The sequence below is a fragment of the Narcine bancroftii genome, chromosome 9, assembly GCF_036971445.1.
Source record: "Narcine bancroftii isolate sNarBan1 chromosome 9, sNarBan1.hap1, whole genome shotgun sequence".
Taxonomy (NCBI): domain Eukaryota; kingdom Metazoa; phylum Chordata; class Chondrichthyes; order Torpediniformes; family Narcinidae; genus Narcine; species Narcine bancroftii.
Window position 1 is genome coordinate 84,014,523 of NC_091477.1, and position 110,667 is coordinate 84,125,189.

The 110,667-nt window shown below is 40.2% G+C and overlaps 2 protein-coding genes and 1 long non-coding RNA gene across 3 annotated transcripts; 2 read left to right on the forward strand and 1 right to left on the reverse strand.

Annotated features, from left to right (window-relative positions):
- The first annotated feature begins 21,821 nt into the window (after window positions 1–21,821).
- On the forward strand, window positions 21,822–50,205 carry copb2 (COPI coat complex subunit beta 2). Its single transcript, XM_069896662.1, has 22 exons — window positions 21,822–21,930; window positions 24,792–24,929; window positions 28,955–29,041; window positions 30,715–30,841; window positions 30,935–31,083; window positions 31,343–31,489; window positions 31,909–32,008; window positions 33,322–33,464; window positions 34,311–34,510; window positions 36,404–36,514; window positions 36,599–36,687; window positions 37,444–37,550; window positions 38,062–38,205; window positions 38,438–38,568; window positions 40,765–40,972; window positions 41,993–42,103; window positions 44,648–44,862; window positions 46,438–46,530; window positions 46,612–46,795; window positions 46,884–46,958; window positions 47,310–47,423; window positions 49,833–50,205. Exons 1-22 carry the CDS (start codon window positions 21,928–21,930, stop codon window positions 49,926–49,928), a joined length of 2,772 nt encoding a protein of 923 aa, XP_069752763.1. The 5' UTR covers window positions 21,822–21,927; the 3' UTR covers window positions 49,929–50,205.
- mrps22 (mitochondrial ribosomal protein S22) lies at window positions 47,624–86,473 on the reverse strand. The gene is made up of 8 exons (XM_069896663.1): window positions 86,334–86,473; window positions 79,037–79,200; window positions 73,576–73,740; window positions 64,926–65,069; window positions 58,905–58,988; window positions 55,153–55,298; window positions 51,522–51,630; window positions 47,624–50,908 (listed from the first exon to the last, which is right to left on the reverse strand). The coding sequence occupies exons 1-8, from the start codon at window positions 86,440–86,442 to the stop codon at window positions 50,789–50,791; spliced, it is 1,041 nt and encodes a 346-aa protein (XP_069752764.1). The 5' UTR covers window positions 86,443–86,473; the 3' UTR covers window positions 47,624–50,788.
- Window positions 86,293–88,046, forward strand: LOC138742371 (uncharacterized). The gene is made up of 2 exons (XR_011344115.1): window positions 86,293–86,608; window positions 87,799–88,046. It is a non-coding gene; the product is annotated as an uncharacterized lncRNA (long non-coding RNA).
- Window positions 88,047–110,667: the final 22,621 nt, after the last annotated feature.

Consider the following 110,667-nt stretch of genomic DNA (forward strand, 5'->3'; position numbering starts at 1 on the left):
ATTAAAGAGAGATTGGGTAGGACATGTAACAGCAGCATCGTATAATTCAAAAGCAAGAGGAGTGGCTATATTAATTAGCAAAAATGTGCCATTTAAAATAGAAGAGGAAATAATAGATCCAGCAGGGAGATATGTTATGATAAAATGTCAGATATATTCAGAGCTTTGGAATCTACTTAATATATATTCACCTAACGAAGAAGATCAAAAGTTTATGCAAGATATCTTTTTGAAGGTAGCTAATACGCAAGGGAACATACTAATAGGAGGGGATTTCAATCTGAATTTGGATCCAAATATGGATAAAACGGGGAAAAAAATTAACAGGAAGAACAAAGTAACCAAATTTATAATTAAATCAATGCAAGAAATGAAACTTGTGGACATATGGAGGAAACAAAACCCAAAAGAAAAGGAATACTCATACTACTCGACTAGACATAAAACATACTCAAGGATAGACCTATTCCTGTTATCAGCCCAAATTCAAGGGAGAGTTAGGAAAACGGAATATAAAGCTAGACTATTATCGGACCACTCACCCCTGTTATTGGCAATAGAGCTAGAGGACATCCCTCCAAGAATGTATAGATGGAGATTAAACCCCATGCTACTTAAAAGACAGGATTTTAGAGAATTTATTGAAAAACAATAAAAATGTATTTTGAAGTAAATACGGAATCAGTGGAAGATAAGTTTATACTATGGGACGCAATGAAAGCATTCATTAGAGGGCAAATAATAAGTTATGCAACCAAGATGAAGAAGGACTATAATCAGGAAACAGAGCAGTTGGAAAGGGAAATAATAAACATAGAAAAAAAATTAGCAATAAAGGAAGATACAACCAAAAGAAGAGAATTGGCGGATAAAAAAATAAAATATGAAACATTACAAACATATAAGGTGGAGAAGAATATAATGAAGACAAAACAGAAATATTATGAACTAGGGGAAAAAACACACAAAATCCTAGCATGGCAGCTTAAGACAGAGCAAACTAAGAAAATGGTATTGGCAACAAGGAAAAAAGACAAACAAATTACATATAATCCAAAAGAAATTAAGGAAAACTTCAGAGAATTCTATGAACAATTATACCGAACCGAAAACGAAGGGAAAGAAGGGAAAATAGATGAATTTTTGACTAAAATTGAACTACCAAAACTACAAATAGAGGAACAAAATAAATTAACAGAACCATTTGGAACAGTAGAAATACAAGAGATAATAAAAAATTTACCAAATAATAAGACACCAGGAGAGGATGGACTCCCAATAGAATTCTACAAAACATTTAAAGACCTAATAATACCGCCCCTCCTGGATGTAATCAACCAGATTGATGAGACACAAAACTTACCAGATTCATGTAAAACAGCAATAATTACAGTGATACTAAAACAAGGGAAAGATCCACTCTCACCAGCGTCATACAGACCAATATCTCTGCTATACACAGATTATAAGATAATAGCTAAACTATTAGCGAACAGATTAGCAGAACAGGTACCGAAAATGGTAAATTTAGACCAAACTGGATTTATCAAAAAAAGATGCACAACAGACAATATTTGTAAATTTATTAACTTAATTCATGCAGTAGAAGGAAATAAAGCACCGGCAGTAGCAGTTGCTTTAGACGCAGAGAAGGCCTTCGACAGAGTAGAATGGAATTACTTGTTCAAAGTATTGCAAAAATTCAGTTTACCGGAGAAGTATATTAATTGGATTAAAGCATTATATAAGGGACCGTTAGCGAAAGTGACAGTAAATGGACATGTATCAAAGCAATTTAACTTAAGCAGGTCAACGCGGCAGGGATGCCCACTATCACCATTATTGTTTGCGCTAGCTATAGAACCACTAGCAGAATCGATAAGAAGAGATAATAATATAAAAGGAATAAAAATAAAAGACAGGGAATATAAAATCAGTCTGTTTGCGGATGATGTGATAGTGTACTTAACAGAACCAGAACTATCAATAAAAGAACTATATAAGAAATTGAAGGAATATGGAGAAGTGTCGGGATACAAGATAAACGTAAATAAAAGTGAAGCAATGCCTATGAATAACGCGGATTTCTCAAAATTTAAGGAGGAATCCCCATTCAGATGGCAAACGCAGGCAATAAGATACCTAGGTGTGCAAATAAACAAAAATCTAGGCCAATTATATAAACTCAATTACAATCCACTAATGAAAAAATTACAGGACGATTTAGAGCATTGGAAAGAGCTACCACTAACACTGATAGGAAGGATAAACTGTATTAAAATGAACATTTTTCCAAGGATACTATACTTATTTCAGGCATTGCCAATACAACTGACAGAAAAATTCTTCAAAGAGTTAAAGAAAATAATAAGGAGATTTTTATGGAGAGGGGGGAAACCGAGGATAGCACTAGATAAATTAACAGAATGGTATAAACAAGGAGGCTTACAATTGCCAAACTTCAAAAATTATTATAGAGCCGCACAATTAAGGTACCTATCAGATTTTTATCAAACAAGGGAAAAACCAGACTGGACGAGACTAGAATTAGATAAAATAGGGGAAAAGATACCTGAACACATATTATATAAATGGGACGAAAAATTGGTACAACATAGAACTTCTCCAGTATTACACCATCTCCTCAATATATGGAAGAAGATTCATGTAGAAAGAAATAAAATAAATTACCAAATACCAAAACTAATATTGACGCAAAATAAGCTACTCCCTTTTACAATAGACAACCTTGCCTTTAGAAAATGGGAAAAAAAAGGGATTAAAAGAATAGAAAATTGTTTTTCAGGAAGTAGATTCTTATCCTTTGAACAAATGAGAGATAAGTACAATATAACTGGAGATACAGCGCTGGCATATTACCAACTGAGATCCTACTTGAAAGATAAATTAGGAAGCAACTTGAGTTTACCAGAGGGAAGTAACCTTGAATATGTGATTACAGATACAATGTTAATCAAAAGATTTATAAAAAATATGTATATTAAACTGCAAGAAAAGGAAAATGAGGAAACAAATGGTAAAACTAAACAAAAATGGGAACAAGATTTAAATATAAAGATAAAAAAGGAAACATGGGAGAAGTTATGCTCTGGAACGATGAGAAATACAATAAATACGAGGCTGCGTATGATACAATATAATTGGTTACACAGACTATACATTACACCGCAAAAGTTAAATAAATGGGACCCAACAGTATCTGATAGATGTTTTCGATGTAAAAAAGAAAGGGGAACAACAATTCATGCAATCTGGACATGTGAGAGAGTAGAAAAATTTTGGGATGATCTCAATCAGATATTAAATAAAATAACAGAAAACAATATACCAAAGAATCCAGAGATCTTTCTCCTAAGTAACATAAAAAATAAAGAATTTGGAATTGACTTGGAAGATGCACAAAAAAGATTTGTCAAGATAGCCCTAGCCGTAGCAAAAAAATGTATTATGTCAACCTGGAAATTGGAAGATAATTTGAAAATACAACAATGGTATATAGAAATGAATAAATGTATTCCATTAGAAAAAATAACATATAGTTTAAGAAATAATATTGAAATATTCGAACAAGTATGGGAGCCTTACATTAAATACAATAGCGAAAACCTACCGGGAACAAACATTACCTAAGTTGATGGAAGGAGAAGAAAAGAAAAGAATGGACTCAGTAGAATTTCTGGTGTATTTTTGTTGAATGACAACATTGTCTAACTGAATTAATGCAACCTAGATTGTATACCTAAAATGGATGAGAGGGGGGGGGGTGGGGGGGTGGCTTGGGAGGAGGGAGGGGGGAGGGAGAAAAAGTCACTGTAAATGTGTGGAAAAGAAAAAGTGTATATCATGGCTATTGTGATTTATGGTGTGAAAAATAAAAAATTAAAAAAAAACGATTAGGAATGATAACAGATGCTGTTTACTGTTCAGAGAATTGATTCTGCAAGTGGGGAGATTATGCATCAGTTATATAAAGTATTGGTGAGGCCACATGTACACTATTGTGTACAGTGATCATCTCATTTAAGGAAGGGTGTTAATGTTTTAGATACAGATAAGGGCCGGTTTACAAGACTTGTAAGGACAGGTTGACATATGATGAAAGGTTAGACAAGTTGGATTGTTGAGTTTAGAAGAGTGACAGGGAGCCCGTTAAGATCCAGTGGTGGTGTGGGGGGGGGGGGGTGATTTTGGCAGGGTGAATGTGGAGAAAGTTTTGCCTTGTGGATTAATTTAGAAACTGAGACAATTGTTTCACAATGAGGTTACCCTCTGAGAGGGTTTTGAATCTTTGCGACTCTCTGCCTCAAAGAAGGGACGAGCCAATTTTAAAGCAGAAGTAAGTAGATTTTTGATAAGCAAATGGGAATGGTGGAAAGTACTGCAGGGTGATATGAGGTTATGAACGGATCAGATGTGATGTTACTAAATGGCAGGGCAGGATTGGGGAACCGAGTGGCCAACAACTTCTTCCATTTTGTATCACTCTATTGTGGAGATCTTTCTGGTTGTTTCTCCAGTACAATTTTCATGCTTTTACTGTGATGCAGAACAGCTGAAGCAGGGTGGTTGAGGAGAAAGTGTGGAAAGGATTTCCTGTTCAAAATCTTGGCACCTTTCACATTTTCTTCCAAGTTCCTTTACTGAGGCACAGAACATGAAAGTCTGCTTTGTATGAGCTTGACTTAGCAAGTATACTGACATAAAGTTTCCTGCTTCTGTTTCCATCTGCTAGTTTGGTGAAAGAGACAATGCCACATCAATGACCTCTGATCATTTGGCTTTAGTTTAGCAGAGGCAGCATGGCCTTTGAAAACAGGATTGAAAACAATCTCCAGAAACCTGAGGATCATGTGAATGCAGAATATTGTATGAAGGTAAATAATCTCCATGATCTAGTGGTAGACAACTGAATGCCCATTTTGCCTTCTCATCTTGCATTGTACCTCTGATCAATGAATGCAGTGTTCATTTGTCATTGTCAGTGGGCAATATACCTGTCCATGGCCTGGATTATTCTAGATTACCCTGAAGGAGTCCTAAAAATAAATAAGATTTACAGTGCTGAAGTATTTGTAATCTATAAACTTGGTCAAAAAGTTTGATCTCACACACACACACACACACACACACACACACACACACACACACACACACACACACACACACACACACACACACACACACACACACACACACACACACACACACACACAACAAAGTCATGTTTGAATAAACATCTGGTCAATTCTGCTCGCCACTGGGAAAACTCTCCTCTCCCAAAGTGTCTCCCTATCCCTGCTGGGTAAGATTCTTTATTTTTATTCATAAGGCTTTATCTGTAATCTTGGGGGGAGGGGATGAATGTTGACAACAGCAGGACTAGCACAACACTGATACACCAGCAACCAGATTTGAACTTAAATTTTGTAAATTACAGGGATTATTTGATTAAAGGCTGCAATACTGTTTTTTTTTTCAATTTACTTCACTTTTGCAGTTATTTGTCTTTTAAATAGAGCACAGAAAACAGGCCATTCGGTCCTTCTAGTCTGTGGTAAACCATCATTCTACTTACTAGTCCTACTGATCTGCACCCATTCCATAACCCTCCAGACCATTCCCATCCATGTATCTATCCAATTTATTCTTAAAATGTAAGATCGAGCCATGTCAGATGGCAGCTCATTCCAAACTCTCATCACTCTGAGTGAAGAAGTTCCCCCTAATGTTCCTCTTAAACCTTTCACCTTTCACCCTAAAGTCATGTCTTCTTGTATTTATCCCTCCTAATCTAAGTGGAAAGAGCCTCGCATTTACTCTATCTATACCTCTCATAATCTGGTAAACTTCTATCAAACTCTCCCTCTCCCACTGCCTCCATTCTTCTATGCTCCAAGGAATAAAATCCTAGCCTGATTAATCTTGCCCTGTAACTCAACTCCTGAAGACCTGAAAACATCCAAGTAAATCTTCTCTGTACTCTCTCAATCTTACTCATATCCTTCCTGTAGCTTGGTGACCAGAATTGCATACAATAATCCAAATTTGGCCTCACCAATGTCTTCCACAACCTCACCATATCATCCCAACTCCTGTACTCAATACTTTAATTTATGAAGACCAAGATGCCATTTCTTTACAACCCTATCTACCTGTGACACCACTGTGTATTCTTGGTGTATCTTAATGCAGGTTTATTAGCTAAGCATTGTAAGAGTGAGCCTTAGACAACCAGCACCCGCTATCCCTGTAGGTGCCGAATAACAGGGATTTGACTGTATATTGTACATATGACATACCCAGTTTAAAAGGCAAGGCCACTAAAACTCTCTCTCTCTCTCTCTCTCTCTCTCTCTCTCTCTGTGAAAGTTTAAAATTAGCGTCCCCTAGTGGTCACTTTACCAATCATGTACCACTCAATCTCAAGCAACAGGCAAATCCACTTAATCCAGCAATCCTCTTAGTTGCTGGATCTATAAATATAATTTATTATATGCAGGTATACATATACATAAATATATACATATTAATGACACACCTTGAAGTTCCCTCTTTTTCAACAACAGGGAAAGTAAGAGAGCATTGTGAGATTAAACAGAGCATGCTTTTGCTTCTTACACGAGATCTTGAGATTAGAAGTTTTATCTTCTGGTGTACAAATTACACTGTTAATAAAATATTCAGAAAGAAAGACATGTCTTTTGATGTATGTAAGGTAAAAACATCATGAGATGGTACCGGAGAAGGAGTCACCCAGTACTAAGGAGTAACAGAATGCAGATGTGACCTTGTACACTCAAGATAAGCTTTGCACGAACAAGAATGATGTGCAGCAGACTAACAGAGAAGGATAGCAACAGTTTATTCATTGGACAATGTCATGATATGATAATTTACTAAGTACGTATCCTAAGGTATATAAAAAACACCACTTGCTGATAACGGCAGAATGCGCCTTCTCCAACTAACACTGTTAGTTGCAAGTGTTACAATCCGGCAATAAAGAACAAAGAACCTTGATTTCGACTCAGTCTGGTGTTTGACTCACTCATTCATGAACAAAGCAGACCTAACATGTATCACAAAGATACTTGAAATATCTTTATGAAGTGTTGCTACTTTTGTTTAATCTGGAGGAGAAGGTGGTCACACAGCAAGTTCCTACAAAGACAAATGGGACAATATTTGCCTGGAAAGATTTGTGGCCCATCCCATTGCTCATCTTGCTGTTGAATTGCTTTTACTTTCCTCAAATTGCCTGTCAATAACTTTGTCAATTAAACTAGTTTCAGACAGATCAATGAGTTTCTGAACAGTGCAGGGCATTCTGAGTGCAAACCTCTAGGGGTTTGCTTGACTAGCAGTGAAATAACATCCATTGGGTGAACTAATCACAGTTTTAAACATATTGAATGCTTATAAATGTCTGACATTCCAAACTATGAAAATTTAAACATATGGCACTATTTAAAAAGGAAAGAAGAATTAAGACAATAAAATGAAAAGTACTTAAAACTATTTAAATGGACTCTAAAGAAAGATATATGACCTGAAATGTATTTCCCTCCCTCACAACCATTCCTCACTGTTGAATTAAGTGGAGTAGTTAAACCTGCACTGTCAAATATAGCACTGGCGCATGTTCAACCACTCAAATCTTCCTCTTGGAGACAGGTTTTCTTGCATTGGTGCATCGAAAATGGCAGCAGTTCTCACTGCACTATTGAACATGACAAAGAATCCATCACCAGAGTGCAGCAGACTTGAAAGTGGCAAAGAGCTCTGTGAATATTCAGGACTTTCAGGTTGAAGCAAACTTGTGCAAGAATACTGAACCTCTGCACATCTTCAGAGGTAAATGGTACCAGCTTTAAATTGAACTGACAGCTTTTCCGTCAACCTTTCAGGCCGGAGAGGAGTCACGTGATGGAGTAGTGGCCGGACAGTGAACTCCAGCCCTCTCCAGAAAAGTCGGGAAAAACAAAGGAAAACACAAAGGCACAGAAATAAAAGTTACTGAAAAGTGAGTATAAAGGTGGAAAGAAGATGGCGACAAAAAAAGAAAAATCGAAAGCAACGGTAAGAAGAGAGGAAGAGAAGACAACAGAGGAAAAAGGTGAAGGCCTTACCTGTTCGAAGATGCCCGCTGCGGAGAGAGAAACCCGCTCCCTCAGGTCGGTAAATAATGGACTACAAAAATGGCTCGCTGAGCCGAGTAAAAGTGCGCAATCGCGCATGCGCGACTCCTCGCGCATGCGCGGATGCGCATGAAAAAAAACACACCGACGGGAGGGGGGACCAGCTGGGGAGTCGATCTCCACAGCCGGCAACGACAGCTGCAGAACACCTGCAGCAAGAAGAGACCACAGAAGACAATAGAAACAAGAAAGAAGAGAAGGAAAGGGCAACAAAGAAACAACAGATGGTCAACCCAAAGGAAGAAGAAGAGGAAGAGGAAGAGTACAGTGAAATAGAAGAAGAAAAGAAAGGCAAGATAAAGGATATACTTGCTCTTATTAAAGGATACATGGAGTCATTTAAAGAATGGCAAACACAGGAATTTAAGGATTTAAGAAAAAGAATAAACAACACAGAAGAGAAAGTGAATAAAATAGATATGACCTTAACAGAAATGGGAAAGAAAATGGACAAGATGGAAGAGCGGGCAGTAGCAGCAGAAATGGAGGTAGAAGACTTAAAAAAGAAATTGGAGGAATCTAATAAAAAAACTAAAGAGACACAAGAACTACTAGCTCAAAAAATAGATACAATTGAAAATTATAACAGAAGAAATAACATAAAGATAGTGGGCCTTAAGGAAGATGAAGAAGGCAAGAATATGAGGGAGTTTATAAAAGAGTGGATCCCTAAGACCCTAGGATGTCCAGAACTACAGCAAGAAATGGAAATAGAAAGGGCACATAGAGTATTGGCCCCTAAACCACAACCACAACAAAAACCAAGATCTATTGTAGTAAAATTCCTAAGATATACTACAAGAGAAAAGGTACTGGAGAAGACAATGGAAAAAGTAAGAGAGGGCAACAAACCACTGGAGTATAAAGGGCAAAAAATCTTCATTTATCCAGATATAAGTTTTGAACTCCTAAAGAAGAGAAAAGAGTTCAATACAGCAAAGGCGATTTTATGAAAGAAAGGGTATAAATTTATACTAAAGCATCCAGCGGTATTGAAAATATTTATTCCAGGACAACAAAACAGACTATTCTCGGATCCAGAAGAAGCACGAAAATTTGCAGAACAATTACAAAAATAGACTGAGGGATGAAGACGGGTAATGAGAGTAAAAATGATCACGATTGATATGTATGTGGGTAAAGACAAAAATAGACTGAGGGATGAAGACGGGTAATGAGAGTAAAAATGATCACGATTGATATGTATGCGGGTAAAGAGGTATAAGAGTGAATAGAGACAATGTGCATACGTGAATGTATCTGTACTTAGAGGAAAATATAGATAGTATAGACAAGAATTAATAAGGGAAGGTAATGGAATAGAGAGAATAAGGAGGGAATTAAAAGAGTGACCTTTGTGACATATGAAAAGTGAAATCTTTTCGGGGGGGGCTGGGTGGGGGGAAATAGCGGTCACTGCAAAATCAGTTGACGCTTGCGAGTGGATTCGCAAATCCAAATGGAGAGGGGAGATGTGGTTGTCCGACAAGGGATAAAGGACAACTCAGGAGGGGAAGGGGAGATTGGGGATAAAGAAGATAGAAATAGCAGAATAAGGAAAATGTTGGATGTTGTAGGAATGTTGTCTTATAAAGAGTTGAAAATAAGAAAACAGAAATGGAAAAGGAGGAAAGGTAATCATGGAAAAACGGAAAGAGAAGATAAACAAAATATAAAATGGCTACGCTGAACTATATGACTTTAAATATTAATGGAATACATAACCAAATTAAAAGGAAGAAACTACTAAATTTAAATGAATAAATGTATTCCATTAGAAAAAATAACATATAGGTTAAGAAATAATATTGAAATATTCGAAAAAGTATGGGAGCCTTACATTAAATACAATAGCAAAAACCTACCGGGGACAAACATTACCTAAGTTGATGGAAGGAGAAGGAAAGAAAAGAATGGACTCAGTAGAATTTCTGGTGTATTTTTGTTGAATGACAACATTATCTGACTGGCTTAATGCAACCTAGATTGTATACCTAAAATGGATGAGGGGGTGGGGGTGGGGGGGTGGCTTGGGAGGAGGGAGGGGGGGGGAGAAAAAGTCACTGTATATGTGTGAAAAAGAAATAGTGTATATCATGGCTAATGTGATTTATGGTGTGAAAAATAAAAAATTTAAAAAAAACAAAAAAAAAACCTTTCAGGCCATCAGGGTTTTATTATTAAAGTTGTTGGTAGGTCAATGGTTTGAATCATGGTTTATGACGCCGTCCAGAAGGCAACCACCCAGCAATGCAAAATACCTGCAGTATCACAATGCATTGTCAGCCTGAAACAATCTCAGATATGGAACTATTTGACTTAAAGATTAGGCTTGCACCATCTGAACCATGATCATTAAAAGATTTTATCTGAAGAATTTTGATGACAAAGGTCATTGGAACAATTGATCTTTCATAAGTCATCAATATAATTTCAGTTAATATGATTACTAATTTATTTTGTGTACAAGAAAATTGCTCTTGTCTCTTTGAGATTAATTTGTTGTCATTGTATGAGCATTAGACCTTGATTCCAACAATACACATGAATCATGAACGGTATCTCAACGAGGACCAAAAAAAACCAGAAAATTCATGACCACCGAATAATCGACATTAATATTAAGATCTATCAAGATCTTAATGGGAAAAATATTCAAGGGCTGTAAGATCTACTAAAAAGTGATATTAATCTTTGCTGTGTTTAATTGAAATTAGTCATACATTTTTCTTTCTTCTTTGGCTTGGCTTCGTGGGCGAAGATTTATGGAGGGGTATGTCCATGTCTGCTGCAGGCTCATTGATGACTGACAAGTCCGATGCTGGACAGGCAGGCACGGTTGCAGTGGTTGCAAGGGAAAATTGGTTGGTTGGGATTGGGTGTTGGATTTTTCCTCCTTTGTCTTTTGTCAGTGAGGTGGGCTCTGCGGTCTTCTTCAAAGGAGGTTGCAGCCTGCCAAACTGTGAGGTGCCAAGATGCACGGTTGGAGGCGATATCAGCCCACTGGCGGTGGTCAATGTGGCAGGCACCAAGAGATTTCTTTAGGCAGTCCTTGTACCTCTTCTTTGGTGCACCTCTGTCTCGGTGGCCAGTGGAGAGCTCGCCATATAACACGATCTTGGGAAGGCGATAGTCCTCCATTCTGGAGAAGTGACCCACCCAGCACAGTTGGGTCTTCAGCAACATGGATTCGATGCTTGCGGATTCTGCCAGCTCGAGTACTTTGATGTTGGTGATGAAGTCATTCCAATGAATGTTGAGGATGGAGCGGAGACAGCGCTGATGGAAGCGTTCTAGGAGCCGTAGGTGATGCCGGTAAAGGACCCATGATTCAGAGCCGAACAGGAGCGTGGGTATGAGAACGGCTCTGTACACGCTGATCTTTGTGTGTTTCTTCAGGTGATTGTTTTTCCAGACTCTTTTGTGTAGTCTTCCAAAGGCACTATTTGCCTTGGCGAGTCTGTTGTCTATCTCTTTGTCGATCCTTGCATCAGATGAAATGGTGCAGCTGTGGTAGGTAAACTGGTTGACTGTTTTGAGTTCTGTGTGCCCGATGGAGATATGGGGGGGATGGTAGTCATGGTGGGGAGCTGGGTGATGGAGGACCTGAGTTTTCTTCTGGCTGACTTCCAGGCCAAACATTTTGGCAGTTTCTGCAAAACAGGACATCATGCGCTGGAGAGCTGGATGTAGGATGTAGATTATTATCTATATTTGTGGTTAAACAGAAAATTAAAATGTTGAAGTATTGGAGAAAGAGAAAAAATGATATACAAGATTTGTGCCAGAACTGAGAGGTGGTAGCCACTAAGGAAAGTTGAATGGTTTGAGATTTTTACCTTTAGTAAAAGGTGGTGACCTGATGGACTTCAAAAATATGCACAGTTTGACTGGGAAGATGTGGGGGAAGAACACTTCCATATGGAAGAACCCATGTGCAAGGGTTACAGATATTAAGCATTTATATTACAATAAGATTTTAATTTGTCAATGTGGTTAGAATGGTAGATTTAAAAGGAAGCTACTCCATTGCATGGGAGAAGAGAGAATGGAAACGTATGTTGAAAGTTAGAATAGAGGGAGGTCTGTACCAAATCAGCAAAGACTGAATGAGTCATATTGCTTTCTTGAAATCAATACTGTGTTAACTCTGAGTTAAAGTCATAGATAAATGAACAGATATATCATTTATTTACAATTTTTTTATACATAATAAAGCTGAAAAATGTCACTGTGGAACAGTGACAAACAACTTTTCATCAAATCTGGTAGAGTATCGATGTTTTCATTGAAAATGGAAGAAACTGCAGAGGCAGGAAATCTGAAATATAGTACTCAGCAGGTTAGGGCTATGGTGGGAAGAGAAACTGATTTTTTGTTTTGTTTTGAGTCATGACATTGCATCGTTTTTTTTCCGTACAAATTACCCATGAACACAGCCTTCATCAAGGGGTCAGCAGTGGAAAGAGTTAAGAACTTCATATTCCTGGCTGTCAACATCTCTGAAGTTCTATCCTGGTGCTTCCATGTTGATGCATTCTTGAAGAAGATGTACTTCATGAGGAATTGAAGGAGATTTGACTTCATGAGGAATTGAAGGAGATTTGACTTCATGAGGAATTGAAGGAGATTTGGTATGTCGTGAACATCTCTTGCAAATTTCTACAGGAGTACCAAGCACTCTGAATGGTTGACTCACTGTCCGGTATGGAGGTGCCAATGCACAGGATGCGAAAAGCCTACAGAGAATGGTGAACCTGGTCAGCTCCATCATGGCTATCAGTCTAGGGCATTGCAGGGGGTTGCAGAACTGGGGCACCACTTGCAGGAGGGGCGCCACTGTCCCCGCCTTGCCCAACCAATATCGAAATCCTGAGCCCAGCAAAGAATCTCCATCTGACAAATGAATCTCAAGGTATGGGTCTGATGTTCTTTAATGGCACTGTCACATTTTCCTTCCTGATGGAAATCAAACCAGTGTCTGTGTCAACAAGTTGAACTGATTTGTAAACAAGTGATTAAGAGACCCACGAAGCTTATTGAGAAGTCTTAGTGTAAAGCTAATCCTAGCAAATGTTAATGTTAGATTACAAATCGTTATCACAGTGCTAATCCAAACTCCCAATCAAAATTTCATACCAGGAAGTCACATTTTACGTTCACATGAATTTATACCCTGCGGCGCTCGGGACGGTGGAGCTCTTCATGCAGTAGTGGCCATCCATCCGATAGCTTGTCTCTGGCACCCCTGCCCTCTCCCAAGCACTGATAAGGTGGTTCGCCGAGGAACACAGCAGTGTCAGAGTGGCAACATCACTGCGGCCGGGCTAACTTCAGCACCGACGTCGAGAGTGACAGCATTACTGTCCACTGCTGCCTAATGCTCTATCTGCCCCCACCGATTCTGACAGAGCAGTTCCAGCTATGTGGGGGATTATGAGTGACAAAGATGGCCATTTTGCCTGCAGAAGCTGCAGCTTCCAGCCGGGAACGGAAGGTAATAAACACAAGGCTTGAGTTGCTTCATCGCGGGCTGGAATGTCCCATGTCTTGGCGACAGAATAATAAACCTCAATGTAGTGTGGTATGGATCGCAAATCAAAGATTCTGTTAGTGATCGGGGGAAGCTGGAGGGGGTGGGGGGGGGGGAATCGTGAGGAGGGGGAGTGAGAAGAAAGGGGGGAACAAAAGGAGGGAGCAAAAAGGGAGGTGCCTTTCCCTTACTAAAGCTCAGCCTAGGGGCTCATGTGGCAGTTAATCCAGTGGTTCACTTCTAATAAATTATAATACAACGTGTGAAATTTACAAGGATATGTCAGGCGGTCTGGTTGGTGTAGCAGTTAGCGCCAGCCCTATTGTGTGTGAAAATCGCCCACTCTGTCAACTTTGTGTTTTTTTTTAAACAGGTGTGGTGCAATTTCAGTGCTTGCCATAGGGTGCTATTCTGCTATCAGTCCACTCCAATGAGGGCATCTACAAGAGGCAGTGTCTTAAGGGAGCAGCCTCAGTCTTCAAGTACTCCCATCACCCAGCCCATACCCTCTTCACACTGATACCATTGGGAAGGAGGTACAGGACCCTGAAGCTGAACAGCCAATGGTACAAAGACAGCTCTCCCATCAGATTTCTGAATGGACAATAAACCACAGACTTGACCTTTTTGCACTAATGTATTTTTTAATGCAATTTATAGCAATATTTGCACTTGTGATGGTGCCCACAAAACAACAACTTTCAGGACATGTTCATGGCAATAAATTCTGATTTGATTATTTTTCTTCTTAGTTCTTCTGTCCTGTAGAAATTCTTTGGCATTCAAAGCTGCTTTTTCTCATCCTAATCCAAATATTCATTCTTCATGTGACTACTCCAGACGGTTAAAACATAAAAATGTTCTTCCTAGCAAATAGAAACCTACACACATTTTCCATTTAAAAAAAAAGTTCAAAGACATTACCTGAAGTTGTTGACTCGCTTGGATCCTTTCCAAGCGAAATAGGAAGAAACAGTGGGATAAGATGCATATGAGAGGGTGCTGAAAAAAGTAAATAATTGCTGGGATAATTAGCATGTAAACAAAGGAATTGAAGAGCCCACAATCCAATTTTGAAAGCAGAATTTAATTACAAGAGCTCCAAAGGCATTGATTAATTAGAAGTTAAAAAAAATGAGCAAACAAAAAAGACTATGTAAATTCCTCAATTTGAATTGCTGCCTGATTCAAATATAACAAGAGAATTTATTTACCAGTGTTATGTACTCAGAGAGCAGCAATAGAAATTAGCCAAGACTGAGTAATATTTAATGTAATATTTTAAATTATTAATTAACAATAATATAACACCTTATCTAATTTATCTAAACTTACCGACTTAACCCCTCCCCCAACTATGTGCGACTATACATGTGTTTTTGTGTGTGTGAAATACTTGCAAACCTCTACAGCTCAGGCATAATTCTGGAAAGGCTGTTCAAAGTTCAGTCTCAGAAAATCCAGTTTTGATACATAGGCTTTAAATGGATACAAAGGAGTTCACGAAGTGGGTAGGTGATGACTGACTGTTTATAAATTCTTAAAATCTTTTGTCGAGATGCTTCCAGATAAATGTTCTTTTCAGACAAGTGACACTCAAAACTCCCCTTCTCTTTTTCTAGGGAACACGAAGCAAGCGATTCTCACAAAAGCTTCCAGTACCCTTTCGAGGGTCAGCTGAAATGCAATATTTCTTCTGCTTCAAAAACCATTTTGTGGGTCAGCGTTCCAAGTGACCTTTACAATGGTATGAATCCAACTGCAGAATTCAGCTGTGTGTCAGCTGTTCAAAGTGACCTTCCTTTTTGGTCATGGTGTGGCAGATTCATTCCCTTATAACATTGAAAAATCAGACAAATTGTCTATTACCACACGAGGCCACTTCAGCACAGTATCACTTCCAAGAGCTTTGCTCCAAAGTCCTGTCTCCTTAAAATAGCCACTGAGCAAACAGTGTACAGTTGCTTTAACATTTTGGCCACATGTGCCTCCATGTGGTTCCTCTCTCCTCAGAAGTATTGAATTTGGGTACACACTGTCCTCATCCTGTTGTCAGCTCACAGTCAATCTCAAAGCCTGCAGGGTTTGTTAAATTTGTTCTCTTAAAGTGGCAGTCCCACACAAATGAAAATGAACTGAAAATGGGACCATGTAATACCAGATATATAATATTTTAAACTAAAAAAATAGATTGTACGATAAATCAGTAAATATAAAACTAGATAAGAATAAGATGCAAAGTATCGTGAATTTTCACTTCCATTTGTTGAGCTGCAGTAACTTTCTGTATTTTTTGTATCTGCAGTGCTTTGATGAACTACAGTTACATAATTCAGAAATTGATGGAAGACAGATCCACCTCCTGGTCAGCTGCATTAATACATCACCCAGCAGCTATTGAACAATTAAAACTGCTCAATCAGCAGTCTTCTCTGGATGTAAAACATGAAAGACTGCATACTCTATGTTGGAAGTAAAAACACAATGCTGGAGAAGTTCAGCAGGTCAAACAGTCTCCTTTATAAAGCAAAGATTTTTTAAAAAGCATTACCGACATTTCAGTCTAGAGCCCTTCATCAAGGTGTGACAAAATGTGGGCAGGCACCAAAACAAAATTGGGGAGAGGGGGGGGGTTGGGGGGGGGGGGGGGAAGAGAGTGATGGTGAAATCCAATTGGATGGGATTAACATTGATTTCTTCAGTTTCTTCCAGCCCACATCCCCTTCTCCTTCTTTTCCCTATTCCCTTGTCTTATTTCCTCTAGCTTTCCACCCCCTTCCCTCTCCATTGAAAGAGCCATCCCTCCTCCCCCTGCTTACTGGTGTACCCTCCCTCCATTATCCACCTATTACCTTCTGCATTTGGGACTATGATTCGCCTCAAACCGTGCATCTTGGCGCCTCACAGTTCGGCGGGCAGCAACCTCCTTTGAAGAAGACCGCAGAGCCCACCTCACTGACAAAAGACAAAGGAGGAAAAACCCAACACCCAACCCCAACCAACAAATTTTCCCCTGCAAACACTGCAACCGTGTCTGCCTGTCCCGCATCGGACTTGTCAGCCACAAACGAGCCTGCAGCTGACTTGGACATTTACCCCTCCATAAATCTTTGTCCGCGAAGCCAAGCCAAAGAAGATAAAGGACACTGTTTGACCTGGTGAGTCTTCTCAAGCATTGTGTTTTTACTTTAACCACAGATTCTGGAGACTTTAATGTTTTACGTCCAGAGAAGACAGTTGACAGGAATAATCACATATCTTTCCATGATAAACGAGGTCACAAACTGTTTTCCAGAAACTAATTTTCTTACATGAGAATATACATTAAGAGCAATTGTTTGAGCAAAAGCATTGTTAAATTCAGAGTGTTTTAAATCCTACTTTTCAAAGTAATATTATTCCAGATTTTGGACAGCTTTATGATTCTTCCTTCTAATTATTCTTGGCAGGAATTTCAGCCACTAACATCACTATATTAATCTCACCAGGTTATATAGGATCAAGAGTAAGTTTCCTGATATAACCACACTGTACAACTAATTTTTTTCAAAAGGTTTGCTTCCTAACTGCAAGCTGAACACAAAGATCATTTCAGATTTGCTGTATCACATAGGAAGTTGGAGTAAACTTTTATTGAATTTAGTACATTTAACTGCATAATGATGCTGACACATTGCATTAGTTCAACTTACCTAAAAATGTTTTGCCGCTTATTTTTTTTTGTACTCTGATGCCTCTCGATTTAGTCCAACAATAGTCGGCCAGCATTGATGGATTCCAGTTGCACTGATGCTGCTTTTCCGTGGTCACAATGTCCTGGTGAAACCTTTCATCATGTTCGTCACTGACTGCACCAAGATCAGCGGGGAAGAAGCCCAAGTGCGAATGCAGAAAATCGTTTCAATAATGTTGCATTTGGTTTTGTATGATTGAGGCATATTGTTCAGCTGGATTCAGTTTGGAGCTCTGTAGTTACCAAGAAAATTTTTAACAACATCTTTAAATGCTTTCCAAACATGCTCAGGCTTAAGACAACATTTGCATAGCACCTTACTTGAGTGCCTGCTCTGGCATGCTTGGACTGAACAAAAAAAAAACTTGCTTTGTTGGCAATATACTAATCGACTTGAAATATGACAAAAAATGGTTATATCTTAGAAACAGTATGTGAGAGGAAAGTTTTCAGGTGATATTTGTGATTTTCATCCCAAAATCTATAAAATACACCCAAAAGCATTCAGGGAGAAAATCTTTGCTGTCTAGTCCTGTTTCTCATTGGTATTTTTTGCCACAGTGGGTACATCACAATTGAACCTCTTTGACCTGAAAGTGACTATTTTGACACTAGGAAACCTTCCAGAAGAGGTATTGATATCACTAACCAGGGACAAAGAAACAAAATAGTGAAGTTTCCATTGTGTTTGTGAGAAAACCCAGGCCTTCATTCATGTGGACAAGTCCTTTGAATCTTGAAAAGGGTTCAAATGCTACTGGGTGACTGGAAGGGAACCCAGAATTTCAGGCTCACTGATGAACTGTGGGCCACAGAGAATGAAGTTTCTACACCAGCCTCCATGCAATAGGTGTCCTTCTTGAAGGGTGCAACAAAGGTGCAATGATAATTGCCAGGTAGATTAAATCCAATGTTTCCAGGAATTTAAAATAAAGGTTTACATTGTGAAGGATTGACATCAAATATTTTGCTTGAGAAAAATTGTCATTGGCCCACTTCCTTTGGAGTTATGAAACCGTGCACATAATGAGTCAATTATGTATGATTAGGGATTACTTAAGGTAGAATGTGAGTTTAGGAGGGCACTTTGAAAACAACTGATTTATACCCAAACACATTTTTACTTTACAGGTTACATGGTAAAATCATGAATTTTTTACTGAGCTGATGAGTTTTTGCTCCAGACCTTAATGCCAGCCCCTGCATGCTCCTGTCCATCTGTTCATATTTGAGATGCCAGACCATCAGGATTTCTGGCTGGCAGGTTTGCTGGCAAAGATGGTACTATTTCCAGGAATTATCTGCACCCTACAGTTTCAAGAACTGATGTAATTTGTTGGGTATAAGCTTTGTTGGGTTTAAGTGCAACATCCAAATACTGGAAGTAGAATATTGCCATGCCAAAAGTACGATTATGTTTGCAATCTGATGGTGTGATTGACACAATTGAATTTTATTAACAATCATCAGGCCACATGATAGAATTTCTTGGCCACCTTCTCTGATGCTCAAAACTTGCACAGTGAATTTTTCCAAATAATGAAGTTAGACAAACTTCTAATATTACTGACGAGGTTAGTGTACCCTTCACTTGGGTGTGACAAATCAAGGTCAGTGATCATTTCATGAAACTTTCTGGAATTACTCCACATAGAATTTGAAATGTTGCATGAGGAATTGTATGCAGTGCCTTATTTTTTTCAATGAGATGCAGCCCAGAATCAATTTCCAGATGGAATCAATCAATCACAAAAGCTCCCTCATTGCTAACTGACACTTTCCTGATTCACTCATGCACCTCATGGGTGTAACCATCACTGAATGTATTTGGCTCACAAGAGAACACTCCAAAACTTAATGGAGATTTGCAGACTCTGTTCTAACAAAGATATATTTTTGAAAAATGACGAGGATTACTGCAGTGGGTACTTCAGTAGTGTCTCTTCCCATGATCTTTATCTCCATTTTGGTGCGACACTTCACCTGATTTCTGGTAGTAGGTTCATATCTCTCATCTACTTCAGCACTCAAACCTCTGAATTGGGAAGTTGCGATTTTATTTTCCACTCTGGAAGCTTGAAAGTGTAAACCCAGGTTAACACTTCAGTGGAATACTAAAGGAGTGTTGAACATCAAAAGAAGTGACAAGTTATATTCCCCACCATCATTTTCCTTGGGATTACTCAACCCAAATATACACAGCAATGCTCACACATGCTTACATTATATCTTGTACACACTTATATTTCAAGACGTCCTCAAAAATCATTTGAACTCAGTTCAGCTTAAAAGCACTAGCTAATGCTAATTTTCTTTGGACTTACAGTCCAGGATCAACAGAGCCTAAAAAAGAAAGGTTACTATCTCAACGATAAATGCATGTACTGGAGAAGGTCCCTATTTACACAAGCAGCAAAAATAGAAAAGCAATTCCAAAGGGAGTACATTTGGGAACTCACATTGCATCCGTTCTCCTTCATGGAACTTTGGAATAACTAATAGATTCTTGAAGTGAAATCATTTAATGAATGTAAAATGTTCTTTGCAGCACAAAGTCAAATAGCATTGTAATTTGGAGAAATGTGGTTACCATCTGCAAGATCATTCATGTTACAAACAAACAAATGCAGGACACAGTAGTAGGCCATCAACCCTGTGCCCCTGTTCTGCCATTCAGTGATGGCTGATCATTTTCCTCAATGACACCACCTTTCACTAATCCCTTGATTCCATTAAGACCCAGACACCTATGATTCCCATATTGAAGACACGGTTCATCCTCCTCCTCTCCCTCCTTCTTCCTGCTTTCCTGCTCTATGTCTTTCTCCAGGCACTGGCAACAGGTAAAACAAAACACAATACAAAGATTAGAAACAGTGCTAAAATCACTTTACGGCAATGAGTATACCTTCTGTTGATGAGGAGGCATGTCGTTTTCATGAAGTTTTATTGATGAACATGCCTGATAGAATGGGATGTTGAAAGTTAAGAGATGTCGGGTGAAGAGCCAGGATAAGTGAAGGGTTGACAAAGGATATGAATGGCAGTGTAAGTAGACCAGAAAGGTATGTAAAACATGAAAGTCTGCAAGCACCGTGGTTGAAGTAAAAACATGAAGTTGGACAAACTCGGCAGGTCAAACAGAGTAACCCAACCCCAACCAACCAATTTTCCCCTGCAGCCGCTGCAACCGTGTCTGCCTGTCCCGCATCGGACTCGTCAGCCACAAACGAGCCTGCAGCTGACGTGGACTTTTACCCCCTCCATAAATCTTCGTCCGCGAAGCCAAGCCAAAAAGAAACAGTATAAAGTCTCTTTGGCTTGGCTTCGCAGACGAAGATTTATGGAGGGGGTAAAAAGTCCACGTCAGCTGCAGGCTCGTTTGTGGCTGACGAGTCCGATGCGGGACAGGCAGACACGGTTGCAGCGGCTGCAGGGGAAAATTGGTTGGTTGGGGTTGGGTGTTGGGTTTTTCCTCCTTTGCCTTTTGTCAGTGAGGTTGGCTCTGCGGTCTTCTTCAAAGGAGGTTGCTGCCCGCCAAACTGTGAGGCGCCAAGATGCACGGTTTGAGGCGATATCAGCCCACTGGCGGTGGTCAATGTGGCAGGCACCAAGAGATTTCTTTAGGCAGTCCTTGTACCTTTTCTTTGGTGCACCTCTGTCACGGTGGCCAGTGGAGAGCTCGCCATATAACACGATCTTGGGAAGGCGATGGTCCTCCATTCTGGAGATGTGACCCATCCAGCGCAGCTGGATAGCAAAGATAAATCACCAATGTTTTAGGCTTGAGCCCATCAATGAGTTATGAGCAAATTGTAGGCAACCGCAGGCCTGGAGTGTGGTGAGTAAACACAGGTGCATGACATCACATAACAGCATTGTATTGTGGGGCCGTGAGGAACCAAGAATGAACAAGGAACAACCCTTCTCCTTGTGCAAGTGTATTTTTAAGGAAAAAATACACAACACTGAGTAAGAGCTCCCTCCGCAATGTGGACGCTGAGCCTGCAGTGTGAGAGCTGTGTGTGCAGTGTGGGTGATGTGTCTGCAGTGTGGGTGCTGAGCTTGCACTGTGGGAACTGTGGCTGCAGTGTGGGTGATGTGTCTGCAGTGTGGGGGCTATACCTGCAGTGGGCGCTCACTTAGTAGTGTGGGTGCTGAACCTGCAGTGTGGGAGCTGTACCTGCAGTGGGCGCTCACTCTGCAGTGTACGCTCTCTCTGCAGCGTGGGCACCGAGCCTGCAGTGGGCGCTCCCTCTGCGATGTGGACGCTGAGCTTGAGCTGTGGGCGACAATGTGGGCGCCAGGCCTGCAGGGGGCAGTATTCCTGGAGTCGGAATCACGACAACTCTCGCGAGTTCGCCGAAGCCTCGCCTTTCGTGGCAGAGGAGGAAGCTCCACGTCAGAGATCGACTGGCCGGAGCGGTTCAGAAGCGGAGGAGATGGTGCGTATGGGGTTGGTGACAGGGGCGAGGGGAGGACGGTTGGGATTCTCCGTGGAAAGGCCGGAGCCTGGAGAGAGGCGATGGTGTGACTGCTGCTCTCCGGGCTCCCGCCCGTTGCTCAGGTCAGCTGGCTCCTGGGCTGTCTGCTGAGGCCTGTGTTCAAAGGGAGGTTGAGAGTGGCCGGGATAAGGAGCATCCAGTAGAGCCTCCAGTGAATGTTGGGGCATGTTCTAGGTTGCATACTGAAGAGTTGCATCAACCAGCTGCATTGTTCATTAAAGAATCTTCTGTGAGGTGTCATGCTGTTAAAAACCTGTTCAGGACAATTTCAGGGGGGGGGGGGGGATGTTTGTTTACATGTCCCTTTCAGCCCCTTATAGAGTTACTTTCACTGTGAAATTTAAATCTCCAGCTCTAAGTATTCTACCTGGAATGTCTTTCCACAGATGTTGGTGGAGGCTAAAATGTTAGGGGCATTTAAGAGACGCCTAGACAGGTACATGGATGAAAGATAAATGGCAGGAAGGGTTTAGTTTTCTTTTTGATAGGAATATATGGATGGGCACAACATCAGGGTCTGAGGAGCCTGAATTGTGCTAAAATGTTCTATGTTCAAGCTATCAGCTGGCATGAATCAATCTGTCTGTTCAAATGTGTTTGATTAAATACTCTATCTGGGAATTATGTGCTTTAACCAGGACATCACATCATGGATGCTGTTTGTTCAGTTTTTTTTATGAACGTGGTATTTAGAGGGAAAGAGAATAAACTTGTGTTTGACAGAAGTGTTTTCAGTATTCTCTACTGTTACTACATTTATGTAGGGCTCTTCACAAATTTGGCACAATTCAAACAGCCAATCTTCCAAAATAGTTACTTTTAAAATGTTCTAAATTTTGTAAGAATTTTTTTATGTTTAAGAGCAGTGAAGTAACCCATTATTTTTAGTGATGTTCATTGGAAGGACTCATGCCGAGGACACTAGGTATAATTCCCATAGACATGAAAATAGATTTCTTTCACGTACATAAAAAAGGGCAGACCAAGTCCAGGATTACTCTGGATTCTGTAAATTATGTTTATAGTAGTGATGCAACAGTTACATTAACGAACTTGGAATCCTGACAATGCTGAGAACTGACTTCAGGTACCACAATAGCAGTTGTGGAATATACACCCAATTAATAATCTGGGCAAATGTGATTCTAGACCCACTCCAGTGGATAATTCTTAAATATCCTCTGAAATGACCTTCCACATCTACAATGATTGCTGAATTGAAATAGAGAAAGATTAATACCCAATGGACCATTTAATAGCCTGAGACACTGAATTCATTTGGGGCAAAGTCACTCACTGCCTTGTCATCCTTGTAAATTCCTCCTCACAAACATCTCAGGAAAGTTCTCTCAAGTTGGAAGAGCTTTCTGACAGGTTGGGCGTGTAGTCATACAGAATCATACCTTGCAACATGCCAGATTCCTGCATCTGTCTTGCCCACCTGCAGGACAGATGTATTTGAACGGTTTGCTAACTGTTGGAGTCTTTATTGTTGACTCCAGATATCTCATGGGAAACACCTCCTGATAATCACCTTCTGTCAATTATCAACTGATGCCTGTCCTCAATAAAGAATATTTATGAGAAACAGGGGCACAGAATATTGATGTGGTCTCTTCCCTTATTCCTGAAGTCATCTTATTGACATCTAGAAGTTGTAATCATAGCATGCCTTGAGACTTACAAATAATTTCAATTCAGGTTTAAATTTAGATGTGTTTATTAGTAATTTTGGACTGAACCACACTTTTTGAATTTATCTGATTCCATTTAATTTTTTTTTAAGTTTGTTATGTTAAAATATCATCATATCTTTCAAATTTCTCATGGAAAATCTCTGCTGACCATGAAAAGCGCTCCCAGTTTCAATGATCCCTTGCACACATCATTAGGATTTCTGGTGAAAGGGCACCAGCAGGTGGAGAGACTCAGAATGCTGGTGCATGGAGCCCCAGAAAACCATGGTTATCTTGGTTAGACTTGTTGGAGTTTGAAGTTTTTTTGTTGTTGAACCCTCCATTGTTTTATTCCTTCAATGCATGGAGGCTGGGGAATTTTTTTAAGACATGGATGTTGATGTGGGGATGGACCAAGTGTGCTGGGCATGATAGAGGACAGAGTTGTGCTGAAGAAAATGGATGTCTGATGTGTATGTGGTCAATGACAGTACAGCAGAGGCAGGGATTGTTCCATCACAGGTTGCAACCTCTGCTCTATAGTCTTGTGGCAGCAAAGATGTGACCATGGGATTTATTGTACAAAGTTTTATAACAAAAGAGTCTGCTTTTTGTGGAAGGATAAACAGTGAAAATATTAATATTTTAGTCCATTAAATCTTTCTTTCCAGTGACCACAGATGCTGGACTATAATATTGGAAGGCCATGATAGTGAACTTTTTTTTATCCTCCATGAGATGTAAACCTGCAGAGTAAATGGGCCTTAAATGCCTGAAAGCTGAAATTTTTGAAGATAAAATACAGTTTTAAAGAAAAGTTTAAAAGGTTTCCATAAACATTATTACTTGAGCAGAGCAAATAATTCCATCTGCAAATTCAAATAATTTTGGAAAGAACATTTAATAAAATCAAAAATTATCTTTGTTATTAGATGCAAAAAAATTATTTGCATTATGTAGGTGTTGCGATTAATTCAAAATATTGGAGGTTGACTTGGTCAAAAGTGAAATTACTTTTTCAGTATGGCAGATTTTTTGCTTAATTACATTGTTGTATGATTAATTTGTATACCCTTTAAAAATTGTGCAATGTCTTTTATCTTTATTTTATCTTTATTTTTGTAGCCTTTGAGATTAGACATTAAGCGTAAACTAACCGCTCGGTCAGACCGAGTGAAAAGTGTGGATTTGCACCCGACTGAGCCATGGATGTTGGCCAGTCTTTACAATGGCAGTGTCTGCGTGTGGAACCATCAGTCTCAGGTATAAACTTTTAACCTCTTTGATGTTTTAATTATTATTGAATGCCAATAATCCCACTTTTTTTTTTCCATGTCATCCCACCTCACTGGAAGAATTTCCTGAAATTACTTTAACATACATTTGACCTGGATTTTGCAGTTACAGTGATAGCAAAATTTTTAGTGTTCACAGTTAGAAGTTTGACAGCAACAAGATTTCTGCAAGTCCAGTGCAACTCTAATTATCCAAAATGGTTGGAACCAGGCCCATTTCAGATCATTTATTTTTCGGAGAACCAGTCATTTTTTAAAAATACAACCCAGTAACAACAGAAAATCATCTGTAACAGTGTTTAAACAACAACAAACAAAAAGGTAAGGATTTTTAAGCATTAAAATAATGTTTATTTCTCACCAAAAACAAATGTTGGCCACCACTGATCATCGACATCTCCCGAGTCTCCGCTCATGCTGGGAGCCCAAGGATCCTGCTCCTGTCTGGAAGATTGAGGTCCCCGCTGCCGCTGGGGGCCCGAGGTCTGCTACTGCTGCTGCCAGGAGCCCAACATTCCCAGTTTGGCTCCAAAAAAATTTTTGGATAAATGAGGAATTCAGATATCCTCATTTATCTGAAATTTAAAAGAAGAATTCGTCTAACTGAGGATTTCGGAGAATCGGATTTCAGATAATTGGAGTTGTTCTGTATGTGGTTCACTGGAGAAGTTACAAAGATGCATTGTCTCTACAACAGCTCCTCTGCTTTACAGCCTTTCATCAATCAGTAAAATTGGTCAGATATTTACTGTTATCACTAAATGCTCTAAAATATTACATTTTGTTGCATGTTGTGAACATTTCTAAAACATGTTCAGAATCAGAATTTATTGTCATGAACATGTTACGAAATTCATTGTTTTGAAGCAGCGTCACTGTGTCACCTTACAAATAAAAATAGTGCAAGAAAAAGTCAAAGTCAGGCATTGTTTAGTTCATTGTTCATTCAGGAATCTGACGGCAAAGGGAAAAAAACTGTCCTTATGCCCTGACTGCTCGTCTTCAGGCTCCTGTATCTTTTTCCTGATGGTATCAGAGTGAAAAGGGCATGGTCTGGGGTGTGGGGGTCCTTGGGAATAGAGGCTGCTTTCTTAAAACACCACCTCTTGTAGATGTCCTCGATGGAGTGAAGACTGGTGCCTGTGATGTCACAGGCCGAGTTAACAGCTCTCAAGTTTTTTCTTGTCCTGAACATTTGCACCTCCGTAGCAGACAGTGAAGCAACCAGCCAAAATGCTCTCCATGGAACACCTGAGGAAGCTTTTGAGACTCTTTCGTGACATACCATCTCTCCTCAAACTCCTCACGCCTTTTTTGTGATAACCTCAACATGAAAGCTCCAGGACAGATCCGTGGAGATGTTGACACCAAGTAATTTGAAGATCTTGATCCTCTCCACTGCTGAGCCCTTGACAAGGACTGGTTCATGTTCTCCTGACATCTCCTAAAGCTCACCATTATCTCCTTCGTTTTGCTAAAGCTGAATACAAGGTTGTTGGTGTGACACCATTTAACTAGTTGATCCATCTCCCTCCTGTACGTATCCTCATTGCCATTTGTGATTCTGCCAACAGTCGTGGTGTTATCGGCAAATTTGTAGATTTGAGTGTAGAGTGAGTATAGCAGTTGGATCAGCAAGCATCCTTGAGATGTGCCTGTGCTGATAGTCAGTGAGGAACAGACATTTCCAATTCAAACTGACTGTGGTCTTCCGATGAGGAAGTCCAGTTGCAGAGGGGCTGCAGAGGACCAGGGTTGGGAGCTTGTTGACCAGACTGAGAGAATAATGGTATTGAAAGTTGAGCTGTAGTCCAAACCATGGTTGACACTTTGCTGCCTCTCAGATGAAGAAAGTTATTTCATCTAGATGGGTTATCGTTCCCTCTGTTAAGCATTTCAAGGATATAATTTTTTTCTGTTTCTGACATTCCAGGTAAACTTTGCGCACACATTCCAATCTCTGTTATACATTGTGAGATTTTTCAAGTTAAATTATTCTTTCTTTGCTCTTTTCTTTCCTTGAGTTCTGCCTACGAAAACTGTTTCATTAGATTGACTGTTCAGTCATCATAAAGCATTCTTGGATGCAAGGCATCTCTTCGAATTGATTTCCTGTGTCAGAAATGTATGATCATGCTACAAAGATCGAATAACTTCTCGTTGCTGTTATCATTTTCTTTCATTTTATTCTTCCCCTAAATAATCTCTTTTTGCTGAAAACTGCTAAACTTTATTCTTGTGAGAGATATGTATAAATACCTTTGAGAAATATTTTATGTGCAGCTTGTGGTTGTTTCAGTGTTAGCTCAAATCCTTCATAAATAATTAATGTTCTTAACCGCACTGTTCAAAGTCTCAAACGAAACTTCTTTATATGTGATGTTGCTGATTAATAACATGTGCTCTTTATGATGATAAATCTTCAATGAAAATTTACCTCCACTCAAGAAAAAGTACAAATTCAATTAGATGTTGAGCAAGAAACAGGCCCACCAAATAGCTCAAATAATATCTACTTTAACAGTGGCATTTGATAGGGCAACACTGAGCAATCTATTGCACTATAGCAAATATTGCTTTTAATATGATGCCTGCATGTCAGACATCCATCTCTGATTTGCAAGTCAGACTATCATAGATTGCAGAATGATTCAAGTTCAGATTTATTATTATTTAATTGTGCAAGTACAGGGATTCTTTATCCAGAACCCTTGGGGGACAGTGTGTTCTGAATTTCAGATTTTTCCGGATTTCGGAAGGCCAGATTTAAGCCCACCCGAATTGTGCTGCCGTGTCCACCCCCACCCCCTTCCAGTCGCCCTGCCATCTCCCCCCCCTCACTCGCCCGACTCGCGCTGCCGGTCTCCCCCGCCCGACTCGCGCTGCCGGTCTCCCCCGCCCGCCCGACTCGCGATGCCGGTCTCCCCCGCCCGCCCGACTCGCGATGCCGGTCTCCCCCGCCCGCCCGACTCGCGCTGCCGGTCTCCCCCGCCCGCCCGACTCGCGCTGCCGGTCTCCCCCGCCCGCCCGACTCGCGCTGCCGGTCTCCCCCGCCCGCCCGACTCGCGCTGCCGGTCTCCCCCGCCCGCCCGACTCGCGCTGCCGGTCTCCCCCGCCCGCCCGACTCGCGCTGCCGGTCTCCCCCGCCCGCCCGACTCGCGCTGCCGGTCTCCCCCGCCCGCCCGACTCGCGCTGCCGGTCTCCCCCGCCCGCCCGACTCGCGCTGCCGGACTCCCCCGCCCGCCCGACTCGCGCTGCCGGTCTCCCCCGCCCGCCCGACTCGCGCTGCCGGTCTCCCCCGCCCGCCCGACTCGCGCTGCCGGTCTCCCCCGCCCGCCCGACTCGCGCTGCCGCCTCTCTCCCCACTTGCCGGATTTTGGAGCTTTCCGGATTTTAAATGTCTGGATAAAGGATCGTGTACCTGTACAACGTGACAAAACAGTATTCTCTGGTCCTTGGTGCAAAAACATTCAAGCACACATCCAAATATAACACACATACAGACAATACATATGCAATGTATATTATACAAATATAAAATTAATAAATATTGTTTAATAGATAGGTGTGTTCAGGTGGGTTTGTATGAGTTATTTATTTCAGTCATTCAGCAGTCTTACTACCCCTGGGAAGAAGCTGTTTCTCAGCCTGGTGGTTCTGGCTCTGAAAGATGGTATGTGTGGGGGGGGTTCTCCATGATTTTGTGAGCTCTCTTCAAACAATAATCCCAGTAGATTGTGTCATTGGGGCAAGAGAGACTCAGAGATCCTTTCTGATGCAAGATTTTTTTTACCAAATTTAAAAAAAGTCAAATGAATTTATCACTTGAATATTCATATATCAATAATGGCATCATTATCTGATGAGCTCTGACATAGTTATAGAGAATCTGTATAATGCAAACATCGTGTATGGGTTTCAAGGTGAATGAATCACATGACATTTTCTAATGAGAGTGGGTTACACTTTTATTTATACTCTATGCTTTTTCAGACTCTAGTGAAGACATTTGAGGTGTGTGATCTGCCTGTAAGAGCTTCCAAGTTTGTAGCCCGTAAGAACTGGGTCATCACCGGAGCTGTAAGTAGCTTTGATATCTTGCTCCATGTTTTTGCTTATAACAAATATCAGAGTAGAGCGCAAGGTAATGGTGTAACTTGGGCCTTTGTTGAGTTAAATAAGCATAATTGATCAGGCAGTGATGGGAAATGTATGTTTGCCTCAAGATATTCAGATAAGGGGCAAAATAAATATGGAGAACATTTCCTGTTGCTGTCCAGAAACTATTGTGGAAGTGGATGTGCTTGAGCAACGGTTGAGGAGACAATGCCAGTATGATAGGCCATCTATTTCTTTTTCAATTTTTTTAATTAACATTTCATAATATACACAGCATAAGGAGAATATAAATAACACAATTAAAATGGTATGTCCCAAGTCTGTGGTATAAGTATCATATAAATTCCAAAGAGTGAAAATATGACTTAATAGAAATAATTCTCCAAACAAGAAAACAAAGATAAAGAAATAATTATATTAAGTCATAACTAATTATAACCCACTACTAAAAACAAAATAATAAAAAGAAACAACAAAAAAAAACAACTGAGCGGCATATCCCGAGGATTTGTCAGATAGCTTAAAACATAGCTCTGGTATCATCTCCAGTTCACATTTGAGTGGTTACGGTTTGAAGGTTCTTGAAGGTACTGACAACTGTGGAACCAATAAAATGTCAGTATCTCCATATGAAAGGGCATTTTTTTTAATCAAAACTGGATTCATGAAGAAAACAAATTCTAAAAAAAATAATTTGAAGATGAAACTTTGCTCAAAACAACTTAACGTGTTATTCAAGCTAACAGTAGACAATTGAATCTTTTCTGAAAGTTTATCTTGCAGTGATTTTAGAATGTAGCTAAATTTACAGATTTATTTCAAAATTTGATGAATGTATTCCAGCTCACCCCTCCTTTTCAGGGGCAATTAGAAATTTTGGCTCAGTCCACATCCTTTGAATGAATAAAAAAAGAAATTGCTTGGAAACCTTAGAGGTGGTTGCCATGTCAGGAAGGAAATAGTGATGAAGACTCATGATACTTTGGTGATTATATTTATTGCATATTCTGTTTGTGTAGCAACATAGCATCCTGCAGATGACATAATTGTTAAATCAAGGTAATGACTGCTGTTGGTGTGGGTATTAAATAGATCATATTAACCTTTTATTATAGAAGATTCGGAACAAAGAGACTTTTAGTTGAAGCAATCTTCTAATATATTTGGCAAAGAATGGATGTGCATATGAGTTCAAATTGGAACTGGAAAAGGAGTATAGAAATATGGAAATTAATTATTAATTAAAAATATTATAACTAGCAGTCTTGAAGTTTCTACAAAGACAGATTATATTATATATAGATCAATTTGATGAGAATTTTATTGTCAAAGCTAATATCCAATTCCACACTACAATTTGTGCAATTTACAGTTATGTAATGCAGAATGAAAATCTAAACACTGGTGTCCCTCCACATGCTTATGAAATGAGAGGAGGAAGACTACCTTGAAAATAAAGCACCTGATTTATTGCATCTTTTTAACTGATTAAACATAATTTTGAGACAGGAATTCAGAAATTTGTAACTCTTAAATTATCAGCAATATTTAAAATCAAATGAAGCCCAACTTCATTTGAAGCTAATGACTTTTTTTTCAAAAAATTGCATTGTATTTGTTCTCCTGTGATTTAGGATGACATGCAAATCCGTGTTTTCAACTACAACACACTAGAGCGAGTTCACATGTTTGAAGCTCATTCAGATTACATCCGTTGCATTGCTGTTCACCCAACTCAGCCTTATATTTTGACCAGCAGTGGTGAGTGTTCATTATTTCAAATGAACATGAGACAACATTTTTTTTCTGTTAAAATGAGAATGTAGCTGGATTTATTAATGTACTCCTCTTTAGATGACATGCTCATCAAGCTGTGGGACTGGGAGAAGAAATGGACATGCAGCCAAGTTTTTGAAGGGCACACCCATTATGTTATGCAGATTGTTATCAATCCAAAGGATAACAACCAATTTGCAAGTGCATCGTTAGATAGGACAATTAAGGTACGTGGACAAAGTTGAAAAGTAGTGCAAAGCTATTTGAAAGGATTAGCTGAAACCTTCATATTATAGTTAAAATTGTGATGAAAGTGTGAACTAATATCTTGAAAGTATTAAAAATGTATCTTTTTCTTAAAAATAACAATTATAGATGGCCATATGACATTGAAGTATGATTGCACATTTTATTCTGAAACAGAGTTTCTATTTTATTTTTATAACAATCTTCCAGGTTAAGTAACTTCTTAACATATTAATCCAGGTGTGGCAGCTTGGTTCTTCCTCCCCGAACTTCACCTTGGAGGGCCATGAGAAAGGTGTGAACTGTATTGACTACTACAGTGGTGGTGATAAGCCATACTTAATTTCTGGAGCTGATGACCGCCTTGTTAAAATCTGGGACTACCAGGTAAATATAAATCAATTGGTGAGTTGTTAACTGTGATCATGAAGCTTATTGTGCTAAGATACTGAATTATACTCGAAGCAACTGTTTGATTCTACAACTTTTGAAAATTTTATAATAACATAGCCAAACTTGTATTAAATTTTCATTTGGTCAGAGGATGAAACATCTTACTAATTGAGCCAAAAAATGATAAAAGCACTGAGTCTGCAGTAAGTAATCTCCTGAAACAAGGTAAAGCGATAAACCAACTTTGAATTAGCACGGTTTGTGTTTGTGCACGTGGTTGCACAGTCCATTGAACCTTGTCACCTTCAAGGAATGCATTGCCTAATGTATTGATTCAGTTAACCTGAATTGTTTTAGAACTGAAATGCTCAATGACAAATGTATGACAACTGAAATAAGACTGTTGTCTTTAGAATAAGACCTGTGTTCAGACACTGGAAGGCCATGCACAGAATGTATCTTGTGTCAGTTTCCATCCTGAGCTTCCAATTATCATCACTGGATCAGAGGATGGTGAGTATGATGTTTGTAATTGATATGAAATTAAACAAAATGTCCCAGATTTGCATCATTTTGCCTTCAAACCATATTTGTAAAACCAATTATCTTAAGATACTGAGAACTCCTCACAAAGGGGAAGAAAAGTTTTTTCTATCTATACATAAAACGTGGGCTATTTCAGTAGCAATTTTGTTTTGAGCCGATGATATAGAAACCCTGATGTTTCTGTATCTCGTTCATTGGGTTTGGTTTCCTTCACTCCCTTTTGTTTCATATACTCCTTTCAGGCTCACAAGGGCTCTATTTTGTGCATCTGTTTCAAGCTCACAAGAGCCCTGTTTCAGACTCTCCCTTCAAGGCCACTTGGATACTATTTTGCATGGTCCTTATTAATCCACTAGTTAGTACAGGTACAGAAACTTTTATCCAAAACCCTTGGGACCAGACGCTTTTCAGAATTTGGAATTTTTCGGATAATAGTAACGGTGATACATTAAGTAATTGCGCTGATTTCAGATTCACGCAAAACAAAGACGCACTCCAACTAGAAGGGTCTCTGGACGGGTGGGGGGGTTGCGGCGGTGGCACGGGGGAGGTTTTGACAGCCCCACCTGCCGCCCTGTAATTGCCCCACCGGCCGCCCCATGACGGGAGTGTGGGGGGTAGTAAATGAAGTAAGATAAACAACGAATCGGGCAACCGTATACAGTGAATCAGAGGCGCTGGACTTTTTTTTCCACTGGCACCTATAAAGTAAGGATTCCCTAGGGTTTCACTAATTACTGACATGGGATATTCAAGCGTGAGTTGAGTGTGAGTCACGTCTGGTCATGTATGATGCCAAATGTGAGATTTGGTGTGCAGACAACATCCATGGAAAAAATGTTTGGTTTTTGATTTTCAGGATTTTGGATAAAAGATTTCATACCTGTATGACTCTAACCATAAAATACTCTGCCACCACCTATCTACGCTACTGAAATGTACCTTTCTTGCACTAACTGCAACTGTGGATATTTATTTATCTATCCTTTGATACTTGTATCTTTTACTGTCGTTAATCATTTAATTTTTGTTATTGTAGTTGGTGTACTTTACATTTGTATTTGGCTAGCAATTAAGAATTTTGGAGCATCTGTGCAATGTATTTGTGAATTAAACAGTAAACTCATATTAACACTTGATTCCCAGGTATGACATGCAGAAGGCAAATTTATATTAAGGTCAATGTGAATTCTATTAAAAAGAGAAAGTGGGTTTATAGTTCAAGATTTGAATAAATAATTTGAAAAATATAATAGAACAATTGCACTTGGTTTTTAAAGGTACTGTACGTATCTGGCATTCAAGTACTTATCGACTGGAGAGTACACTGAATTATGGGATGGAACGAGTCTGGTGTGTGGCAAGTCTGAGGGGTTCCAATAATGTGGCACTTGGCTATGATGAAGGCAGCATCATTATTAAGGTATATGAGCTAAAATAGATTTGTTTTATGACAATAATCTACAAAGTAGAAGTGCTAATATTTGTTTTGCTAATAGTTGAACTTGGTTTCTTCACCAGCTTTGAAATATCAAACTGCTGCTTCTGGATGAAATTTTGTCATTGCCTTGACCATTCTATGTTCTGGATGGTAAACTAGACTATGCACCAGATACATTTTCAGGAGGTAGAGAGGGGATTTTATTGAAGCCTAGAGAATCTTGGGCAGCCTAGATAAAGTGAATAGTGATGGACTGTTCCACAGAATGTGAAAATCTAAAATAAGAGGACATAAATATTAGGTGAGGGGAGTGGGATTTAGAATAGATGTGAGGTGGTAGTTCTTCTTTAAGGATGGTGGGCATATGGAACAAACTTCCAAAGTGGTAGGGTGCCTACATTAGCTTCCTTTGAGCAACAATTAGATAAGTACATGGATTGGAGGGGTATGGGCCTTATGTGGGTGTTTGAGTAAAGCAGAGGGACGTGTAGTTTACGTGGACAAGCAAGTATTATGGGCTTGATTCCATGTTGTAAGATTCAATGACATGTCATGAGGCTATTGAATTTTATTTTATGAACTCCATCCAACCACAAAAAAAAGTTTTTTTTTCCTACTTGGTCTAGATTTGAACCCCAGACATTAGTGGAAACTGTCCCATCCTAATTTATTGTTCAGATTTTTGTTCTTCAGCCACAAAAATACTGATATTGGAATATTAGCATTTTAATTAAAGAACATTTTAACCATTTATGTACAAATTGCTTCTTTGCGTTTAAATGTAAAGGGAAAGTTTACATATAACAGCATTTTCACAATTCCTTTTAGCTTGGTCGAGAAGAACCAGCAATGTCCATGGATGCCAGTGGTAAAATTATTTGGGCTAAGCATTCTGAAGTCCAACAGGCTAATCTGAAAGCAATGGGTGATACTGAGATAAAAGATGGTGAAAGACTACCTTTGGCTGTGAAAGACATGGGAAGCTGTGAGATCTATCCACAATCAATTCAACACAATCCAAATGGAAGGTATAATGATATATAAAAAAAATTATATATATGGGTGATCTCAGTCTGGCAGTTTGAGACCATGGACAGATATGTTGGCAAGGAAATGGGATCGAGAATTGAAATGGGTGGTCTCTGGCAGACAGAGCCGAGGTGCTCAACAAAGCTATCTCCCAGTCTGCATCTATTTTCTTTGATGTAGAGGAGACCACAACGAGAGCACCAGATGCAGTAGATGACTCCTACAGATTCACAAGTGAAATGTTGTTTCACTTCGAAGGAGTTTTGGGCCACGAATGATGCTGAGGGAGGAGGTGTAGGCACAAGTGGAACATCTCCTGCGATCGCAGGGGTAGGTCCCAAGGGGGAAATTGGAGGAACAACACCTCATCTTCTGACTGGGCACCCTCCAACTGGTTGTCATTAATATCGACTTCTCCCCTTGTTTCTCCATTCCCTATCTCCTTTTGCACAGACATGATAAATTCTACCTAGTCTCTTATCACATCCAATTAACACCTTTTGTTGGTCTTGATACCTCCCCCATTGATTGAATCCTGCTTCTTCTTTTCCTGAAGAAGGGCTCTGGCCTGAAACATCTTTGTCTCCTATAGATGTTGAAAAGTCCATCTGACTTCCTCCTGCATTTTGGTGTTTTTATGACTAATATATTTCAGTTTTTTTAAAAATAACTCCACAATGTAAAATTGACCAAGACAATCAAATATTTATTTTGTCATAAATCAACAATTGGGACTCATGACTGAAATGTTTAACTTGGTTTAATGACATTTTAAATAGTGTAATTTCTTGTTAAGAATTGGGCCTTAATCTCACTTGACTGTGTCACTCGGATATAAAAGGGGTTACTTTTACCTTAAGACACACATGTCAAATTTGGCCCGTGATATAATTATATTTGGCCCGCAAGATCATATCAAATATGTATTAGAGCTGGCCCGCTGGCCTCCGCGCCAGTATAGCGCTTGCACAGCTAATACTACAAATCCCAGAATGCTTTGCAAATGCGTTGGCGCCGGCCCGTCAGCCCGCTAATCGCCCCCACCTCCTCCGTTTCCTTTCATTAGCATCTGCGACCTGTCGCCCAACTCACGCGTAATAAACCCCGTACGAAAAATGGCCAAATGAAAGACAGAAAACAGGACCTTTCAAGACAGGTGGGAGGCAGACTATAAAAGATAAACCTGTTTGTCATTGAAGCAAGTTGTTATTTTTTTGACTTGTTGGCTTGTGAAAAAAAATACATTTAAAAGGAGCTTAAAGGCTATAGAGAAATATTATTTATTGAATATTTTATTTCTCATTTGTTAATGCTTCTTCTGGAAAGAGTTTAACCAAAACTATTATTAAACATTTATTTTAATAAGAAAAAGTTTAATATTACATACGTTGAAAGAAGAGAAAACATGCAGATGTTGTTGAAAATTTTCAATAATTATTTAGTTTGGCCCATGACTTAGTCCAAGTTTTTAATTTTGGCCCTCTGTGAATTTGAGTTTGACACCCCTGCCTTAAGACATTATTAAAATAATCTTATCTATCAAATGGGTTTTCCTTGTGTCAGTATCAGAAAGTTATATTTTTAATACTCTTAGAAATGACATTTGGTGATTTTTTTTCCCATCTCTTTTACTAGCAAACATAAGTTACAAAATCTAAGGGAAAATAAGGCATTGTTGCTCTTTTAAATGAAGGCATTTAATATTCCTCCTGTTGTTATTGCATTTCTTCTGTGCCAAGTGATTTGAGCAATTTTTAAAATGAGGTGTATAGTTGTTGCCTGTTATTTCAAGTACTTCTTTGAGTTGTTATTTTATCTGTTGGGTATTTAAAAAATCAGTTTTCTTAGTCTGAAATTTGTGTTCATAAATTAATTTCAATTTTGGAATTTAGATTTGTTGTGGTCTGTGGTGATGGTGAATACATTATCTACACTGCAATGGCTTTGCGAAATAAGAGCTTTGGATCTGCACAGGAGTTTGTATGGGCACATGATTCTTCTGAGTAAGTAATATTTGGGGTACAAGATGACTTTAATCTTTCATCAGAAAATAAATGAGTGACTAGTCAATTTGCTTTCATTTTCAGATATGCAATCAGGGAAAGTAACAGTATAGTAAAGATCTTCAAGAATTTCAAAGAAAAGAAATCATTTAAGCCTGATTTTGGAGCAGAAGGTAATAAGCTATAGTATATATGGTTCTTGCTCATGTTCAAGGAAACAGATGGACATACTTCATCAAGATTGCATTTCCTGCAGAAAATTATCTGCTCTACATTTAGTTCTGAGCACCTAATGGATTTTATTTTACCTGGTCACCCTGCCACCAAAAACAAGCATCTATGTAACATTTTTTAAACTCTTACTGAGGACAACCAGTGTAAGAATGAGTAAATGTCAACACTTTCTCAGAACAACTGGAAGATTTCTTAGGAAGGTAAATAATGGAAAGGTTTTGCTTGGTCTGTGTGTGTATTTTAAATTTTATCCTGATTGGATATTGGTAGAAGCTCTGACAGCACATCATCCATAATTTGCCTGGTGACTATAGTTGAATGTTTTTAAAAAAAAATATATAGAAAAGATCTTTACACACTGACAACCTGCTTATTAATATATCGTAGATCAGATTTAGAAAATCTTTAACTGCATTTATTCAAATAAATTGTATGAAGGATGCACTGAATGATTGAAAACATCTATTTTATTACTCAGAATTAAATCACCAAATATTTTTTCCCTTGGGTTGTATGAGAGGGCAAGGTAAGTACAGGTCATGTAGGTTGGTTGTCTGAGAATTTAACAATTGGAGTATATTAAGGCAAGATGTGGGATCTGAAATGGATAATAGAGGAAAACTGAAGACAAAAAAATGTCAACAAATTACATTTTTCCTTGAATTTGATGAATACAAAGCTTTTCTTGTTCACAGGCATCTCTGGCGGTTTCCTCCTGGGAGTTCGGTCAATGAGTGGCCTAGCATTTTATGACTGGGACACCACTGAGCTCATACGTAGAATTGAAATACAGCCCAAATGTGTAAGTGATGTATCATAACCCACAATTAGTGACCAACAAGAGAGATTGTTCCAAACTAGGAGCAGTGTTTAGCTCTATTAACTTAAGATTTGTTTTGGGCTTTAAACTGAGTACAGTAAAACCCCTCTTTTCTGGAATTTAAGCAACCAGCAGAAAAAATTGCAACCAATAAATAAGTAAAAAATATGCAAGTTTAAAATTGGTGTGCCTCGCCATTAGTTTGCCATTCTCAACCAGCCAGAAAATTCACTTATTCTGCATCTACCAATCCCCATAGGTGCCAGATTACAGGGGTTTTACTGTATATATCCTTTCAGATGACTAGACATTCATTTAGTCCCAACTGCCTCTCTCCATCCAGACAGTGAGTGTTTTGAGTTTGAGGCATCTTTGTCAAGACTGGTTATTTTCACTTGTTCATTTTTCAAAATAAAACTTTGGATTTGACAGTACATGTTTCAGTGATATTGTCTTGACACTAATTAACAATGTTATTTTGTTTTCCTTTCAGATATTCTGGTCAGACTCTGGTGAACTGGTTTGCATTGCCACTGAAGATTCCTTCTTTATTTTGAAATACCTTACTGAAAAAGTGACAGCAGCACAGGAAACACATGAAGGAGTTACAGAGGATGGAATTGAAGATGCCTTTGAGGTAAATTGGCCCCATTCACTGTAATGAGTAGGAAGTTAATAAAAACTAATGAAATTGCGAGCTGTAAAATATATTTGAATAACACTATGCTCCAGTTACAGGAGTCTGGAAGTCTCAATTAATGCATAAATTTTTGTTCTGGAAATGTGTTTTTTTTTGCTTCTGTTTAATACCGAAAAAGGCTTTCAATGACTTATTGACTTGTTTATTTCTTTGGGTGTACCTTGTCTAGGTTCTTGGTGAAATTCAGGAAATTGTGAAGACGGGATTATGGGTAGGAGACTGTTTTATCTACACCAGCTCTGTGAACAGACTTAATTACTATGTTGGTGGAGAAATTGTCACCATTGCCCATCTTGACAGGTGAGTGGCACAGATTTGCTAAAATTGGATGGAATTCATATATTTGACAAAATATTCAAGGTTCCTTTTATTGTTGTAATAATACATTAAAAATATAATAAACGTTGTATATTTCAACGTTTGTCTGCCGTAAAGCAAACTAAGAGTCGTCTTGACCATTGCCGGCCTCCCCCTAACAATAATAGAGTAACAAAAGAGAGTCCATTCAGAGACACTGAGTATCCATGGATTTGCCTTCAGCACTCCTGCAGCCTCTGCCCAGACTGATATTCAAACCATTGGCAGCCCGAACTCCAGGTCCAAACACATGATAATAGGAAGCCTTCAGTGCTGGAGGTCCTTTGGGAGCCCTTCTTGCCTTCAGCACCCTTTCAAATCCTGATTCCAATACCTGGTTCCAACAGGCCACAGCCTGTGTGAGTCCTTTGACTGTAAATTGCTAACAGCCTGCAGTGTGTGTGGATCCTTCAGTGTGACTGAGTCTCGCACTAGTCCACTGCCATTGACATCTTCCAATAGGTTGTCTTCCATGCTTATCTTTCTCAATGGGGGGGGGGGGGGGTGGGGGGTGGGGGTTGTTCTCCCCATATCTGGTGCCCTGCACTGGTTCATTGGTCCCCCAGAGTCTGCAACTCCTCATGGTATGCTGCTCAGCACAGAACTTTGTGGTTACAGGATTTTAAAAAAACCCACCAGGACTGGGCAGAAGGAGCTGGCAGAGCAGTGCTGTGCCTCCATTTCCTGCTTACCCAAATGTGGCAGTGCCATCATTTTCGCACGATGTATAAGAATTTAGTTAAAAGTTTGGATAAAGCTCCAGAATATAGAGGCATTGGAGGCAAGCCCAATCCTGTACACAGAAGCAGATATTTTGCTTGATTTTGTTCCCTGTTCTCCAGACAAGGGACTTTACAAAACTATTAAGATTATTTGCCATTGATTAAATACTGGTCTGGGAGCATCAATTCTGAATGGATTTCATATATTGTCAATATCGTGTTAAAGTTGAGCACCCTCCATGACGCAGGTACAATGCATGTAATAGTTGACCGCCTAAATTTTACCCTAAAAATTGATCTACAAAAGTTGCCTATTACACAAGTATATACTGTACTCGATGAGTCTGATGGAGAGCCATGAAGAAAGGATGTGCAATTACAAAATGTCAAAGTTCTAGGGGATCTAGTTGTGAATACAGTAACGTAGAATGCAAGCACAGCAAATAATGCAAAAAGCTTGTATCGCAAGTGGTAAAGAGAGTAAATAAGAACATTTTGATGCAACTTTACAAGGTGCTGGTGAGACAGCACTTGGAGTAATTTGTACAGGTTTGAGGTCCATATTGGAGGCAGTGAAGGTTACAACATCCTCCAAATTCAATCCTCTAACCCAAATGAAATTACATTGTACATTGCTTGAACTCGTTGCTCAAGAAACAATTAGCCACACATTACTTTAAGGCTTTGTATGATTACAATATTTTTTTAACCTTTGTATTGCAGTCCCTTTGTAACTAAAGTTAATGTATTGTTTGCTATGACACTGTGCAATTTGTTAGAAGCCATGTGAAGGTTATTGCTTTCCTGTTGACTCTTTCTTGACTCATCCCACCAGTTTACCCCTCATGGTTTATTTAAATCCTCTCATTATTTGATTTATATGGTCAGTGGTCCTTGTCTGATTTGAGTGGAAGTAGTCTGAGCAGATGACTCCTTCCTGAAAATGAATCAAAACCTTAATTTTCCATACCATCCTTTCCATCACATATTTAACCCTACCTTTGAGCTAAAACTTGTCAATTTTGGTAACAATCTAGATATCACCTTTGAATTTCTGTGTTTTAATTTAATTCCTGTCTCCAAAATAATCTTGCAATCGTTTCATGTCACTGATCTCCCCAGCTTGTGCTCAAGCTTATTTTGATAAGTGCCTGTCCAGACTGCATGGGCAGTACAGTTTTTGGCATTTTAGATAACAGTATCTTCCTGACTCTTCTATTCCCTTCCGTCACCTTGCACCTTTTCACCTCCAATCTGAGTATCCTGCAGACATCTGGATTCTGGGACCCTAACCAATACCAGGATCAGGAAAATGGCAAATACCTATAGAAAATTATATATAAAATACAGAACACCCATATTTTTCTTTAAAAGTTGTGTTAAAACCATAATCCTATTTTCAATATTAACTTTGCAGGACAATGTATCTTCTGGGATATATTCCAAAGGACAATCGATTGTATTTAGGAGACAAAGAGTTAAACATCGTCAGCTATTCACTACTCGTCTCTGTCCTTGAATACCAGACAGCCGTCATGAGAAGGGATTTTTCCATGGCTGACAAGGTTCTTCCCACAATTCCAAAAGAACAGAGGACAAGAGTAGCACACTTCTTAGAGAAACAGGTAAGTTGGTCCAGACTATAGAAGTTGACTATGAACTGTGGATAACTTTTGTTGATCAGAGGTATTTCTGAGCTGAATAGTACTTTGATTCAGTTTGATTTCTGATACTAGAATATCAGTCTGATATTAGAATTAAAAAAGCAATGAATTTAGTGCTTGTTTCTTGGCTGCTGCTACTTCTATGTAAAAGAAAAAAATCTAAAGTTTTTATTTTTGAATTATTAGCTATTTTGAATTGAATAATGTGAGTTTCTTTGGAACTATACAATAAGGTACATCATTTCCAAATTCTAATTGGGGCAGCATGGTTAATGTAGTGGTTAGTGCCATGCTATTACAGAGCCCGGTAATCTGACGCTGTTTTTCAGGAGTTTGTACATTCTCTCCATGTCTGCGGGGGCTCCGGTTTCCTCCCACTGTTCAAAACGTGGGATATAGGCTTGTTAGCCAAAGGGGCCAGTTACCATGCTGTATGTTTAAATTTATAATTTAAGTACATTTCACTGGTGGTTCTAATGGTTGAGGAAAACTTGATAAGCCCATCTGTTATCCTGCCAAGAGATCTACCAGTCAAAAATAATGAAAAGCTCTTTATGTACAGTAGTTGGGATGAGGAAAACTAGACATCCAAGACCGAATCACAAATATTTGTATTTTGTTCTGAATTAGTGTATTTGGATGAGTGGTATTGAATACTCATTTTTGAGTATTATGTTAAAGATGCAATGCAGTTCCAAGATGTATTTGCCTTAGACTAAGGTAACTATTCATAAGAGTTGCAAGACTATTGGGTCCAAATGAATATAAAATAGTATATCAGTAGATTCTTCTATTGAATAAGTCCAGTGTATTACTTTTATACTGAACTGGATCAAGCTGGTTAGAGAATGGAGTTCACTGCATTATTTTTAAAAACAAAAAGCACCTGCAAGATTTTTTCCATAGAATCTTGGACAACTTTGGAAGTGAAAATGCATTTCTCACAAGAATCTTCAACGTACTTTCTTTTCCAATACACAGGGCTTCAAATCACAGGCTCTTGCTGTATCCACTGATCCAGAACACCGCTTTGAACTTGCACTGCAACTGGGTGAACTTAAGATCGCATATCAATTGGCTGTGGAAGCAGAGGTAAATGATATATTTTGTATTATTTATCAACACTAGAAATAACAGCCACTTTGATTCAATTCAAATATTTTTATATACTCATGTTTAATTGAGTTAACTTATAACGCATTGACCAAAATGTTTTGAAAGTGATTTAATACAACGTTCAAATAGCATTATTTGACTAATCTTAAGTACAGCGGTCCTTGGATATTAAGATTGGGGATGACACAATGACTCAGTGTGGAGTTGCTGCTTCACTTCTCAAGCAACCCATGTTCAAATCTTGACCTCCTGTTGTCTGTGTGGATATTTTCCCTCTGAATGCACAGGTTTCCTCCCAGATGTCATGGGTTGGTAGGTTAATTGCCTGCTGTAAATTGCCCCTAATATTTGGGTGAATGGTAGAATCTTGAAATTGATGAGAATGTGAGAAAGTGAAATAAATGGTTACTGTGAACTCAGTGGGCTGAAGTCCCTTCTTCTATGTTATTTAAGTCTGCATATTGTTCATATCGAAACAATAATGAATGTTAAACCATTTTTTTGTTATTTGTTCAACTTTATATTCTCTTTCTAATTCCTTTGCTACTTTTTATTTAATGTGCAGAGGCTTCAATAGCTCAGTAGTTAGAGTATATATATATATATATAGAAAGTTAAAGAATTTCATGTATGTTACATTCTAAATGTAACAATAAAGGAATCTTTACCAAATTTTGCTAAATTTTGTTTGGGTTTCTGCCAATAAATTTACCTCAATTCAGTAACTTTGATTGTAGATCTGTACATGAGAACTTTGATCTAACATTGTGGAAGAATTAAATCAATCTCCTATTAATTCTTACTTTGTGTTGGGTAACATTTAGCTGGTTTTCAACTTCTGTGGAGAAGTCAGACAGTATTTCAAGAACACATGAGAGTTTCACCCCTAAATGAGATAAAAGAACAAAGGGAGGTAGCACTCAGACAAGAACTACATGACATGATTGTTTGCTCAATCAAACAAGAAATAGTCAAAAGGCTTATAATACACTTATGAGAAAGTTCAATAGGAGACACAATCAATAGTAAATTAAAAATAATGCACTCAAAATGTCTGAGTGTCGAAGATAGGGATTGTGAAAAAGAAAGCACAAAAGTAGCATGGTCTATGAATTTGGGAATTAAAGAATAGTGGTAGCAAGTCTGCAAGTATTTCTGCCAGTGAAATGTTCTGCCTGAGGGTGTTCATCTCAGCCACCAGTCCCATGTATCACCACTATCGGTCCCCACACTGGTCATTAGTGTGAAGAAGTGACTGGACACAAGAGTTTGCAATCAAACGTTACTTTTATTAATACGCGAGAGCAATGGGAAAAATCGTAGCAGGAGTAAAACACACACATGTATAATGTATAAAAGAGCATATGTGCACAATGTATAAAAGAGCTTGGGAAAATCTACTGCTATTGATCTATTGGAGTGGATTTCAAACTTTTTCTTTCCACTCTCGTATCACCTTAAATAATCCCTTACTAATCACTGCTATTGGTGGGGGCTAGTGACATAATGAAATAATATTGAGGGCTTCAGACTATTCAAACTGATGACAAACTTACAGACCAGCTTGCTCACAGTACACGACACCTAAGAGTGGGGCAGTGGGGTAATTTTGGGGTTGGTCTTTTATCACAATGCCACTCTCTAACACTAATCTCCTCTCCCTTAATATCTGAAGGTCTGTCAGTGACTGTCTTGGATATATTCAGTTACTGAGCATTCACACCCTCCTTCTGTAGAGTCCTAGATTCAGTACCCTTTTGATGCATACCTTTTTAAATCTTATTCATGAATAATCAAGCCACCCCACATCAGTCCTGTCATAACTGTGAATTATATACTTATGAATTAAATCATCTCATTCTCCTCCCAGCCACACATCAGTGTATCACCCACCTAACAAAACGGTGAGTCTAGTAGAGGCATCACTATTTCACCACCAGCTCATTTCATCTACAGCTCCTGCCATTTATGGGATCATCCTAGACATCTGACATGAGCTAAACTGCAAGTGCCTGCCAGTAGGTATTCCCTAGTGAACTACTTGCTGTCAGCCAGATTGATTCTAATTTTTTACCTTTACTGTATAATTGCGGGTCATTTTTGCAGGAGAGATAGGGACAGTGGTATTATTAAAGATTTTTCCTGTTGTCCTACACACATGTTTTGTCCGTTTTAAATGCTTACCTGTAAATACACACAAAAAAATGCGGTACATATACACATGCTTACCCAAGTTGGTCCTAGATTGCCCTTTTACACAGACAGCATTCCAAGGTTGACACTGCGCCTGCTGTCAGAAAAAAGCCGGAACTGGAATAACCCCACCATTCTGTTTCGGTGCTTTTTAGACAGCAGGCGTAACATAGCATAAAAAAGCCACAAATATCTTGGAATGAAGTGGCTGTTTAAAAGTCTCTAAGGCTTGATTTTTGGGTCTGGTTTTACATATTTACTAAAAGCTGTATAAACTTGCAACATTGTTGTTTGAATCAAAGAGTGTCCCATTATTTCTCTCTGCAGTCAGAACAGAAATGGAAGCAATTGGCAGAACTTGCAATTACCAAGTGCCAGTTTGCCCTTGCCCAGGAGTGTTTACATCATGCTCAGGATTATGGTGGACTGTTGCTACTGGCCACTGCTTCTGGAAATGCTCCAATGGTTAACAAATTAGCCAAAGTCGTTGAAAAAGATGGCAAAAACAACGTGGCCTTTATGACTTATTTCATGCAAGGAGAGTAAGTACTCTGGCTATTGGCTTTCACACACTCCTAGAATGGAAGTTCTTTGTTTTTAATAAGTTTGCAAAGTATGTCTTACTGGGAGGATGTTATGAAGATTATCAACCGATAATTTTTATGCAAAGAGAATCAAATACTCCCTTTACTCTGATCTAAAATCCCTTGATCATTTGAAGTCAAAGGATAATTTGAATTACCTCTTCAAATTTTTAATCATTTTAATAATTTCCTTGATTCTGTTATTTTAAATACCACATCCTTGACATCTGTGTATTCAATAGAATGCATGTTAGGTTGTGCTACTGCTCTTGTCACTTTAACCTTAGGACCAATTTCAGGCTCAGCTCATCTTTTGGATCCTGAATCCAGATTTATTTTCACATCTAGCTTTAGACTTGAATGCATCATATAGTTGGACATTGGCACCAACTGTGGGTTCAAAGATGCACGCACATTGGGCTGCTAGTTTTTGAAGTGCCATCCATCCCATGTTCTGTCTTTCAGATTTTACTTCAGTCAAACAAAGTATATGTAGTTCAACTAAAATATAGTGGTTCTCTAGGATGAGCTGGGGAAATGCTGGCTTGCACTGACATGGTTCAGCAAAGGAATAGGAATGGTTTTATAGGAATAGGAAGGGTGCAACAGAATCTTGCTTTAGCACGTTGCAACATGGAAGTAGAGAATGCCCATCTGGCCTTCTCCGCCCTGGACCCCAAATTCAGGGGCTAAAGGCAAGCTGATATTGCCAGATATGCTTCATTTGAATGGGATTGCTGATCTTAATAGACAAGTTTAGTGTTTTTTTTCCAATTTCAGTGAATTTATTAGTTGTGACTCTTTAACTGTCTCTACTATATATTTAAAAATAACAGTAGGACTTGGGCCTTTGACATCACAAGTTGTGAAAAGGTCTTGCAGGAGGTAGGTCCCCAAGATGTCTATTGCGAGGCCCCATTGCCCTGTGCATCTCGCTTTGCTCACGGGACAACTGCAAAGCCGAAGTCCAGAGTTTGTTGGGAGAAGTTGGGCCTCAGAACCTGTGTGAGGTTTACCGTCTGTTCCAGTTTGTCCATCTTCCTGACTTGCAGGAGTCTAAAATGAGTGCTTTCCCCGCAGATATTATTGTAAAAGGAATGCTACTCTTTTTGTACATTTTAGAATGGCTTGTATAAAATACTGTTTTTCTCATGAACAGCCTTTTGAAATAGTTTAGATTGTAAGGCCTGTCCTTCTGATGTTTATGCACCACTGCATCTTTACATTGCGCACAACCACAAAATCTTCAGGTCTCTTTCCCTTCAACTATTCTTATCCTTGTTCTTCCATGTCAACAGAGATCATGTGAGCAGACCACTTGATAATAAAATGGTGAACCATCTCCCCAACCTACTCATTTTTTAGTTTCTCTCAAATGAGATAGACTTCACATCAAACTACCGATGGATCAAGCATTTAACTTTTTAGTGGCTTTATTTTTGAATTGGAATCTAACAGTAATTAATATTGACCGACAATTTTAAGTATTCAACATCCAACTATTTCATCCTTTTTTTCTAACCATCCATGTAGGCTTGACAATTGCCTGGAACTGCTGATAAAAACAGGACGCCTCCCAGAAGCTGCCTTTTTTTCCAGAACCTACTTGCCCAGTCAGGTTTCCAGGTACGAGTTGTTGGTTACAGTTCTTTTATAGCTACAAAATTACACAACAACTACCCTGATGTTAAATTTCCCTCCTTTAAGAGTTGTGAAACTATGGAAGGAAAACCTCTCTAAAATCAATCAGAAAGCTGCAGAGTCACTGGCTGACCCCACAGAGTATGAAAACTTATTCCCCGGCTTAAAGGAGGCCTTTGTGGCTGAGCAGTATTTGAAAGAAACCATTAACACTAAATCCAGACCTGCTCGGGATTACCCCTTTGTCACTGTAAGTGAAAGCACCTCTTTAGAAATGATGAAAATTTGAATTTGTGGAATTGCTGGTGTTTATCATTTCTACTGTTTTTGTTCACAAGCCAAATGAAGAAAGGAACATTATTGAAGAATCAAAAAAAGATTTTGTACCATGTCTGCATGGAATATCAGTGGAGGTAGCTGGATCTTAAATATTTTGTTTAAAATATTCATAACTTAAATGAACCATAATTTTGACAATGCATGTTATTTTCTGGTTAAAACTGATTCACCCTGAGATTGTAAAGTACAGTTTGAGATGCCTGCATATTGAAGTTCAGTGATTCAGGATAGGTCTTCTACCACTTGAGGACTCGAGTGAGGCACACGTGACAAACTCAGCGAGGGTCTCTGGTGGCAGAACAGTGTTGATAAAACTTGCAAAAATATTTGTTGGCTCTATCAATATCTGTAATATATTCCTATTATAGATGTACACAAAACTACTTGTTAGTAATAAGATATAATAGATATTTTTGCTGTTACAGAAAGCTTCTGATAAAGTTGAAGTTGCAGAACCAGTAATGTCCTCGCTGATTACATCAGTGACTGCAGAAGCAGTCTTAGAATCAACTGACTCAGTGGATCTTCAAACTAAAAAGGTAAGATTTAATATTACATCTACAAGTCATTTAAGCAAATTTAACGAAGGATTCTGATGGCAGGAATTGAGGGAGATATTGTGAATGAGACATGGAGTTTTATACTTGGTCATACACTTTTATCTGAGGAACCAATGGAGAGATTGCAAATCAAGGGACATTCAATGTTCTCGTGCATGAATCACAAAAAGTCAGGCAAGTAGGTAGAAAGGGATTTTTTATTTCAAAGATGTTGAAGTGTTATTACATTGATACAGGATATTGAGGCCTCATGGCAGCAGTTTTGGTCTCCTTACAAAAAAAATGAGCATAGTGATGTGAGGTAGTCCAAAGGAGATTCCTCAGGTTCATTTCTGGGATGAGAGTATTGCCCTATGAAGAAAACGTGAAATAAGGTTGGTTCAGCGTGGGGAAAAAAATTAGGGTGATTTTACTGAAACATGGATTCTGATATATGATAGGATAAATAGATTATTTCATGAATATCTCAGACCAGGGGACATGTTACTTGATTAGTGGATAGTCAATGAAAGAACATAAGAAATAGGAGTACGCCTTCTGACCTGTTGAGCCTGCTATGCCATTAAATGAGATCATGGTTCATCTCCACTACTTGCCTTCCCCCCCCCTCAATTCCCCTACTATGTAAAAATCTATCCAATGTTGTCTTAAATATATTTAATGAGGTAGCTTCCACTGCTTAATGAATTCCATACCCTCTCAGAAAAGCAGTTCCCCCTCATCTCCATCATAAATTTACTACCCTGAATCTTGTGGCTATGTCCCATAGTTGTAGTCTCACCTCCCAGTGGAAACAATTCAGCTTCATGGATATTCAAATTGCATACAAATTTAATTCATAATAGGAGGTAGAGGGAAATGGGTGATTATTTTTCCAAGTGGGAACCTCTGATCAGTTGATAGTGAAATTAATCTTGATGGTAAAATGGGCAGTGCAATAGAGGATGGAATCAAATCTTAATTGTGAGATGGAACAAAGAGTGGTAGAGCTGTTGGGAATATCAGGATTGAGAAGTACAAATTTAAGGATTCTTTAAAGTGGCAGCATAAATAAGGCGATGAAGCGAGATGAGATACTTGTCTTAATTTGCTGGAATGTAGAATACAAGAGTAATAAGGTTATGATAAAGTTTTAAAACATTGGCTTGGTCATGCCTAGAGTACTGTTTGCCGCAGTACACATGAAGATGCAGAGAAGATTTATAGGACAGGCCATGGTGCACTGTCTTATGTAAACCTACTGCACAACAATTTATTCCTTCCCTACCTTATATCCATGAGCATCTTAAATGTCCCATTGTCCTACCACCTCTGGCAATTCATTCCAGGCATCCACCTCTCTGGAAAAAAAACCTGACATTTCCCTTAGGCTTTCCTCTGGAATGTGCTATTGTTGCCCCAGGAAAAAGGTGCTGGCTGTCCACCCTATGTTCGTAATCTTGCATCTCTAAGAGAAAAGCTCTATCAACCTTGCTTCATAAGACATGTTCTTGAATCCTGGTAAATCTGCTTTGCACTCTCTTCCAAGCATCCAAATCCATCCTGCAATGAGACCACCAGAACTGAAGGCAATACTCCATGTGTGGTCTAACCAGTTTTATAGACCCAAAACATTACTTCACAGCTCTTGAACTCAATTCCCCAATGTATAAAACCAGCATACCATTCGCTGCCTTAACCACCATATCAATGTGGATCGCACATTTAAGAATCCTGCCATTAATCATATATACTCCACCTTCAATTGTGATTTTTCCAAAGTGCAACACTTCACATTTATCCAAATTGAACTCCCTCTGCCACTTCTGCTTTTTGTTTTGCTGTAGAGTTGAGCAGAGGAGTCCAGAATGCCACTAGTCACTGATCTCCAGTCAGAATAAGTTCCATTTACTACCACTCTCTGCCTTCTGCAGGCAAACGAATGCTGAATCCAAGCAGCCAAAGTTCCCATGCCTCCAAACTTATTCTATTAGCCTACAATAGGGGACCTTGTCAATTTTACTAAAATCCATTTAAACCACATCTTCATTTTCTTTTTTCACCTCCTAAAACAGTTAGGCTCATGAGGCTATTGCCTGGGATGAAGCATTTCCATGTGCAGAGACTGAATGGGTGGGTTTGTTTGCCTTGGATACCTGATAAAAGGTATGTAAAAATGAGAAGAGTAGATAATAAGGAACCTCCCCATAACAGATGCATACAAAACTACAGGAATGTTGCTAACAGCTGCTGTCCTCCATTGAAATTTATGGAGTGGAATTCTGCAAAGCATCAGTGGCTACAAGCCAAACAGCATGTTTGAGATTTCTCAAATCCTGTCTAATGCAATGCCTTTATGCAGCATGTTTGATTCCTTCTGTAAATGTGAGCATATTTTCTTGTTTTCAGTCTCTTGCTGAGCTTGACGATGATTTGGATAACTTGGAACTGGATGACATAGATACTTCAGATGTTAATTTGGATGAAGAGTTCCTGGACGATTAAGTTGGGGGAAAAAAAATCACTATTCAAATGTGACCAAATTTCTAATTATTCAAGTTGGACAGTTTTACATTTGTAAGAACTGAGTAGACAGCAAGGTGACGTCCCCAAATATTGTTTTTTCCCCAAGCAATAGGCGGCACTGTTGTCAGGCCATTAAGATTGCATGGTTGCCCTCAACGTACCTGTAAAGTAGTGGAGTTAGTGTTTCATAACTGAATAGAGATGCTTATACTGTTATGGTGTATTAACGTCAAATAAAACAAACTTTTTTTTTAAACATGTCTCTGGCAGATTTGTACTTGTCATCTTGAAAAAAATTAGGGTTTTCAAATTTTATGAAGAGCTTAAATACAATAATTTGAACTGATCTTTTGGTTTCTGAACACATGTCACCACTGAGCAAAAGCTCTTGAACTACTAGTCTTTTTTTCCAAGATTTGAAGAAATTGTGACATATTCAATTCTATTTCTACACACAAGGATAAGTGCCCAAATGTAACTTTTCAATGCAAGTATTGAAAGAATACCAATTTACAAAATAATCTATTCAACTGAAAATTACAACATGAGGCTGAATAATTGGCTTTGCAATCAGCAGATTATATTTATAATCACAAGGGCTGGATGTTTAACTCCCGTGACTCTTCAGGTCAAATCACCAACTGAGAGCTTCAAGACTTGCTCATAAAACCACATTCCAAACACATAATAGCCAAGGAGTTCAAATGAAATTATATATTCATTAGTTTCTTGAAAACCTTAAATTTTTATATGAAGGTAATGTCCGTATAAGTCAGCTACAGTGTGATGGAAATTATTTTCACAGGATCCAAACCCGGAAAAGTTGCATTTGATCAAAATCAGTTTTGCTCCTCACTCCTGTCTTGATCCTGATTAGCAGAGGTGTTGCAAGTTTCCTGATAAACTTGTAGAGCTAATTCAATGTAGCCTCCCTTCTTGGAATCAGTAAGGGAAAATATCTGGAAAAACAAGAGTTTAATATTAATATTTCCTCTATAATGTCTAACTACAATGAAGGATTGTTTCACAAACAACCAATTAAGAATAAGGCAAATAATCTCTAAAGTCAAACTACTACATTGGAACATCAAGTCCATGTTATTGGATTTGGAATCAAGTTGACAACATTCTCTTAACTTAACAAATTGATTTTGAATTCAGCTTCCTAATTATACATTTTCCAATAGGCACAGGTAAAACATTTGGATGATATTTTTGCTGATTGCTTAGGCTACATCTCCATTTACTGTCTGTAAAATGTACAATTTTCAAGCAACTAAGAATTGGCTCAATTACTTTGTTCCAAATAATCCCCAAAAGAAAACAAGGTAAATGTGACATTTCAGCTGTCCAACATTTTTCTCGCATCTCAGTGCCTTGCATTGTGCAACTGTATGATTGGAAATTTCCTGGATTTATACTCTTAATAAAAAAATAATTTTCTTTGGGTCTGAAGTGCCCGGCTATTTGAGATTTTAGCAATGTAACATGCATATTAATGCTTAAAAACCACAATCCTATGATCAAGTTAGATTAATCAACAACCATTTTCAAGGGAATTTCTAATATTACCTTAATCAGTTCAATACCCTTGGCTTGCTGTTTGATTGCTTCCTTTACTGATTCACACTCTGGATGAAGCATGTGATACAAATCAAGGACACCAATGGCTTCATCCATTCTGCAAAAAAAAAAGTGAATCACTTACAACTGAGGAAATCTGGATATTATGTTTAAAATTTCAACTCCAAGTCACCAATTCCTAATAGAGATTATTAATTATCCTGCTCCAAAAGCCTCACTTTTCAATCCAGCACTGAAGCACAAAATTATGGAAGACACGATGAAAAAAAGTGATTTGCTTATTCAAGTTTATTTAAAAATTTAGAAAAATTAAAAATCACAATCTGTCCATTTTTGAACATTTTACTTGGACATACATTCTTAAAACCTTTTGTTGTTCCCAACAAATAATTTAAAATTGAATATTCTACCTCAATCCTAAAACTGAAAATCCTTCTACATTGATTACAAAGTAGGAATTAAAGAGGCAATCTTGCTGGAATTCAACAGTGGGGGGGGGGGGGGGGGGGCGTGGAAAGAGGGGGGAGGTGTTGCTCACATGCATTGTTCAAATGAAAACCCCAAAATGTTTCTGACTGAGTACTTGTGAGCACAGGGAATGGCAGGGGCATGGTTAGTTTGCTGCAAATTAAAATTCTAGAACATTGCATGATATTAATTGATTTGGCAAAGATGCAAGACTAGAACTTTATTTGAAGTGTTTCTCCCAGTAGATGCTGCTGTTGCTTTGAAATGAAATGGATAAAAGTGACAATTTTGTAGCTCAAAAGAAAACAGCCTCTCATTGGATTCCTGTTTCAAGAGTCTACATTCACATACATTGACAACTCAAATCCACAATTCGCTTACATTTTAAGCACACAAAAATATACAAAGAAATCAACTAGTCCAACTTTATGCATATTATAATATAACTTTTCTCTCCAAGTGAGGGCACTCCCCATGGTGATGTTTGTCTTTATCAGTGCATTGAGTACAGAAGCAGAAATGTTGTGCTACAACTGTACTGGCCATTGCTGAGAGCATACTTGGAATAATCTGTGCATTCTAGTTACCCAGCTAAAAGAAAGATATCATTAAATTGGAAAGTATGGAGAAAATATGAGAAAGTGGCTGGTAGGCTTGAATTACAAGGAGAGGCTAGGACTTTTCTCCCTGAAAATGAATGAGGCTGGGGGACTTTAAAAGTTGATAAAAATCACAAGGGTCATAAAAAAGGTACATACTGCAAGGGAAATTCTGTTCTGATCTGGTACTATGTCATGGTTTTTCCTCCATCTCCTTTTGTCCTCAAAGCCAGCATGCTTTCTTGAAGTCTAGCCTCAAGTTTTCTGTTGATTCTACGCAATGCCATAGTCCTTGAGAAGTTTTGTGGACAGTATCTGGTGACTGTGTTCGAGGGATTCACACTGGGCCGCAGACTGCTGGAGACTGAGCTGCTGGAGACTGTGTTCGAGGGATTCACACTGGGCCGCGGACTGCTGGAGACTGGTTCGAGGGATTCACACTGGGCCCCCACCCCCCCCCCCCCCACCCATGGCCAAAAATATATAAAAATATATTCTTAATTCTGGTGCATCTTTTCTTTTTTGCCAATTTTTTTTGGGGGGAGGGGTATTATACAATGTAAACCAGACTCTGCCATATAGATTGTGACCGGAACAGATGTCTTAATGATCCACAAGTTACATACCAGGCAGCTTTATAAGTGTCATGTGAATGATCTAACATTCCCTCCTTCATTGAGACTTTCTAATTCAATCCAACAATTAGAACCGCATCTTATGGTTTCCTTGATTTAGTAATAGTTGTGCATTTAATCACAAAAATCGCCAGGTCCTTGGTTTTCCTCTGTATGAACTATGACAGGCCACCATGGAATCACAAGTACCATTCATAAACTTTAAATTTTGTATTAATATTTTTAATCTTACATTGTTTATGCTGATATTTCTCTGGAGAATTTATCAATTAAATGAAGTGACATTTTTCCTACACACTTCTCTACCTCCATCTCCTGAAATTTTTTTTTTCCAAATTTCTGGAAGTTTAAATTTCATGAGGGATAATCTTCCAAAATTCAGATTTATTGTCATGTATGTACTCTGACATCACACACAACCCTAAAATCTTTCCTGGAGTAAAGGAAGAATTTCTTCTTACTGGAAGTGTATACAACTACTCAAGAAAAGATGTGTACACAAGAGAGAAATGTAAATAAACTGACCGTGCAATACAGAAAAAATTCAATAATCAATATTATGCAAAGACAGAGTCCTTAAATGAACCCCTGAGTTTGCTGTTTAGAAGTCAGATGGTAGAATGGGAGCAACTCTTCCTGAACTTAGTGGTACAAGTAGTCTGGCACCTGTACCTCTTTCCTGATAGCAGTTGTGATAATAGAGCATGTCCTGGGTGGCATGGATCCTTGATGAATTGCTTCTGCTCTCTGACTGCAGCTTTCTAAAATGATTTTTTCAATGGCAGGGAAGTTTTGTCTGTGATGTACTGGGCTGTGCCTATGACTTTTTGAGGGGATTTCCGCTCAGTATTGGTGCCCCCATACCAGGCTGTGATGCATCTAGTAAGCACACTTTTATCTGTAGAAGTTTGCCAAGATTTCCGATGTCATACCAAACCTCTGCAAACTCCTGAGATAGTAGAGAGATGTGCTTTCTTCACAATGACATTTGTGAGTTGGGTCTAGGAGAGATCCTTCGAGATAGTGACTCCTAGGAATTTATATTTGCTTACCTTCTCCACATTTGATCTCCCTGTTCAGTGTACACCTCTGGTTTCCCTTCCTAAAATCCATAATCAGCTCCTTGGTTTTGGTGACATCAAGTGAGAGGATGTTGTTGGTACACCATTCAGCTAAGTTTTCATTCTCCCTCCTGTATACAGACTCATTGCCCCTTTTTGTACAACCCATTGTCAGCAAATTTGTATGTGGTGTTATTGTCATACAGTCATAGGTGTAAAGCGAGCAATGCAAAGATCTAAGAACGCAGCCCTGTGGAGCTCTGGTACTAATGGGGATGTTCTTACCAATCCTTACTGATTGTAGGCTGGGGGTGAGGAAATCCAGGATCCAATTACACAGTGGTGCATTGAGGCCCAGGTCTTGGAGCTTGCTGTTCAATTTTGAAAGGAGAATATGTTGAAAGCCGAACTGCAGTCGATGTATGCATTTTTACTGTCCAGGTGTTCCAGTGCTTTGTGTAGAGCCAGGGAGATGGCATATGCCCTAGACATGTGGCAGTAGGTAAAATGGAATGGATCCATGTTCCCACTCAGAAAGGAGCTGATAAGCTTCAACACCAGATGCTCAAAATACTTCTTCACTGTGGACGTGAGTGCTACTGGTCAGTAGTCATTTAGGCAGGTTACCGCACACTTCTTGGGCACCAGTACAATTGAGGCTTGTTTTAAACAGTTGGGTACCATGCCCTGTCACAAACCAAATTTCAAAAAAAGGGGGAACAAACTCTACTTAACCAGTGAAATTTCTAGGCAAATGGAATATTCACAGTCCAGATATCTTATTTCACAATGTTAATTTCAAGCATGCCATATGAAGCTTTGCAAGTCTGGTGATGGAAAATGCATAGCTACTTACAGATCTCTTTGAATCATGTCTATTAATAAACCGTCAATTCTCATCCTGTTGACTAGATACCACACCAAGCCTCCAAAGTGTCTAGTTGAACGGAGAAGATCATACTTGCCATTCTTATCAATATATTCATATGTCTGGTGGTGAACCTGATGGAGATTTAAAAAGTCAGTGTTTCAAAGGAGTCAGGTCCTCAATTTGCCACAATAACTTTTGCCAATGTAAGCATATTAAAGATGAGACAAAGATCATGCCTTGTGAGTCTATCATCAATAGAATAAATGTCTTTCTTTCCCCTTGGCTGCACAGTAACGAAAACTGGTTAAGTGGTCCAGTCAATTAGCCTTTATATTTACTTCAACACCAGCCTTGGAATTAAAACTATACAACATTCCCGAGACCACAGTGATTTTACAAAAGCAGTACATACAATTAATTAATCAGAGATTAGACAATGGCACAAGTAAAGTCTGTTTGCAAACTAGATGTTGAAAGTGTCTGGCAGTTCAAGTGGAGAGGAATGCTCCCCAATCCTGAGGGCCCACTGCGGACTGCTAGCTGCACAGCCGTAACAGGTCATGTTACCGTCCTCTCCACGACAACCTGTTAAAGTCAACTAATGTTGGGGAAACAGGCAAACTCAGTCATAGTTCATGGGACTCCCAATAGCTCTGGCACTGTTTGCCAAGAGGCCCAGGACAATACATCTTCTAGACCTCCGAACTTGAAATGATGAGGCCCAGGGCAACGCATCTCTAGTACTCCAAACTGGCATGGCTCTGGTGCTCTAGTGGCAACCAGATGCTACCTCCGATTCTGCCGCTCCATTCTCTCCTCTCGACCTCTGACAGCGGACACCCCCAATGTTGACCCAAAGAGTCTGAAAAGCCATCAGGCCACAACAGCACAAAGTGGCTTGGCCTTCTCTAGGATGTGCCTGAAGCTCTGTTCTTCAGCAGACAGGTTCTCCACAAATTCAAAGCATTGGCTCAGAACAGCTCCTGTTCAGCACTTCCCACTTTCAACACATGATTCACTGTGATACCAAGTTCAACTTCATCAAATTAAAAGTTGCACTAGCTTGTGAGTTCCTGCAGCAACCGTAGTCCAGAGTAGTTGCTGTGGGCTGTACCCACACCACCATTTCCCTTCCTCAAAGTGGTCAGTGTATGGGTAAATGCAAGTTGACATGAAAGCTTTCATAACATTCATTGCGGAGGAAGGTACACTACACTTAGATCCAGCACACAGCAGTAGGGAGATTACCAAACCATTCTAAAAATGCCACACAACCTCAATAAGATTCAAACAGCAACCCAGGAAAATATAATCGAGCCAAGACCTCTACATCAAGATGAGTCTTTTAGCACATTTCCATGCTATTCACTTCTGATCAAACCATGCTGTATTAGCCATATATTTTGGTGTATGTCGACCGGCAAATATATGGTTTTATGTTATATCCGGCATACGTTGATTCCCATTTTTCACGATGTCCGGGCCTCCCAGGAACAAACCAATTGTTTTATATATATATATATATATATATCTTTCTTTCTTTCTTTGGCTTGGCTTCGCGGACGAAGATTTATGGAGGGGGTAAAAAAGTCCACGTCAGCTGCAGGCTCGTTTGTGGCTGACCAGTCCGATGCGGGACAGGCAGACACGATTGCAGCGGTTGCAAGGGAAAATTGGTTGGTTGGGGTTGGGTGTTGGGTTTTTCCTCCTTTGCCTTTTGTCAGTGAGGTGGGCTCTGCGGTCTTCTTCAAAGGAGGCTGCTGCCCGCCAAACTGTGAGGCGCCAAGATGCACGGTTTGAGGCGTTATCAGCCCACTGGCGGTGGTCAATGTGGCAGGCACCAAGAGATTTCTTTAGGCAGTCCTTGTACCTTTTCTTTGGTGCACCTCTGTCACGGTGGCCAGTGGAGAGCTCGCCATATAATACGATCTTGGGAAGGCGATGGTCCTCCATTCTGGAGACGTGACCCATCCAGCGCAGCTGGATCTTCAGCAGCGTGGACTCGATGCTGTCGACCTCTGCCATCTCGAGTACCTCCAGAAGTCTGGAAGGCAGGCGGCAAAACTCTGCATGCCAAACTGCATGAGTTTTTCAAGCTTTGTTGGGACCAAGGTAAACTGCCTCAGGATCTTCGTGATGCCACCATCATCACCCTGTACAAAAACAAAGGCGAGAAATCAGACTGCTCAAACTACAGGGGAATCACGTTGCTCTCCATTGCAGGCAAAATCTTCGCTAGGATTCTACTAAATAGAATAATACCTAGTGTCGCTGAGAATATTCTCCCAGAATCACAGTGCGGCTTTCGCGCAAACAGAGGAACCACTGACATGGTCTTTGCCCTCAGACAGCTCCAAGAAAAGTGCAGAGAACAAAACAAAGGACTCTACATCACCTTTGTTGACCTCACCAAAGCCTTCGACACCGTGAGCAGGAAAGGGCTTTGGCAAATACTAGAGCGCATCGGATGTCCCCCAAAGTTCCTCAACATGATTATCCAACTGCACGAAAACCAACAAGGTCGGGTCAGATACAGCAATGAGCTCTCTGAACCCTTCTCCATTAACAATGGCGTGAAGCAAGGCTGTGTTCTCGCACCAACCCTCTTTTCAATCTTCTTCAGCATGATGCTGAACCAAGCCATGAAAGACCCCAACAATGAAGACGCTGTTTACATCCGGTACCGCACGGATGGCAGTCTCTTCAATCTGAGGCGCCTGCAAGCTCACACCAAGACACAAGAGAAACTTGTCCGTGAACTACTCTTTGCAGATGATGCCGCTTTAGTTGCCCATTCAGAGCCAGCTCTTCAGCGCTTGACGTCCTGCTTTGCGGAAACTGCCAAAATGTTTGGCCTGGAAGTCAGCCTGAAGAAAACTGAGGTCCTCCATCAGCCAGCTCCCCACCATGACTACCAGCCCCCCCACATCTCCATCGGGCACACAAAACTCAAAACGGTCAACCAGTTTACCTATCTCGGCTGCACCATTTCATCAGATGCAAGGATCGACAATGAGATAGACAACAGACTCGCCAAGGCAAATAGCGCCTTTGGAAGACTACACAAAAGAGTCTGGAAAAACAACCAACTGAAAAACCTCACAAAGATAAGCGTATACAGAGCCGTTGTCATACCCACACTCCTGTTCGGCTCCGAATCATGGGTCCTCTACCGGCACCACCTACGGCTCCTAGAACGCTTCCACCAGCGTTGTCTCCGCTCCATCCATTGGAGCGCTCACACACCCCTAATATATATATATTATATATAAACACCCCAATTGCAAGAAAAAAAGCTGTAAATTAAGTAAAAAAAAACCCCTTGGTCTACCAGGCAGCAGCGGCAACAGTCCACAGAGCTGGAGTGGCGACATAATGCTTCTGACGGGAGCAAGAACCTCGGCCTGCCAAGCAGGAGTGGCGATGGTGACGTCAGGGCCCCAGAAAGGAGCAGTTATAGCAGTGCCCAGCAGTGGGGAGGTATTTCCAGCATCGGCTTGTACGCTGAATCAACGTCAATCTGTTTATTTTTTGGTCAATTTAAGATCTGTAAAGTACATCTGGTATATAAGTCAAACCCCCACCCCAAAGAAAATTTTTTAAGGTTTCGCCACTCGACTTATACACCGAGATATACGGTAACTATTTGAAATTATTTTGTCATTCATGGTCATTGTACATTTTATGTAGAAATTTCATTGTCTGTTCCCATTCAAGATGATTGGAAGTTCACTCACCCTGATATAATCTGCAGAGTTTGGTTCAAACTGGACAATACAAAAATCAAGAATGTCTTCAAAGCGATCCTGAGCAAAAACAACCTGCAGCAAGCAAAAACACTCGCATTAAAACTAAAATATAATAATCAAATTAAATGTTGTCATTTTATAGTCTTTCAAAGAGATTACCAGGAAAGTTGACAAAGGAAAGGCCATGGATGTTGTCTACATGGACTTTAGTAAGGCCTTTAAACAAGGTCCTACATGGGAGGGTAGTTAGGAAGATACAGACATAGTGAAGAAGTGAACTGTATTCAACAATGACTGGATGCCACAATAATGGATGATTGTTTCTCAGACTGGAGGCCTGTGACTAGTAGTCCTTCAGGGATCGGTGCTTGGGACCATTGTTGTTTGTCATCTATATCAATGATCTGGATGATAATGTGGTAAATTGGATCAGCAAGTGACAGACGAAACCAAGACTGGAGGTGTTGAGGACAGCAAAGAAGGTTTTCAAAGCTTGCAGAGGAATCTGTACCAGCTGGAATTTAATGGGCTGAAAAATGGATGATGGAATTTAATGCAGACAAATGTGAGGTGTTGCATTTTGGAAGGACATACCAAGAATGGATGTACATGGTGAATGGTACGGCACTAAGGAGTGTGTTATAACACAGGAACCTGGGAATACAGATACATAATTCCCTGTAAGTGATGTCTCAGGTAGAATGGGTTGTAAAGGGAGCTTTTGGCATATTGGCCTTCATAAATCAAAGTATTGAGCATAGGAGCTGGGATGCTATGGTAAAGTTGTACAAGACATTGGTGAGGCCAAATTTGGTGTGCAGTTTTGGTCACCTAACTACAGGAAAGATATCAATAAAATAGAAAGACTGCAGAGAAGATATACTAGGATATTGCCCAGACTGAGTTACAGGGAAAGGCTAAACAGGTTAGGACTTTATTCCCTAGAGCATAGAAGAATGAGGGAAGATTTAATGGAGATATTTAAAATTATGAGGAGAATAGACAGAGTAAATGTACATAGGCTTTTTCTACTGATGGTAGGTGAGGTACAAACCAGAGGACGTGGGTTAAGGGTGAAAGGGGAACATGAGGAGGAACATCTTCATGCAGAGTGGTGGGAATGTGAAACAAATTGCCACCAAGTGAAGTGGTGAATGCGGGCTCAATTTTAACATTTCAGAAGAATTTGCACAGGTACATGGATGGGAGTGGGTGCAGGTCAGTGGGACGTGGCAAAAAAAAATTGTTTGGTACAGACTAGAAGGGCCCTGTTTCTGTGCTGTAATGTTCTACAGTTATATAATTAGAGTGCACACGGAGAGGATCATAGTTTCAAATCAGAAAGATAACGCATTCTTTTCGAATGTTTTTTTGACATTTACATTTATACTTTGGCAGTGAGCCTTATGGTTAGCTTTCTGCAAGATTCAGATGGGCACAAATCTTTAACATAAACCCTCTCAATATAAACAGATGGATTGATTTGAGTTTGAATCAGAGACAAATACAGCACATTTTGCATCCCACTTTTCCAAAATTTCTAGCTATGGCCTTATTTCAGTAAGTTTCCAGTTAATGCTTGTTAAATGGAGCTTTCCAAAGTGATGCTGGGAAAATATCTTAAGATGTGGCTATATATCAGGCAAAAGGTGATAGTCCTAATAAACATCTCCAGTGATGCAGAAGATGGCAGAGGTTCAACTGCCCACCCTAGTGGCCAGGATATGAATATACCCAGTTAGATTGTGGTGACACTGATCTCACTATCAGGCATGAATAAAGGAAAAAAAATACACCAAAGGAGGCTATTTTGAAGATGGTTTCTCAAACCCTTCTTTGGTTTATGCTGGCCTGTTGTAAACAATCGTATTGTGAGAAATGCCTGCAGCCAATTTGTTAAGAATCTTTTTATTCTGACATATTCTTGGAAAGAGTTTCCATACTGTTTCTCTGTGATATTGAAAGCAGCAAGTCAGCTGCTTTTCATTACATAAATAATATTGGCACTATTGTCTATCCCTGCAAAACAGGGAAAACAGAATATTCGCCGGATTAAATAAAAATCAGATACCAAAACCAAAAGTTTAAATATTATTCCCATCAAAATGGCCTCCAGCCTTTTTGAAATGTGATTTGTCATGGCATATTAAGGGCCCCTTGGAACTTGCCCGACTCCCATTTGCATTGGAGGGCAAGAGTGCAAGTTCCAGCACGTGTCATAAAGGAATTATGAAAGAGGATTTCCAGCATTTATATTTGCTTTTCCTTGGAGCTGAACAAGGGAGGGAGGTTGGGTGATGAATTCCATCCAAAGGATGGGTAAAGTGAAAAAATAATAAATTTTAAAAAAGCATGGGTAAAGAGAATTTAGAAGCAATTTAACAGCCAAGATACGAGAACAGCTCTCAGACTCGAGTAAAATTGTGTGAAGGATTTAGTCAAAACACATCTTGTACAGTCTGGATGAAAACTGCACTTAGTTAACTGAAAAATATTTTTGTCATCTTTTATTAAAGAAATGAACAATATTTGAATAAGTTGATTAGATATAGTCTATAATTACTAGTCTTGGCAAAAAAATACATTTTGGTTTGACCACATAGAAATTACATCACTTTTTATTCAGTACATTGCTCCCTCATTTCAGGGAAAGATCATGTTTGGGACATAGCAATGGTATGCATATTTAAAGTAATCATGTTTAGTACTTTGTTGCATATCCCTTGCAATGCAATGACTGCTTGAAGTCTGTGATTCATAGACATCACCAGGTGCTGAACATCTTCTCTGGTGATGCTTTGCCAGGCCTCTTCAGCTCCCACTTGTTTCGAGGGCTTTGTCCCCTTAAGTTTTCTCTTCAACATATGGAAAGCATGCTCAATTGAATTTACATCTGGTGACTGACTTGGTCATTCAAGAATTTTCCAGTTTTTCAGCTTTGAAAAACTCCTTTGTGGCTTTAGCAGTATGTTTGGGATCATTGTCTTGCTGTGGAATGAAGCTCCATCCAATGAGTTTGGATGCATTTGCTCAAACTCAAGCAGATAAGATGTTTCTATACACCTCAGAATTAATTTTGCTACTGCCATCAGCAGTCACATCAATGAAGATAAGTGCACCAGTACCTGTGACAGCCATACAGGTACCGACAAGAACACCCCTACTACCCTGTTTCACAGGTGAGTTGGTATGCTTTGGATCTTGATCCTTTCCTTTACGCCTTTGCATTTTGCTCTTGCTGGCAATCTAATACAGGTTAATCTTGGAATTCTGCAGACTCTTAAATACATCTTGGCAAACTGTAATCTGGCCATCCTGCTTCTGTGGCTAACTAGCTGTTTGTGTCTTGCAGTATTTCTGTTATTAAGCCTTCGGCAGTCAGCAGTTATTGACTCATCCAAAGCTGCACCCTGAACAGTGTTTCTAATCTGTCGGAGATACATTTGCAGGTTTTTCTTCATTATGATGAGAATTCTTCTGTCATCAGTGAGGTCATCCTTGGAATACCAGTCCATTTGAAATTACTGAGCTCACCTACATGTTATTTCTTCTTAATGATGTTCCAAATGTTGATTTTAGTAACCCCAAGGTTTGGACGATGTCTCTAATTCAGTGGCTTTCAATCTTTTTCTTTTCACTCACATACCACCTCAAGTAATCCCTATGCCATAGGTGCTCTGTGATTAGTAAGGGATTACTTAAGGCGGTATGTGGTGGGAAGACAATGTTTGTAAACCACTGTTTTAATTATACCTAATTGACTTATTAGGTACACTGTTTCATAACTGCAAAGGAACTGGGCCAATGACAATTTTACCTCAAGAAAAATATTTCAGTAACATTTGGGTCTAGAGCAGTGATTCTCAACCTTTTTTTCCCTCATTCACATACCATAAGCAATCCCTTACTAATTACAGAGCACCTGCAGCATAGGGATTGCTTAAAGTGGTATGTAAGTGGAAAGAAAAAGTTTGAAAACCGCAGCTCTAAGTGGTTTATTTTTGTTTTTCAATCTTATAATTGCTTCTTTGACTTACATTGGCACAACTCTGGTCCTCGTGTTTAAAAAAAATACAGACTCCAAACAACACACTCCAAAGGTGATCATCAGCTTAGCTTTCTTAGATCTGCACCAATGAAGCAATTAAACCTATCTTAGTTGTGCTAAACATCACGGTTGCCCTGAAATGTGCTATAATTTCCACATGGTCAAACCAAAATGTATACAAATCACCTTGAATAAAATCTGGAATGCGCACTATAGTCACATATGAATCGTTTGATTGCAAATTTAAAACTTTGAGCACAAATAAAGGAAAAAAAGTATCTGTGCCAAACATTATGGAGGACACTGTAGAACACTGGAGAATACAGACATATGCCATTTGGCCCATGATATTGTGCTGACCTACTTAGATAGAAAAATAAAACAAATGAAAGTTAATTTTAAGAATAAAATTATTCATATGCTTGATATCTTTGCAGCTGTAGATGTTGATGCACCTAATACATACCGACACCAGCAAGTATAGCACATAAATAGCTAGAGGAGAGCTTTGAATACTTGCACATATGAATGCATTTTTAAAATGTGTTGAGCAGCTCGATGAGGATAGCAGGTGCATAGTTTAGGACAGATTCTGCTCCATATTCAGATCTAGTAGTTGGACATTTGACTATGGGATCAGATAATCCAAATATGGAAGAGGTGATCTGCAGGTGTTGCACTGTGGTTCTATGTATTCTGCCCATCTCCACGTAATTTGACAAAGCATGCAAGTCATTCACATCTCAATGTGCAGCAGCTGGTCACATGAAGTTTTGCTTATTCTGATAAAGACTGACAGGTGACATAGTGGCGCAGTGAGTGATCCAGGTTCAACCCGGACTCTGGTGCTGTGCACGGTTTGCATGTTCTCCCTGGGTGGGTTTCTGCAGGTGCTCTACTTTCCTCCCATAGCCCACAAATGTGCAAGTTGATATGTTAATTGGTTGCTGTAAATTGTCCAACTTACCATCGTCCCATCAAAATTGATGAACAAATTCCAAGATGTGGGACTCAACAGCCGACTATGTAATTGGATCCTGGATTTCCTCACCTCCAGACCACAATCAGTAAGGATCGGTAAGAACATCTCCTCCACCATCTCCAGAGACCCACAGGTCTGCAATCTTTGCCCCCTGCTCTACTCGCTATACACCTATGACTGTGTGGCTCAGAACGACAACACCATCCACAAATTCGCTGATGTGCAATGTATAAAAAGGGGCGATGAGACAGCATGCAGGATGGAGATTGAAAACTTGGCTGAATAGTGGACAAACAGCCACCTTGCACTCAATGTCACAAAAACCAAGGAGATGATTGTTGACTTCAGGAAGGGAAAACCAGAGGTTTATTATCCAGTGATCAATGGGGGTAATCAGAGGTGGAGAGGGTGAGCAAATTTAAGTTCTTGGGAGTCGCTATCTCAGAGGATCTATCCTGGACCCATGCTCTGTTCTCGCTGCTACCATCAGGAAAGAGCTATCTATGGGTGCTATAAGACTGGCAACACAAGGTTCAGAAACAGCTGCTACCTCTCCATCATCAGTCTTCTCAACAACAAAATCAGGGACCCATTTTTGCTGCATGTTCAACATCAGGGTCTCTTACTGATGCACTTTATTTTTCCTCTCTGTATTGCACAGTTTGTTTAAATTTCTTCATTTATTTACCCGTATATGTTGAATTGAGTTTTTTTTTTGCACTACCAGTAATTCTGCCTCGCCTGCAGGAAAAAGAATCTCACAGTTGTATATGATGTTATGTATGTACTCTGACAATAAATATCAAATCTAAAATTGCCCCTTATGTCATGGCCCAAACAAACTTGAACAGAAGTGGTAACCTGCATACCTTTTCCTATTCCATGTAGCCAATAGATTAACACCAAAGAAAGAAAAGGTTATGCTCCTTTTTGCTAAAGATATTGAACAGAGTAGCACAAGAAATACAAAATGTCTTACCAAAAGATTTTCATTCTTAAAAACTGGTGGTGGAAAGATCTTGCGACCTTCTCGAGGAAAATAGACCTGGATCATCCGGTCCCGTTCTTCCCAGGTTGCTTTGCGCAGCATTCCATTTGGTTCTCGCACCACAATAAATCGCTCCTTGGAAAAAGAACGTGGAACATTACTTCATATCAACTAAAGAAGGCATAAGTGTGAAAAAACAGAAACAGTGGATGACCCTCCTTCTCTCTTTTTTCTTGTTTTCCTTCAAGCTTATTGTCATAGAGCAGGGAAAACTTTCTATATCAGGTTTTTTTTGTGCATGCAATCAAAAATAATAAATCAGATGATTTCTTGTCTGGAACAAAAGATATTAAATACATGTGTTGAAAACAGAAAACAAACTATTTATTGATTAACTTGTTGTTCAGGTGCCTTGCTGTTCGTCGTGGGCGATCATGTCTTTCCATCCATCAAGGTGTCTGACTCTCCGAATTGTAGTTGCTGTCCCTTCTGCTTCTAACCATGTTAATCCATCTATCATTTTCATTCTCTGTCTGCCTCTGCTTCTTTTTCCTTCCAGCTTTCCAGTTGTAACTAAATGTCCTAATGTTTCTCTTCGCATGATGTTTCCAAATAATTTTGATTGCTGTTTTCTGATTCTTTTAATAATGTACGTTTCGTTTTCATTCTTTGTAGAATTTTGTTAACTTGTCCGTCCGTATATGATATACATAGCATTCTCCTGATAAACTACATCTCTGCTGCATTGATTCTTTTTATTCCCATTGCATTTGTGATAGTCCACGATTTGCAGCCATACATCAATATAAGAAGAATGTAACAGCTAAGAGTTTGAAGGCGGATCTCACTTGCTATTTTTTTTGTTCGTTGGAATGTTTCTCAGATATCCATAAAAATGCAGTTAACCGATACACATCAGGTCCCGAATGTTTTGGATAATCAGAAATGTACTGTACTAGTTAATCTCATGCAGTTCTGCACAAAGAGTGAATACTGAGCATGAATGAATGTTATTTACCATCATATTATGCTCTTATATGATACTTTAGCAGTTAAAATAAGAATAACACTTAGCAAGCCAGGTAGAATCTTTGGAGGACTTGATTTAATTTTCATTTTGACAGGAAGATTTTACCCAGACACACTGGTAGAGACGGGATCAAAAAGAGCAAAAGGGAAAGTCAAAGGATAGAGGGCAGGAAGGTTAAATGACAAAAGTATCGATGGTGCAGAAATAGAAGAGATCAAAAAGGTGGAAAGAGCCACATGTTACGCACTAACAACCCTTTTAATTATGTTTTGGACGTAAGGATTTTTGTTAGAACTTGCATGGGATCAGCAATGGAAAATTCACCAGATAATGGCAAATTCAAAATAATAGTTTTTATTGAACTATTAATAATAACATTTCCTATTTAACTCTATCAACCCCACTACGCTCAAATGTAAGGGTGTGGGTCTGTGCGTCATTCAAAGTCTCACTCTGAAAAGTCAGTTTTTAAAAGTTCAACATCATTTTAGTCTTGCTTGAAGGTCTTAAATTCTCATTTCAGAAATAATTATAAAGCACTTTTAAACATTATATCTTCAGGTCTCTTTTACGCACAATTATGTTTTCCACACGAAAAATTTGCCCTCTTCTCAAAGACAGCGAATGTGGCTATTTTCTTCTACAATTAATTCACAAACCCAGACAAGGGTTAAACAAATATGGCTACTTTCTTCCACAATGAAGTCACAAACCAGACAAGGGTTAAACAAATGCGGCTACTTTCTTCCACAATGAAGTCACAAACCAGACAAGGGTTAAATCAAGTGACCAAACACAAAAATAGACCCAGTAGGATTCTGTCCTTTTTTCCCCCCAAAGAGACAGCAAAGTGGTCTTCATTAATTCAATAGCCATTGATTCTGTGTTTCCCCTTCTTCCAGGAGTAACACACAACAAACAGCACCAATTCTGGTTATTGTCTTTCACAAGGTTTCAATTCTTGTATGTCACAGGGTTTTGACTTCTGTGAACTCCAAGCTGAACTGTTCCAAAACTAATGAACTCAGAATGTTTGAATTTGGTAATATATTTCTCCAAGTCATATGACCATTACATCACCACCAAGGTGAGTCCCAATTCTTGGAAACCACACGACCAGTTTAATTTCTACCAAAATTCTGTTCCTTTTTCAAAACCATTCCACATCTATAACAACCTCTGACCTCATCTCTGTTCAAGAGGCTTAAGTGGTTTTGATTTAAAACAGATGAATAATTAAGACCCATTTGAAATCCATTCGCTCTGTCTGTCCAAGATACGTCAACTCTGAGAATGAATACTCTTCTCAGAAAACAATAGTTCTCTATAAATGTGCTATGACCTGTGTGTGACCCTGCACCAACTCACAGCTAATTTATTAAGAATACAGACACTGTAGCGGCCCATTACCTGGGAAGCAGTCCAACACACAAAATGGCGGTCAATCACTGCGATCGCACAAGGCCCACACAGGCTAATGGCCTTTCTCCTCGGCTGACTGCCCAAACCAGTGTCCGGGATGCTGCTGAGATTACCTCCACCGACCACAGTGGGAAAACCAGGCCTAAAAGCAGTGGCAGAGAGTGCATTAAACCAGTTTTGTCTATAGCTGCATCGAGTTTGTGTCATTCTTCCACTCTCTGCTATAGCAACTCGCTACATTGGTGACCCCGACTGAACCAAATGGCATTTGGACCCAGAGATGACCGTCCAGTCAACTCTACATGCAAGTTCCTTGAAATTCCTGACATTTTGGACAGCACAGCCACTGGTATGGTTCAAGCAGACCAAAGCCCAGTCCAGCTCTGACAGATCTCTGCCACCACCATGAAGTACCACTACATGGTGAGCTTGCTTGACCAGGATACAGCAGCACGAGTCATTGATATCCTATGGCAGCCTCCAGAACAAGGCAAATATGAGGCCCTCAAAAAGCTTTTAACCCAAATTTTCTGGCTCTCGTGGCGCAAGCACACTGCCCAACTGTTGCACATGGACAGTCTGGGGACAGGGTCTCATCCATCCTCATGAGTGACATGCTGGACTTGACTGAAGGGCACATCTTACCTGCTTTTTGAGCAGGTTTTTCTGGAACAGCTGCCAGAGGATATCCCACTGCTACTTGCCACTGAAGACTTCAGCGATCCCAGGGATGTCGCTGCTCAGGCAGTCGTGCTCTGGAGAGCGAAAAGGGAAGGCAGCTCCATGGTTGAACAGGTAGCTAGGCCACACACACAGAAAACACCAAGGTCACAAGCATCAGAATGGCAAGTGGACTCCCCCACTGATTAGTACTACTTCTACCATCAGAGATGGGACATGGAGGCCCGGTGATGTCAACCCCCCACCCCACCGCGCTTCAGGGAAACGCCATGGCGAACCTTCGCTAGTGCCTATGGCGATTGGCCAATGAGACAGCCTCTTCCATGTCTGGGACTCCCTCTTGGGACAGTGGTTCCTGTTCGATACGAGGTCAGTGTCCTTTCCCCCCTCATGCTACAACACCCGAATGGGACACCAGGCTCGGCCCTGAAGGTGGCAAAGTGTAGTAGCATCATAAGAACCTTCGGCACCTGCACCATCCCACTCAGTTTTGGCAACAGCCAGTTCATGTGGACTTTTACACTGGCGGCGATGACATAATTGCTCCTGGGGGCAGACTTCTTCCGAGCCCACTGTCTGCTAGTGGATCTCAAAGGGCGGCGTTTAGTGCATGATAGGACTTTCCAGGCTTTCTCCCTGTGTGAAGCCAGACTCGACTCTGTCACGGGGTATGAAAATGAGTTCTGGCCGAATTCCCTTCCATCATGAAACCCCAGTTTACCTCGGCCGAACCCAAGCACAGGGTACAGCACCACATCCTGACAGAGGTACCTCCACTCTATGCCAGAGCATGGCGCCTTCCTCCCGAGAAACTTAAGATTAAGAGGAATTTTTTTTAAAATGTGGCAGTCCAACTGCCCCTGGGTTTCCCTCCCTACATATGGTAGGAAAGACAGCAGGAGGGTGAAAGCCATGAGAAGCCAACCGTCGCCTCAATGAAGCCACCACATGTTCAGCATTAGAGGTATTCCAAAAAGCAAAGAATTCACTTGCCAATGCTATGCTTCTGGTGCGCCCTTGGACAGATGCCCCGTACTGACAGCAGATTTTCACGACCTCAGAGAGTTGAAACATAGATTTACCAGAATTATTCCAGGATTCAGTTAAATTAGGGTGGAGATGACACACATGAAGGTTAATTTTCCAAAATTTAGATGGTTTTCAGGTGTTTAGATTGATGCTTACTATGCATTACAGAGAGCTGAGAGAACATGTTTAAACTAGTTCTGTTAATTACTGGATGAATAGTCTAGTGTCAGGGAGAAAAGTCATAGAATTTATATCAGCCTTTTAGGTGTGAAGCAAGGAAATAAGAATGTACAAACACCAGGAGATCTTACACTAACACCAATTAATGCATGTCCATTTTTAGTTTCAAACCAGTGATCAATCATTTTCAGTAAATCAAAATTATTCTCTCTTTTTCAATCTTTTTAGTGAGTTATAGCAAACAAGAGAATTACATTGCAAACATGTATTTACAAGTGTGTAAGAAAAAGAACATTAGTAGTTAGCAAATATATATTAACAATAAATTTCTTCCCCTCTTGTAAAAACTAAAAGGAAAAAAATTAAATATGTCACAATATTAGTTGTGTTAAATAGATCAACTGTGAGCTCATTCCACAGCCAAATAGTCTAGAGGTTAAATGGATCACACCTGCTCATGTTCCCTGAGAACAAACACTGAACATGAAGGATAGTTCCCAATGAGTTACTTTGACCTAATGATTTGACAAATCTCGACGGTCACAAGGCCAAACCTGCTACCTTCTATCTACAAACATGCACTCATCTTCTACCAAAAAGGCATGACGGAAACTTGCTGTAAGAATATTGTTACATGTCATATAGCCTAATTAATGGTCTTAAATCTGTTTAGAAATTGATTTAATAATCTATAATTTTACATATCCTCCTCAGCCCATAATACTCATCTTAAAGACTGTGGTGCAACTGAATTTGTATTAAATTCTACAGGTTCCTTCACACCAGCATCAATTTCTCTACCTGCTGCTTTGATTAAACCAGTTTCCCATGTGGTGAGCAGTATCTGAATGGAATTTTCACATAACTGATACACTGAACTGTCATGCATTAATTTCATTTTATTTGACAGGAAATCCTGTCATGACAAAAAAAGAAGGGAAATTAATTTGTTTTGAATTTTTGCCTTTAAATCTGACAAACACAGATTTGAATGAAAGGAATACCTTAAAACAGAATTCCAGGTTACAGTCTAGTTGTTCTATTTGAACTGCTCTTTCGTGTTGTGGACTTGACATTTACCTAACACAGCAAGAATAAAACTAGAATCCACAGTAACAGGCATTACATTATCTTGAGTCTGTCACGAAGGATAACCTTATTTTGGTGAATGAGGGTGCAGTCATGTTGGCATCCTTTCCCTGAACTCGTCCTGTTTTACCTCTCTTTATTGCAAAATTCAACTCCTCCCTTCCTTTTTTTTTTGCCATGAATATATACTGTTAGGTCTGCTTTGTTCATGAATGAGTGAGACAAACACCAGGCTGAGTCGAAATCAGGGTTCTTTGTTCTTTATTACCGGATTGTAACACTTGCGACTAACAAAGTTAGTCGGAGAATGCATTCTGCCGTTATCAGCAAAATGGTGATTTTTTATACCCTTGGATACATGCTTAGAACATCATCATATCATTACTTGTCCAATGACTAAAACTGTTGCTATCCTTTCCCTGCTAGCTTCCTGCCTCTCAATCCATCAATGTCTCTCTTATCTTGTAAGTACAAGGATGCATTCTGTTACTCCTTAGTACTGGGTGACTCCTTCTCCGGTCCCATCTCATGATGTTTTACCTAACAGGAGTACAAGGACACCTCCCCTTCTTGTTACTGCCCTGTACAGGGTAACTCCCTACACATTCCCATCTCATGATGTTTTACCTTACAATACTTAATTTGTTTCTTGCTTTCATTCTCATTTGAATCCTTTATTCTCTCCATTCCTACTGTTCAGTTTCCCACCTCCATAATAACTATTACTTGTATCTCGATACTGGAACTATTCTCAACTGTTGTAACCGAAAACAAGAATGGCAAGCAAAATTCCCTAGACACAAATAGTGTGCACCATCCGCAAAAGGCATTGCAGTTGCTCGCCAAGGCGATCCATACAGCACATGTCAAGAAGGTTCAAGTTTAAGTTCATTATCATCTGACCGGATGTATACAACCTAATGGAACAGTGTCTCTCCAGGACGTGGTGCATGCATAAAAACACACAATACATAGTACATAATGATCACGTAAATAATCGAATTAACTGTATATAAATATCTGGAATGATTAACTCATTTACAGGATTCTGTTCATCAGTCTCGCAGCCTGTGCGAAGAAGCTATACCCCAGTCTGGTGGTCCTGATTTTGATGCTCCTCCACCTCACTGATGGTGGTCGGTTGAAGATGCTGTGTGCTGGATAATTCCTTCAGCTGTATTTTAACCACACTCCCAGTAAATTGCAATGTTTAGAGGAAAGGGAGACCCCAGAGATCCTCTCGGCTGTTTTAATGATCCTCTGTAGTAGCCCTCCAATCCGATGTTTTGGAGCTGCCATGCCACAAAATGATACAGCCAGACAGGACACTCTCATTTGGGCTCCTATAAAAGATTGTCAAGATGGAGTCCAGACACCCTCACCTTCTCAATCTCCTTCGGATGTGCAGATGCCTGCTGTAACAGGAATATCATGAAGGGCAGGTTCCCATCCTGATTTGGAACTATATTACTGTTGTTTCACAGTTGTAGATTTTAACTCCTGAGCCAGCAACTTTGCAGGATTACTTCCAACATAAGGACTTTGCCGTGGTCTCAGTAGTAATTGAGGATGGGCAATAAATGTTAGCCTTGCCTACCATCAGAGAGCAGCAGAAATCATCGAGGATCCACACCACCCAGGACATGCTCTGTTCTTGCTGCCGCCAACAGGAAAGAGGTATAGGTGCCATAAGGCTCGCACCGCCAGGTTCATGGACCGTTGCTACCCCTCCACCATTAGAGTCCTAAACAGCAGACTCGATCTGATGTACAAAAACTCTTTCTTTGCACTTTATTTATTATTGAATTTGTTTCTGTGTTACATAGTAAGCTTGTTTATATTGAGTAGAGTTTTTTGCACTACCGATAAGGAGAAATTCTGCCTGGCCCGCAGGAAAAGGAATCTCAGTTGTATGGGATGTCGTGTATGTATTCTGACAATATATCTGAACTTTGAACTTTTAATATCCACATCCCACAAAATAAAATTTAATATATACAGTGATTTGAATCAGGCTGTATGGAAATCCTAACCTGCCGGTGCTTATACAAAGAAATGACAATGGGTACATGTGAAATTAAACAATAAAGTCTGCAGATGCTGGAGTGGAGTGCAATGTACAAATGAGTTGGAGAAACTCAGCAGGTCACGCCACAAGAAGTAAAGGGTGATCAACGATTCCGGCCTGTACCTAATGAAGGGCCCAGTCCCAAAGTGTTGGTCACCCCTGCTGAGCTTCTTCAGCCATTTCAATAAGCTAAAGCTCTACAGTTCACCAGCTTTCACCCTTTTGAACAATGTGTAAGAGGACTGGGACTGGAAGTGGAAATTTGTCCTCGGTTTTACATGGCCAATCAATAGAATAGAACTTTAGAAGAGGATTCCACACCGCTGCATGGCAAGCTTTGTGCAAGGGGAGACAGCAGGACATTATCTACTTGTGCAAAGTAGGAATCCCCATTACAAACAGAAGTTATCACCTCCTCAGCTTATTCATGACTGCTTGACAAAAGTGATGTTTCATGGCACATTGTGCAAAAAGAGCCGATTTTAAAACGGGCCCCGTAGAATATGTGAGCTTAATTACGAAGACACCAGCATCTTGCACACAAGGTGCTGTGGTCAATTGCCATGTAGTAAAACTGAAAGTACTGTCAATATTAAAATTGAACCCAACATGGTTTCTGAATTGAAATGTGAAAAATGGTTATTATTGACTGTACACTCAGAAAATAGCTTTGTCCCGCTTCACAAGATAAAATTACAAGGACACCCATGGTATTAAATTATTGCATGAGACCCATTGTTTTGCTACATTGTTGGAATGCCCAAGAAATATACTGCATTAAATGGACATTTTGTAAATTGTTATATATTCCATGGTTATGATGGAATTTAGAATATAGGCAGGAACTAAAAATTTGTCATTGGTATTTACAGCTAGATACTGAGATTTATCCATGTAACCAACACACCAATGGCATGATGATGATGTTATATGGTTAAATTACAGTGATTCAATGCACTCGTACAATAAACAGCACATTGATTGATTCTTAACTATTTATCAAGGACACTCATTTTAATAATTATTCATATTTTTAATCTCCATCAGAAATTTCCTGGATGACAAATTAAAATGTCAAAACAGGCAAATATACAAATTTACTGTAGGAACATTATGCCTATTCCAACCCCAGATATACTTACTCTGTGTGGAATGTCATACGTTATATCTGTGAAGACATATTTAGCTGTTTCCAATCCTCCGAGAACCTGATCTTCTGCAAGTATGTCACTAATTGGTTCCCTTTCATTTAGGACTGGTGGCATTTGGAGACGATCTTTAGCTACTTCCACTGCTTTACATCGAGCCTGGAGAAATTGTGTCACAATTATTTCAGTGTCGTTGCCTCATGACAGGTCACCATTTTATCAAATCTGTACATTACGCACAACTAGTGAATCGGACTTTCAAGCTATTTAATCAATCAGATGCTTTATATGCAGAGAAAATCTCAAGAATTGCACTTTTCCATGCCTCCAGATGTGGTGGAGGCAGATTCCACTGTGGCCTTCTAGAGCAAATTAGATAAATACAATGGGGGAAATATTTACAAATTCTGCAGTGGATGGAATTATAGAGTTGCTTCGCATGGATTCCTTCTGAATGTGATCAATATATACTGCTTTGAATTCAAGTTACTGTTAAAACGATATTAAATTGTAGTTTGCTCGAGACAGAAAGTTTACAGTCCTCAGAGATGTAATTATATTAACTTAGTCCTGAGATCTTAGGCTAGACAGTTATAACTTGGTAAATCCAAATGCATCCAGGAGAAGTGCAGGTCTTTTAAACCAGAAAACACACAGCTTTTAATCTCAAAGCATTGGCAAGGCCCCCCAATTTTCAACCAGTCAAGTTTACCACAGCTAGATGAACACAGCATCAGGCTATAGAATGAGTGGGGAAAAAATCTCAGCTGGCTTTGACTTGGAGATACAAGAGACTGCAGACACTGGAATCTGGTTGTAACTGCTAGTTGATCTCATTCATAGTAACAGTACCTTTAAGCTATGGAATCTTACAGTCTTACAGTCTGCGGGTCCAAACTGGAACTTCCCATTGCCAGCCATTTTAATTCTCCTTGGCATTCTCATACAGACAAGTCTGTCCTTGGCCTCATCAATTGCCAAGGGCAAACATAACTTTGAGGAACAACATATCATATACCTCCTGGACAGCCTTAAATCCAATGGCATTAATTTTTAGTCTTACAATTTTACACAAGCTCCACCCCATCCAGTTGCACTATTTCCATATACTGACATCTGAGACCACTCACAAATTGGAGAAACAACACACTCCCAGTAGTCTCCAACTAGACAGCATTGATATTAACTTCTTCAATTTCCATTAACCCACTCCCCGATCTCTCTATTTCCCTCATTCCTTCCTCCAGCTGACCAACCCCACCATTCCTTGGACTATCAGAGAGCTATTTCTTAGCCCTCTGCCATCTCCTCCTATCACATCTCAGTTTCCTTCTCTTATACCCTCTCACCTGTATCCACCTATGGTCTCTTACATGTTAGGTTCTGCTGCTCCTCTCCCTACCTTTTTATTCAGGTGTCTGCCTAATTTTCAGCACTCCTGAAGAAGGGCTCAGGTTGATTGCCTTTCGCTCCTTTGGATGCTGCTTGAGCGGCTGAGTTTCTCTAGCACTTTGGTGTATTGTACTAGACCCCAGCATCTGCAATTTTCTTGCTTACCCCCACTATTTCCATTTCTCTTTTACGTTCCTGCTCTCACTTTTTGTATTCTCACTAACCTTCCTTTCCCACCCCCTTGTGGTCTCCTCCTTTTATCTATCTACCTCCCCCACCTCCTTCTCTTCAATATCCTATCAACTTTTCACCCCTTTGCTTTCCATGCTTGATATTTCTCTGCTCACATTGATATCATTTTGGATACTGTTAGGGGGGGGGGTGAAGAAAACGATCTATCACCCCTTTGCTCAGAAGGGAAGATGATTGGGGATTCATTTGTTAGGAAAGAAGATAGGAGGTTCTGTGATTGAGATCAAGACTCCTGGATGATATGTTGCCTCCCAGGTTCCAAGGTCAGGGATGTCTCTGATCAAGTTCGCAGCATTTTGGAAGGGGAGGGTGAGTAGCCAGATGTTGTGGTCCACATGGGGACCAATGACATGGACAAGAATAATGATGAGGTCCTGAAGAGGGAACATGGGAAATTAGGAAGGAAGTTAAAAAGCAGAACCTCAAAGGTGGTAATCTCAGTATTGCTGCCTATGCCACACACCAGAGTGGGTAGGAATAGAAAATTGTTGTAGATAAATGCATGGCTGAAGAGTTGGTGGAGGGGGCAGGGGTTTAGATTTGTGGATCACTGTGATCTCTTCTGGGGAAAATCTGAACTGCACAAAAAGGACAGGCTTCACCTGAACTAGACAGGGACTAATATCCTGGCAGGCAGGCAGAAGTTCAAAAGCATGATGCTTAGTGTGTTTGTGAGGAAGAACCAGCAGGGGGCAAAACCTAAAAGTAGTCAGAGGATTTGAAGTGTGTCTATTTCAATTCTAGGCGTGTTCGTGAAGTTAGAGCATGGATCAGCACGTGGAATTACAATGTTTTGACTGTTACAGAGACTTGGCTGGAGGACAGGCAGGATTGGCTAATGCAGGTACTGATGTTTAGGTGTTTTAAAAGGAATAGGATAGGAGGTAAAGGGGGAAGGAGGAGTAGCATTACTGGACAGCTATAGAAAGGGAGGATGCTGCTGAGCGAGTGTCTATTGAGATGGTGTGGGTGGAAGTTAGAAATAGGAAGGGAGCAATCACTTTACTAGCAGTACTCTACAGGGTCCCAAATAGCTCTCAGGACACTGAAAAGCAGATGAGCAGGCAGATCTTTGAATGGTGCAGGAAATAGAGGGTTGTTGTTATAGGAGACTTTAACTTCCCTGATATTGAATGGCACTTCCTGACTGCAAGAGGGATAGGTGGAGCTGAATTTGTCAGGTGTATTCAAGAAGGATTCCTGACACAGTATGTGAACCAGCCGATGAGAAGAGAGCCTATATTGGATCTAACTCTGGGTAATGAACCTGGTCAGGAGGTGGGCCTCTCGGTGGGGGAGCACTTTGGTGAGAGTGACCTCAACTCCCTGAGCTTTTGCAGACAAAATGGGGAAGTGTTTAATTGGGGAAGGGCTAATTATGATGGGATGAGGCAGGAACTAGCAAGAGTAAATTGGAAACAAATGTTCAAAGGTGAAAGTATAGAACTAATGTGGAAGAAGTTTAGGGACCACGTTCTGGGTTCAGAATAGGTTTGTCCCAATGGGGCATGGAAAGATGGTAGGAAAAGGGAACAGGGGAGGCAGGTAGTCAAGAGGAAGAAGGAAGTATATATTAGATATAGGAAGCAGAAAGAGCTTATGAGAAGCATATGTTAGCCTGGAAGAAGCTCAAGAAAGGACTTAAGAGAGCTTGAAGTGGGTACGAGGCCTTGAACTGTTGGATTAAAGAGAACCCCAGGCACTCAATGTACATGTTAAGAACAGAAGGATGACGAGAATGAAGGTAGGACCACTAAAGGAGGCAACATGTGCCTGGAGGCAGAAGAGATTGGACAAGTCCTAAATTAATACTTTGCTTCAGCATTCACAAGAGAAAAGGACCTGAATCAGGGGAGGTCAGAAATAGAACAGGCTTGTGTGCTGGACAATATTGAGATTAAGGAAGAGGAGGTGTTGGATCTTCGTAAAAATAGTAAAATTGATGTCCCCAGGGCCGGATGCAAAATACCCCAAGTTACTTTGGAAAGTGAGGGAAGAGATAGTTGGGGCAGCTATTATCTTTGAGTCCTCTTTGGCCATGGGGAGGATTGGAGAATGGTATGTGGTCCCTTTGTTTAAAAAAAGGTAATAGGGAGAATCCTGGGAATTATAGACCAGTGAATCTAAGTCAGTGGCAAGCAAACTATTAGAGAGGATTCTTAAGGATAGGATCTATGACATTTGCAGAAGTACAGTCTACTCAGGGATAGTCAGCATGGCTTTGTGAAGGTAAAGTCATGCCTCACAGTTCTATTTTGAGTTTTTTTTGAGGTAAAGGAAATTGATGAGGGTACAGCGGTAGGTGTGGTCTATATGGATTTAAGTAGGCATTTGATAAGGTCTCCCATGAGACTTGTTCAGAAAGTCATGAGGCATGGGATCCTTTGAACCACAGCTGTGTGGATAAAAAAAAGTTGGCTTGCATGTAGAAAGCAGAGAGTTAGTAGCGGAAGGAAAGTATTTGGCCTGGAGGTCAGTGTCTAATGGAGTTCCGCAAGAATCTGTTCTGGGACTCTTGCTCTTCGTGACTTTTATAAATGACCTGAATGAAGAGGTGGAAGAATGGGTCAATATGAAGGTTGGAGGAGTTGTGGATGGTGCTGAAGGCTGTCGTTGGTTACTAAAGGATATGGGTAGAATGCAGAGCTGGCCAGAAAGGTGGCAGATGGAGTTCAATCTGGATCAGTGTGAGGTGATGGATTTTGGAAGGACAAACCAGAAGACTGAGTACCTTTGGAGTGTGGATGAACAGAGGGACCTTGGGGTCCAAATCAATACAAAGCTCAAGGTCACTGCGCAGGTTGATGGGATAGATAAGAAGGCCTATGAATTGTTGGACTTCATTATTAGGGGGAAATCGGGTTCAGGAGTAGAACATGTTGCAACTGTACAAATCTCTGTTGAGTTCACATTTAGAGTATGTGTTTAGTTCTGGTAACCTCATTATAGGAAGGATGTGGAAGCTATGAACAGAGTGCAGAGATTTACTAAGATGTTGCCTGGACTGGAAAATAAGTCTTATGAGGCAAGGTTAACAGAGCTGGGACTTTTCCCTTTGAAGCATAGAAGGATGAGAGGAGACTTAAGATGATGAGGCATAGCACCTTTTTCACCAGGGCAGCTATAGCAAACACCAGAAGACATATGTACAAAGTGCAGGGAGGGAAATTTAGGTGAGACATCAGGGTTTTTTTTTGTTATTTTTAAAAACACAGTTGTGGGTGCATAAAATGTCTTTCCAAGGATAGTGGTGGAGGCTGAAACATGAGAAGAATTTAAGAAACTTAACAGGCACATGGATGGAAACAAAAAAGTTACAGGGTTTAGTATAGGAACATATGGCTCAGCACAACATCGAAGGCAGAAGGGCCTGTTCTGTGCAGTGATTTTCTTTCTATAATTCTGTTTCATCTTGACAAAAGGTTCAGAATTGTAAAAAGAAAACGACTGACCATTTCTCTCCATGGATATTGATATACTGCTTCTTTGTTTGCTCGAGCTTCCAGCATCAATAAGTTTTGTTTCTCATATATTAAATGACTATGTTTGGCAAATCTGATCAGTCATATACAACACAAAATAAATAAATCAGTGAGAATAAATTTCTGCTGTTAAACTGTTGTTTTCCCTCAAACTAAAATGATTCCTATCATTCATTTTACATTATATTTAAAGTAAATGCAAGAAAAAAATTTTGTTTACTCTTCACATTATGTTCGAACAATGTGAATGTTTATATTTTTTCATTTACGCAAGTGATGAACAGAATGAAGTTAATGAAAACAGAATTGACAACCAACAATAAATGTACCTCTTCAAGCTGCTCATCAGTCATTAGTTTGTACTGAGGTGGCTTCAATTCCTGCTTCATAGGTTTGAAGACCTTCTCCAGATTCAAGCCTGTTATTTTGGTCAGGATACTCTGGACATCTTTATCCCTGAACTGAGGTTTTCTTATACATGCGGCTTTTGCTTCTGTGAAACAAGGTGAGGGAAGTTGAATAATATTTTACTTTTGTACGATATTGCATCAGAGTCCCATGAAATGTAACCAGAAAATCTTTGTAACTTGCTAAAACAAGGCATCATAATACATGGATGCACAAATAACTCTCCCAGAAACAATTTTTAATCTGTGATCAGCAGGACTAATGACTAAATCTGTATTGTAAATGATCAAAGTATTGAACCTTTGACACACTTAGGAACCCATTTATCAGGAAACAAATTACTGCTTCAAAGCATGTATTTAATGCTGAAGGAAAATACAATCGCAGGTCCACAAAAATAAATCATTTAAAAAAATGACATCATATGTTATCCCTATTATCCAAAATTCAAGCAACCAGCAATAAAAAAAATTATGCAAAATAAATAATATGTAAAGAATACAAAAGTTTAAAATTGGCGCCCACAGCAGGCAGCTCTCCAGTCTACACAACACGCAGTCTCAAGCAACCACAAAGTTCACTTTTCCGGCATCTAACAATCCCCAAAGGCGCTGAATACTCAGGGTTTTAATGTATTTAAAGCACAACACGCTGAAAAATACTGCATAAAGAGTTTTAAATTGAACTAAAGGTAAATTAAAATTTTGATGAGACAGCTTTTTTTAAGACAGTTCCCAGACAACAACATTGGTGTGTTTGAGTGCCAGATTCAAACCACTTATTCCTTTCTGGTTTCCACTTCACATCTCAATAGGAATTGGAATCATTTTGCATTGGAGTGCATTGCTTAAATCATTGCACCTGCAGTATTTCCCAAATCTATAGTATGCCTATTTTATATTTTAAAAATGCTCACTCAAAAACAAGATTTAAAATGAAGAGATTTGATTTTGTAAGTACCATTGCCTGTGGTTGTGGAATTTGCCATCAACAGGATATCAATTCAGGGTTCTTAGAGATGGCATCATACAATCAGATCTAACCCCAATATACAATTTCTCCTGGGTGATTTAAAAGAAAATGCAAGAAAAAAAATTGCACTATTTGTTTTCATCTGCACCTTCCTGAATTTCTAGCAATAGTCGCTATTGCAACTGAGCAAGTGAGAGGAACTTTAAGCAGTTTGTTTAAGTAGAGCATGGATTGATTTGCCACAAGGAAAAACACAGCCATGGGAAAAACAGCAATCCAGCTCAGAATTAGTTAGGACTATTTGGATCCACTAATGTCACAGCCTTGATTCAAAGCATATGAGTAAATGTCAATTGTCCTCAACATCAAAGCAGCATTTGACCAAGTACAACACCAAGAAGCTTTAACAAAACTCACATCAGTCAGGAACAAAAAGAGCCATGCAGTGATTAGATTTGTATTCAAGACAAAGGAAGGTAGCTCTGTCTCAGGAAGCATAGCAGTGCACATCACTGTATGAACCCTCAAGAGTGGAGGTCTCAGCCCAACATCTTCAATGCAGACCTTCTCTGCATTCTTAAGTGGTTCTCTTAAAATTTGGATATGATTCATGGGATATTATTGATAGGAGAGGGTTAGAGAGATGTGGGTCAAAGGTAGGCAGGCAGGCCTAGTATGGTAGGACAATGTGGTCATCATGAGCAAGTTGGGCTCTAGAGTCTGTTTCCCTGTATCTTGACAAATATAGCTACACTGCCTTAGCAAAACAGCTGCTTTTGCAGACCCACGACCAGCACTTTTTCGCAGGGTCCTTCCTATTGTCCAATCATGTCAATGGCTCAGTACATGATTTAAACAGCATGCAAAAGTAGCCAGCATTTTAAGAACTCCCTGAAACCATGTGGGTCCATGACAACTATGGGTTGCAGACTCTAGGAGATCAGCGGCCAGTGCAGGGTTCCAAAGCAAGAGAATGCCCCTCCATATCCCCTACCAAAAAGGAGAAGCCTGTGAGATTACCCTACAAGGAAGGTATCCATGGCAGCAGACCAACAAAGGGCTCATAGGCTGAAGGTCTATGATTGTAGGTTGCTGGAGACTGGAAGCCAAAGGAATCACAGAAGCTGTAGGCAACTGATGATTGGCAACGTGGGAGCCAGGTATAGGGACTGGGATATGAGAGGGTTCAGAAGGCACTAAAAGCTTCTTGGTTGTTTCGGAGGTTTGGATTTAGGAGCTTGGGTTTGCCAATGGAGTGAAAAGGAGGCTGTGTGGCTGCAGAGGCTACCAGGAAAGCTGGAGGCAAATCCACAGACACCCAGCGTCTCTGATGGGGACTCTCTTTTGCTTCTCTTTCTCTTATTTTTGGGATCACCAGGTTCACCTTTTCATGTGCCTCTATGGCAGGCAAAAGTTGATGAATTTTGTGTATTATTACAATTTATGTAATTGTGCATGACAATAAAGGAATCTTGAAATGTATTGAACATAGTGGAATGTTTCATCACTGTTGTTGAAGACCTAACTAGGCCTTCAAGATAATGTATACCCTTTATAACAAAGGAGTCCATTTTGCCCCCACTTCTTTCACTGAACTCAATATACATCACAAATTTATATAGTACTGCTGTAGGAGTCAATCAGCCAAAACTGCACAAGCTTTCAATGCAGAATTCTTAAATGATTCACTAGACTTTGGCCATCAATGGGTATTCCATCTATCCCAAGGGTGGCCAAATTTTTTTGGTTGTTGGCCAAAATAGAGAAAAACAATAGGAATCACAGGCCAAACAATATTAAGCCTGGCAGTTTTCAACCCGTTATACTGCAAGAAAAAAATGACGTTTTTAGACTAGAAAACCCCTGCTCCATCAAAAATTCATCTTATATCAAAATAACTATATGACATGTCAGAACAATTTAACTGTTGACATTACTGTAGTGTGCTGGCATATTACAGTAGGCATTTCTGTATCTGCTGCTCTTACATTTAATATAAATGAATACAATAAAACTCTTTAAAACTCTCAAAGAGCACTGCAAAATAAAAAGCTGGGTGCAAAATAAGAACAGGAAAAAAGATCAAGAAAGGGACAAGGCTGTCTCCAACATTTTTCTACAACTTTCAGTGAGTATAGTTCATGGCCCAAGTGCCCACTTTAATGATTATGATGAAATGTGTAAATCTGTAGAGAGGCTATTAAAGAAAGATAAGGCTATTAAAGTTTACAGGTTTCACACATTTTCCCTCGACTTCTGTGAAAAAGTATTCATTTTCTCTCCGTGTCTGATATTTTCAGTTCTCCCTTGCTATTTTCCATCTTTTCTGTTCCACCACATTTAATCAATTGAAGTAAATGTTTTCATTGATAAGCAACATTGCAATGGTCAGTCTAGTGCAGTGCTTCTCAACCTTTTTCTTTCCACTCACATAACACTAAGTAATCCCTATGCCATTGGTGCTCTGTGATTATAAGTGAGGGATTGCTTAAGGTGGTATGTGAGTGGGAAGGGAAGGTTGAGAATCACTGCTCTAGACTCAATTGTTACTGAAATATTTGGCTTGAGAAAAATGGTAATTGGCCCATTTCCTTTGGATTTATGAAACTGTGCACATAACCAGTCAATTAAGTACGATTAAAACAGTGGTTTTCTTAATTATATTATATAATTTAGATATCACACCTTTTGGAGGGAATTTTGAATATAGTATAACCTCTAAAACAGTCGTAGTCTCCCGATTGGGAAAAGAGGGTAAAGTCGAAACTAAGAAACTCCTAATCTGCAAATATCGAAAGAAATGATATCGAGGTAAATCATATTTCATGGATAATTGTTCAAATGACATGAAAGAGTTATCCAAGAATAAATCCGAAAAGCATGTTATACCTTTAACTTTCCAGAGTAAATAAGCTTGATCAATTAGAGAGGGATGAAAAAGGAAATTTAGTACAATAGGAGTTTCCAAGATAAAATGACTTAGGCCAAAAAATCTCCGGAATTGAAACCATATACGTAGTGTATGTTTAGCCATTGGATTATCAATTTGTTTATATAATTTAGTAAGAGTAAAAGGGAGAGCAGCTCCCAAAATAGAGCTAATTGAAAAATTTTGTATCGGTTTAATTTCTAAATTTACCCAATGGGGATTTAGAGATAATTCTGAATAATTCAACCAATACCTTAAGTAACTAATATTAATTGCCCAGTAATAATGAGAAAGCATCACATCTGAGTCTTAATTGTGTGAATGTATACACAACAGTATGTATATTTTTATCTTAATACCTTATATTGGTGTGGAGCAAGAGTTGCAAAATCAAATTAGTATAGAAACAATTAGTTTTTAAACACTTTTCAAAGTGTTGAGAACAGTCAGTGTAAACCTTCTAAGATTGATCAAGTTGAAGAAGCTCTCCTGCCTAGGTAGAGCCAAGTGCCACTCATGCTGATCAGTGAGGAAAGGGGTGAGCCAGACCTGGGATGAAAATCAGAGAAAGTGCAGGTGCTAAAGTTCAAATTTGTTGTCACATGTATCAAGATTCAGTGATTAAGTTTGTTTTGTGAGCAGTCCAGCAAGACATCTTGTACATAATACAATAAGTCACTGTAGAAGTACAGAGTTATAGAGAGAGATGCAGGTGCAGAGCAAAGACAAAATGATGCTATTGTGTATACGGTAGTGATTAACAAGTCCTAGGAAGGACTGTAATTCTGATTTGTTATTTGGGTATGGGGCCTTGCGAATGGCTTCTGTTCCTGCTGGATTCATTCACACACCCTTGTTGATTGTAAACCCAAGATACGTTACTGATGTAGGGAGAGTGTGTTTTTGGCTGCTATTATTTGCATTATACTTGACCATACATTTTCCAAACACTTTGATTCTGTCTCCTGTAACAGATCGTAGAGTTATTTCAGTTGTTTTTAACCGGAAGGTGTGGTAGCATGCGTTTCTTTACATGCAACAGCATTAAGGTCACTTTTGCCCCTATGTCTAACTCCTTCTTCAGGGGGATGCCCATTTATTTTTAACTGTATAAAGGTTGCTGTGTTTCCTCTGTTTATTCTTCAGATCTGTAATATCTCAGGAGCTGAAATTTCAGGAACTTGAGTGCTCCACCACTCAAGGTCAGTCGTTGGGCTGTTATCGTCATCATTGTTACGTTGCCTCTCTCTCTGCAATTGTTTTTACGTTAGCTGCCTGTTTATTTGCGGGCCATCTGTGCTTTAGAAGTGGACATTTAGCTTTGATATGACCTTCTGTTTTGCAATGGTTGCATTTATAATTTTTGAAGAAACAGTTTTCTGGTCGGTAGTTGTATTTCCCACAACAGAAGCATTGTTGGCAGTAAGACCTCCAGACCAATAGGTCTGGTTGACCCACATCCAAGTTTTTATTTGCCATTTCAGAGCTGCAAGGCAACACTGTATGCAATTAGTAATGTAACGTCTTCATACATTGCTAATAATTTTTGCCTTGCTAAGCTATTTGCCAGCCCCTTCACTAATCTGTCTTGCAACGCCTGATTTAGAAACTCCTCGGAATGAGTGCTCTGCCAGTTTGCGTAACTATGCCAGGCATTCACTTACTGTTTCTCCTGGTCCTTGTCTCCTTTCATAGAATTGCTGCCTTTCTGCCATAACTGGTGGTTTGGGGCTTAAATGGTTCCTGAGAGCTGTGCATAATTTGTTGAATGTCTTCGTCTCTGGATCCTCTGGGACCAGCAAGGTCTTAAGGAAGTTGAATGTTTTATTGCCCATTATATGGAGGAAAAGAGCACGTTTGCAGTCCACTGGACCTTCCACATATTGTGGGCTACACAGTAGTGGTTAATCTGTTCTACATAGTTATCCCAAGTTTCTTCTACTTCATAAAATTCTCTGAACTTTTCCTCTGCCATCTTGGTGCACTTTCGCCTTGATCTTTTGGGGGGGAATTTGTTGGGATTGTTAGGTAGTCGTTTTCTAACTTTCTTCTGTTGTTTTCCTTCTGCATGGAGTATAGGGTTCAGTTCGATTCGCGTCGCCACTGTTGTGTATGCACTCACACAATTAAGACTCGAAGATATGATAGTTTCTCATCCTTTACTTCTATTAGACTAACATAGCTACTGACACACATGGTCTTATATGGAAGGGTGACATCATGATGCCCACGTCATGATGTCCAGCAGAGGGCGGGCTTGAACCCAACACTCACTAAAGCAAATCAATGCATTTATAAAAATGCATTCACATTTCAAAACTTTGTTCAAGTTCAGTAATTGATTAAAAATAACAGATATTCTTTCCATTTACCAGAAAACTCCCTCCTTCTACTATCCAATATTATTCATTCACCTCTCAAAATTATGGAGATGTCAATTATTGTCTGGTAATACATAAAAATTTAACTTTTTTTTTAAAAAAGGGTCCGACAAAAATTTGTTTGCCTGATTTATTCTCCAAGAGGCATTCGATTTACTTAATTCTATTTTCGTACATACAGGGCTATATGGTAAATTTCAACAGGGGTGTGGTGGAAAGTGTGCTAACCAGCTGCATGTTGTGAGAACACCAGTACCCCTGAGTGTAAAGCCCTCCAAAAGGTAGTGGACAGAGCCCAGGACATTACAGGTAAAACCCTCCCCACTATCGAATACATTTTACAGGGAACGCTACCATCAGAGGGCGGCAGCAACAATCATCAAAGACCCACACACACGTTCTGTTCTCGCTGTTGCTATCAGGAAAGATGTATCAGTGCCACAAGACTCACACCACCATGAAAATCCTCAATGACAATCAGAGACCTTTAAGGACTCTTACTTATACACTTTATTGATCTTCTTCGTTCTCTCCATATTGCACAGTTTACCTTTGTTGTCGGTTTTCAGTTCTTTTATTTGTTTATATGACTACACTGTGTACAGTTTATTTTTGCACTGCCAATTCGGGGTAATTCTGCTGCACCTGAAGGGTTGCATGTGATGTTATGTATGTCTGAAATCTATTCTCATGGGACCGGCATCACTTGGAATACACGGAAGGCTGCATAAGTAAAATAAAATCCTCTGTCAATTTAAACTGCCGCTCCATTTAATGTCCATTTTTAATAAACGAAACTACCTGTTTTAAATGTATTGTCATTCTGGCTGGCCTTACCTTGATGTTGTGATTGACCAGCACGCAAAACAATGCGTGACACAGGACAACTGTTGCGTTAAGGACATAACCACAATGTTCACGGCAGCGTCAACTCACCGGCCTCCCCGGGTCTCTGGCTGCACAGACCTCTGACGCACAGTTGCTCCGAGTTTGCAGCACACCGAGCGGCGTGAACAGCGCACCTCGCTGCCCTGAGCGCCGCCATCTTCGCCTTCACCTCTGCGAGACACAGAGATAACCTTCCGCTTTGAGTGACGTCGCCACACGGCACTCTGGGAAATGGAGTTTTCCGGGAGAATGTGCGTGCACACGTGTCAAGGGCACTGCCCTGAGCGCCGCCATCTTCGTCTTCACCTCTTCGAGGCACAGAGGTAACCTTCCGCTTTGAGTGACGTCGCCACGCGGCACTCTGGGAATTGACAATCAGAGACCTTTAAGGACTCTTACTTATACACTTTATTGATCTTCTTCGTTCTCTCCATACCTTTTAAACTGGTATTTTACTGCTCTAACTTAGTGGGGTTGTGTCACTGAAATGAGAAGGCCCAATTACTCCACCGGCTCTGTAATTCTCTACCAAATTCATTGTAACTCCCCAAAACTGAATCATCCTAATAGTGTGAAATATAAAGATGAATATTAGTAACTCTACTTTATGAATGTGCCAATCCATTTTTTCACTCTTTGCATTCCAAGTCTTTTCTCTCCCCATCAGTCCTCTTCCCTCATTGTACAGCCTGAATGTATCCTAATTTCTACATATTCTCTTCCTATCCTTTGTCTCTCCGCCCCTTCTATCATTGTGACTCTTCGTTGAATCGAGTTTCTGGATCACCAGGGAAGGCACCCAGCAATCCTCTGGGATGCACTGAGGACTCCTCCATGTCTTACATCATCCACCTGGCACCAAGGGGAGGGCATTCACAGGCATTGCCCCACCCGCCACCAATGGTGTCTCTTTAGCGTCCACGCGATACAAGCACTCACGTTTATCTGTTACGTCAGAGGAAAGGGGAAGTATGATGGCACAGGTTCATGGTAGGTATAGCACCCCCCTCCCACCCCACCGCTGAGTGAGTTTTCAAATTGATGGACTATCAATAATCACAAAAGGCTGGAGTTGTTAAACTATCAGGCTTTTATTAATTAAAGACTGGAAAAACAATCTACCTTATTGACTGATCGAAGCAAAAAGAAAGGGGGAGCATGCAAGGGGCTATGGGTAGGATCGGTCTCAGGAGGCGTGTCCAGCCGGCAGCAGCCAATCATGGCATAGTAGTGGTTTACCACACAAATGTCAGTTTGTGTCCGCCTTCGGTTACCCTAATGCCCCTGATTAGATGTTCTGTCCCCGATTCTGCCATCGCCCTCTTCCACTTCAATAAAAAAAAATATTCTCTTTATCAAGAAAAGCCACATGGTTAGTGTCATGAAGTCAAGGCGAGATGCAACTCTAAGGTCCTTTGATCCTGTGAAACCACATTAACCCCTATTCACCTATTTACATCAACCCAACACTCATTCCATTTTATTCTCCCCACTTGTCCATCATTTCTTCCAGATTCTGCCGCTTACCTACAGACGAGGGGTCATTTACAATGGTCAATTAACCTAGCAATCTGCGCATCCTTGGAACTTGGGAGAAAATCAGAGCAAACCCACACAGACACAGGGAAAAGGAGTAAACTGAACACAGACAGCATCTGATGTCAGGATTGAATAGAGATCACTGAAGCTGTGAGATAGCAACTCCATTAGGTGTGCCCCTGTGTTGCCATTTCCTCCAAATAAAATGTTTTGCTTCATGAAGTTCCTTTTACTGGAGTAAGTGGAACTTTCTTGGCTTCAATTCAATTTAACTCTCCCCATGCAACATTTTCTCCTAAAACACCAGCGATATCAAATAATGAGGAGATGGAAAAGTTTGAGGTTTTGTTCATGGGCGGAACTGGGATCTTCTGTGAAGGAGTCATCCAATCAACTTTTAATCTCCTTGGTGTAACCTGACACTTCAAGGCCTATTCACCATCTTGAAATTAAATCACTGTTCCCTCATTGTTCTTGAATCTAAATCCTGTAATTCTCTATGCATAAGCATTGTGGAAGCTCCTTCCCCAGGACACAGTATTCAAGAAGTCAATTCACCAACACCTTATTTAAAACAATTTAAACAAATACCTTTAAAAAAAAATTCTTTACATTCATTCTGACCTGTTTCTTCAAAAAAAATTACCATTCAAATAAAATTATATTTTGTTTTTAGAGGTTAGTTTTACATTATGCCTGATTAGTTCAATGTTAAATTTAATACATAGAACATTTCTGACAAACAAATGTAAGGCATTAATAATATATATTTTTTAATTTCAAATCCTTGCAACTAATCAGGTCAGAAGCCCTTAAATGATAATGTAGATATACTAACTAGAAAATATATTTTTATACAGTTAGTTCAAATGAAACATAATTCTGACTTAAGTATTGTGAGCAGACAAGTGTAACATTACAATTCATAGTTAGTATGTGGCTCTTTATAATTTTAAGAAGTATTAATCTGATATTGGTTGTTATTTATGCATTAGTATCACCAATTTTAAGCAACTGGAATCAATTGAAATATTTGGTACTACCTGCTCCCTTGACAAATGAAATTGGCAAATGAATTAAACATTTCAGTTTTTTAATCACCAACTAGTGTGTTTTAAAAATGTCTATTCGATTTTGTGTTTAGAAAATATGTGCATGTTTTTTCTTTCTCTTTGTGCTTTTAGTTGAATTATGGATGGCTCAGTGAACATTAAATAGATCTACTTTTGGTTGAGTTGTGCTATCCTGAAGTTTTTTTTTCTTTAATTTAGTAGTTAATGTTTCATAAAAAGATATATATATTTCCTAGTTCAATAACATCCACATCAATATCGATATGCTAAACAATATACTCATCAGCAATGATAACAAGTTGACTGTATATACTCTACAGTGTACATAATGCACATATGCAGCCGAACAGGTATTTTGTTTAAAAAAGACTACAATAGTATTCATAATTGAATTAAATGATATAATAAATGCAAAATATAGCTAATAAATACAGTTATGTTCATGCAAAACAAAAGTGACTTTACAATGGTGCAGACAGCCCTTTTGTAGTGACAGAGCTGCCATGATCAATGTAATCTAGCAGCTTTTGGAAAGAAGTTCATTCAAACATAATTTCTCATAGTCCAAATTTATTCACTGTGTGCTCACTTTCTCTCTGCACAAATTAAATACATGATAAGGTGCCTTTTAACTGACAGCAAAGCATTCAAAGATTCAAATATAATTAATGATTCAAGATGTGCTGTTGTGATTTTATGCTGTCAACATATCTATTCTCCAAAATGTAGAAAAGATAAAGGCTTGTAGTCATGATTCTGCTGATGACCTTCACTAATAAGTGTGACATTACCCTTGGTATTGTTGGTACAACATTTGACATTTGATTGTTCTCTTGCTAAGTGACTATCTATGGTCTGAATTATTTCAATAAAAGTCAAGCTTACTTCTAGTTTAATGAACTAATATTGGTTGTTGAATTCTCCATCTGTTGCAATTTCAATTGGACTTTTTTTTAACTAGTTGGATGTGAAATAGCTTTATGGGATGATGTGTTAATCTGATTTGTATTGCTCTTGTCAAAACAGTATTATAGGTGAAGATAGATTACTGTTATAAAGATAACCTTTATCCTTGTTTTTTCATAACTGACATTATTTTGATCTTTAAAGATCATACTTGGTAATCCTCTGAAGTGGATTCTTGACCTAAGGCATTTTCCTCAGGACATATAGTTTATGGAGTTAATTCAAAACTGTTGGTTGTCAGGCACTGCAAACTGTGCCTTGCAGCAGTTGAAGGAGGAATAGGAGATGTTGGGCATGAGATGTATGGAGAGAAACAGAGTTCCAGTTCCTCATATAGGGAGTAGTACAAATGCTGGAAACTTTAATAAAGGTGACAGGAACGAGTGTTATCAACCAATGGTTTATGTTTTCCTGAGAACAATTTCTTAATGTATTCAGAAAGCTCAGACATACTCCATGGGTTGTATCGTTCCAAAAGAGAAGCATTCAAGAGTTTTTCTCACAAATCTAATTTTTCATAAATTTTGAAGATAGATCTTCCTGGCTCTGATAAATTGTTTGTTCCTACTTATCTGATTATTTTGCATGTCAAATAAAGCTCCATGGCCCAATTTTTCCCTTAAACGTTTTTTGAGGGCATTTCCTCACATTCATTAATGTGGTTGACCTCAGGAGCTCTTCCTATGAAAGTATAGGTGATGAATTGATCAAAATGCTACACAAAATTGGAGATTATGGAGCAAATGGCTGCTGAAGACCTAACTGTGCTGGGCGGATCACGTCTCCAGAATGGAGGACCATCGCCTTCCCAAGATCGTGTTCTATGGCGAGCTCTCCACTGGCCATCGAGACAGAGGTGCACCAAAGAAGAGGTACAAGGACTGCTTAAAGAAATCTCTTGGTGCCTGCCACATTGACAACTGCCAGTGGGCTGATATCCAACTGTGCATCTTGGCGCCTCACAGTTCGGCGGGCAGCAATCTCCTTTGAAGAAGACCGCAGAGCCCACCTCACTGACAAAAGACAAAGGAGGAAAAACCCAACACTGAACCCCAATCAACTAATTTTCCCTTGCAACTGCTGCAACCGTGCCTGCCTGTCCCGCGTCGGACTTGTCAGTCACCAACGAGCCTGCTGCAGATGTGGACACACCCCTCCATAAATCTTCGTCCGCGAAGCCAAGCCAAAGAAAGATTCAGGAATCGAATGGCAGCAGGAAAAAAGCTGTCCTTGTGCTCGCCTTTAGGCTCCTGTAACTTTTAACTGATGGTAGCAGAGTGAAAAGGGCATGGCCTGGGTGATGAGGGTCTGTGAGAATAGAGCCTGCTTTCTTTAAACACTGCCTCATGTAGATGTCCTCGATGGAGTGAAGTCTGGTGCCTGCGATATTGCAGGCAAGTTAACAACCCTCTGGAGTTTTTTCTTGTCCTGAGAGTTGGCACCTCCATACCAGGTAATGATGCAACCGGTTGCTCTCCACAGAACATCTGTAGAAATTTACAAGTGACATACCAAACTGCCCCAGACACCTCACAAAGTATAGTCACTGGCAAGCCTTCTTTGTGAATGCTTCAAAATGGAGGCTCCAGGACAGATCCTCGGAGATGTTGACACCTAGGTATTTGAAGTTCTTGACTCTCTCCACTACTGACTTCTTGATGAGGACTGGGTCATGTTCCCCTAGCTTCCTCCTGAAGTCCACAATCATCTCCTTGGTTTTGCTGATGTTGAGTGTAATGTTGTTGTCATTACACAGTTCAATGAGCTGATCCTTCTCCCTCCTGTATGCTTCCTCATTGCCGTTTGTGATTTTGCCAACAACTGTGGTGTCATCGGCAAACTTGTAGATGGCATTGGAATTGTGCCTGACCATACAGTCATGGGTGTATAATGAGTAGAGCAGTGGGCTAAGCACACATCCTTGGGGTGCATCTGTGTTAATGATCAGTGAGGAGGAGACGTTGTTTACAATTTGTACTGACTGTGGTCTTCTGATGAGAAAGTCAAGGATCCAGTTGTAGAGTGGGGTACATGACCTAGAGTTTGTAGCTGCTTGACCGGCACTGAGGGAATAATGGTATTGAAGACTGAACTGTAGCCAATGAAGAGCAGCCTTATGTATAAATTGTTGAGGTGATCCAGGGCTGAGTGGAAAGCCAGTGATATTGCATCTGCTATGGAGCAATTGTGACATAAGCGAATTGTAAGGGGTCCAGATCTTTACTTAGGTACATGTTAATACTGGCCATGACTAGTCTCTTGAGCATTTCATCATAGTAGAAGTTAATGCTGCTGGGTGGTGGTCGTTGAGGCAGGCCAGGCTACTCTTTGTGGGTACCAGGATGATTGATGCTCTTTTGAAGCTGGTGGGAACCTCTGTCTGCCACAATGAGAGGTTGAAAATGTCAGTGAACACTCCGGCTTGTTGATTGGTGCAGATTTTCTGTAGCCTACAAGGTACACCATCAGGGCCTGTTCACCTTCTTGAATGATGTTCTGATGTTGCCCTCAGAGACAGGTATCACAGTGTCCTCAGCCTTTTCAGGGATTCTAGTAGGCATTGTTTGGTTCTTCTCAAAGCAGGCATAGAAGGTGTTCAGCTCATCAGGTAGTGAATCATCGCAGGCATCTACAGTGTTCGTCTTCACTTTGTAGGCTGTAATGGCTTGCACTCCCTGCCATAGTTGGGGTGTATCTGACTCTCTCTAGTTTCAGAATTGCCACTTTGCTTCAAAGATGGCCTTCCACAAGTCATACCTGAATTTCTTGTAAAGATCTCGATTCCTGGCTTTAAACGCTCTTGTTCTTGCCCTCAGCAGGTTGTAAATCCTCTGATTCATCTAAGGCTTATGGTTGAGGAACACCCGGTATGTGTGCATGGGCACACACTCATCAATGCAGGTCTTGATAAAGTCAATGACACCTGTTGCATATTCATTCAAGTCTATGGATGAGTTCTTGAATATGCTCCAGACCTGCATACGCTTCTCCGCCTCTCTCGACCACACCTTCACTGTCTTCACCACTGGTGCTGTGGTCTTCAATCTCTGCTTGTACGCTGGGAGTAGAAGTGCAGCCAGGTGATCAGACTTGCTGAAGTGCAGTCGTGGTATTGTTATGGATTATCTCATATTTTTATATTGTATATAGATATGTTTTTGAAGGATATAGATTGTGGGGGTAGTGTAGGTTACACATAAACAAACACTTCACAAAACTGATTTCACTTAAAGTGCCAGAGGTCAGCTCAAGCCAGACAGTCCAGGCTCTGAGTGCCTTTGCAAAATCTTTGAAGAATGCCTATAGAGACTTCACAAGAAGGTGTTAATTGGACATGCTGTGGAGTAATGGAGTATTGTTTTGAAAACAACAGATGAATCGACCAAGAAGATTGGGTCCGGAGCCGCAATCTGTCTGATTGCAGTTTGGTGTTCTAAGAAGATCATGTGGTTTTGCAAGCAGAGAAAGTGAGAGGAGACCAGAGAGAGAGAGAGAGAGAGAGAGAGAGAGAGAGAGAGAGAGAGAGAGAGAGAGAGAGAGAGAGAAATTAGTTTCTGCAGCATGACAAGCTAGCAGCTTGTTTAAAACTCCATTTTGAAGGCGGGTTATGAGTTCTGAGTTTAGCTGTTGAAACAACTCATGTGGTCCTTACAAAAGGAAATGGCTGCCTAGAGTGTTTCACCTGAAATAAGGGAAAGAAAAAGGAACTCTGTGGAGTCCTGCAGAAGAAGAGGTTATCATTTGGAAAGCCCTGATGGGGCAAATTTCTCCAGCAAGTCACTGAAGTAACTGATGGAAGTAAATCAGTTTGTGTGTGTCTAACGAGCAACAAATCTCTTTCTGAAAACTGACAAGAACCTTCCTGAGCGGTGACCATTTAACTTTTTCCACCTGAGCCTGGTGAAAATTCATAAATGTTAAATTGTGTGCACAGTATAAAGATTGCCTGATACCAGTGAACTTGCAGGAGTGAGAAGTGAGATTGGACTGTGAACTTATATACGTGCACTTAGAATTAGAAGGGGGTTAAGTTAGGTTAAGTTCATAGTACTTTAAGTTAAAATTTGATCCTGTTTTTATGTTTAAAGAAAATTAAAAATGACTTTTGTTTAAACAACCATTTGTCTTGGTGAATTTCTATTGCTGCTGGGTTTTGGGGTCCTCTGGGCTGTAACAGTATGGCTCGGTATGAGTTTTTCATGGTGGTGTAGCAGTGGTCAAGTGTGTTTAGTTCCCTGGTTTCGTATTTGATGTGTTGGTGGTAGTTTGTCAGAGACTTCTTCAGGTTGGCCTGATTGAAGTCTCTCACAGTGATCGGGAAGACATCTGGATGTGCTGTCCCCATGGCTGTGCTCAGTTCCTCCAGTGCCAGCCTGATGTTAGCCTGGGGCAGAATGTACACTGCGACCAGGATGATAACGGTGAACTTCCTCAGAAGGTACTGGATCGCCAGATGTTCCAGGTCAGGGGAGCATGTCTTGTACATGACCGTCATGTCCATGTATCATGAAGGATTGATGATACCCTGGTTTTTCCAGATGCCGGTGTTTGATCAGCGCAATGGAGGATGTAGCCCTTGGGTGCAGTGTTGTGAATATGAATGAATATGAATGTACAAATAAAGATACTTGGGAATACATTTCCATTAGTTTTCTTTTATATTTATTAAGGGTTATATTTTTGTCATTTCTTTCTGTTTCGAATCCCTTCATTTGCTCTCTAAAAATTTCAAAAAAATTCAATGTAGGGTCATAACTTTCCTATAATGCTGTAAAATTATATGTTATAATAATGCTACATTTTAAAGTAGAACTTGATCTCTTTCTTCAAAAAGTTCACCTGATTGTTTTTATCTATAACATTTTCTTACCGCATTTCTGTGCAATGCATTTTGGACATCCAAGGCTCAATTAACTTCTCAACTTGAGGTTCTTCCAGCATGTTTTTTAAATATTATGTGAACAGGTAATATGTTGAAAATTCAACATGGAGCCAACATGAATGAAATTAAAACATGACAGATGGTGGAAATCTAAAACAGCAGAAATTGTTTGAAACACACAACATGTCAGGGAGAATGAACATGACATTTTAACTCCATGAAAGCTTTGCCAGAATGGCAGATAACGCAGATGAAGAGCATTAAAAAAAGGGAATAGGGCAGGAGAAGGGGAACAGGAAGCATTGCACATGTACAGGAAGAGAAACAGCATGATCTCGTTGCAAGGAAAGCAGGAGATGATTAGCCAGCAGAAGTAGTGTAAATGTAGGATAATAGGAGGCATATTGAGAAAAAAACAAAAGTCTGTATCAATCACAGAATTAGGTAAGAAAAGAATAGGTAGATGAAAGAGGATAATGAAAACCTGTTTAAGTGAAACAAATCAAATCACCTTGCAGAAAAAATTAATGCAAGTTCACAAGAAGTATGTGGAACAATTCTGCCAGTTTAGGGTGGGAATTTCCAAAGTCAGAGATTCTGACATAGAAACATAGAAAACATACACCACAATATAGACCCTTTGGCCCACAAAGTTGAGCTAAACATGTCCCTACCTTAGAAATTACTAGGCTTATTCATAGCCCTCTGTTTCTCTAAGCTCCGTGTACCTACCCAAAAGTCTCTCAAAAGACCCTTCCGTATCCGCCTCCACCACTGTTGCTGGCAGCCCATTCCACACTCACTCCAGTCTCTGCATTTTTTAAAAAAAACTTACCCCTGACATCTTCTTTTTACCTACATTCCAGCACCTGAAACCCATGTCATCTTGTGGCAGCCATTTCAGTCCTGTGAAAAAGCCTCTATCGATGCAATCAATGCCTCTTATCATGTTGTACACCTCTATCAGGTCACCTCTCATCCTCCATCACTCCAAAGAGAAAAGGCTGAGTTCACTCAACCTTTTTACATAAGGCCTGCTCCCCAATCCAGGAAAAATCCTTATAAATCTCCTCTGCACTCTTTCTATGGCTTCCATATCCTTCCGGCAGTGAGGCGACCAGAACTGAGCACAATATTCCAAGTCGGGTCTGACCAGGGACCTATATAGCTGCAACATTACCTCTTGGCTCCTAAATTCAATTCCATGATTAATGAAGGCCAATACACCATTGGCCTTTTTTTTTTCTTTATTATTTTTCCACCTCGTAAACCTATCCCTCCCATTCAATAACTATCAGTTGCTGAACCAATTGTCATACTCCCAGAAAGATTATAAGATCGGCCTTCTTAACTATAGAATCAACCTGTTCAGCTGCTTTGAATGTCCTATGGACTCCTACCCCAAGATCCCTCTGATCCTCCACACTGCCAAGAGTCTTGCCATTAATAGTATATTCTGCCATCATATTTGACTTACCACCTCACACTTATCTAGGATGAACTTCATTTTCATTTCTCAGCCCAGTTTTGCATCCTAACAATGTCCCGCTGTAACCTTTGACATCCCTCCATACTTCCCCCAACACCCCCAATCTTTGTGTCGTCAGCAAACTTACTAACCCATTCATCCACTTCCTCATGCAGGTCATTTATAAAAATTATGAAGAGTAAGGGTCCCAGAACTGAATCCTGAGGCACACTACTGGTCACCAACCTGCATCCAGAATATGACTCATCTACAGGAATGGCACCAAAACAAGTCTTATAGGGGCATTAGGGTAACCGGGGGGCACAGTCCAACAGTAGTAAACTCACTCAGCTGGGTGGGGGGGGGGGGGAATGTGGTGCTGGTACCTACCTGCTGAACAAGCGTTAATGTCACCTGTCCCTCCAATGTAGCAGATGAAAGCGCTGCTTTAATTGTGTGTAAAGTCACTAGCATGTGTCAAACTAGACACTGGTGATTTGTGACATATTTAGGGACGTGCGCAGGACATGTCTGACAGCGAGCAATGGCTGCGAGTGTACGGGGGCCACAGCACCTCTATTGGGGAGGGCAATGCCTGCAGATGCTCCACCTTGGCATTGACCCTACCCATCTACAACTACTCTTTGCCTTCTGTAGGCAAGCCAGTTCCAGATCCACAAACCAATGACCCTTGGATCACGTTTCTTTACTTTCTCAATAAGCCTTACCTCCTTACCTGAAATCCATACACACTACACCTACTGCTCTTCCTTCATCAATGTGTTTAGTCATATCCTCAAAAAAAATCAGGCTTGTAAAGAACAAACTGCCCTATTCCTAATCATATTATACCTCTCCAAATGTTCATAAATCCTATCTCTCAAGATCTTCTTCAACAACTTGCCAACCACTGAAGTTAAGACTCACTGGTCTATAATTTCCTGGGTTATCTCTACTCCATTTCTTGAATAAAGGAAAAACATCCGCAATCCTCCAATCTTCCGGAACCTTTCTCATCCCCATTGATGATTCAAAGATCACTGCCAGTGGCTCAGCAATCTCCTCCCTCATCACCCACAGTAGTCTGGGGTACATCTCATCCAGTCTTGGTGACTTATCCAAGTTGATACATTCCGCAAGGCCTTCTCATGGCCACTTCTGGCTCTCCTAATTTCCTTTTTAAGATCTTTCCTTTCAGCCTTGTAATCTTCTAGATTACTAACATCACCTAGCTCTCTGAACCTTTTGTAAGCTTTTCTTTTCTTCTTGACTAGAACTATTACAGCCTTTGTACACCTCGGTTCCTGTACCGAACCATAATTTCACTGTCTCATTGGAACATATCTATGGAGAACTTCACACAAATATCACCTGAATATTCACCGCATTTCTTCAGTACTTTTCCCTGAGAATGTCTGTTCCCAATTTAAGCTTTCAATTTTGTTGCCTGATTGCCTCATAATTCCCCTTTCTCCAATTAAACACTTTTCTAACTTGTCTGTTTCTCTCTCTCTCAAATGCTATTATTGAAAAGAAGATTGAATTATGATCACTATCTCCAAAATGCTCTCCCACTGAGAGATCTAACACCTGACCAGGTTAATTTCCCAATACCAAATCAAGTACAGTCTCTCCTCTTGTTGGCTTATCTACAAGAAACCATCTAATAAACTCCACTCCATCCAAATCCCTTTCTCCAGGGAGGTGCCAATCGATAGTTAGGAAATTAAAATCTCCCATCACGACAGCTCTGTTATTATTACACCTTTCCAGGATCTATTTCCCTTACTCCTCATTATCCTTGTTCCAATTGGGTGGCCTATAAATACACCCAGTAAAGTTATTGACCCATTCCTGTTCCCAACCTCCACCCACAGAAACTCTGTAGACAATCCCTTCATGATGTTCATCTTCTCTGCAGCTGTGACACTATCTCTGATCAACAGTGCCATGTCCCTACCTCATTTGCCTCCCTCCCTGTCCTTCTAAAACATCTAAAATCGGGCACTTGAAATAACCATCCAAGTCTCTGTAATGGCCACCGCATCATTGCTCAAAGTATTAATCCTCGCTCTAAGCTCATCCGATTTGCTCACAATACTCCTTGCATTAAATAGACACACCACAAACTGTCTGTCTGAGTGTGTGCCTTCTCTACTATCCTTCCCTCAAACACTGTCTCAAGCTTTCTCTATTTGTGAGGTAACCGCCTCTTCCCCAGTCTCTTCAGTTCGGTTCCCACCACCCAACAATCTTAATTTAAACTCTCCCCGGTAACTTCAACAGAACCTCCCAGCCAGGATATGTCCCCATGGAATTCAAGTACAACTCGTTCTGCCCCAAAAGAGGTCCCAATGGTCCAGAAATTGGAATCCCTGGCCCCTACACAAATCCCTTAGCTATGCATTTTTCCTCCACCTCATTCTATTCCTATGCTCACTGTCAGTTGGCACAGGTAGTAATCCTGAGATCACTACGTTTGCAGTCCTGCTTCTCAACTTCCTTCCTAATTCCCTGTAGTCTCTTTTTAGGATCTCTTCCCTTTTCCTATTTATGACACTGGTACCAATATATACCATAACCTCTAGCTGTTTTCTCTCCCACTGCAGGACATTTTGGATGCATTCTGAAATATCCCAGACCCTGGCACTTGCAATGGAAACTACCATCCAAGTTTCCTTCCTGTGTTCCCAGAATTGCTTGTTTGACCTCCTAACTATAGAGTCCCTTACACTACTGTCTTCACCTTCCTTTTCCTATTCTTCTGACCCATAGGGCCGGACTCTGTGCCAGAGGCTTCCCCCAGGTAGACTGTCCCCCCAGCAGTACTCAAACAGGAGTCAAGTGGTACAGCCACAGGGGTACTCTCTAGTATCTGACCCTTCCCCCTCCTGGCTGTGACCCACTTGTCTGTCTCCTGTGGACCTGATGTTACCACCTACCTATAACTCATTTCTATTATCTCCTCGCTCTTCCTGACCAGACGAAGGTCATCGAGCTGCAACTCCAGTTCCCTAACGTGATCCCCTAGGACGTGCAGCTCGAGACACCAGATGCAGACATGGCCATCCAGGAGGCTAGGAGACTCCAGAACTTCCCACATCTGACACCAGCACAGAACACCAGCCTCACACACATATTTGCTGTCCACAATTAACATAGGTAACCTCCCTTGCCTTGTTACCCCTTTAGCCTTGCCTTGTTACCTCTGACCCAGGGAAGGCTGCAGCATTACTGCACCACTAAACCAGGGATGCATGGGGTTACTACACCACTAACTCGGGGAAAGCTGCAGGGTTACAGCCCCACCGACCCAGGGAAGGCCACAGAACCTCCACACCAGTGACCCAGGAAAGGCCGCAGGTTTACCGCACCACTGACTCAGAAGGCCACAGGGATACCACACCACCAACCTGTACTACTGACCTAATCATGCCAGTCTTTCAAAAATATTTGCTTTCAGTTTAAGTTACTAATTTCTGAGATGTGTTTGTTTAGAGTGGGTGTAGACCAGTGGTCCTCAACCTTTTTGTTTCCACTCACTACCACTTTAAGTAATCCCCATGCCATTGGTGCTCTGTGGTTAGTAAGTGATTGCTTAAGGTGGTATGTGAGTAGGAAGGGAAGGTTGAGAACCATTGCTCTAGATCCATTTGTTACTGAAATATTTTGCTTGAGAAAAATTGTCTTTGACCCATTTCCTTTGGAGTTATGACACCGTATACATAACAAGTCAATTAAGTATGATTAAAACAGTGATTTTCATTTTTTTTTCTTTTTACCCACATACCACCTTAAGCAATCCCTTACTAATCACAGAGTACCTATGGCATAGGGTATGTGAGTGGAAAGAAAAAAGGTTGAGAACCATTGATGTAGACTAACTTAATAAGAAGCAGCTAGTGTTCATTGTCTTGGCATAGTATCATGGATGCAGTATATTTCACAGGTATGGCCAGTTGTGGATGCATAGTTCTGGCTGAAATAGAATGTCTACAGTTTTGATTTATTGAAGGAGCAATTGACCAGGAGATGCCACAGCAAACCCAAACCATTTTGAAGAAACACACATTTAAAATGAACCCGGAGCTGTTGCCCCAAACAAGATACCTGTTGCAATTCTTTGGTGTATTTAGCCATAGTCTTAACTATTTTTCAAGGGCCCTGGAAGAACACCTCATCTTGTATTTTAACCAGTAGAATATTATTTTTACACCATTTTGATTATCTTAACTCATATTGAATTGAGTGTGAATAATGGATACCTTGCTCAGTTTGTCAATAAAATCTAATTACAATCCTATTAATATAGAGTACCAATTTAAACAGTCATGACATTGCTGGTTGAGTTTCATTATATTAGCTGCATGAAGGTGGTAATGAAAACCTTCTTGCATTAAACTGATGAAGACAGTTAAAATATTGGTTAATTTTATCTGATTTTACCAATCTTAGCATAAACCATCTAAAAGCGATAGCATTGCAATTTTTTATTCTGTGCACAGTTTACAATTATTTTCAACCTATTGTTTTGTTTCTCTGTAAGGACATTATGGATCAAGTTCTATTTACAGGCAGAGCTGTAAAGGTGTGGGGGATTAATCTGTTGTGTTTTAAAAATAAATAAACAAACAGGATCGTAAAGACAGTTTGGTATTTCTGGAAATGTTCATGAATCACCTGGAATTAATGAGTAAAAAAGTAATGTCCACATCTGGAATCCTCTGATTTTAACATCGAATATGGATTTTAAAGTAGAATATAGATTTTAAAGTAAGCATTGTCATTAATGTCTCCTCACTTGCTCTTTTACATTATTTTTTTTGGGTGTAAGCCTTCAACCCAAGAACTCCTACAATATAAATTGGACTGGGTGTTCAGAGCTAAAGCTATTTGACCACAAACAATATGCTAGGTATTATCACTATTTGCAATAGAATATCACCAATGCCAGTGCTGTCAATTTTGTATGGTCTACCTGGGGATTCCACTGGTTGGATGGTTTGTATAAATGTGCCTTGCTTGCTTTACATTGTATAAATCATTAGGTGGTGCTGTTGTGTCACAATGGAAGTTACTGAAGCAGAAAATAACGGTTCTGTTAGCATTTGCTCATACTGAGTCAAAAGTTGTTTCTTTGTTAATTGAACTTGCATTTATTTTGTTCTGAGGGAAAGCTTCTAAATCTGTTCCACAGGAACATACACAAAAAAAACCAAAAAATAGACACACAAGAGAATGTTGCTGCTGGAATCGAGAGCAAAAATAACATGCTGCAGGAACTCAGTTTGTGATGCAGCATCCATGAAGGGAAGTGGACAGTCATGTTGTGGGTCAGGACCCGATGTCAGGACTGAAAAAGGAGAGGGAAGACAGGCAATATTAATAAGAGGGTGTGATAGTACAGATTCTATCACCAATGTGTATATGTACAGATTGTGGTGTAGGATGACTGTGATTGGCTGAGAGTGTGGCTACACCTACTGGCAGGTCTTAAAGGATTGCTCCTAGCCAGACCAGGTCATTCTGGACTGGTCGACCTACTTGCGATATGCTCTAGTCTTTTAGTTAATAAAAGCCTTGGTTTGGATCAACAAGTCTTTGGTTCTTTCGACGCGCAACACAGAGGTGATTGCGGGAGGGTAAATTGTGAGATGGGAGTTGAGAGAGGAGTGCAGAAATTAAGGAAAACAGGGGTTGGGAAAGCAGATGAACACAGAAGAGGGGAGGGTAAAGGTGAAGACACCAGCCTTTCTAAAAAAAATCCTTTTGATTTTAACACTAAAATGTGGATTGATACTTGGAAGTATGATGTGGTAGCGATTAGTGAGACATGGTTGCAGGAGGGATGTGATTGGCAACTGAATATCCCTGGGTTTCGTTGTTTTAGGTGTGATAGAGTCGGAGGGGCAAGAGGAGGTGGGGTTGCATTGCTTGTCAGGGAAAATATTACAGCGGTGCCTAGGAAGGATAGATTAGAGGGCACATCCACGGAGGCTATTTGGGTGGAACTGAGGAGTAGGAAAGGAGAGGTTACACTTGTAGGGGTGTATTATAGACCACCCGGAGGGGACCGAGACCTAGAGGAGCAAATCTGTAGGGAGATAGTAGATATTTGTGATAAGCACAGGGTTGTAATTATGGGAGATTTTAATTTTCCACATATAGATTGGGAAACACATTCTGTGAAAGGAATGGATGGGTTAGAGTTTGTGAAATGTGTGCAAGATAGTTTTTTACAACAATACGTAGAGGTGCCGACCAGAGAAGGAGCAGTGTTAGATCTACTGTTGGCAAATGGGATGGGTCAAGTGACGGAGGTTAGTTTTGGCGAGCACTTTGGGTCCAGTGATCATAATGCCATCAGCTTCAATGTCATTATGGAAAGAGAGAAATCAGGGCCAAGGATTGAGGTTTTTGATTGGGGAAAAGATAGATTTGAGGAGATGCGAAAGGACTTGCAGGGTGTGCATTGGGACAATTTGTTTTATGGGCAGGATGTAGTAGAGAGATGGAAGTCTTTTAAAGATCAGATTTTGAGAGTGCAAAAGCTTTATGTTCCTGTTATGTTAAAAGGAGGGGCAAAAGGTTTGAGAGAGCCGTGGTTTTCAAGGAATATTGGAAACTTGGTTCGAAGAAAAAGGGAGGCGTACATTAGATATAAGAAGCATGGAGTTAAGGAGATGTTTGAAAGATACATTGAATGTAAGAGGAATCTTAAGAGAGGAATTAGGAAAGCTAAAAGAAGGTACGAGAAAACTATGGCAAGCAGGGTGAAAACTAATCCAAAAGAGTTCTACAAATATGTTAATGGTAAGAGGAAAGCTAGAGACAAAATTGGTCCCTTAGAAAATCAGAGTGGAAAACTGTGTGTGGAACCTAGAGAAATGGGGGAGATATTGAACAGTTTCTTTTCTTCGGTATTCACTAAGGAGAAGGATATTGGGAGATGTGGGATAAAAAAAGCAAATTGGGTAAATATGGGGAATATAGAGATTACAAAAGGTGTAGTTTTAAGGCTTTTGAAGAATATCAAGGTGGATAAGTCTCCGGGACCAGACGGGATCTTCCCCAGGACATTGAGAGAAGTGAAGGAGGAAATAGCAGAGACTCTGGCGGTAATTTTTCAAATGTCATTAGATATGGGGATAGTGCCGGAGGATTGGCGCATTGCGCATGTGGTTCCGTTATTTAAAAAGGGTTCAAGGAGGAAGCCTGGCAACTATCGGCCTGTAAGTTTGACGTCTGTGGTAGGTAAATTAATGGAGAAAATTCTTAGAGAGAGTACTTATAAACATCTGGATAGACAGGGTCTGATCAGGAGCACTCAACATGGATTTGTGGGAGGAAGGTCATGTTTGACCAATCTGATTGAATTTTTTGAAGAGGTGACTAGGAATGTGGATGAGGGTAGCGCAGTGGATGTTGTCTATATGGGCTTCAGTAAGGCCTTCGATAAGGTACCACATGGAAGGTTAGTTAGGAAGGTGCAGTCTTTAGGTATAAATTTTGAGATAGTCAAATGGATTGAACATTGGCTGAAAGGGAGAGGCCAGAGAGTGGTAGTGGATAATTGTCTGTCAGGTTGGAGGCCGGTGACCAGTGGTGTGCCTCAAGGATCTGTATTGGGCCCATTGTTGTTCGTTATATATATTAATGATCTAGATGATGGGGTGGTGAATTGGATTAGTAAATATGCAGACGATACTAAGATAGGTGGAATAGTGGATAATGAAGAAGGTTTTCAAGGATTGCAGAGGGATTTGGGCTGCTTAGAAAAGTGGGCTGAAAAATGGCAGATGGAATTTAATGCTGATAAGTGTGAGGTGCTTCATTTTGGTAAGAAGAATCAGAATAGGACATATGTGGTAAATGGGAGAGCATTGAGGAATACAGAAGAGCAGAAAGATTTAGGAGTAACGGTACATCGTTCCCTGAAGGTAGAAACTCACGTGAATAGGGTGGTGAAGATGGCTTTTAGTATGCTGGCCTTTATCAATCATTGCATGGAATATAGGAGTTGGGAGGTGATGTTGAGATTGTATAAGACGTTGGTGCGGCCTAATTTGGAGTTCTGTGTGCAGTTCTGGTCGCCTAATTATAGGAAGGATATAAACAGAGTGGAGAGAGTGCAGAGAAGGTTTACCAGAATGTTGCCTGGGTTTAAGCATCTGGAGTATGGGGAGAGATTGGACAGATTGGGTCTTTATTCTTTGGAGCGTAGAAAGTTGAGAGGGGATTTGATAGAAGTATTTAAGATTATGAAAGGGATAGACAGAATGGATGTGGATAGACTATTTCCGTTAAGAGGAGGAAAGTTTAAAACAAGAGGACATGAGTTAAGAATTAAGGGGCAGAGGTTTAGAGGTAACATGAGGGGGAACTTCTTTACTCAGAGAGTGGTAGCTGTGTGGAATGATCTTCCGGGAGAAATAGTGGCGGCGGAGTCAATTGTATTATTTAAGAAAAGGTTGGACAGGTATATGGATGAGAAGAAGATGGAGGGTTATGGGCATTGTGCAGGGAGGTGGGATTAGAAAGGGGTGTTTGGTTCGGTGCGGACTAGAAGGGCCTAATGGCCTGTTTCCGTGCTGTAATTGTTATGTTATGTTATATGTTATGTTAATATTTGCATATTAGATTACAAGGTGATTAAAAGTGTCATCAAGGAGAATTTAGGGATGTTACAAATGGGGAAGAGGGTGGCAGCGAGTCTGTAAAGATAACTTTAGAAATAGGTGGGGAACCCAGAGTTCAGGGAAGATGACAAGAACTGAGGAGGCCACAGAAGTGTGGGGTAAGCAACAGACATGCCACCACCAATTTTCAAAAGAGCCAAAACCCCATTTTAAGCAAGAATAATTCTTCTAACATTTGAATCTGGAAGATTTGCAAAGTCAATTTAGATCTCACCTCATGGTTCAGGCTCACAAAATAATTCAGAGGACAGGGCAAGTGTGGATTCTTTTGGGTATATGTTTAGAATTCTTGCTGACAAGTATAAGCAAAGACCCACCCTTTCCCTCAGCTATGGGCATTCTGAATTCCCCTTCCTCCTCACACACTCCATTGTCAGGGATAGTTTAAGTGGGTTTCCAATGGCCTGCTTGCTCTGCACCTCTCTTTTTTTTGCTTGCTGAGCTGCCATGTGCAATGAGTTTGCACCAAAGAAAAATCTTCAAGGCTTTGCACTTTCGATAACTAGACAGTTCAATATTGGCTTTATTAGCTGTATCTACAATTCCTAGCTCCTTTAAATAATTCAAAATATATTAAAATAAAGCATTAGAGCCTGGGATTCCAGGAAACAAAAGCTTCAGTAAATCTGAATTATGTCATTAACTTAGTCAAAGAGTATTTGATTCCTTAATTTAAAATTGAGGGACAGATATAATTGTTTTGGAGAAAACTCATCGTTAAGGTTACCATTGACTTAAAGATTCACTGGCTATTAAAAAGTAATTTTTCAATTCAAAACTTCAGTTTCAGTCATAATTAAAATGGAAGGCATATTTAAGCAAGGGTGCCAACAATATTAAAAATATTCAAATTTCTTCAGTAAATCAAAAGAAGTGAACAACCTTCAGCCTATTGAATCTGCTGACTCAGAGTGGAGGAATCCCAAAAGTTTTTTTGGACTGTTCTTTCCCCACAGCGCTACAAATTATTCTTGTTCATGCTTGTCCAATTCCCGTTTGTAGACATTGATTTATTTTATATCCATCAACCTTTAACTAGTAAATTCCACATCCTAACTATACTCTGAGTTAAAATGTTACCTCCACAATCCCCCTACATCTTTTTGCCAATATTTTAAATCGGTGTCCCTTGGTCATTGAGTTGTCTGCTGATGGGAATAGCTTCCATCTATTTTCCCCAATCTAAATCAGTTATGATTGTGTACACTGTTCAAATCTCCTCTCAACCTCTCAAGTACCATTCTGGCTGAATGAAGGGAATTAAAATTGACATTTTGGCTGACGATCTGATTCCTCAGTTATACTTACATTTTGCTTTGATTTATTTCTGATGCTATTTCTCACTGACATTAGAAGTGGAAGTATGTCTACAGTTTTGGATTTCAAGATTCAGAATGTCAAAGATGTGGGCATTTTCTCTTTCATTGCATGTATATTTCTTCAAATGGATCAGAGCTAAAATGATCAGTATGCTCTTATTGTACTCAACCTAACCCTCTGGTTTCAGTTAACTAAATGGAAGGGACATTTGCAGTGCACAAAGAACGAATACAGTTAACGTTTGATCGTGAAAGAAATGATCCTGTACCAGTAGCTTTCTTTCATTCACTCACCAAATACTGGAGGAAAACTTGTAATGTAAATGAATAAAGTGCTTTATTAAAGGAACAATTGACAAAGAGTCAAGCAGTATATTCTGTTCCTTACTAAATGCTGCATAGACTAGTTACACACCAATACATTTCGGGTCAGCAATTGGTCACATGCTGCAATTCTTAAAGGGATATAGTATATCCCTTGCACAATAGAAAGGAAATGAACCTTGTTCACAATATCCTAACACTTAAAGGTGTCTGCGTTTAACATCTTCGTTTTGGTAATATGCCTATCTTTCTTTGGATACTTCTATTTGCACAATCTATACAATCGGCACCTCTGATTTCCCGACTGTGGAAAACATTTGCATATGTATCTATGAATTGTGTTTACTGAAGTTATTACTTCAGTGTAAGCAATCTTCATTATCTGGCCATGATATTGCCTTTACCAATCACACCTGCATAGCTAGATGACTTCCCTGTATAGATTTTATACCTAATTAATCTACGATAATGGAATATACAGCATCTCTCTTCTTTCTTTGGATTCATCAACTTCAAATATATGTCACAAATGCTATTACAATACTCTTGTACATCAATGGCTTATGACATTATTTTTAACACTCCCAGACCACAAGACAACCTTGTGAGTCAAAGACAAAAATGCTTACCTTCTGGACATCTATGCATGGTTCGATAAGAAGAACAGGTCAAAGAAACCTCTGTCTCCCTCTGATGAAAAGGCCCCTTGCATTGTCATGGTCAAGGTGAGGAGAACCCTATCCAAGATGAACCCACACAAAGCAGTAAGAGCAGACAATGCACCTGGTCGGGTTCTGAAGGACTGTGCAGACCAATTGACAGAAGTCCTTGTAGACATCTTCACACATCAGTACAGCATTCCATTGTTCATGGTGTGAGAATAGCAACCTGAGTCTCAATGTGGACAAGTCAAAGAAGATAATTGTGAACTTCAGGAGGACCAGGGATAACCAGTCTCCATTAAATATAGTGGAGAGAGTAGAGAACACCAAGTTCCTTGGAGTCCACTTAAAAATTAATACACAATATATTTTCACTTGTCAGGAAGGCAACTCTACTTCCTGTCAAAACTGAATGTGGGCAAGGCTATCAGCCACCATCCTGTCAATTTTCTACAGGAGCTCTATTAAGAGCTTGTGGTGGTCCACCACCGCCCTACTGCAGATGGCAACCTCTGTACCTGCAGGAGTGTAAGGGGACAGGACAACACCTGGCTGGCTGCCAATCAGTCGGCCTGAAGGGATCGAGCCCCACCTGGTCAGGTGTCAATAACCCTTCGGGATATAAGACTGTGCGGGCCTCCCGAGGCCTCACTCAGAGTTGCTGCAGCCACAGCCAACCTGGCTCTGTGGAAGTCTTTGTGGATTAAAGTCTGTTGGACAGTCTTGACCTTGTGTGTATCTGATTCTGTCTAACAGCGCACCACGATTTAATCCACAAAATTTTCCCATGGCGGCTATGGAAAAACTCCTGTGCGCAGGGAGCCTCGAGGACGACCCACGCCACCCCGGAGTCCCAGACATGTTTCGAGATCTGGCAGCATGCGGTCAAGGCAATCATTGAGGCACACAAGGGTGACATCCTGAACTCCGATCAGAAGAGGTTGGTCCTACTCCAGTCAAAGCTGGGTCCCCACCTCCGAGATGGCCCTTGCTGCTACCCTCAACCAAGGGGGGTGCCCCGATGTTTTTTTCTCCAGGACCCTCCACGGCTCTGAGCTAGAGCACTCCGCCATTGAAAAGGTGGCCCAGGCATTGTGGAAGCGGTCCGCCACTGGTGCCACTACCTGGCCGGCAGGAGATTCACCCTCCTCACAGACTAGCTGGCTGAGGCATTCATGTTTAACACTACCCACAAGAGCAAGATCAAGAACGACAAGATCCTGCGCTGGAGAATCGAGCTGGCAACCTACAGCTATGACATCCAACAGCGCCCTCTGGACACCTCCACAGCCACCGTCATCAGGGCCTTGGGGCAGATTTTCACTATGTTTGTCTTCATCCACAGCGACCGGGGGTCTAGTTTCATGAGCGACGAGCTGCGCCAGTGCCTGACAGCGAGGGGCATCGTGATCAGTCGCACAACAAGCTATAACCCGAGAGGCAACGGGCAAGTGGAATGCGAGAATGGGGTGGTCTGGAAGGCAGTCCTCCTGGCTCTCAGATCAAAAGGGTGGGCCACTGAGTACTGGCAGGACGCCCTGCCCGAGGCACTCCATGCCATTTGGCCACTGCTGTACACAGCTACCAACGAGACCCCTCATAAATGCCTGTTCTCATTCCCCAGGAGGTCGGCAATTGGAATGTCGCTCCCAGCATGACTCACGTCCCCGGGACCGGAGCTTCTGCGTAAGCATGTATGGACACATAAGATTGAAGCCCTGGTCAAGCAGGTTTTCCTCCTTCATGCAAACCATAACTAAGCTTACATTAGGTTCGGCAGTGACAGGGAGGACACCATCTCAACCAGGGAACTGGCACCAGCAGGAGCACCCACCACACTACGCCACCCTCCAACTCAGGATGATGCTGACCGGGCATACACCCCTATCCCCAGACAGCTATGGGACACTCAGGGCCTCCTTGACCACCAGAGGCCCGCTTCAGCCTTAGGAGATGAACCCGCCCCTACCACCCATCCAATACGACCCGCATATGTCAACCCCGGGTCCCCTGGCCACCCCTCTGCGTGGCACCACACCAGCCATTCACACCCCTGCCACCAGCCCACCCCCCCCCACTTCCCATCTGACCAGTGACCAGGAGCCAGTCCTACGACGGTCACAGAGACCCTGGCGACTGCCAAATCATCTCAACCTGTAAATATTGTATGTATATAGTGGGTGCGATTCCTTGTTACTGCCCTCACCCCCACCTCTGGGACTATTTTAAAGAAGGGGGTGAATGTGCTGGAACACCACCGGCCTACTGCAGGGGGAAACCTCTGTACCTGCAGGAGTGTAAGGGGACAGGACAACACCTGGCCAGCTGTCAATCAGTCAGCCTGAATGGATCAAGCCCCACCCAGTCGGGTGTCAATCACCCTCCGGGATATAAGCCTCCTCCAGCCTCCTGAGGCCTCACTCAGAGTTGCTGCAGCCACAGCCAGCCTGGCTCTGTGGAAGTCTTTGTGGATTAAAGCCTGTTGTACTGTCTTTATCTTTGTGTGTGTCTGATTCTGGCTAACAGTGCACCGCAGAGCTGTATCATAATGTGGTATGTTTATTTTAGAGCATCAGATCGGAGGTCAATCCACAGGACCAAAAGAGCAGTAGAGTTGACCACTGGGGTCTCCCTCACCCCCAACAATGTGATCTACCAGGATCGTTGTTTGAAGAGAGCTTGCAAAAATCATTGAAGACTCCTACCACCCTGCACACAGCATCTTTCAGCTACTCTTCTCAGGAAGGAGTATCAGAGCCAGATCCACCAGGCTGAGAAACATCTTCTTCCCATGGGCAATGAGACTGCTGAATGACTGATGAACTGCTCATGCAAACCCTCCATAACTCTACTAATTTAAGAATAATATTTATTTATTTATTTTAATATTTGTATCTCCGTACTATGCATGTGTATAGTTTTTTTTGTTGTTTTGCCGTGTTTTGAACTGAGGATCGGAGAACACTGTTTTGTCAGGTTATACTTGTACAATTGGATGATAAACTTGAACTTAATGGTGATGCCTTACTTTGGTTCTTGTGTTTTGGTGAAAGGTTACTGATTGCCCCTTCACCAACATCATTCACTGGGCCATCCTATCACAGAATTGAACTTGTTTGGCCTGTTACCAGTTACCTGGTACTCAACAGGTGCCTTGAACCTGATCTTGCCTCTGTCCCTGGACAACTCATCTTCTCCATTCCATGGACTTCTGCTGTCCTCTTCACTGTGAGCAGGCCATTTCATATTCACCCATTCACATTGCGGAATTTAATATTTGCAACAGCAAAATTGCCTTGGGTGCTCATTCCCTTCTGTATCTTTGCCTCTCGCTTCACCCCATGTAGCTCTGCCCATTTTCCATCTATTATTTGTAGTCTAGCCTTGGCCAGATCTGTAAATTTGCATGTTCAATGCCCTTTTCTAGAGTTAACTCTGTTTCATACAGCA

Bases quoted from the DNA above. Each gene is read 5' to 3' on its own strand.
- copb2 (XM_069896662.1), top strand. The intron at 34,511-36,403 runs GTATAATGATAT...TTTGGAATTTAG, and splicing joins CAACACAATCCAAATGGAAG to ATTTGTTGTGGTCTGTGGTG. The intron at 38,569-40,764 runs GTGAGTGGCACA...TTAACTTTGCAG, and splicing joins ACCATTGCCCATCTTGACAG to GACAATGTATCTTCTGGGAT.
- mrps22 (XM_069896663.1), bottom strand. From the start codon at position 86,442: ATGGCGGCGCTCAGGGCAGCGAGGTGCGCTGTTCACGCCGCTCGGTGT. The intron at 73,741-79,036 runs GTACATTTATTG...CAATTTCTCCAG, and splicing joins CTGATGAGCAGCTTGAAGAG to GCTCGATGTAAAGCAGTGGA. The intron at 65,070-73,575 runs GTAAGTATATCT...TCTTTTTCCAAG, and splicing joins CGTATGACATTCCACACAGA to GAGCGATTTATTGTGGTGCG.